Raw genomic sequence first — 143808 nt, 5'->3', positions numbered from 1 at the left:
TTAATACCGGAAATGTGATCTTTGTGTTTCTGAGCTTGGGAGTGTAAATGTTTTCCACCTTGCTCACCAATTCCCACTGGGCTAAGTCTTGCTTTTTAGAGCCTTATTTCTCTGATAAACAAATTTTATAGAAAATAATTTATACTTTTTTTTTAAAAAAGAAACAACCTAGAGAGTAATCTGCGGTAAATGGTACTGTGGAGGAAAAGGATGGCACGTTTTAGGCTCAAAGGGAGACTGGGGTTTGTATGGGGGTGGCAGGGACATCATGGCAAGCTGTGTAAACCTGGAATGATCATTATCGAGCTCTGTGTGTGTACTGGACCACAGGCAGGAATACTTTATAGCCTCAAAAGAGAAAAAAAAACCCTTATTCTAGCAGATTTGACCTTATAAGCAAAGATCTTTTCACCCTGAAACTGGCTATAACGGTGTACCCATGGATGTCACCCAGCACACCCAGGGAAGGGACTTCAGATACTGCACGATCACCTAATCTGAGCACAGCCCCAGCACCGCGCAGAGAAACCAAATCCGTGACAGCGTTAACTCTTGGTCCTTGGCACAAGCTGTTTAGTTCTCTTCATCCGAAAGAACGGGTGGGATCTTGCTGGAAAGCAGGGTGTACACGTATGGCCAGATCTTGTTGGTCTCTGTCCCCGAGAAGGAGTGAAGGATGCCCCTGCTCCTGGAAGAGAGACGGGAGGGGAAGTCAGTACCGGGGGTATCTGCAGTCCTGAGGAAGGGGATATTTGCTGTCAGGTTGGCCATCGGAAGGACACAGCTGGCCCATCCACAGCTGCACTCGCATGTGGATGAGCCAAACCCAGATAACCACGAATAATCACATTACCCAGGACAACAGCTCACCCCTGTCCCCCTGAAGAACACTCATTCTCTAAAGCACTTTACAGAATCACAGAATAGTGGGGGTTGGAAGGGACCTCTGGAGATCATCTCCTCCAACCCCCTGCCAGAGCAGGTCCATCCAGAACAGGTTGGACAGGAACATGTCCAGGTGGGATTTGAAGGTCTCCAGAGAAGGAGACTCCACCACCTCTTTGGGCAGCCTCTTCCAGGGCTCTGCCACCCTCACAGGAAAGAAGTTTTTCCTCATGTTGAGATGGAATTTTCCATGTTCCAGTTTGTGCCTGTTGCCCCTTATCCTGTCACTGGGCACCACTGAGAAGAGTCTGATCCCATCCTCTTGATTCCCACCCTTTAGCTATTGCTCAGCATCGATGAGATCCCCTCTCAGTCTGCTCTTCTCCAGCTGAACAGCCCCCGGTCTCTCAGCCTTTCCTCAGCAGAGAGGTGCTCCAGCCCCTCATCATCTTCGTAGCCTCCGCTGGACTCTCTCCATTAGTTCCCTTTCTTGAACTGAGGGCCCAGAACTGAACACAGTGCTCCAGGTGGGGCCTCCCCAGGGCAGAGCAGAGGGGGAGGATGACTTCCCTCGACCTGCTGGCCACGCTCTATTACTGCACCCTAGGAGACCATTGGCCTTCTTGGCCACAAGGGCACATTGCTGCCTCGTGGGCAACTTCTTGTCCACCAGGACTCCCAGGTCCCTCTCTGCAGAGCTGCTCTCCAGCAGGTCAACCCCTAACTTGTACCAGTGCATGGGGTTATTCCTCCCCAGGTGCAGGATCCTACACTTGCCCTTGTCGAACTTCATGAGGTTCCTTTCCACCCAACTCTCCAGCCTGTTCAGGTCTCACTGAATGGCAGCACAGCCTTCTGGTGTGTTGGCCACTCCTCCCAGTTTTGTGTCATCAGCAAAACATCATTTATAGATGTAAATGAGCAGGATTTATTCATGTGCTTAAGTGAGTGGGAAATTCAGAGCCCCAGTTCTCCCCCTCCCCTGCAAGGGAACTTTTACCCCTCCATGGACCACTTCTGCTTTTAAAAACACTCCTGTGCGCTCACTCCCTTTCAGCCGTGGATTGCCACCCTACAGCAATCCACCTATTCCCAACTCAGCCAGGGTATGACTGCCCCAAACCACCAGCAGCACAGAAGGGACAAGCCCTGAAATGTGTCTGTGCTCACAGCAGACCCATCTGAGCCAGCCCCACCATCCTGGACTGATTTTTTTCAGGGTGTCCGCACAGCACGTACCACCTTGGATCTGCAGAGCACAGGGAAAATGAGGTTTCATGAAGCAGGGTAGAAAGAAGCTCACAGATGTTTGCAGGAGGGGAGCTGCTCTCTGCAAGGTCACCATCTCCACCCACCCATGGATCCTTGCCTCACTCAGTGATGGCTCTGTGCGGGCAAGGCAGGGTCTGAGGCACCTCAGAGCTTCTCCACCTCTTCTGCTGGAGGACACTCACCCAAAAGGAAGCTAAAACCCTTAACTGGTTGGGTTTCCTAGCATTGATGGGCAGCACCTCTGTAAAGCAAAGAGGTTTCCCACCCTGCACAGCGGAGCTAGGGAGGAGAAGGGGTTTGCAAACACCTTCTGCCACAGCAAAAAAATCCCTCCCGTTGACAGCACTAGCAAAGCCCTTTGCGGAGCCCAGCAAGACAAACAGGAGCTGTGAATTTCTTTACATCAGCCTCCTCCCTCCAAACAGGGCCAGGGCATGGCTGCAGTGAAAGGCTTTGTGCTGCTGACCACAGCGATATGCCCCCAAAAAACCTGTCGGGGGCTGTGCCAGGGCTCCTTGGGCTGTTGGGATGGAGACATGGGACTGGCCGGTGGAAACCACCCTCGTGCCTGTTTTTACAGACACTCTGTGATTTATTCGCATGGTCCGACTCACTTGTACAGCTCTATTACTGGCTTTGCAGCATCTTTGTATTTTCTGAGTCTGGCGGCAACGGCCTCGGGTTTGTCGTCCTCGCGCTGGACCAGGGGCTCGCCCGTCAAGTCATCGATGCCCTGCGGGGAGGCAAACACCGTCAAGGGGGAGGTAGCCCATGCTGCAGCTCCCAGCCACGCAACCACTGCCAAATCCCTCATCCTGCTCTGCATCGATCGAGCATCCTCGGACGGCATTTAACATAAATCCCATTTTCCTGATTAACATTTAGCACAACTCCTGCAGGCTGGCTCCTGAGCACAAAGCCCTCCGGTGCTCAGTGCTTACCACTTGGGACTTCCTCCCCAATACTTTTTTTAGCGATCTCAGCTCACGCAAGGAAAGGCTTCTCTGATCTTTCCCTTCTGTGGATCGCTCCCCAGTGCTACGGGCTCTTACCTGGACATGGGGAGGGTTGAAGTCCATGTTGTACACCCTCCCGCTGGCAGGGTGGACCCAGCGGGCGCTCAGACGATCCTTCAGTGTCTCAAAGGGTATGTTCAAGCTGATCACCAGGTCCAGCTCGCAGATCCTGTCCAGCGCCTCGGCTTGCCCCAGCGTCCGAGGGAAGCCTGTGCAGGCACCGCAACAGAAAGGGACTGTCAGGAGAGGCAGGAAAGCAGCAGGGATGGAGGCAAAACCACCCACCCCACAGCCCCGGAGCTGCAAAACCACCGCGGCTCCTCGCTCTAGCACAAGCGGTGTGAAAGACAGGCATCCACCATATGGCTACAATAAAAAATAGCTCCTACGGCACCAACTCCTGAAATATAACACACAGACTTGTTTTCCTGCAAAGTCGTGTCTGCACAGGGGCTGGAGGCAAGTAAGAGGGCACAGGCAGCTAAAAATGGGGATAAATGCTGGAATTATGAAGCAAAACCTGAAGGAAACAAAAAGCTGCACCCAGACGAGTAACACGCTGCAGATTTACATGGAGGACATCAAGGATACTGTGATAAAATGGTTTGCGCAGCCATCACCCAGCTCTCTGAAACCCCCATCCTCTGAAGGTATCGAGTGGGACCCTTTGTTTGGAAAAGCCAGCGAGTGGGTGGGAGCATCCGCTCTTGCTGCCAGACTGCAACCACGGGTGACTCCGAGCCGGTCCCCTCCCCAGTTCTCTCTGCTGATAATACCCTTTTTTTTACTTTTTTAACCTTTTTTTTTTTTTTTTAACATCCATAAAAACCTCTGACACCTCCCAGGCTTTTTGCAGAGTATTATTAGCCAAGAGCTTGCCAGGACATCAGCTCCTGAAATCCTCGTTACCAGCCCACAGATGGAATTGCTTCACCTTCACGTCACCCTCAACATAAAGCCCTGATGGAACGGGAGCTGGTCCCCGGGCCAGGCTGCTGGAGGTCGTACCACGATAAATCAACATCCCCAGCTGCAAGAACCCAGATCTGCGCGTGTCGATGCAAACTCCCATCGTGTGTTGAAATGCCAGAGCTTTAATACAATGAAATACGCTCTTGGTTACATAGCGTAGGTTGCTCCAATATTGGTTAATCACCGTGCTCCCTGATGAATTAAGTGGCATTATGGTAAGAATAATGAAATTTTAATAGTGGGGATTCACAGGCATCTTCAAGGTAGCTTGAACCTACAGGGCTTGAGGTGTCTGACATCCTCCCTGCGAGCCCAGTGGGCTACACTGCCAGATCCCCGGTGCCAATGCTGCCAGATCCCTGGTGCCCACTGGGGTGAGAAGAGGTTGGCCAGACTCCAAACCCCATCACAAGCCACCCCTCCTCCGGGGCCACCCAGGCCCACATGGGGAAGAATCATAGAAGGGTTTGGGTTGGAAGGGACCCTTAAAGGCCATCTAGTCCACCCCCCTGCAATAAGCAGGGACATCTTCAACTAGATCAGGTTGCTCAGAGCCCTGTCCAACCTGGCCTCATCATAAAAATCATAAAAAAGAAGCATGGCTCCACCAGCCCTCCAGTCCATGATACTAATCCACGGATTTATTTTAGTTGTAAACTATTTTGTATTTTCCCTATCAGGAGCCTGAAAGCTCTCCAAAAGCCCAGGTCTGTTATAAATCAACTGGCTCAGTCTGATCTACCTATTCATTGACTCTTTCAAAGAGCTCCAGCAGATTGGCAGGGGAGGGTTTCTCCCCCCGCAACAGCCTTGTCCCCTTGTCCCCATGTGTCACACTTGCCTGTGTCCAACACCACAAGTGAGTGTGACCCACCGAGCCCTGCCCCATCCCCTAACCAAGCCCCAAAGTGATTTCTAGAGCTGCCATGGGCACTTACAGAATCATAGAATCATAGAACAGTTAGAGTTGGAAAGGACCTTAAAGATCATCTGGATCCAACCCCCTGCCCTGGGCAGGGATACCCCCCACCAGACCAGGTTGCTCCAAGCCCCCTCCAACCTGGCCTTGAACCCCTCCAGGGATGGGGCAGCCACAGCTTCTCTGGGCAACCTGGGCCAGGCTCTCACCACCATCACAGCAAAGAAGTTCTTCCTGAGTTGTCATCTCCATCTCCCCTCTTTCAGTTTAAACCCTTCCCTCTCATCTTGTCGCTTCCCTCCCTGATAAAGAGTCCCTCCCCACGTGGCAAGTCCACTTGCCAGCTCCCAGGCCACCAGCAGCGATGCGCCAGGGCTGCTGACGTGCAGCTTCACCACGAGGGCTGCAGGACCTCCTGGCAAACCCTCTGTTGCTCCTCTCACCGCTTGCCTTGCCAGTTTGCTCTCAGCGTCTTTTCTACCCGCACCTCAGGTGGCTTTCGGGCTTGGGATGAGTAGCTCCTCTGCACACATACGGAGGTGGTAAGAGGTTTTTCTTGGCTTGCCTCCAGCCCCGCTCTGCTCGCTGGCTCTGCTTTATGAAACACCCATCTCCTTTCCCTTCCTTCTCCTTTTCCCGACATGTGCCAAGGGCTCGGCTGGACACGCATGTGCTGCTGCTCCGGGCAGAGTGATGCAAAACCCATGGCCAGATGTCTTTTCCCACCACTCCTCCCACCACTAGCAAGGGCACCTTCTGCTTTTTCTCTCTCCTGGTGCTGCCAAACCATTAGCAGCAAAATAATGCTTTAAAGGGGGCTGGGATATTCCCGTCCAGAGGGGACTCACCATCAAGCAGCCAGTGCTGCTCTCGCCGCTTCTCCAGCTCCGTCATCATCACGCGTGTGATGACGTCGTCCGGCACCAGAAGGCCTCGCTCAAGGTACTGCTTTGCCAAGACGCCAACTTCTGTTCAAGAGAAGAAAAAAAAAAAAAAAAAAGAAAAGCATGACATTTCCGCTTAAAAAAAATATCGCTCCCCCTCAAAGTCTGCCCGTCCTCCCAAATTGCTCATCCAGGAGCTTCTGGGTAGCATCCCTCTGCTCATAGCTGCTGCTCCTGGCAGCCGGGGGCCACGCGGTCCTTTTGGTGCTATAGAAATGGAAATGCCAGAAATACTCAAGAGCAGGAACGCAGCGAGCACTGGCCAAGCCCTCACAGCCCTGTGAGCTGGCTGATGGCAGCAAGGGACACTGGCACCATCACTGCCACGCTGGACGCGTGCACCACGTACTACACACAAAGCTCCATCAGTTTTGAAGGTGGCACCGGTGTGGTGCTACAAAGGGCTACAAAGATGATGAGGGGACTAGAACATCTCTCTGATGAGGAGAAGCTGAGGGACTTGGGTCTGTTTAGTCTGGAGAAGAGAAGACGGAGCGGGGATCTGATCAACGCCTATAAAACTTAAAGGGTGGGTGTCAAGAGGAAGGGGTCAGTCTTTTTTCAGTGGTGCCCAGGGACAGGACAAGAGGCAACAGGCACAAACTGGAAAATAGAAAGTTCCATCTGGAGGAGGAACTTCTTTCCTGTGAGGGTGGCAGAGCCCTGGAAGAGGCTGCCCAGAGAGGTGGTGGAGTCTCCGTCTCTGGAGACATTCAAAACCTGCCTGGACACGTTCCTGTGGGACCTGCTCTGGATGGACCTGCTTTGGCAGGGGGTTGGACTAGATGATCTCCTGAGGTCCCTTCCAACCCCATATCATTCTGTGATTCTGTGGTTACAGGTGACACTGCCATGGATATTAAATGTCACAAAGACACTGGCCCAGCTGCAAGGGATGCAGCCAACCTCCACGTCCCTCCGACGGCGGGACAGTCACCCTATCCCGGACCACATACCTGGCCAACATCCCGCTGCCTGGCTCACTGCTTGATTTAAACCCACATTAGTACCAAATACAGGATGCTAATAATGCTTATTCCTATATGAGCTGAGCCACAGCTGCAAGTTCTTGTGCCTTGGAGGAGGTTTCCAGTAAAGCCAGGAGGACAAATGACACATTAGAGCAATGCCTGCAGATCCGGCAGCATTTGGCTCGTAGGTACAAAGTTTCCATCGTCATGAAAAGCTGGCGTCATCATTTATAAGTGATCTGAAGAAGTGGAAATTCACCGTTTTGCATGCGAAACGCGGCAGTAAACAGGCATCACCAGCGAGCTCAGGCAAAACCCAAACCTCAAAGCGTTTGTTAAATCGCTCCTGAAAGCAGGAGACGGCTTCCCCATCCAAAGGGCTTTAAGACTTCAGAGCCTCAACTTAAGATGCGCTCAGATAAGAAAATTATTTCCAAGATCAAACCCTTGAGAACGTAATTGCAGTGTAACTGCAAGGTAAATACACCTCACCAGGCTCCTGCCTGGGTCTCCCCCGCATCACTCAGCTGGAGCCGACAGCGCTGGAGGAGAAGCCAGCGGAGGTTTCTGCACAGTTAATGGATCCGCCATGTCTGGATCCACCAGCCTGGCATCACCCGGGCAGCCGCTGCCAGCAGCCAAGGTAATAAAGGTTATATTATGCTTATATTTTCATTGCAGCTGGGAAAACAGATGTTACTTCAAGGAGAGATGGAATAAATTCAGTTGCTTCTTACATTACAGTTTGCCTGTGATTTTCTTTTAGCCACTCGGAGACACAAAGAAGCTGTCTGGAAAATGCAAATATTCTCTGCCATTGCGTGTGACAAGTCCTGATCCTGCCACCAGAAGAGGCCTGTGCCTTTCCTTTTGGACCAGGGCCCGATTGACACCTCTTCTCTCTTCTGACAGCAGCTGAAATAGCACTTGTCACCAGAAATGAACAATTTTGCAATCAATTTTTGCAAGATTTTTGCTGAGGACAGCACAGTTTAGCCCTCATAAAGTACGAGTCCTCTCTAAAAAAAGCCACAGGATCCTGCATTTGGAGGCAGGCTCTGGTTCTCCAGACTGCAGCAAGATGTCAGGCCAGGCAGGCACACACATCTGGCCACGGGCTGAATTCCTGAGCTGCAGGAGGCTTTTTCTTTTTGTGAGATATAGAGTCCCTGGAGAGGGTTCATCTGATCTAACGGGGGAGCCTGACGCAGCCTGCACCGATTGCCTGGGGAGCGCGGGGACGGGATGTGCACAGGGAACCTCGCAGGGTCCCAAAATGATCTGCGGACGATGCCTGGCAGGAAAGCAAGGCAGGTCAGGGGCTGCCAGCCCGGCCACGCTCCCTGCTTGGAAACCTGCCTCCGAAACGGGGCAGGCAGCAGGCACCGACTCGCCAGCCTGCAGGGCTGAGTCACCACGGGGACAGGGGGACCATGGCACGTCCCCCTCCTGCCACTCCATAAAGGCATTTCGGCTCACCCCGCTGAGCAGCTCTTTGCTCAGAGCCATGGTGCCGCAAGCAGAAAATACCTTTGTTTTGAATGACAAGGTTTTTTTGTCACTGCCCATACATGGCCAGCGCTGCTGGCAGCTCTCCTGCTTGGGAAGGCAAAGGACGCGGGGATGGAAATAATCAATGACGTTCTTATGCAACCCGCACGGAGACCTGCTAGGGCATAAATATTATTGCATCCGCCTACATTTTTTAATATTTATTCACATGGTCTGTGCATCGCCTCAGGCTTGCAGGGAAGGCAGAGCTGCTCCCCAGGGCAGAGCCCGGCGGTCACAGAGGCTGGACCTGCAGCAGAAGGTCCTGCTGCCACCCCAAGGAGGACTGGCCATCTGAGGGACCGGCTGCTGCTCGAGCTGGGCCTGGGGCTGCAAACCAAAAATACCCCCAGCTGCAGCTGTGAAGTCTGGAAATACCGGGGGGCGGGGGCGGGGGGGACGGACGACATGGGACGGCTCTGCATCAGGGAGGCTGCAGCTTTCCCACGCCCCCCATCTGGGTGGACGGCTCTCCTCTGCTCCGCGACGGATGACTCCTGCTGCCGGAGGTGCCGCTCCTCTGTGTGTGTTGGGGAGACACGGCAGCGTGGGGGGCATGCAGCAGCACCAGGGGGACACCCACCAGCATGGGGATGCACACACAGGCATGGGGTGCACTTAGCAACATGGGGTCATGCCCTGGTATGGGGGGGATGCACTATCTCAGGGGTCCACACACCAGTATGGGGTGCTGACTGCTTCCACACAGCTACTGAAGCTCCTCCAGCATCTCCCTCCCTGCTCAGCCTCCTCCAAAGCACAGGTAGCACCACCACCCCTCCTCACACTGAGGAGGAACAGGCACGTATCTTGCATGAAGAACCTACAGAGCTTCCTGGTCTCCTCAACCCCCAACACCAGAGATGCTCAGGAGCGCAACATCCTCTGTCATTATAGGGTATCATTATAGAAGCCTTTCAGTACCTAAAGGGGGCCTACAGGAGAGCTGGGGAGGGACTCTGGATCAGGCAGGGGAGCCATAGGACAAGGGGCAATGGTTTTAAACTGAAAGAGGGGAGATTGAGATGACAACTCAGGAAGAACTTCTTTGCTGTGAGGGTGGTGAGAGCCTGGCCCAGGTTGCCCAGAGAAGCTGTGGCTGCCCCATCCCTGGAGGGGTTCAAGGCCAGGTTGGAGGGGGCTTGGAGCAACCTGGTCTGGTGGGAGGTGTCCCTGCCCAGGGCAGGGGGGTTGGAACAAGACAATCTTTAAGGTCCCTTCCAACCTAAACCATTCTATGACTCTATCCCTGCATGCCAGTCCTTCCCAAGCAGGGTAGAAGATGTTGGTCCCTGCCCAGCAGTTCCCAGTCCCCCCTCCTCATGTGAGGATCTGGGGCTCACCCCTACTGCGCTCCACAGCACCTATGGAAGCACCAAAATCTCCATTGCTACAGCCGGGAGCAGAGAGGGGTTTCAAGCATCGCTCTGCAGTTACTCCAGGTAGCAAGGGGCTCCTTTGCTGATACTCGTGCTGAGCTGGGCCGGCAGGGGCTCCTGGCAGCGCTGAGCTCCGTGCAAAACGGCCTCTTGACTCACACACTTAATCCCATTAATCTAATGACCATGGGTTTTAATCTGCCCTTTAACACACGGGACTTGAAGCTCTCTGCGGCTTCCCCCACGCGACCCTGATCTGCAGCCGTCCTTCCTTATCAAAACAACACCGAGTTACAGTCCTGAGGGACGAGGCCACGAGCAACAAAACAGTCACCCAGGACCAGGCAGGACGGGCTGGAGGAGAAGCTGTTCCCAAACACGGCCTCCAGACCCTGCTCGATAACCCCGGACCTTCTGCCCCAAGGCGCAACCTTCTACAGGATTTTATTTAGGCTACAGCGAGACGATCTGGAGTTAATGGAGAGGAGAACACCCCGGGCGGTTAACAGGGCACCGACCACAGCCGCCTGTGCACCAGTGCAGTTGGTTGTTGCACTGCAACAACCCCGGCCAGCCAGGGCCAGATGTCACCCCAGTTTTAGGACCTCTTTCCCAAAGAGAAAGGTGGGAAGAAGGACCACAAGGCTCGGCCATGCACAGCCCACAGCCCCCTTGGCCTTTTTTTTGTACTTCGGTGGACACTAACAAATGAAATTTGTCACGAGGAGGGGACAGGAGCCACTTTTGCCTCCAACGAAGCCCATTAAAGGGAGCAGTGGGCCAGCCACCAGACCCACATGTCTCTCAGGGGGTGCAGAACCTCAGCCAAAGCCACTTGGAAAAGAAATTAAGTTGTATTGCAAATGAACTGCTGAGTCCTGCTAAGACCCCGGGATGCTGCCAACACCACAGACAACCCCCTGCATACCGGGGCAAGTACTGGCCAAGTACTCACCACCTTCCAGCATTCCTGACTAGCACCAAAACCACAGCTTATAAGTCTTCCAAGGTCTTCAAAAGGCCCTTTTCCTACAGCAGAGCAGCCACTCGCTAAGCGAGATTCTAATTAACAGACAAACGAGGGGTAGCGGATGTACTCGTAGGGTCGCTGTAGCAAAACCTCCAACAATTCAGCGGCAGCCGTGCGTTCAGCTGCTTCGTCCGGCTGCAAAGCCAAGTCCTGGCTCCCCGAGACCACCGACACCGGGCACTTTGGGCTTCCTCCGGCGGCTGGAGTCCTCCAAGCGGGAACCACGCAGCCAGGGCTACTGTACAGCTTGAAGAGGCAAGCAGGAAAATCCCCTGTGCATCGACGCCTGCCACCCTGGGACGGAGAATACTCTACATAAACACCGGACTGAGGGGTCCCCGTTTGTATGGAAGGGCCCCACCTCCCCTAAAACACGAAGTCGATGGCGCAGATGATAAACTCCGGCAGAGAGTCGAGTTCCACCTCGCTTGGCCCAGAGCTGGCACACCGCAGCGCCGTCGTGTAACAGCTTGTCCAAAGCAAATAGCAAAACAAAACAGCAAATAGCTGCAGCTCACCGAGAGCTGTAACCAGAGGCTGACTCAAAGGTGGGACCCGAGCGTCATGCCAGCTCTACCAAACGAAGGCTGATTTACTTCTGAGTAATTTTACCCACATTTCTCAGTGTCATTTCCTTCGGGAAACTGAATTAAACCGATGCAATTTGGGAAATACCTTCAGCTAACTCCCTTCAACTGCCCCTTCTTCCTTCTCCAGTGTCCCCAGAGAAGCTCTGCAGTAAGAGTATGAACTGAAATACAAAATCCAGGAAAAGCCACGTATTTACACCGTGCAGGTTCCTGGGAGGACACGCAGTCCCACCCCACTGCCCCCACCCCGCACGCTGCACCTCTGCTGGCTTCACACCCAGGCGTTTTGTCCCTCAGCCAAAGCACTCATTGGGATTTTCCTAATTTTGAGCCTCCCTCCAAAGGAAATATTATTGTCCTTTTTATTTATAAAAGGAAATCTGGATATTTTTAGAGGAGTGACCAGTGCAGGGCTGTGTGCAATGCCCCTGTCGGAGTGCGCAGCTCTGTAAAACTTTACCCTCCCTTTTTCCACACACCCCCTCCCCCCTTTTTTTTTGTTGCCCTTTCTAAAAAGGGAAATCACTTTTGGGTTCTCTCGGCTTGTTTTGTATCGATGCCGTTTTACTGTTGCTCTGCCCGGTGAGTCAGCTTCCCCTCTGGGTCGGTCTTTCACACATTACCAGAGGAGAGAAGGAGTTGCTGGAAAAAAAAAAAAAAAAAAAAAAAAAAAAATACGCTGGGATTGCCTAAGGGCAGTGAGACAGGGTGCAGCACGTCCGCTCCGGAGCCCGGCCGGGGCTGGGGAGCATCTCACAGCGCTGCCCGGGGAGCAAACACAGCAAAGACCGAAGTTCTCCCAATGGCTCTGGACCTGGATGCCAAACACAGGACAGGCAGGAGCAGAGAGTCCCCCCGGCGAGCCTCCACCTCCTCGCTTTCTGCAAGGGACACACACCAGCGCCCGGTGACACCCCGCTGTCCTTGCCATGGGGGCTGGCACGGCACCTGGCAGCAGCACCCCGCAACCCACAGCAATTTTCCCAGCGGGGTTTCCCCCGTGGATGAAGGCACGTTCCCAATCCGTCCCTCCCACCGTGGGTGTTGCGCAGGCACAGCGTGCGCCAACGCTTCAGCCATCTGCCGTCCACCGCTTGGCAGTTTTTACCCCGTTCCTGTACAGCCACCTGAGGCAGGATGAAGTTATTATTAATAACACACGATCTGTGTCCCCAGACACCGCTGTTAACCGCTGGTGCCTGAGCCGGTGGGTTATTTGTACGGGTTTCTCTGGAGCTGTACCCAGCCGGTGCAGGGATGAAACTATTACACACCCACGGCTCCCCAGGGGATCGGACCCCGCTTTTATCGGGCAGCTCCCGTGAGCTCAGGCTGGAGGGAGAGGGCGATGAACAAGCTGTGCCAGCCCCACGGAAAGAAAAAGATCTGCAGCGTAACCAGGGGTGGGTTTCCCCATCCCCATCCTCATCCCTTTCCCATCCTCATCACTATCCCCATCCTAATCCCTTCCCTGTCTCGATTACTATCACTATCCTCATCCTCTCCCCATCCTTATCCTTATCCTCATCCTCATGCCTTCCCCATCCTCATCCCCATCTTCCCCCCATCCCTATCCTCATCCCATCCCCTCTCCATCCTCATCCCCATCTCCCCCCATCCCTATCCTCATCCCTTCCTCGCCCCGTCGAACACGCCCGGGGCTGGAGACCCCCGCTCCCCGCCGTCCCCCCGTCCCCCCATCGGGGTTGCCCCGCGGCCACTCACCGCCGCCTCCTCCGAGGCTCTCCCGCAGGAATTGCCCGCTGGAGAGATGCTGAAGCCCGAAGCTGCGGGCGATCCTCTCGCACACCGTCCACTTCCCCGAACCGGGGGGGCCCAACACCACCGCCCGCAACAGCTTAGAAGCCATAACCGGCTACCGGAGCCCGGGCCGGATCCCTGCGGGGGCAGGACAGCGCGTCAGACGGACCCGGTTTCGTCCCCCGCCCCCCCCCCCCGCCCCGCCGCGCCGAAGCCGCTCCCCCCGCATCCAGCCGCCGCCGCGGCCCGTACACATCAGCAGGGCGAGGGGGGGGTGTGGGGGGTGTGGGGTGTGTGTGCGGGGGCACCGGCGAAATGCGCCGCCCGCCCGCCCCCTCGGGCCGCGGCACCCTGGGACTTGTAGTCCCGGGGCCGGGGCGAGCCGGGACGTGCGGCGGTGGCCACCGCCGCACGTCCCGACTCGCCCCGGCCCCGGGGGTCCCCGGAGGGTACGGGGATGGGTGATGACCCCAGGTAGCCGTGGATGTGTCCCCACAGCGCGGGGTGGGGGCATAAGGAGCTGGCGACGCGCGGGCTGCGGGTACAGTCTGGGAAGGGACGGTGCGGGAACACACAACACGGGAACATACAACGTGGGGACATACAACATAACACGCACAACATGCCGACATAAGTCTGCACACGCACAACACGCACGTGTAAACGCACAGCATGCACACGCATACCCCGCACGCACGCAGCTTACACACGCACAACACACCTACAACATGCAAACACACGTGTAAATGCACAATACGCACACGCATACCCTGCACACGCACAACACGCAAAGGCAGCCTGCAAACATACAGCCAGCAAACCCGCAACATGCAAACATACAGTCTGTACGTGCACAACACGCAAACATACAGCCAGCAAACCCGCAACATGCAAACATACAGTCTGTACGTGCACAACACGCAAACATACAGCCAGCAAACCCGCAACATGCAAACATACAGTCTGTACGTGCACAACACGCAAACATACAGCCAGCAAACCCGCAACATGCAAACATACAGTCTGTACGTGCACAACACGCAAACGTACAGCCAGCAAACCCACAACATGCAAACATACAGTCTGTACGTGCACAACACGCAAACGTACAGCCAGCAAACCCACAACATGCAAACATACAGTCTGTACGTGCACAACACGCAAACATACAGCCTGCAAACCCACAACATGCAAACATACAGTCTGTACGTGCACAACACGCAAACATACAGCCTGCAAACCCACAACATGCAAACATACAGTCTGTACGTGCACAACACACAAACGTACAGCCTGCAAACCCACAACATGCAAACATACAGTCTGTACGTGCACAACACACAAACATACAGCCAGCAAACCCACAACATGCAAACGCACAACATGCAAACATACAGCCCACACACCCACAACATTTAAACATACAGCCTGCAAACCCACAACATCCAAACACACAACATGCACACCCACAACACGCAAACATACAGTCTGCACATGCACAACACACAAACGTACAGCCTGCAAACCTACAACATGCGCACCCACAACATGTAAACAGTGTCTGCACATGCACAACACGCAAACACACATGCACACCCACAACACGCAAATATACAGCCTGCAAACCCACAACACGCAAATGCACGACAAGCACACCAACAACACAGTGTCTGCACATGCACAACATGCAAACATACAGCCTGCAAAGCCACAACACACAAACGCACAGCACGCACACCCACAACACGCAAATGTAGTGTCTGCACATGCACAACACACAAACATAGAGCCTGCAAACACACAACACGCAAATGCACAAAACGCACACCCACAACACGCAAATGTAGTGTCTGCACATGCACAACACGCAAACATACAGCCTGCAAACACACAACACGCAAATGCATGTGCCAGTGCAAGTTTGCAAACGCACAACGTGCGAACGCACAGCCTGAGAACACACAATATGCAAACACACAACCTGCACACATACAAGATGCAAAAGCAGCCTGCAAACACACAGCTGCACACACACAACACACAGATGCACAATGCATACGCTCACAACATGCAAACATACAGTCTGCACACGTACAGCCTGCACTTGCACAACATGCAAGTGCAGGCAGTCTGCAAACACGCAATATGCACACACACAACCTGCACATGCTCAACACACAAAGGCAGCCTGCAAACACACAGCCTGTAAACACCAAACACGCAAACGCACAACATGCAGGTGCACAAGCAGACCCACAACATGCAATCACACAGCCTGCACACGCACAACATGCACACACGCAACGTGCATGTGCAAGATATGCACACGCACGTGCAGATGCATGTGTAAACACACAGCCTGCACACTCACAACATGGCAAGGCAGCCTGTGGATGCACAGCCTGCAAATGCACAATACGCACACACAGAGCACGCAAAGGCACACGCATGATACACAAACATGTCTGCAAACGTAGTGTGTAAACACACGTGCAAATGCACATGTACACACAGCCTGCACATGCAAACCATGCAAACCCACAGCACACAAATGAACGTGTAAATGCACGTGCAACCATACAGCCTGCACATGCACACACATAACAAACACATGAAAACATACAACATGCAAATGCACACCATGCCAATGTGCCTGCAAAAGCCCAGCCTACAGCCCTACAGCCTGCACACACACAACACACTCAACCAGACAACACACCCCCACACATCAACACCCAACACATAACCACACCACACAACCACATTCACACACCACACCCACACACAACCCACACAACACACACAACAATCACACAACACACAACCACACACATCCACACACAACCCGCACAACACACAATCACACAACAAACCTACATACAACCCGCACAACACACAATCACACACCACACCCACAACCACCCAACACAGCCCACACAACGCACCCACACAACCTACACAACACCCACAACACCCACCCCACACAACCCCCACACAACACACAACCACAATCACACAACACACCCACACCCAACCCGCACAACACGTTCACACAATACACCCACACACAACCGGCACAACACACCTGCAACACACAACCACACCCACACAACACACCCACAACCTGCACCACACAAATATACAAGCACCCACAACCCCCATATCACACCCAACCTGCACAACACACCACAATCACACACCATATACACACCCACACCCAACCTGCACAACACACACACAACACACACCCCCACACAACCACACCACACACCCACACCCAACCTGCACAACACACCACAATCACACACCATATACACACCACACACACAACCCACACAACACACACACACCACATGCCCACAACCACCACACAACCACACACAACACACACAACCACAATCACACACTACACGCACACCACACCCAACCTGCACAATACGCCACACACAATCACACACCATATACACACCCCACACCCACAACTCACACAACCACAATCGCACACCACACCCAACCAGCACAATGCACCACAATCACATCCCATATACACACCACACCCACACAACCCGCACAACACACACCCACACAACCACACACAACACACCCACAACCACCACACAACCACAATCACACCACACCCACACCACACCCAACCTGCACAACACACCACAATCATACACCATATACACACCACACACACACAACCCGCACAAGACACACAACACACACACAACCACAACCCACACCCACACACAACCTCCACAACCCACCACACATAATCACACACCATATACACACTACACCCACACAACCCGCACAACACCCACACAACACGCACCCACACCCCACACCCATAGCCAACCTGTACAACACACCACACACAATCACACACCATATACATACCAGACATACACAACCCGCACAACACGTCCACAAACACCACACAACCACAATCACACACCGCACCCACACCACACCTAACCTGCACAGCACGCCACACACACCATATACACACTACACCCATACAACCTGCACAACACACCCGCAACACACAACTACACCCACACAACACACCCACCACGCCCACAAACACCACACAATCACAGTCACACACCCCACCCACACAACCCACACACACCCCCCCACACAACATGCCCACAAACACCACACAACCGCACACGCCACACCCAACCTCCACGCCACACACAATCACACACCTTATACACACCACAGCCACACAACCCACACACAACACACACCCACACACCACACGCCCACAAACACCACACAACCACACACCACACCCACACGCCACACACGATCACACCCCGTATACACCCCCCCACACGCACAACAGACACACACCACACACAACACGCCCACAAACACCACACAACCACACACACCCCCCCCACGCACCGACGGGCCGCCCTGAAGCAGAGTCATCCCTCACACCACCACCTCACCCCTATACGTGTCCCCTGTCTCCCTCCCCCCACACCCCCATCCCCACGCCTGTCCCCGTCCCCCTCATGTCCCTCCCGCCACCCCGCCCTGTCCCCTCCCCTCCCCGCCCCCGGAAGGGCCCGTCACATGGCCGCGCGGCGCTGCCATAAACACACCAAGATGGCGGCCCTCACGCCGCCAGCCCGTGCTGCGTCATGCCGGACCCGCCGCCCCCGCGTCGCCGCCGTCCCGTGTGTGTCGTCCCCCCCCGGCTCCCCGTTCCCCCCCGAACGGGGGGAACGGGGAGCCGGGGGGGGACGACACACACGGGACGGCGGCGACGCGGGGGCCGAGGCCCTGCGCTCCCCCGTTGCGCACCATTATTTTCCGTGCGACCGCGTTGAGGCGGGCGGGGCCTGTGGAGGCCGCGGTGCCGCCGCCGCCGCCCCTTCCTCAGGTGGCTCCCAGCGCTCCGGACGGTGAGTGAGGTGGCGGTGGGTGGGAATGGGGTCCCCGGCTTCCCTCCCTCTTCCTCCTCCGCTGCTGCCGCCGCCGTCGTCGTTGTGAGGAGAATGTGGCGGCGGGTGGCTTCAGGCCGTGGTGGCTTCGGGTCTCGGGAAGCGGCGGCTGAGGGGAAAGTTGGGAGGGAGAAGCTGTGGTGGCCCGGCGACCTGCCAGCGACCCTCCTCAAACACAGCCCCCGCCATCGAAGCCGTGTAAATCGCCCCGTCAGACCACTGTATCCTCATAACTTGCTGTTTATTTTCTTCTTCTTTTTTCTCCTCCTCCCCCCCCCCCCCCCTTATTTCTACAGATTTTGGTTAAAAGGGCGCTAATCAAGATGGAAATTGGGGTTGCTAGCTGCGTGCCTCACAGGCTTCTATGGAGGCAGGGGTGAGAGTGGCCTCTAGTGCTCCAAGATCCTTCACGTTGGCCCAGGTTGCCCAGAGAAGCTGTGGCTGCCCCATCCCTGGAGGGATTCAAGGCCAGGTTGGAGGGGGCTTGGAGCAACCTGGTCTGGTGGGAGGTGTCCCTGCCCAGGGCTGTGTTTGGAACTGGGTGATCTTTAAGATCCCTTCCAGCCCAAACCATTCGACAACCTGTGCGTAAAATCACAAGCCTTGTAGGTTGTGGTCAGGGCACATCAGTAATTCCGTCGGTGTGATGCTAAAGGAATTTCAGCTCATACAAAACAAGTAAAATAAATACATAGAATCACCAGCCCCAAAGGGGCAGGAGGCGTAACTGGAGTTTAAAAACCAGCCAGACAAACTTACAAGGCTTTCAAAAGGGAGAACTGGCAGCAAACGCTGGAAACTAGACTTTTTTAAAAAAAGCTCATGGAAATAAGCAATGTCTTAGCAGTAACAAAAATATGCCCTAGGCTCCAAAACTAATGTGGGTTTTGCTGTTCTGCTGTTCTTCAGCTAATAATGGGGAACCCACCTAGGGTTTTTATATCAGGTCTGTGTATCTTCAGTCTGACGGAAGCAAATCAAAAATCAGCGTGTGTGTGTTGGATGCAAGAAAACAAACCGTGTTTGTAGTGGAGTCAGAGCTAGATCCTCTCCAGAGAAAGTGGCATCAGCCCTTAGAATTTGGGTGTACCTCAACCAGCCTTTGTGCCAGGGGGTTTTGGGGAGGGATTGTTCACCTTTGCTGTCACGTTTCTTCTCCCTTTAAACAGTGTAATAGTAACTGCTGGAGCACGGAATAACATCTTGAAACAGTGGTCAAGGTACACTCGAACTATCAAATAGCGATTCTTCTCTCATCACTTCAGCCTGTGAAATGTAGGATTCCCCATCCTGCGTTTATTCCATTCTACTGAAATCAGTAGAATTTTTCAACTGGAGTAGTAATGGTGGTGTAAAACCACCTCAAAGTGAGAGGTAATGGTTCATTTATTTACACAGCTTCCTTGCTTCTCGAAAGTCACCATTGTATGTACAGAATTTCTTCGTATTTTTCTACCAACTTTATAGTTGTTTTTTTTTCCAGCAACAGCGGATTCTTTAACGATTAGTCTACAAATGGTGGTAAATCTGCGAGTTTTGGCGTATATGTTTAAGTCTTCTGTGTCATCTTACGTCAGTATTGCATAATCTGTTGACTGTCCCCTTTTTATGTAATGTATGTTTGTAGTTTGTTTTAAAATGTACAAATATTTTTTTTCCACTGCGTGCTTCTCGTCAGATACTTCATATTTGTCTCTCCATTGCCCTCTTGAGTTAAAAACTTGTTAAGACACCGTTTTGGTAGCTGGATCCAGCCGAGTGTTACGTATTTCTCTTTTTAAAAACAGTTTCTGTAACATCTCAGGACACGCTCTTTTCTCGGTAAGTTATTTAGAGCATTAACACCACGTTGGGAGTTTCTGCTCCCTCCTGGTAGAAATGTGAGAGCGATTTGTACTGGTGAACTCCATCAACATCATAAATGAACTTTATATAAAAAGTTAATAACACTTTTACTATGTAGAACCATTGGGGTTTTTTTAAACTTGTTTCAGAACTTTATGTATTTGATTGCCATATCCAAAGGATGGAGGGGTGTGTTTCATGTTCTTTTCGGCAATGCCTGTTTTTAGGGAAGAAAAAAAAAAAAGGGTAAAATACATGTTGACGTAAGCTTATAATTTAACTAGTTTGCTGCAGAATTGTTTTTCACAATTTTGTATGTGGATCCTGTGGCCTAAGAATGCCAGCTGGGTACTTTGAAGCACCTCAGGTCTTTAGGCCCCTCTTCTGCTTGCGAAAGCAGCTGCCTGGTATCCCCTCAAAGCCATCAGTGGGTGTAGGAACGGACGTCTGCGATGCAAACTCCCGTTAAGCCCACCTGAATGTGCTTGCTGTGCTGTAAAATTCCTGTGCCCGGCAGCCCGCTTGGCTGGTGAAGGCCTGGCAGGCTCCATGCGGTGTGTGGTGTGCTCACGGTGTGGTGCTACCCTTGGATTCGCGCTGTTAACCAGCCCCGCTCCTCAGCTGTCACAAGCAGTGGAGCTCCAGTAACTTACCTGGCTCCCCGCCATCGTACCCGCTGACTGTCTGGTTCATGACATTCAATACTTAACGTGGCCTAAACCAAATGCTTCTTTGTAGCTCTGGTGAATTTAAGGGGGAGCCAGTGGTGCCCCTCTTCTCTCTAGTGATATCTGTAGAGTGGTTACTTACCCCTTTTTCCATTAAGTCCGGTATTGGTGGATTTGGCCAGAAGAAGCTGCTACTTAACACTTTTGAGCTGCATTGCAGAAGCCACCACGGTCATTACGGTAGCACTAATTATCTGGATAATTTTCTGGACTGAAACCTGAGGTGCAAAGCCGCTCCTGTTTAATGCTCCTGAGCCTCTCTCCTGGCATCTTGTTTGGGGCAATGTGGGGTTTTTGAGCAGATGTACGGGATGTGGAGCCGGAGGAGGCCGCCTGCTGGGCTCAGCAGTGTTGCAGAGGTGGGCCGCAATGACTGACAGGCTGCCCTGGCTCAGTTATCACAGTGCTGATGCTGTCTCTTGTAAAGGTACAGTACTGTGATAACTGAAGGATGGCAGCCATCTGAGCTTCACGGGGGCCCCGCGCCACCGCTCCTCTCTGCCCTGGGGACAGACAGACTGACACACGTACAGCGCAGCGTCCTGCTGAAGTGGAGCCTACTTCCTTTTTCATCTACCCCTTGCATAAAAATCAAAGGTTAAGAAAACGTTTTATTTTAATAAAATATTACACTTTATTGAAAGTTTGCCTGTTAAATGACTGTTTGGTTTTTTTTGCCTTGGAAGATCTTCCAGAAACGCTGTGCTTTGGAAAACTTCAAAAATGGTTCAGAAAAGCAGGGTCCTGTGCAGCGTGGTGAGGTATGAAAGAGCGGAGGCGCAGGTCAGCGGGTAATATTTGGTACCAGAACAGACAGAAATGACTGTAGCAATGAAGAAAACAAAGCCCTTTTAAGGTATTTTTTTAATACTTCCTGGTAAAGATACCACAGTCTTGGCTAACTGGTCTCCTAACTCATTTTCTGTATGTCTCAATACGTGGAAATAGATGGTGGGATGCAAGTTATTTCAAGCGTGCTTGGGCGATGCAGCTGGTACAGCCCCTTGCAGGGTTTGCTCGGGGCTTCTCTGCCCCGGCAAGTGGGAGACTGCGAATTTCCCAGGTAACTTCTGTAGCAATTTTATGAAAATACCTGGAAAAGGCTGAGGTTTTCGGGGAACCTGCTGTCTGATTTTTGTGCCATGTGAACAAAGGTGGTGGGAGGCAGAGGGTTGAGGGTGTATCTGTCCCCGGGAGATGGAAGGTGCGGGGCCGGGGTGCAGTGCTGGGACACGACAGCAGAGGGGCCCCGCGGGCTGGGTTGTGCTGGGAGTGGGAAACCCCAGGGATTTTCGGCATAAAATAAGCAGAGACTTGCAGACATGTTAGTGTAGTGCCTGTTCCCCAGATCTTCCCCCCCACCCCCAGGAAGTGTATGACCCTCAGGCTGCCAAGGCTGATGCAGCAATTTCCAGAGGTCACAATTCTTGATACCAATGTTAAATGTGGTCATTAACCCAGCGGTGTTTAGAAAACTCTTCCTTCTGGGCTGGATGATTCGTGGCTGTCCAGGGCCTTGCCCTGTGGTTCTCTGCACAGCCCTGGCTGCAGCTCTCTGCTCTGGGGAGAGGACAGGGATCAGCTTCACCATCAGTCTGCTCCAAGATGGCAATTACACAGTTTGTTATTTCTCCAATCCTCTTCACTGGAAGGCATTTCTGTCAGACGCTGCTGCTTGCTCTGTCTGTGGGCCCAGACGGGGTCGGTGCTGTTACAGCCACAATGGAACGTTTTTGCCACTGTGCGTCATTTAAATGGGGGAAATAATTACTGGTGTTACGATAGCAGCGTGAGTCTGTTTCTGGAGGAGGACTCTCTTGTACTAAAAACTCTGCAAACGATAAAAATGACATCCTGCTACCAAGAGTTTAAGTTCTAGATAGATTAAAATCTGAGCAGAGTCAACCCTCGGCTTCCTCTCTGCCACTTTCTGAAGCCTGTGTGGACCCCTTGCCCTGGGCAGGAATATGCTCGTCCCAAAAATGAGAGGCGGACATCTCCTGCAGCACAGCAGGTTACAGGATGAACAGGAGAGAAGAGGGGCTGTGGGATCCTGAAGGTGTGAGCATCTGTAGGCTTCCAGGCTGGCCAAGGCTGGATTTCATCTCTTTTTAGCTATTTTTGCTGTCGTTTTAGGAGCCAGCAAGCACTCGGGGGCTATGCGTCCCCTTTCCTGGGAGAAGGGCAGGTGGCAGTGGAGTTTGGAGCTGGGAGTAGCGTGGTGGCGTTCAGCCAGGTCCTCCTGGTGCTGCCCCAAGGATGGCTTTGGGTGTTCACTGATGAATACAGTCAGGGTGCTGACTCGTACTAGAAACCGAAAAGTTCTTGTCCTTCCCACGGGAAATAAGATAACTGCTCAGAGGCAGATACAAGGTTTGTTATGGACCGGGTCCAAGGAAGAAGGTTCCTCACCTACCCAGCCTTGGGTCAGGTTTGAGGGTTAATGACCAACCCAGCTCATTCAGCGGGACATGCAGCAAAGCTGCTAGCCCTGTCCTGCAGCAGGCGTTGAGGACGGGGCGGGGGGAAGAGAGCAAAGAGCCCGTTTGAGTGATATGTGCCTCTGGCTTCAGATTGTGATTCTCGTTTCCTGTTACAACAAGTACAGCTTCGAGCTCTGGCATGGGACAGGAACTGAAACGCTGTCTGTGCCTGAAAACACCACCTCTCCGATCAGATTTGCTGGGAGCCTTTATCTCCCTCTCTGGCTCAGCAGACATAGAGTCCATCTCTTTTTCCTGTAGCTTCCGACTGATACCATAATGGGACAGCATTATTATAAATACTGGTGGGTTTGCCGTGTCTAAATATTGCTACATGCGAACAATGCAACTATCAAGTCTTTTTTGGCAGTGGAGCACTTCCTCCCACAAACTGTGTTAAAGCAAGATGTAAACAACATGCATACAGTGATACATCGCATGGCTTTCTGCTCAAAAATAAAATCTCTCAGGACCATCCGTTTTCTGATAAAAGTTTCCATAATTTATGGGTATGATCCCAAGGCAAGGCAATTTTCTGGTGACACGTCTCAGCTGTCATTCCAGATGGATTTTTTCTGACCCATCGGTTCTCAGGCTTTTTCATCAGGAAAGTCCCTTTTCCCATCTGGAGGCCGTCGCCTTCCCACCCACGTTTCGCATGAGAAGAACAGCAGTTCTGCTCCTGTGATGTCTCCTCGGGGCCGCGAGACTGCAGACAAGGAGGGCTGTTCTGTTCCTGGCTCTCGGCCACAAATCGTCCTTTTAAGGGTCGAAGTTTCTGCTCCGAGCAAGCTGCCCAGCCGCTATCGGATTCTGACAACCACAGGATAAAGGCTTCCATTGTCTGCTACCACTCAGCCTTGAAACCAGGTGAAGATGTTGCCTTTCCCAAAAATGCTTTTTTTAAAAAAACTCTATTACTCTTCAGCGTGAAGCATGAAGGTACCAAAAAGCTTCATTTTAGTTCTACTAAAATAAAAAGAATCCTTCTCAACAGAGTTTCAGTTACGCAGCCGTCATTTCAAAGTCCAGCAGCGCCCCATATGAATCAGACTGTGTTCTAATTACTGCTCGTTCAAATCATCTCTGGCTAATGCAGAGCACTTGAACTTTAGTCCAAGCCTTCTTGATTAAACATCTTTACAAATCAAGTAGCCTAACCACACTACTGGATATGTGCAAATATTAGGTGTCCCAGAATGTAACTTGGTTTTGGGTCAGGTTAAGCAATTTCTGAATGTGAGTCTGGAGATATTGGACAAAGTAGAATGAAAAAACCAAGCTGATGAAGACTCTGGTGAGGTCTCTTTGTGTGATCAGGAACGTCACCAGCTCAGCCGTGCAGCGTTATTTTTTTCTTCAGGCGCAGAGGTAGCTTCTTGGCAAGAAGTGCTCAGTCAGAGCACCCTGCCTGCAAAATTTCACAGGCTTACCAAGAATTCGACATTATTTGTTCATAACAAATATGCTCAGCTCAATCGTGGTAACATTTTCACTTTCTTAAAGTAAAATCGGGTCGGTGTGTTGGAGCTGCATTCCCACTATTCTCAGGGGAGCGCTGTGATTACGCTCCTGCTCCTGTTTCCAGGTCAGGGTCCTTTTTGCACTCGGTGCAAACGTGGTGCGGTAACAGTAATGGCAATTAACACCTGCCTATTACCGGGAGGAGTAATCCCCAGGGGTACTATGTGAGCACAGGACGGCACCATCATTTCTCCTTTCTGCATAAAATAATTCTGACTGTACCTCACGTTTTGGGATAATATGTAAACCCTGCGTTTTTGTCATCAGCTTGATTCACAAGAGGAAACTGCAACTGATGTCTGATTGGGGGCAAAAACGCTCATCAGGAGCTGAGTGTTTCAGTGTGGTACGGATCAAAGTTACTGCTGTCATTTCTGTATTCAGGCAGATGGTAAAGTCAAGATTGTGCAACTTGGTACGTAATTTGCCCTTCATAACACTTGAGAGGGGCATGGATCTATGTGTGGATTAATATACTCTTACATGAGGTCATGCATTTATGTTGGGGTGATGTGAAAAGCTTTCTGGGACCAAACACTGCTAGAGCCAGAGGAAGGACCCCTGTGGCTCAGACCTATCCTTCAGATCATAGGTGAAGTTCTGATTCCTATCTCAAGTTCCTCGTTGCCTTCAAGAGGACGAGAGCTGCATTTAGTCTGGGTTTTTTTGCTACACAGGGATGTGCATCTGACACTGGAAGAAGCCTCCTTCAACTGTAGCGGGAAAAAAAAAGGTGTGATGCTGCTCAGGAGGGAAACAGCTCTTGGTTTGGGTGGTTCCCTGGATCTTCTGACATCAGGCACTGCAGCCTCAACCATAGCTCAGGGTGCATCCCCAGCACTGTGCCCACACCAGTCTCCTTAAATTAAGGCAAACTCATTGAGATTTGGTGGCAGCACTGCTGAGGGAGCAGAGTGGTTATGGCGTGGCAGCTTGTGGTGCCAGAGGGGTGGGGAGGGCAGGTGGTTATCAGCCCTCCCGCTGCCAGTTTGCTGCCTCCTCCCTACGGTGAACGTGAGAGCTTGCTATTGACTACCCTCCATTTTAATTAATTCCAGAAGCAGGCAAAGTACACTGAATAATTCAAGTGAGACATGTGTTTAAACATTTGCACAAGCTTCAGATTCCTCCTGCCTAAAAATAAGTCTGTGAGAGAGCAAATGATTCCCTGTGGAGGTGTTGGTGGACGGACAACAGAGCCACGGACCCCCTCCCAACACCAGCGTGTTGCTCCACCCAAGAAGGCACCATCTATGGGTCCTTGCTACTGGGACCAACCTGGGGCTGATGGTGGTGGAAGGCTCAAGGAAATGAGTCAAGGGCTGGACGCACAAGGGCAGCACCACCCCATGTGGTTTTGATAGGGCAGTAGCAAAGAGCTTGTAGCGAAGCGCCCTGGAGAAAGGGCTGGCAGAGGAGTAGGTGAGGTCAGTAACAGGTCTGAAAATCAGTGGGTTTAATTGTCACTTTGAAGTTCCAGGAGTAACTGTTTTCCGTAACCGGGATTCTCACGTCTTGTGATTATTGAGGAGAAAGAGCGTGACTTTAACAAAAACACACAAGCAAAAACATGAACACGCAGATGCCCTTTAGGATCATCATTTCGGAGAGTCAGGGCGGAAGTGATTCTTCAGAGGGAAGTGGATGAAGAGGAGTCAGTACCTTTCCCTGATAAAGGCTGTGCCGGTTTGGGTGGGCACAGATCAGCAGAGACAACATGAGAGGCTCTGTGCTGATATTCCTGATGCGTGTCCAGGATTACCTGCTGATTCGGTGTATTTCATCTCCAGGCAATTTCCTTAAAAGGTGTTGGCTTCATGTTCCCAGAGTGATAAAGAAAGTCACGTGTGTGTTACAGAAAAATTTCCACCTGGTGCAGGACAACAACGTCTCGGGACACCATGCGGTGCCACCCCTCCAGCATCCGAAGCCTTGCCGCACTCTGGTTTGAAATGCAATGCTCCAGGGGACTCTGGAAATTAAAATTTCCACAGGCTTATTGCTCATGAAGCCTAATTAATTTTGGATGTAAATATGACATGCTGCTGCGGTTGCATTTGCATCCCCGTTAAAGGAAAACTCATTTTAATCACAACGCACAGGGGGTGTTTTATCTGAAAATTATTAGAGGAACGCAGTATCTGTTTAGTTCCTTCTTAATCTAAGGCTTTTTCACTTTTTCGCCCCTTTAACTCGGCTACGTTAAAGGAAACACACCACAGCCTTTTAAAACAAGTGCATGAAATATAGCGTGTTTCACTTGAGAGGAAATGAAGGAAAACAGAGTTACATAAAATGGGAGAAAAATCCTACCCTGCTTTTCCCCTCCATAGGTTCCATGGAATGAAACAGGAACATCGGGTATTTCCACCAGATTTTGTATTGCAGCCTGAATGCTCTCGGTACATTTCAAACCCGTAGGTAACGATATCAAATCGCGCTGTAACATTAGTCCTACCACAGCAGGATGAAGGCAGAGACTGGGGTGATAATTCCTGAGGGTGATATTGCTCATCCTTAATGGGCTTGGGATGGGAGAAAGTCCCCCGTTCTTCCAGATTTGGAATTTGTTTGTCGTCCCGCTTGTATTTCTGAACCCTCTGTGCCGTTATGAGCGGCACCTTTCCTGGAAATGTGACCTTAATTCTCTATCTCCGGGCGACAGAGGGAGGGGGAATTTGGCAAACGCCACATAAAAATGCTGCTTTATAATATAGACCAAGGAAATATAGCTTCCAAAAGCAGATGTGAGAAAACAAGGAGCAACAGACTGTGTTTGAGAAGTTGTCCAAGCAAGGCTGTATATCCCAACGGCTAATAATTCGTTAAAGATTTTAGAACACAGGTTACGTGTGTTCTCTCATCCTGGTCTCGGATGCTGGACACTGACCTGAGAAACGCCCCCTGCTGTGTAAACAAGCCCTGTGATCTGTGGACCCTGAGGGACGTGAGTCAACGTGGTGTACCATTATGGAAAGGTTTTGGTGACAAATGTGGCATTTCCAGTCCTAAAACTGGAATTTTATTTAATTATTGCTCTGGTTGAGGTCGCTGCTCTGCTTCGTCCCTCCTCACTAGCAGACCCACCTCCAGTTCCAGTTAGTGTTAGATTTGCCCTTATAAAAGCCAACGGTTGCACGTACGGCTTTTTCTCGGTTATATACATATGTATATTTATATATGGAACTAATATATATACAAGTGCATCTGGCTGTAGTGGTGTGGCTGGCAGGCAGCCAGGCGGCAGGAGGGTACCTGTGAACTGTGCCAGGTCCAAACTCATCCTTCTGGAGACGCGCCAGGGAGCAGATGAGCTGAAGAAAATGCATTTGAGGTTCTGGGCAGTATTGATTTGTTTTTGCGTATTTTGTTTGCTTGGAGCACAATAAAAAGGTGGCGTCACCAAACAAGGCTGACTTCAGCGGAGGGGGAATCAGAAGTGGGATTCGGAGCTGGCCACCACTACCACCATCACCGCCACCACCAGCACCACCAGCCTGCTCTGTTCCGTCTCAGAGCAGCGATGGCTGAGACAAGAAACCAGATTTAGGCTGCACTGGTTGCACTGTCCCAGCTGCGAACTGGTGTAACTCCATCCTTGGCAGCTGCTCTACAGCTCTTCACACAAACTCAGTCTCTGCTCCACAACAAGCGAACACAAGGTGTATTTTTCAGGGGAGAAATCTGGAGAAAAAAAAAATGCAAATAACGCCTTTGGTTCGGTTTGTTAAGAGGATAACGAAGAACCAGAAAGGTGGCCCCGGGGAAAAAACAGACGATGAAGGCGAGCAGCAACATGAACGTGCCCGATGTAGGACTGAGACACGGCGGCAGCATCTCCAGGAGCAAAGCGAGCCAACGCCAGCCACCGGCCAGGGAAGTCGGGAAGTGGAGTTAGGTGTCACACCTCCTACACACCGCTCAGCTGGCTTCAGCCCTGCGCAGGAAATCCCCCCCCGGCTGCTTGGCTTTCAGCAGCGGCTGCCACGGCAGCCTCAGAACAGGCACTGCTTTGGATGGGTAAAATTTAATCTTTTTTTTTTTTTTTTTTTTTTTTTTGCCAAGTGAATACGGATTACCAACATGAGGTCCCTCTCCTTCCCCAAACTGAGATCATTAGAAACCCCACTTAGCTTAAAAAAAAAAAAAAAAAAGTTGAGCACCATATTTAGAAGTAGTAAATTAGGAAGAAGCGATTCACACATTCCCGATGCCTCAAAATAAATTCTCTCACTTGCTTTTCCAAGCAGAGACAAGCACTCTGAAAACAGTGTCGCAGACAGGGTTTCGTGCATGTTATGTGAGCACAGGAAGTTTAAGATAAATTCAGCAGCAGATCAGATGAAAGAACTCGTGCGCTTGATATCTATTTATACAGCTCCCCTGGCAGGTCCCACCCCGTCGCTGCAGTATCCAGGGGCCTCCCCATCTCCGAGATATCGCAGGGTGAATTCACCCACGACGGGCACACAACGGGGGGTTTGGAGCCCCCAGGGTTGTTGCTGTGTCACCCCCTTCGCCTGACCCGACTCTTTGCTGCCTGGTACCTGTTCCTCCTGCTCCTCCTGCTCCAGAGTCCCAGATGCTCCTGGGTGAACCAAACCTAGTGCGGGTCCCGCTCAGAGCTCTGCGTTAGAAAAAATAAGTCTACATGAAAAGATTGGTTTTGTTGATCTCAAGGAAAAAATGCTCCACTTAGTAACTCCCACTTTTTTTTTTTTTTTTCCTGGAGATAAAAATGGAAGAATGTTTTTCTTTCAGGGGAAAAAAAAATAATTTAAAAAAATATGAAGAGCACTGAACATAGCCTGACACTCTGCAGAAAAGCACAGAGAATTATTCTCAGAATACTTTCTAATACTATTACAGTTTAAGGAATGGCTGACCTTGAAATTCAGTGGCACATTTTACATGTTAACACAGCGCCTGTGACTTCACTGCCTCCTCCTGATTTTCGCTCGTACGAAAAGTACGCTAGGACTTTTTTTCCCAGTACTAGTACTTCTTTTACTTTTCCAAATACTTTTTACGCCAGTTTTGATTTTCGCTAGCGCGCTATGAGAAGAATCAGGCTCCAGAAGTACTGCCAGGAAGAAATCAATGACAAACTGAAACCACTTAGTGTTAAATCACATTTTATGTAAAGGTCCGGTCAGTCCCAAGCTGACAGCATCAGTGATTTAAAGCACTTTACTGTACGCAGGGCCCCCCACTGTATCTTGAAATGCCATGGAAAAAAAAAAAAAAAGGTTTCTAAACATCTATACTGTCTACAGTAGTGTGAAAACATTACCATTTCAGAGACCTTTGTGAAGTTTGGCTTCTGGAAGCTTAAAAACCAAACTGCAGAGCAGGCAAGAAAGGGAAAATTTGTGCATCTATCCCTGCCCCTTCCTGAAAAAAGGCTACAAAGAGAGAATTTGTTTGAATTTAGTTTGATTTTTAATTTACAAACACCAAGACAGTCAAGTCTAGTCATCTGTATTTTGGCTTTTATTTTGTGGAGGATGTCAGTGCATCCTGGAAGTTGCAAATTAAATAAGTATGTAAGATAAAAAGAATTATTCTGACCTGTCACTGCACCCCAGTACGGTACTTGCAGGGGAAAGAAAAATTTATTCTGCATCAAAGGCCTTTTCTGCAGCTCTTTGCAAGCCTGTTCTCTTTGTAAGCAAGAGAACATACTCAGCTACAAATACATGTGATTAATTCCTTAGAGAAAACTGCTTTGAGGGTTTTAATACAAAATTACACCCTTCCCATAGGATGGTATGTTGTGGTAAAAGCAGACCATTTTAGGTATAGGTTGGAAATCCTCCCCTGTTATTTACATAGTTCTTGGGAGTCATTTTTAGAAACACATTGATTTCATCCCAGTTATATGTCACAGAACAACCAGTAGAAACCAGCAGACACCAGTGTTCTGAAATTAAGGAGAAAAAGCAAAAAGCTTGCCTTGCAGGCAGAACTGAACACGCAATTTCTGTGAAAGTTCCCTAAGAGCCCAGCCCCATTTTTTAAAGTGAGGTGTGCGAGCATGTGAGAATTTAATTCCCGCTGAAGGACGTGGCCTTTGGGAGCCCAGGTCGTTCCTGGACATGGTCTTGGGCTCTGGGCACCGATTTAGATGGAGGCAGAAGTAAAGCTGCTCTCCTCTGAGCTGCTGCAGCCAGGCTAAGCCCCTTATGCAATCCTTCGTCACAGCCACCTCCTCGGCTTGGCTTCCATTTGCAGCTTCAGGATTTAAGGACATTCGCAGCATCAACTGCTGTGCTGGGAAATGAGTCCTGCCTGTAAAGCATAAATAATAAAGATCTGGTACGTTACTGAGCATGAAAACCCACCGAGAAAAACCGATTTCATCATTACAAAGGCAAAGCCATGGAAAGCGCTAATGAGAATGAAAGTTAATCAATGGAACACGGCCCCTGCAGGTAGATCACGGGGGACAGGGAACAGGAGAGCAAGAAAAGGTCAGGTCTAAGAGCCCCACGGCACTGCCACGTGTGTCTGCAGGGATTGGCCTCCCTCCTTCCAACCTCAGGCTCTTCTCTAGCCCAAGTTAAAATTACCAGAGTGATGGAAATGGGGCGAGACTCCAGGGTTTTCCTGTGCACCCGCAGCAGGTGGTTAATCCAGACCCAACAATGACACGTCACTGAGGAAAAAGGAGAAAGATAATCCAGATTCCACTGCTGGTTCCCAGGCAGCTCTGGAGACAGGCGGGGAAGGGCTGGCTCCTTTCCTCTTGGGAGAAGGGGGAAAAAATAATCAATGATAATCTATCTTTAGTTTGTAAACTACAGCCACCCGGACACACACACACGTGTGCACTCACATACAATCCGCCCCCGCCTCCCAGCTCCTCTGCGGGAAATGAAAAGCTTTGGGTTGATTTCCTGGAGAAAAGGTTCAATGAGCCAGGACAGATGAACTGTATTGGTGTATAAACACTTGGTAACCGGCAAAGGGGCTCGCACACCCGTGTGCTGCCGTGCATGAGAAAACCTTGACAAAAAGATGTTATCGGTGTGCTCTGATTAGTCTGAATTACATGAAACTACCATTACATCGAAAGTGGGCTTGTTTTACCAGGGCATGTTCTTTTTAATGACCAATTCGGCGATTAGGACAATTCCCCCCAAAAAGCAGCAGCAGATTGGTTCTTCTTTCAGAAGAAAATGACAAATATGGGGGGCGGGGGGGGAAGGAGGGGGAAAATCATTCTATTGCACTGAATCATTTTCTTACTGATATTACTTCCACTTGTGCTGTTTCCTGTGACTTTGAGCAGGGTTCGAAACCGCAGTGAAGAAACCGATTTATTTTCTGTGCAGACGGCAGAATTGTGCGTGTCTCCTCATTTTGGTGTAAACACCAAAGTTGTTTACGCCAGCTCATCCACGTCTGCACGAGGCCGGAGATGAGGTTGTAGGGGGTGTTCAGCCTGGAGAAGAGAAGACTCCGGGGAGACCTTAGAGCCCCTTCCAGTCCCTAAAGGGGGGGGCTCCAGGAAAGCTGGGGAGGGACTCTGGATGAGGGAGGGGAGCCATAGGAGGAGGGGGAAGGGTTTGACACTGAAAGAGGGGAGATGGAGATGAGATGTGGGGAAGAACTTCTTTGCTGTGAGGGTGGTGAGAGCCTGGCCCAGGTTGCCCAGAGAAGCTGTGGCTGCCCCATCCCTGGAGGGGTTCAAGGCCAGGTTGGAGGGGGCTTGGAGCAACCTGGTCTGATGGGAGGTGTCCCTGCCCAGGGCAGGGGGTGGCACTGGGTCGACTTTAAGGTCCCTTCCCACCCAAACCATTCTATGATCCACATACGCCAGTAGCTCAGCCCACACCGTGGCAGACACTGGACATCTGTGGAGACGGCAGCCATGAGCTCGGCACTGGGATGTGAAGAGAACCCTGCAACACCAGCACCTTCCGAGCGGTGCCAGAAGACACGCTGGTTTTTAAGCACCTACTGTAAAACCTCCGGGTGCTGACCCGGGCACCGGTCTGGCTTCCCTCTCCCCGCCCGCTAAAGCCTTCACCTCGCTTTACACCACCCAGCAGGCACATCCATTTTAACCCCTTCGCTTTTCCCCTGACCGGGCTCCGAACACGCCGCTGCGGCCTAAACGCGGCGCTCCCCGCCGGGGCCCGGCGGCTCCCGAGGGCCTGACCCGCCTCCCGCCGCCCACCCGGCCCCAAAGCCCCTCAGCGTCGGAGCCGCCCCAAACCCGCCACCGCCCCCCCCCCAGCCCCGGAGGCGGCCGCGGCGAGGCACCACCCCCGGGCGGGCCCGGCCCGGCGCATGCTCCGCGGGCGGTCGCCGCTGCCATCGCCGCGCCGGGACCGCCGCCCTGCCTCTGCCGAGCGCCCGCGGGCTTCGCTCTCGCACCCACCGGGCTGGGCCGGGCCGGGCTGGGCCGAGCCGCCCCCCAGCCCCGCGGGGCCGCGGCTGAGCGGCACGCCCGCCCCCCCCCCCCCCCCCCCGGCTCGCCTCACGCCAGACCCGCCGCCCGGCGAGGCACGACGGAAGCGGTGAGTGGAGCCGGAGCGGGCTCCCGCGTCTTCCCCCGACCGGGCCCGGGGCCGAGGGGAGCCGGGGAAGGGGGTGGTGCGGGGCGGCGGGCGCTTCTCCTCCCTGAGGGAGGCTCCCGAGATGGCAGACGGCGCGGGGCTTTCCCCGGCGGCCGAGCCGGCCCCTTCCCGGGCTCAGCGCGGCGGGCGGGCCCGGGGGCCGGCGCCTGGGCTGGGGTGCGGGGTGCCGCGGGGCTCCCCTCAGCGGAGAGGGGCCGGGGCGGGTGGGGACGGGCCCCTGCGGGCGGCGGCCGGGCTGGGAAGGGGTGTTTGGGGCGAGGGGCGACTCCTGGGCGGCCGCGACGGGGGAGGCCGGGTTGTGGTGAGAGGGGGAAGCGGAATGAAATGACTCCGGTTGTGCCGGCTGGTGGAAATGGGTGAAATTACGAAAAAAAAAAAATAATAATAATAATACCCGGGTGCTCGTGAGCGAGCTCGGACCCCCCGTGAGCTTCCAGGAGTCCCTCGGTCTTCTTTGCAAATGGAGATACTGCTGCCTTGCACTTCTGTGCTTGGAAAAATTGATGGGGTCCAGCTGTCAGTCTGGCATCGGTTCCTGTCTTGGGGATGGAGACGCTTTTTGGACGCCTTTCAGCCCCCCCCCCCCCCCGTAGGTGCTCCTTTCCCCGAAGGTGGTGACAGCTGCCCAGGTCACCTCTTGCTGGGATCTCCCTCACCCCAGAGGGATGTGGAGCTGGCAAGTTGTGCCTACCTTCCACCTTCTCCAGACACCTAAAAATATAATTCTGCTGTTCGTGTGTGTGTGTGTGCGCGCGCGAAGACGATTCATTGTGGTTTGGGCAGCCCTGTTGAGTTGGGATTTTCAAAATACGTATTGAAAGCTTATATATGAGGAGAACCAGGACGCAAGGGTCTGAAGCGCATCAGCCCTGCCATTAGCCGTGTGGGTTGGTGGCAGGAAGACAACATGGTGGCAGTCGCACGATGTGGCAGGAGAGGCTGGACCCGGCTCCGGTTAAACGGACATCGAGTCTGCGCTTGGAAGGAGGACGAGGTGGCGCTGGGGAAGCCTGCGGCCAACGGGATGGATTAGGGATGCAGAGGGTGTATTTTGAGGCATGGAGACCTGGAGGGCAGAAAAACGCAGTGCAGGAAAGGTTTGTTGGTTTTTTTTTGTTTGTTTGCTTGTTTTTTTGTGGTTGGCTTTTTAGGGGGTGGGGAAATGGAAATAATCCAGAGTTGAGTCCGTGTTTAAACTTAACTCTAGTTAGCCCGATTTAACTCTTAATTGTGGAAGACTCTCTGCAATATTATTCTTGAGCAGAATGTATGTACCGTTTGATTCGTGGCTGCTGAAGCTCGGTATTTTAAGTTCAGTTTTGCCCATATATGGGGAGTGGTAGGCATTTCCTCCTGGCACTTGTTTTTAAAACACACAGGAAGTTGCACCTTGATCTGGGTTTGTGCTGGGTGACACCGAGACAGGTGCTTTGAAATACAGAGCCACTTTGGGACACGCCGCTCGCCTCTGAGCAAGCAACACATCGCATCGGGCTCTCGCTCTCAGTTGCGGCGTTAGAAGTTAGTGGTCGCGGGCGGGTTTTACAAGCGTTTTTTGTCAATACATTTTTAGTGATTCATTTCTGCTTAAATATCTTACTTATCTGACTATCTGCAAGCCATCCGCCCCAAAGCCCAGTGGGACAGAATACACTATGCTCCTACAGAGCAAAACTGCAAACGTTTGGGAAGGGTGAGGTGAAAAACTTGTAAAAAGCTGGGGTGAGTGGGTTTAAATTTGCACAAGAATATAATAAACACAGAACTGGAACGATTTTTAAGTTTGTGAAGTCCTGGGAGGCTCTACACTGCAAAACTCCTTCAGAATTATTTTCAAAGTGGCCTTTTTTGAAAGGTAGCTTCTGTAAATCTCGAGTTGCTGTTTCTGTATGTCCAAATTGACTTCTCTGTTCAACGAGTTTATTTAAAAAACCAAATGGGAAGCAAGATCTGGAGAGAATATCGAATGGAAAAGCTTTGGAAAGCAAACCTGTATCAATTGCAAAGCAAAAAGCTGAAGTGTGCCTGAACAGTCACTGGAGAGACTCAGTGGGTGAAATCAACGTACCTTTTAACCTCGTTTTTTTCTTAGTCAGACAATCTGCAGTTTAAACTGACTTTAGTTCTTTTGCCTTACCTCTTGGTGGGCTGGAACCAATCCAGGGTTCTTGGTTGGAAGAATAAGTGATGCTAATTCAATAAGTTAGGTGGACGTTTCTGTAGTAGTTCAGTCTTGCAAATAAAAGACTGAATTCACAGAAACCGGCTTCCTTTTTTTTTTTTTTTTTTGCGTAGAGGGGAAAAGCCTTTCTGTTTTCGTAGGCAGCATCCTGACAGTGATGCTTGCTGTCGTGGGTGGGAAGATTTCACCTCTTTCCTTCCATGGACCTCCCCATCCTCCCTCGATTTGGAAGTGAAATACCTTTTTCACTGGCAGAACTGGCCCCAGGTTTCTTGGCAGCTGCCTGCTGCCCAGAGGACTTGGTATGAGGAAGAGAGGTTCAAAATACAGCAGAAACCCAAATGAAGAACCCTTGAATCTCTACGTTCTGTTGGACTTGAATTGCACAAGAAAGAGCTGCTCTGTGTTTAGGTAAGGAGGAAGGTGTTTGAATTGTTTCGAGAGATTAAAGCTTTTACACGTAAAAACAAACCCTTAAGATGGGTTTGTATTTAGATGTCAAAAGGATCGTTATGAGAGCCTATGAACCAGAAAGCATGCTGAGAAGCTGCGTTATGGATTGAAGACTGAGTTGGGTTTTTGTTCCTGCCTCCACAGGTCCAACAGCAATTAAAAAATGACAAAATGTTTTCTTCTGGTCGATAAACTGGCAATATTCAAGTTGTTCTTTTGTAGCCTGTCCAACGGTTTGCCATTTCTTAAAGATTATTCCTGTAAACACACTCAGAGTTGCTTTAGATCTCCAAAGCGCTTAAAACGCAATTAGATTTCAGGTATCGGTAATGGCAAACGCTTGCCAAATTGATAGAAAATGGCTTTTAAAGCCCAGCATGTGATTCGGTCAATTCATACTCAGAGCCTGCCTTTTGCAAAGAAAGCTTTTTAATGGACTGATACTGCTCAGTTTTGCTTGTGGGGTGAGACAGATATGCTTGAACCTCATCAGAAAGGAAAGTGGATTCTGAAAAGAATGGCATTTTGAGGTGTTTGGCAGCTAAATTGTTACTTCCATCTATTGCTCTAGTTTCCATACAATATATGAAGTGACAGATTAGGGGGGATTGTTCTGCTCAGTCACTTCATGTCTTTAGCAGCTCTTAGGTACCTCGTCCAGTATTTCTTTTCCACATTCACCTGATCCTTCTGAAAAACTGAAATAATGCTAAAAAGTACTAGGTTACTGGAAAAAAAGTTGATGATGGTTCTCTTGGGCAAATTGGTTGCAATTTCTCTTGATTCGGATTGGAGGTGGGAAGTAAGGAAGTGTCATTTAGTGGTTTTAATTTCCTGGCCCGTTGAGAACAGGTGGATTTTTAAGGAACAAGTCCTGACGCTTTCTTCATGCTGAAGGGCTTATAAAACTTCAGGCAGTTTTGCTGGCTAGAATAATTCTCTTTTTTTCCCCTGAACTGGTTATATAAATGTAACGTAAGTTGCATAACTGATAGAAAAACTGAGCTACAGGAAACTGGAAGAGCAGCTTTGGAAGAGTATAGCCTGTATCTCTTGTATTGCATATCATTACCTGACACTGTACGAGTTGTTTGATAACAGACATGAATATGGTTCTCTGCATGCTCTGTGATTATGTTTATACTTTAAAGCAGCTGGGCCATAAAAATGGTCTATTAGAATTTTTTTTTTTCCTGCAGGATGTGAAAGGTAAAATAGAAAATAAAGGAAAAGAACTGGAAGTCGATGGAAAAGCAGAGGATGTGTACATCATCCCAAACTAAGGAGTGTGGTAGCGGTGAAAGCCTGGGAAAAATCAAATTTGAGTTTTTGTTTGAGGAGGAACCTACCTGTGGAGTTAAGATTCTGAGGAAGTGCAGTTGTAGCAGGATAGAATAGTTTGGGTTGGCAGGGACCTTAAAGATCATCTAGTTCCCAACCCCCTGCAATAAGCAGGGACACCTCTCACCAGAACAGGTTGCTCCAAGGCCCCTCCAACCTGGTCTTGAACCCCTCCAGGGATGGGGCAGCCACAGCTTCTCTGGGCAACCTGGGCCAGGCTCTCACCACCCTCATTGTAAAACATCTATTCCTTATATCTAATCTAAATCTCCCCTCCTTTAGTTTAAAGCCATTACCTCTCATCCTATCACAGCAGGTCCTGCTAGAAAGTCTGTCCCCATCTTTCTCAGAAGTGCCCTTTAAGTATTGAAAGGCCACCATAAGGTCTCCCCGGAGCCTTCTCTTCTCCAGGCTGAACCCCCCCAACTCTCTCAGCCTGTCCTTCCAGCAGAGGGGCTCCAGCCCTCCCAGCATCTCCGTGGCCTCCTCTGGACCTGCTCTAACCAAAGAATAGGAAAATCGTTTGGTATTAGAGTAAGTGCCTTGGTGTTGCTATTGATTCTGCTTTGTCAGCAGTTCTGATAGTAAACAAACCGCCTTCCAGAAATACCACGTCACTGTTCTGCTGTAGCTGTGGAGCTCCCAGTGTAGCAGAAAGGGCTGGCTAGTAAAGAATACGCTTTTACAGGGTGACTGGCTTCAGGAAACTCATCCATCATAAATTCATGTATCTGGTAGCTTTGCTTTATGAAACATTTTGGACTTTTACTCCTTTGAAACTGATAAGAAACTGAATAAATTCAATATTTAATACTATATCCTCTGACTTCTGAAGCATGTACCATGAGTCAAGACTTCAGTTGCTTGTGTGTGTACAGGAGGAGGGGACAGGAAGGTTCACGAAGATAAGGGGCCAGTCTGCAAGTGGATAAGTGTATAATGCAGCATTTGATGGGTTTAGAAGCCTTTGGGTGTTTTAGTTTCAGCTGTGTCACTGGCCAGTGCCTGACTTCGGCTAAAGAACCTGTCTATTCTTTCAACATCTTTCTCCCCGACTCTCTACTAAAAATGCTGCAATTCCCTCCCTAAAGGCTTAATTCCCTTTGAACACACAATCTCAGTGACAGCTCTATTCATACTTCCAGGAGAAAACTCCTTAAGGAAAATCTGCACGTTCCTCAGACTGTGGTATGTGGTCTCCCTGATTTGCAGGGTGGATCTGAGAGGTGCCCTGGCTGTCGAGGCACCTAGACATGAATATAGTGCAAGTTTTTACCAATTTTGGACACCAGGTGTTGTTTAAGCTGTTCCATGGGTGTTTTGTTAGCTGTCATTTCCAGCTTTTCAAAGACTGAGCGGAGTCTGGATTGCTTCTCGGGTGGCCCAGTTGGAATTTAGCAGAGTATTGAAATCTTTAATTTTATTAGCGGTACTCTCAATAATTACCCTTCAATCTGGGGCTTATTCCATAAAAATAACTTTGTTGGGCTTCCGCTTCAGATCTTTTTAAAACAATTTAACTTAACTGGCTGGAAGTTGAGATGGAGGTAATATTGCTTCTGCTATTTTAAAAAAAAAAAAAAAATTCTTGTTCAACCTGGGAGGTTGTACCTCCTTAACACCTCTCACGTCAGGGGGAAGGACAGATCTAAGCCTTCTACATTTTTAGGTAAGGAAAATGAAGCAGACCCGGCTGGATCTCAGACTTGGGGAGGGGAGTGAGGGAGGAGAGGAAGAACTTGCGAGAAATTCGTTTGTGTGTGGACTAGTTTTTTCAGGAAATTAATTTGGCAGAACTTTTACGCTCGTTTTGAGACGGTGGCAGCACAAAGAGATACGTTAAACAAAACAAACCTTAAAAGCCTTGGCGCTTGTACAGTCTAAATAACTTCCTGTTGCTTGCCATCCAGAAATACCTGTCTCTGCGCTCCTCTGGATTTTCCCGGAGTAAATTTTTTACAATAAAGCTATGTTAGTTTGTAAGGCATTAGGTGTTCAAGGGGCACGTGGGGGGAAAGGAAGTATAAAAGATACCATGTAGCTTAAGTGTTGCATTAGGCTCAGCCCTTTATACTTAAATCTCCTATTTTGCATAGTTTGTGGGGATTTTTTGTCCCTAGGATGTGAAGCTCTCACATCATAACTCAAGCTGGTGGCCTCCTGCGTGGAAAGTGTGGCCACCCTCAGTTCTGAGGTTTTTGATGAAGAACAACTCTAGGGTGGCATTTGCAGTTCACTTTATATGGTTTTCTTGTACACTCAGTGTCTTTCGTGTTTACTGAAGATGCACAAGAAATAACCTTTCACTTCCTGAATACTTCTGTATTTCACTTTTCCTCAAAGTATGGCAAAACAGACACTAATAATTTTGAAATTGCCAGAGCCCATCTGTTTAGAGAGTTTAAAAGTTCAGAAGAATCCAGACATTAAATCAGCGAGCCTGAGCTGTGTCTGTCACCCTCTGTTGTCACCCTTTACAGCTCTATAACCTGGGCTGGAACGCTCTGTTCCGCAGGAGTTATCTTCTCCTCTGAAAACAAAAGATTACAAATTCAGTTTGCCGTTTTGCTTTTTTTCCTGCTGTTGATTTGTGTTGTATTAAACTGTATATTTTTATTTCCTTTTTGCTTTTTCCTGCTGTTGATTTGTGTTGCACTTTAATTCAAGTGCATTTTTTTTTTCCTTATTTGAATCTTCTACCCTTCATTCATGTTCTTAAGACTTAAGCTGAAGGCAGAGAAAGGTGCATTTGACCTCATTATTGAAGTAACAGCTGCAATTCCAAAAAAGAGCACTTGCTGCCATCCACTTTTTCTAATGGTAAAGTCTATTTGAGCAGTCTATGGGCCGTGGAGGACACCACATTCTTCTGAAATGGTGTTATAACCTTGTGACTTTTCTAACCATTTTTCTATTAGAAACACTAGTGCCTGGCTTGGGCAGAAAATGGCTTCAATATATTTTATTTGACTTTTATGTATTGATTTTTAGGGAGTCTCTTAATAACTCTGTCCCCTAAAGACAGGGAATCGTTCACCAGATTCTGGAAAGTGCTGGTGTTGTCAGAGAAAAGAGGCCTGTCCATTTTTTTGGAGGATCATAACTGTTCATTGCCAACAAAACCTCTAATTTCTCATTGCCCTCATGAAGGGAACACAGAGGTTGTGTTTATTGGTGATATAGAACAAGCCCCCCTTGCCTGACAAACGGGTTGTACGAAGGTGCAAGTTGTTAGCATGAGCATTGCCAACTGGGGTTGTCACCTGGAAGCTTTTGTCTTACCACTAGCATCACCTGGAAAAAAGCAGCTTGTGGTGGTGTTTTATACCAGCACTTATTTTAGTAGTAATTCATGGCTATGAACACCTTTCTTAAAAGTGTGGAATTGATTAATACAGGAGAGCATGGGTTTGATTTCCAAGCCACAAGTGGTAAGTGAAAGGACATATAGGGATAGCTGACTTAAAGAGCTTCATTTTTTAACAAAAGCAGAACAGCTGTCTTCTGCCAAGTTATATAAAAAAAAAAAAGAGAGAGAGAAAAAGAGTCCTGCGGGTTTTACAGCCCTTTCGGCTTCCTGTACACGTGACTTGCAACACGGCCAAGTTACATCTATATAAGCAAGATACATCAGCAAACAGAGCGCTCACTTTGCTTAAAAAAAAAAAAAGGCACCTTTTAAATCCTGACTACTCAGTATATGCCAGCACAACCTGAAACATCTAAAACCTGAGATGCTGGTCGTGTTTGCTTGGCTACGGATTAACTGTTCGCCCTTTTATTGCAAGGTAAACTTTCCTTCAATACCAATAAAGTATGTGGTATCTCCAGGTCTAATCACACTGTGTTCTTAAAAGTTGGCTGTCGAATTAAGTGAATAATTACACGTTTTTCTTAGCTTTAGGTGTGTGTGTGGAGGGAGGAGGTAAGCGGTTGGTATCGGCAAGGCCACAGTTTCATGTGGCAGTGCTCTCTCGAGCCACTTCTGTTGTGACATGTCACCCTTCAGTTGAGTAACTAACGTACTCTGATGGATCCAGCTCAGAAAACTTCTCATCAGCTCCCTCCCCTGCTTTCCACAGAAGTTTGGATGCTGTGTTGTGAAAATCCTGCCTAAGAAACCCCAATATGTTCTTAAGTGGAAGCAGTTCAACTTTTTCATATAGCCCAGCATACATAATACACAATATTTTTCTCTGGACCTGACTTGCAGCACAGCATATACTTCCTGACGTGCTTTTGTGCGTCATTTAGCATGCAGAGAAGCACTTATATAGAACCACCCTCTCGCTCTGTGTACTTGGAGAATTAATTTTGCGTGACAAGGGCAGGACCTGCCGACCTATAAATATAGATTTATAGGACACTGCCTCTTTAGGGAGAGAAATCTGGATCATGCGTTGCCTTCACCTCTGCTGCGCTGGCACAACCTCCTTGCGTGCCTTGAGATTGTTTGTTTAGTACTTTTTCTGATGAGCAAATTCCTTAGGACTTTTTCAGTCCATTATATCATTGTTACTTAACTGCTTGATAAAGCTTAATTAGTAGTTAATGTAAACTGCTGTGTTTGTGTACATAGATGTGCTAACTCCCCTTTGTCGTTGGAGGTCTGTGCAAGTTCAGTTTTGCACAGACAAATCAGTGCGTATCAGTGAAGTTGAGTAATTACATAAAGAACTTGATTTGTCCCAAGCTTTGTGGTGAGTTCAGCCTTTGAAACACAGCTGAGATGCAAACCGCTGTCTCTTCCTGATAATTTTGCTGAAGCTGGCAAGGGCTTTTGTTAGAACTGCAACAAAATAAGATGTACCAACGTTTCGGCTTGCGTTTTTGAAGCAGTTTAATCAGCCCCAGCTCTGCGTTCAAAGCCAAGACAGCTTGCACGTATGAACACGACCACTTGAGATGTACCATCCCCGAGGTGTTTGCTGCTCCCTTCCTGGTGGAAGGTTCTGTTGCCCTTCCCGCAGCTGAGCCACGGATGCTTCCTTTTTTTTTTTTTTTTTTTTTTGCCAGCAAAGACTGGTAACTGCCAGTAAAACAGTCCCATCTCACCAGGCTCTGCTGCCCGTACAAAGCATGTACTTCTGCTCACAGCCAAAGTAATTGTAAAAATGTTTTGGGGTATGTCAACAGGGAAAATTTAGAGTACTTTAAGTTGGTAAGACTGACATAATGATCCTAATCTTGTATGCGAATCATGGAATCATAGAATGCTTTGGGTTGGAAGGAACTTTAAAGCCCATCCAGTGCCACCCCCTGGGCAGGGACACCTCCCACCAGACCAGGTTGCTCCAAGCCCCCTCCAACCTGGCCTTGAACCCCTCCAGGGATGGGGCAGCCACAGCTTCTCTGGGCAACCTGGGCCAGGCTCTCACCACCCTCACAGCAAAGAACTTCTTCCCCACATCTCATCTCCATCTCCCCTCTTTCAGTGTCAAACCCTTCCCCCTCCTCCTGTGGCTCCCCTCCCTCATCCAGAGTCCCTCCCCAGCTTTCCTGGAGCCCCTTGAGGGACTGGAAGGGGCTCTAAGGTCTCCCTGGAGCCTTCTCTTCTCCAGGCTGAACCCCCCCTCTCCCCAACTCTCTCAGCCTGTCCTCACAGCAGAGGGGCTACAGCCTTCCCGGCATCTCCATGGCCCTCCGCTGGACCAGTTCCAACAGGTCCATGTCCCATCTCAAGAGGTCCTGTCCCACCTCAGCAATCCTGTGATATGGAAGTGGTGGTTTAATAAAATTAACACCTCAGTAAATTTTGAATTTAATTCTGTAGTTGGATTTATTGACAGATTAAATTTCTGTGTTTCAGTCCTATAAAAAACCCCAAAGATAATAACTAGTAAGGAATGGCTTGTTGTTGGAATATCTGCTGTGCTTATTCTGTTCCCATTCCCACATCTGTTTGTTCTCTTGTTACAGTAAACAGAAAAGAATCTACAAGATTTAAAAATGATGGGTTTGGCTTCTGTAATTCTCAATTAAGCTTTCATCATTCCCAGCTGACATGGCAGGGTGGCTCTTTCAGAGGTTTTTGTCAAAATTCTTTTTCAAGAATCTGTGTTAAGTATCTGATAATAACTGGCAGAAAACAAAGTTTAGAACTGCCTAAATGAAGTCCTTTGCCCTCATTTCAGTGACTTCTGGTCACAATCCATTAGTGCTCAGAATTTCTTGAGACCAAAAAAAAGCGGTATGGTATTTCTGATGTGTTTAACACTTAACGAATCAAGTCTTACATTATTATCAAAGGAAAAAAAAGAGTACAGAGCAGTTTTTCTGAATCTCTCTTGAATCTCTGAGTGTGCTTGTGCTTCCTTGCAGTGATTGAGAAGGAGATTGGGGCATGCGGATTTCTCTCCCTGCAGATGTTAGGAATTGAATTCTACTCATGGTAATTTTGTAGAAAGGGCTTGTGGCCTTTTTTTTTTTTTTTGGCTTAAATTTAGGTAAATTTGCTCTTGAGAGTGTTTTCTGCATGTCTTGTTCCACCAGACTTTCAGATTTTCAAAATAGATTAATATTACACTGAGCGCTGAAGCGGGGGTGGGGGGGGAAGGCAACGGGTTCTTGTTGGAAATCAGTGGATACCGAGGGTCAGCTTTCTGGTGGCTTGGTAAGAAAACAGAAGACGGGAAATTTGAGGTTCTCATAACTGTAGGTGTCGTGCATTTTTAAAAAAAATAAAATTATGTATGAGCCCTGTGGACCAGCATTATTGAGAACCACTTTTTCTGCTCAAGAGCCCGTGGTTTGAGGGGAGCGATGCGGAGTGGAACAGGCACAGCGTGAACATCCTCGTTCCATGTGAGTGAAAATCCTGCCAGAGCAGAAGCTATTTTATATATACATATATCTCCAAAGATGATCTCCCATCCTGAGAGCTGGCATAAGGCGCGGTTTGGAGTGGAAAGGAGAAATTGTGGGGGGCGCTGAAATCCCCTCTTCCCTCCCACTTTACGCCTCAGAAGCCTGTGAGGATGGATTATCGGCTGGGTTTGAGTGGGATCTGTGTGATCCTCGGGACGCTTGAGGATCAAGTGATCAAGGAACGATTCCAGGAGCCTCCAGCACAACATTGAGGGAGATCCAAAGGTGATGTTCGCTGGGTGAGGTGGTGGTCGTGGTAGTCATCATGATGCACAGACATGGAAGTGACAAGTCCTGCACTGCTGACTCGTTGAGTGTCTGCAGATTGACAGCACTTTGGGGGGGGGTGTGTGTGTGTGTTGAGTTTATTTCCCCTTAAGAATAAGGGACATATTTTGTTTTTTCTGTTAGCATAGAAAGACTGTTTCTAGAACAGTGTAGAGAAGTGCTGCAGGCTGATTTTAACTGCAAATAACCGTGCAGATTAAAGATAACCACTGCATATGCACAGAATTCACATACATAAGCAGAAATGTTGGCTTTGCAATTTCAGATTAAGTACAATTTCTGTGCATTTAGCCCATTTGAGAAAATGAACCGATTTTACTTTGTGACACAGAAGTAAACACCAAGGCAGGAACGCCGCTTGCTTACGGCCAGATTTCTAGGTTGTAAGATGCAGGGAAAGCTTTTGATTAGTTGTTTGGAAAACGGGGTGTTTCCTTTCTGTGACGTTCATATGATAATTCTCAGATTGCTTAAGAAGACTGCTGGAGGGGTGATGCAGCCAAGTTACTACAGGAATTTCTAAAAAATAAAATCAAATTGTAGAGATCATTTGAGACTAATTTTTGTGAGTTTTTGCTGAAGTCTGTGGTTAACCTTTCAGTACCGAGATTGGTAGGTTACAAATCAATAGGGTTTTTGACTGGTCTTTAAATTCTGAGACTAGTCAAGCATTATGATTCTTCTAATGTGTTGATGCATTTCGGGTCGGTTTCTCCTGGGGTAACAGCCTTCTGGCAATTACAGCGGGGCAGCTGTAATTTGATTTAGGGCAGCGGTTTGGAGGGAAGCTGCTGGGCTCCCTAAAATCCACGGGGTTTCTGTAAATGCCGAGGAATGCCTGATGTGGTAATCCGGATTTTTGATGGGGCTGACCAGTCTAAGACTGGGGATATTTGTATGTTAGGATAAACCAACAGCATACTGAAACCTGAAAGGTGTTTTGGTGTTAAGATTCCTGCCTGTTAACTTGCAATTAAGCTTCTAAGTTGCTTTTAAGGACTGAAAAAAGGAAGTACTTTTATGGTTAAGAGTATTTAGAGCTATGGCTTATGTAGCCATTTTAGACAGCTGAGTTAAGAAGAGTCCTTGGCACATATGTGTGCACGGTCCACCTTCTGGTTTTATTTTCCATTATTTCATTATTATAAGTATTACATTATTCTGCACGGAAGCGCACGTGCTTTAACAGACACTTTTGCTCCCCAAAGTGTTTTGTTTTGTTTTGTTTTTTTTTTTCCTCTTTAATATTATTTGTAGAAAGGCTTGCCTGCTACAGTTAAATATTTCTTGCCCGGAATAGCTGCGCTGTGGTATTTGCAAATTATCTGGCTGCAAACCTGGAGCTCAGCGTGAAATGCCCAGTTGCTTTTTAAAAGTCCCTTTTCTCCATAGTTCTTAGTTTTGAAATCTAGGCTTTGGAATTGTAAAACATCCAGTTTCATCACAGTATATAAAAACAGGCGAGGTGTGATTTGAAGTTCCTCAGACTTTCCTCTCTCCTCCTCTTCTCTTTTTTTTTTTTTTTTTTTTCTTTTTTTCCTCTGTCTTTCCTAATTTCCCGGCGATGGGGTTTCCCAGGAAGACCTCTCTGGTGGCCATTCCTTTTCACTGTATTCACTCTTCTGGGTTTTCTCATTCATAGAATTATGAAAAGGAGCATACTTTTCCTATTGTCTGTGTTTAGTTGAAGTCAGAACCAAGTCTTTGCGGCAAATAATTTAAGTTTACCCTCCCCCCTTCCCCTAAATTGAGAAGATCTGGTGTCTCGTGGTCTCTTAGATGCAAAATACATTGTTAGTTCTGGTATCAAGTTCAAAAGGGGAAATACAAAACCCCAACTCTAGAGCGCGGTTCCTGTTTTTCTAACTTGACAGTTTAAGTTCGGACTTTATTGCTGTTAGTTTTTGTGAGTTTTAGAAGCAGGCAAATGGTGTTTGATAATTAAGCAAATCATAGAATCATCTGGGCTGGAAGGGACCTTCAAAGGTCATCTAGTCTGACCCCCCCCTGCAGTCAGCAGGGACACCCCCAACTAGACCAGGTTGCCCAGGGCCTCGTCGAGCCTCACCTTGAATGTCTCCGGGGTCAGCCTGGGCATAATGTTTATCTTCTTTTTTTTTCTCCTGAGTTATGCTGAAAACATCCCCCAAACTAGTCATGTTATGCTTTTCCTGGCAAAGAATAGCAGAAAGGGAGAATTTTTAAGGTTGGCTCAACATAATATAGAGAGAAAGTTACTATGAATAATTCACGCAAAAGGTACCTAATAAAGTAGTGCAAATGTAGCACTTGGGACTTCCCTAAAATGTCAAGTATTTTTCTTAAGGGTTTCAGGTTAGCGATTCTCCTCCTGCATTTTCTTTTCCCTTGCTGTCCAAAAAAGCCATTCAACCCCAAAAGAAACTTAACAGTTGTTATTTTCCTGGTGAGAAGTGAAGATAAAACAAAAACTTGACATAACTTGTGGTGGATATATCTGCAGATTAACTATACGCTGTTGCTTTGCTACCACCGGCCCCTCTCTGTTCTTCCCTTTGTCATTTTCTTTATTACGTCTTATAAGTCATGAATGTCAAAATTAAGTCACTTGGGTCAGGGGATATTCTTGCAACTCTAGCAAAGACTTCGGTATATGTGATTTTGAAGCACGTAAATATTTCGGGAGGAGTACTTACATATATAAAATGTCCAGGATCGCATATTGCCACCTATAGTGTCTGTGTAGTATTAAACAGACTGCAATTGGCATCTGATTAGCTTGATTAGTCTTGATTAAATTGTACATTGTGAAGGTTTTGTAACGGCTTTTCCGTTCTCCTCTGTTTTGATCGTAAATGTACGGTTGAAGTATAAAAGTTACAAACTTAACTACGTGGAAATTCCCTGTATGTGATGACTAGTTCCTGTAAACTCCAGTAAATAAGACTACGACTTGTTTTAGAAGGGTTTTTCTCTGATTTTTCGGGGTGGTTTGAACACAGAATGGCAGAGGTACCGCATTCAGAAATCCTGTCCACGCGACGTGGATTTCTAGGAGGATGGTGGTGTTGGAAGGTGACTCAGTAACTCGGCATGGTTGCAGCTGGGAGGGAGAGAGGGTAAGAAAGTCTCTCCTGAAGCGAGATGCTCGGTAATTACCTGTCAAACTTTTTGAGAGTGATTTAAGCATGACAGCTCCTTCATTTCTAGTCCTTTTCAGTGTCGCCTTTCAGTGCTTTGTAGTGTCATCCTGTGAATCGCTCACTTAGAAATGATCATTGAAAGTTGAAAGAACATATAGAAAATTCTTAGGAAACTTTGGTGGTGAGTATTGACACACATGACCCGTCCGTCCCAGAGGTCCCGAGGTCGGCTGTGGTGGTGTCCAGTGTGTGAAGTCGGAGATGTTAGGAGCCAGCACTGGGAAAGCAGATACGGCAGGAGATACTTGGGGTGAGTCATACGTGTTTGAGTCAGTGGTAAAAGCGATTGAACAAGAGTGTCCTTGCTTAGCTATTTTTAATATTTGCTTACTCACATTTACTGTACTAAGCTCTTTACAGGAAAGGTAGTTAAAAGCTGTAGTGAGGTCTTAAAGCCAGTTTTCATGACAACAACTCAGTTTATTGATTTGGAGTGATGTCTTCTGTCCTGTCTTTTCCAAGATTTTTTTAAGTCTTAGCATAATTCTTGTTCTGCATGGTGCTTCCAGAAGTACTGCAGTCACAGCATTGCATCTAGACCTGCACAGAAAAATTGTCATCGGGGCCAGACTTTATGACACATCAGCAGTGACACAGCCGAAGCGATGACAAGGGATGGTGATGAGTAGCTTGGTAGTACCTAGAGGTGCTTTTCCGCCTTGCCAGGTGGAAGACTGTTTCATAGGGGACGTGATTTAATCTATTAAAAAAATATTCCTTGGTTTTAGCCGCAATGGAATATACAAGTCACAGCTTTTCTGTTGTAAAACCCTGCTTGCAATTAGTATAATCTTAGGGTGCTGCTCTTGCCAGAGCAGAAGCATGTTCAGCTTGTGGAGCTTTGATGGACCAGTGAGGTGCAGCCCTGACTCCCTTATAGATATAGGTATATATATTCTCTTCACAGGTGTTGGCAGCTGTATTGGCAGGAGGAAGAAGTTTAGGAGGTTGCTTGGGGTGCACTTACGTGTCATGGAGTTCAGCGGTGGCTTCCTGTTTACTGCCGCTGAGTGAGGATTTGGGCTCAGGCCAGAGAAGGTGTAAGAGCATGGCTGGTGGATTTGCTGTCACATAGGTCTGTCCCTGCCTCCTCCACCCTCCCCATTGCTTGGAAAGGTGTTGCAGAAACGGCTGTAGTGGGTTGGGGTGTTTGCTGTGGAGCAGCAGCGGAATAAATATGTTGGTTGGAAATCACTTTCTTTTCTTGCTGCTGAAAAAAATTTCCCGGTGCACAGCCAAGTTCCTTGAGCTTTGTGTTGGCGCTGGAGCTGGGGAGGGAGGTGGGGGTCACAGCTCTTCAGGGCAGAAGGCTCTTTGGTTGAGTGTGGATGAACTGCACCTGCTGGAGCTGCTGAAGCCAAGATAACTTTTTGTTATCAGCCCCCTGGGAAGAAAGGCTGACCTGTGGCACGTACAGCTAATAATCTTGGGCCTCATCAGTGAGGGGGGCGCAAAGCAAGACCCAATGATTTGTCGGTGTTGAGTCTCAGCAGCAGGGTGATGGTCCTCATCCACAGCTGCTGTGGTGAGAGGCATCACAAGAGAGGGAGGGAGAACTGCAGCTAATCAAGGTCTGCTGCTATGTGCTTCTGCAGAACTGAAATAAAATTATACCTGGACTGAAAAGCGAATTGGCCATAAACTTTTATGAAACTGCTCTTGGCCAAAACTGGAAATTGAGAAACAGTGAGCTACTGCAAATTTTCATAATCTAAAGACACTACTGGGAATGCAGGTAGACTCCTGAAAATATAAAACATTATATTCCTCTCGTAATTTTTGACTTTGGGCAGACCTTATAGCTGTGCTTTGAAGAGTGCCACTCAGTATTCTGGAATACAGAGTATATGTATTACTCAGACTTTTCTTTTTCAGCTTTCATACATTGTGTAAGACTCACAGGAGGACGATTTTGTTGTTAAAGGGAAGACCACCAAGTTATCGGGCAGCAGCTGCAGAAATGGAGCACATCTCCTATGAAGACAGGCTGAGAGAGTTGGGGTTGTTCAGCCTGGAGAAGAGAAGGCTCTGGGGAGACCTTAAAACGGCCTTCCAGTACCTGAAGGGGGCTCCAGGAGAGCTGGAGAGGGACTCTTGATCAGGGAACATAGTGAGAGGACGAGAGGTAATGGTTTTAAATCGAAAGAGGGGAGATTTGGATTAGATACTAGAAAGAACTTCTTTGCTGTGAGGGTGGTGAGAGCCTGGCCCAGGTTGCCCAGAGAAGCTGTGGCTGCCCCATCCCTGGAGGGGTTCAAGGCCAGGTTGGAGGGGGCTTGGAGCAACCTGGTCTGGTGGGAGGTGTCCCTGCCCAGGGCAGGGGGTGGGAACTCAATGATCTTTAAGGTCCCTTCCAACCCAAACCATTCTATGGTTCTATGAAATAGGGCGAGCAAATGTTTCCTAAAAAGAGAAATATGAGCTGATTCAGCCCTACCAGTATTTTGTAGGAGGGTTAAACGGGATTGGTAAACTGGAAGTGGTGTAGGACTTTCTAGGCAGAAAAGTACATTAACTGCCAGGTTGAAATTGTTGTATGGGGTGAGATCCTGTGCTTTGCCACACCTCTGTGTCAAACGCTGAGCGTGGTAGAGTCTGGGTATGGGTGAGTGTAAAGGCCAGCTTTAGTCATTCTGGCACCAGACCATCAGCGACAGGATAATTGCGCAGTCTGCAGAACAAACTCAAACCCGTAACCCAAACAGGGCTCCCTAAGAAAAGAAAAACCAAGTCTCACTGCTCACCGTTGTACCCTAAAGCCACTGACGTCTTACCACCTTTGAACCACTGTTGGCACAACTTACAGAGATAAACATGTAAAATTTACTCCCATTTAGCTGGTGAGTTAAAAATAGTGTATGTATTTGTCCAAGAGATTGAATGAATTGAGTGTAAATATTTAGTTTGCTTGACAGGGGGATACTGGGATATAGCTCATAGTTGACAAAAGACACACCAGCAGTTCTCTTAATTGTAACAGGTACACCATGTCAAGCTGTAGCATTCACAGTTACATTGGAGAGTGGAAATTCAGTAGAGAAATTGCTGAAAATGACTGTTAGGACTTCGGTTGGTTGAGAAAAATCCCATAATTACTGATATGGTGTCTTGAAACACCGTAGTGTTTTGCTGAGATTATCAGTTCAGGTATGTGCAAGCTGGGGAAATGCTTACGTGATGGTGGAGGAGTGGACTGGATTTACAGGTTCCTTCTCAGCCCTGTGTTCCTGCAGAACAAGCTGCTTCTGGCAAAGTCTGCCTGTGCTTAAACACTAAATCGTCAGTTACTTTAGTTGTCTCGGGAGATAAAACTGATACTAGAAGAATATCAGGGTGTTCCTGTGTTTCAAGCAGAAAACAACAAGAGTTGGCAGCCTGGTCTTCATAACACCCCAGCTATCCCATATTCCAAAGTCCTGTAGGAGAGTTGGGATGAAACCGTGGAGGATGTGTGCTGTCTCAGTGTCCAGAGGGCAGCTGAGATGTGACCGATACCGTTGTTTGCGTTGAAAGGAGCAGTTGATGACTCTACGTGTGTGCGCACGGAAGTGAAAAAGCAGCAAGAACCATCTGTTGGGTTGGACACAGGAGGCCAAAAATTATCTGAGGAGGAGCATCCGACCCTGTACTTGGACAGTCACCGCGCTTCAGACTCTGCTTTTCGGTCACCCAAGGGAGGCACAAGGATCCCTGTTATTTGGCAGAGCTTGAGTTGTCTACTTGGATAACAGTCTAAATAGCTTCATTTGGCTTTCACCGATTGGCTTCCTTTTTTTCAAGTGGCTTCTGCCAATGTACTTGTATTTGATGGTTTTTAGGAAGTAAAGAGCCTGCAGCTGTGAAAAATGAGGATGTTTTTTCCAGTCTTTGTTGCAGTTGGGATCAGAGAAAAAGGATTTAGGGTGAGAACTGTACCATGTCATTTCTATATCGACTTTATAGATGATATTTAGGGCTTACCTCCTCTTTTTAAAGTAAGGTAGGCAATATAAGGATTCATTAAAGCCTGAGGATATAAAAGTAACTGCAAACAAACTGAAGTATATCCTGGGGAGAGTCTTCTCATCCAGCTCTTGAATCTCCAGTGTAAAGAGACAAGCTTAGATACAGATGTCTGAGATCCTTTCTCAGTCCAAGGAAAGACTTGGAAACCTCATCTGACTCACTTCAGATTTCTGTTTCAGGGTAAGAGAAAATGCATCTTGGACTTAATTGTCCAGATTGTCTATGAGAGGAACATAACGTGTCTACTCAAAGGCAGCTAGATGTCTGTGTTCAGCCAGATGTCTGGGAAGCTGGGCAATGTGCAAGTATTGCCAGGGTCCCCTCTCATCTCTGTCTGGGAAACCTGTTTTGAACAGAGCTTCTTTCTTAACACACCATTTACCTGAGGCCAGGGGGAGTTAAGGTCAGTGCAAACTCATTTTTCAGCTGTTACTGCTCATTTGTGGGAGAAGAGGTGTGACTGTCTTCGGCTTTTCAGGCAGAGACTAAAAAAAAATAACCGGTTTCAAGTTTTGTCACTGTGATCTTTTTTCTTGTGGCCACCCCTGGCTGGCCGTCGGGATGCGTGAAACAAAGCACGAGAAGAAGTCCTTGGTGGTGAGAAGTCCTTGGTGGTAGGGCTGCGGTGTGGAGCACATCACCCCTTGCAGAAGAGCTGACCCGCTCGCTGCCTGCCCTGAGAAGCTCTGGCCTTGGTGAAATGGTGAGGAGAGCAGAAAATAAGCCAAAAATAAAATCTGTAAAATGGACTGAATGGACTTAGAAGAGGGACTTTGACATTGTGTCTCATTTTACTTCAGACAAGCCAATTGACTAGTCGCGGTTCCTTCCTCTGACTAATAGGTGTAAACGTGTTTACGGCTAAACCATTAATACAGGTGTACTCTGGTGATTAGTCAATAATAAAAAGTAATTGCTATGCGTGTTTATCCTACCAGTTGGGCAATAAAGAACTGTATTTCCCACTCTTATTAAAAATTATGTCTCAGTGGCAGTAAATCTTTCTCATCTCCAGTCATACCCATACTTTGGAAAATACGCCCAGGTTTGAGCATGCCAGTGGGTACATACTGCGCTGTTGAGGAGTAGTTGCTTAAATTAAAAGTTATAAAAAACAATTAGCTTCAAATAGCAATGTCGGAACTCGACTTTGGTTTTCCTTTCTGGGGATTGATCTTCCCTTTGGTCTCCATCATGCTGGTGGGAGCCAGTATGAAATGCCATTTAAATATATTTAATGCATTTAATGGGTCCGTGCAGTGTGAGAGGTCAGTCATCAGGACTTGCTGATCAGGGCTGCCTTGGCCCCCGCTGCCATCTCCTGAAGGGCTGTCCCAGGTGCAACCCCTTGAGATTTCCCTTGAGCCAAAGAAAAACCCACCAAAGGGTGGGTAACTGAGCCAAATAGGCCTCGTTCGTTCGTCTCATCAATGCACCCATAACAAGATACAGTGTCTGCAAAATTATGTTAGGACTCGTTAGCTAACGTGGCAGTGACTCTCTGCAGAGACTGTTCCTGTTCTGGAGTCCACCAACTTCCATGTATGCTGACCTCTACAGCCAGCCTTTGCTTTTCAGAAGAGGTCTAAAAGCAAATCATAGAATGGTCTAGGTTGGAAGAGGCCTTTCAGATCGAGTCCAACCAACAACCTGACACTGACAAAACCCATCACTAACCCATGTCCCTCAGCACCACATCTGCCCAGCTTTTAAATACCTCTAAGGATGGTGACTCAACCACGTCCCTGGGCAGCCTCTTCCAGTGCTTAATAACCCTTTTCAGTGTAAAAATTTTTCCTGATATTCATCCTAAACCTCCCCTGGCACAACTGCAGGCCCTTTCCTCTTGTCTCATTGCCTGTTCCTTGGGAGAAACACAACATTAGAGCGCTTTGTGGTCCCCACAGGTTGGTGAGCGGATCCTCTGTGACCATGCAGCTCTCTTGTCCCAGCGTACAGGTCCTGTCCCCAGGTGTCACTTGTGGAGGCAAAGATGGGACTGTCAGAGGCCTGTCCTTTGGGTTAGCTGGTTTTTAACATGAAGTGCTAAGATAGTCGCTCTCCTCCAGCATTTTGAAACTTAGAACATTTTTTCAATACACAGTGAACCAGTGTAGTCCAATAACTTTCCACGGGAACTTTTTGGGTTGCAAAGATCCATATTTTTCGCTTCCCATTGAACATGGTTATTGTGCACATATGTGGCTAAATCTAGATTTTTTTTTTTTTTTTTTTTTTGTGATACTGTTTATTGGAAGAATGTAGCCCAGTGGCTAAGAAAGCAAAAGCTTCTTCATAGTACAGTAGTTAATAGCTATAGGAAGACAAGGTTGAAATTTAGGGGAGATTGAGATGAGATCTGGGAAAGAACTTCTTTGCTGTGAGGGTGGTGAGAGCCTGGCCCAGGTTGCCCAGAGAAGCTGTGGCTGCCCCATCCCTGGAGGGGTTCAAGGCCAGGTTGGACGGGGCTTGGAGCAACCTGGTCTGGTGGGAGGTGTCCCTGCCCAGGGCAGGGGGTGGCACTGGGTCGACTTTAAGGTCCCTTCCAACCCAAACCATTCTGTGATTCTATGAAATGTTACTTTGACTAGCTCTCCTTTATTAGTTTCCCAGCAAATAGGTTTCAGTTGAAGGTCAGCATATTTGATTTTCAAAGCTGTGGGTGGCATTGGCGTAGCTACTGTAGAGCTCATTTCTTTCTGTAAATTGGTCTCAGATGGCTGTGGCTTTCCATGGCAACACTTGCTAACTCTTTTGCAAGAGAACATCTGCGTATAAATTATCTCACAAACAACAAAAATGATCCGTTGATATGAAGGAACAGTTTTTCTGTAGACTGAGCTATTTGGTGGCTCACTGTCCGGGATGCTTTGGTGGCCTCCACGGTGTGTGGCAGTGGGATGGGTAGGGAAAACTGGGGTCACTCTGCTTACAGTCATGGAGAGGAGACCTCCAACCTGTCTTCAAACGTAGGTGATGGTTTGCATGATGTAGCAGAAATCATAATGCAGCTTGTATCTGGCAGAGGAAGAGGTAATGCTGCTTTTTGAACCAGCGCTTCTCTAACTTTGTAGACCTGGAAGCACAGCCAGGAGTTGAGCTTTTTTTCTGAGGGTTGTAGGACTTCACGCTGTGGAAAAGGACCAGCTGGAGTCCCCTTGAGTCCTCCTCGGTGAAGGAATGCTGTGTGAGTGCTTGAATATCTGTCATATTCTTATGCAGATGCTGAGAAAAAGGAGAGAGAGAGGAAAACTGAAGCTAAACTCCATTTCTTCTTGCAGAGTTTCGCTGTGCCGGGTGGCAGGATTTCCAGGAGTTAGGTTCTGCCTGAAGGACAGAGCTGTAAGAGCTTCTCTGCGTACTATTCCTTAGCACTAACTATAAATGGAGGTCTTATCACTCTGAGAACGAAGCGTTTTCTGCACAACGTGCTGTTAATTTCAGAGAGTTAGAAGAGGCTTAGCTAAGAAATAAAATTACTGACCGGAAAGTCGGTTCTGTTTTACCTCAAACCAGGACATAGCTGTATGTCAGGCTGTGCCTCAAAAGTTTTTTGCCAAATTGGATTAACTTGGAGCCCCTGCCCATTGGAGCCAGAGGTGGTCTGTGCTCAGATCTGAAATCCCATTGGAATTTCTCTTGTTGCTCCATTTCTGCTCTGTTTTACCGTGGGTGATGGCCTTTACAGATGTTTTTGCACCGTGACTTACGGGACCACGCAGCTACAATTAGCACCTCCTCCGTTACCAGGGCACCTGCTGCTTTACAGAGATTTCTGCACTTCAAATCTCAGCTTTTTACTTCGTCACGTCAGACCTATATATATATATATATTTAATGCCTAACAGAAAGGGCTTTAGTTGGGATGCTATCTTTAACCTTTAAACTGTTTTCGTACCATCTGGCCATACCTTCTCCAACCAGAATTGCACGCAGTGCTGCAGTATTGGGGCTCCAGCGTTACAGCCAGGGGGATTTTAACAATAAAAGATGAGCGGAGAACACAGAGAGGGGTCAGAGACTTTGAAGACCCAATTGCTCTCGCTGTCAATAACGAATCCAAAGTTTGCTATGGAATTGTATGGTTTTGCAACTATATTATAGAAAGAACGTTTGTTGGTTTAGGGCCTGTCTTTGTTGGTGGTTTGCTCTGAACAGAAAGTCAGAGTTTTGTTTGCTTTTGTTTATGACTTGTTTTAAATGGTGAGCCCTGAAGAGTGAACTTTAACAATGTGTTCCCACCACATTAAAAAAAAAAATAAAAAAAGAAAAAGGCAAACCATCAAAAAACACTTACCAAAGTGCAAAGCCACCACAGGAAGCACGCGACTACCAGAAATCTTCGTGAATAAAGCAATGTAGGGGATTCAAGTGTCTTCCCATATGCAGAGTAGATGTTGACCACATTGATAAAACTCTTTAAGGTCTTTATAAGTGATTTAAGTGCTTATGGCAAGAAGTTAGTCACATTTATTTTTAAACCAGGTAGAATGCAAAGAGGTGCCATTATCTCAGTGCGTTCTTCTGAGGGCTGCTGTGGTCAACTTGAGGTTGTTCTTTGCCACCAGTAATTCATGCTCTTTGGGAGGTGCTGGGATGCCAGAACTGCTTCTGGGCAGCTCAGCCCCATTGCAGAATGACTCTGGGCAAGTTCCTCCTCTGGGGTAAAGAATATTTGCTGTAGCAAAACCTCCTCTCTCACTCGTTCCTTCTCTGAGGCTGGTGACCTCCACGCTTGTGGTGGCTGATGGTGGGGATGATGAGGGAGCCAGGGGCTTCCTCCAGTCCCTCTTTGCTGCCACCATTGTACCGTGCAGATAGAATCATAGAATGGCTAGAGTTGGAAAGGACCTTAAAGATCATCTAGTTCCAACCCCCCTGCCATGGGCAGGGACACCTCTCACTAGAGCAGGTTGCTTAAAGCCCCATCCAGCCTGGCCTTGAACACTTCCAGGGATGGGGCATCCACAACTTCCCTGGGCAACCTGTTCCAGTGCCTCACCACTCTCACTGTAAAGAATTTCTTCCTTATATCTAATCTAAATCTCTTCTCTTCCAATTTAAAACCATTGCCCCTTGTCCTGTCACCACTCTTCCTGACAAAGAGTCCCTCTTCAGCTCTTCTGTAGGCTCCCTTCAGGTATTGATAGGCTGTTATAAGGTCTCCCCGGAGCCTTCTCTTCTCCAGGCTGAACAACCCCAGCTCTCTCAGTCTGTCTTCATAGGAGAGGTGCTCCATCCCTCTGATCATCCTCGTGGCCCTCCGCTGGACCCGTTCCAACAGGTCCATGTCCTTTCTGTGTTGAGGACTCCAGAGCTGGACACAGTACTCCAGGAGGGGTCTCACGAGCGCAGAGTAGAGGGGCAGAATCACCTCGCGAGACCTGCTGGCCACACTTCTCCTGATGCAGCCCAGGACACGGTTGGCTCTCTGGGCTGCCAGTGCACACTGCCTGCTCATGTTGAGCTTCTCATCCATAAGCACTCCCAAGTCCTTCTCCTCGGGGCTGCTCTCCAGCCATTCTCCACCCAGCAGTTGGTGCTGCCCAGCTCTGGGGAGGAGGAAGCAGGGGGTGGAGAGAACTGGGATGATAGTCTCCATTTTGTGATACGATTTGAAAATGAGAAGGGTTAAGAACATCTGTAGCTGCTCTCAAGGAAGTGGCTGCAGGGCTGAACACGAGGGAAATGACCGTGTGTGGTTACTGCGCCGGGAGCTTTTGCTAGAGTGGTCTGTGAACAGCCCGTGAGTCTCAGAGGAGGGGACCTTTGCAGTAGCTCTGTGGTCACCAAGTCCCAGCCCCTTTGCAGGTTTTACATACTCTCGAAGTAAAAAGCTGTAGCGTGTGCGAATCCACCTACTCAGACCGCTGGTGTTTGGAGGAGCTGTTGCTTCTAATTCTACCTCTCGTGTTAGAGGCTGCAGAGTGGGACGTGGGAGAACCCAGGCTGGTTACCAAGGCTGGCGCCGATTTCTTGGGTAAGTGGGCAAGTTGTTTAATCTCTCCTTCTCCTCTACTCATTTTCAGAAAAGACGTTCTCATAGTGTTTCTTGTGCCGTCTCGCCAGTCTCGACTTTGCTGGACATCAGCTGTTTGCTTGTTTTGGTTGGTTTCTTACTGAAGTTCTAAGACGTGATCGGAAATCCGGGTGCTGTGATAATAAATCTAAGCTTTCATTTTCCTTAAAAGCAACTAAAGTGTAGGATGGCCTTGTTGAGGAGCACCAGTGGATCACGGGTGGTCCCTGGAGGGGTGGATCATCTTGGTATTGTAGTGGTTTTTGCAACCGGGGGGTACAAACAGCCCTCTCCCAGGTGGACTCTCAGTCTAAACAGTTACCCAGCAGAAGAGCACTGGGTGCTGTGCCAGGTTGTCATGTCTGGGACCTGGGGTTCATCTGTTTTCCATGTGCAGACTGCTGAGCAGATGAAATGTGAATAAGGTGGAAATGGGTGGACTGTGGCTTAAAACTCTTGGCTTGTGAGGAGAACTTGCAGGAGAGTCTGTAGATGTGTGGCAAGTCCCCAGACATGAGGTTTCTTTGTCAGACATTTCAGCATGGTGGCTTCTGTGAGATCTTAAGGCTCGGGAGAGCAGGATGAAGCGAGTTCTCTTGCCACAGTCCAGTGAAAGAGAGGAGCTGTTCTGCAGTTACAGACCTTCATCTGGAAGGTGTGGGTGATGAATGTGCTTCATCTCCCTCCTGGTGGCTTTTCCTGCTTAGGAAAACTGCTGGTGGCTCCTAAATATTCAGGGAGCAAAGGGCGCTTGAATTACTAGGTTGTTTTGTGGAGGAGGAAGGTGGGTGTTGAAGCTTTGTAGAAGTCCTGGCATGTTGTTGGACACTGAATCTCCCTTGTGCTCCTAAATCACAGCACCATCCTGGCCAGATGGCTGCTCTGGCTGTGTACATCCATGGCATGATGAGCTGTGTGATGATGTTAGCCCTCTGTAGTCTTCCAGTCAGCAGAGAGAGAATGTCACACATGTTCTACTGGTTTTTCTTCCATTCTTTCTATGTTCGTTTCCACCCCTGCCTTTCTGATGGAGCCGTGCAACGACAACAGCTTGTTTTCCTTTCTTGGAGAAGGTAGAGCTGTTCCCTGGGCTCGAGCACCTCCTTATAGACCTCAGTGCTGTGGTGACTTCAGACTCGGGTGTTTGGCCAAAGGCTCTTGAGTTGAAAGAGCTCCCGTGCGTTAGCGGAGCTGATGTACGTGACTCCGTGTTTGCTCTCTTGTCTGCCCCAGTTGTGAGGCACGTTATTTTAGCTTTCACTGAAGTTTTAGCTTTTAACTGGGGCACAAAGAGCACATGCGTTGTCTTGTCATATCCAGTTCTAGTGACCAGATGAGGATCACTTGTCAGGTAAGCCCAGAAGGAACAAGCTTTGCACACCTGTAACACTTTCTCTTCGAAGAAAATGTGGATTTGGAGGTCTTTGCCACACGATCTGATTTTCCTGACAGTTTTTCCACACATCTGAACTTCAGGAAACCCCTTAAAATCAGTGCCGTGCCACCAGGAAGAGGCCGCATTTCCTGAAGATCTGCTTCATTGCTGGGAAGATGAGGTGGCGCTTTGCCAGAGAACTTCCATTACATCTGGAAGGTGCAAACCTCTAGCAGCAGGCACAGAGAGGGGATGTAGGTGAGCGGAGGAGAACATAAAGGAAGGAAAAGGATCATTAATGGTGTGTCCCAGGCAGGAATAACAACAGATTGTCTGTGTAAATCTCTTTAAGGCTGGAATCCCCCTCCAGTCCCATTAGCATCAGCCTTGGTAATAAAGCTCTTTTTTTTTTCCCTCCCCATGAGCCAACCATCTAAAAAAACAATCAGAACTTTCCTCTAGTTTGTGTGTGATAGGTTTTGGAGTATTGGCTACAGGATAATTCCGTAAAAATCATGTCATTGTTTGGTAGGTTTCCATGAGGGCTTGAAGCTTGATACGCAAATATATTTTTCCTCCAAGGAAATCGATACCGCTTTAGGTGAAAATTGGTTAGTATTGACTGTGCAAGGACATGGTAACAGATTGTAAGCTTCTCAAAAATTATCATTTAAAGTTGTTGTTACACCGGGAATTGTGGATGAGAGAGAATTAAGTACACATTTCTAGTTTAGAAGCAAGCTCTTGATTTCATCGAAGCCCAGTCTGTATCCAAAGGAACATCAGGCTGGAAAGATCAGGTAATACAGGGGAAAATGTGACTTTGTGTTCGTGCTCACGCGTCTGCAGCAGCCGTTACCGACCGGACAATGAAGGCGGTTAATTAACACACTCAGCTTTCTGAGCGAGCCGAAAAACTTCTTCCTACATAGGCGACAACGTCACGAAATTCAGAGAAGTAGCTGAAATTGCATTGGAAAAGCACAGGAAATGAGCAGGGGTTGGTTCTCGCAGCGCGACAGTGAATCGAGTGGGTTCGTGAAGCCTTGGGTCTGGTCTGAAGCTGTTGGTGAACACACCAGGAGTCTGCCTCCTCTGCTTTTCGGGGTTAAATCGGTAAAAATGGAAATATATAACACCTGATAATGTAAGCGTGCGAGTAATGAAGGCTGCCCGACGCACCCCATTTTTTTTCAGTTCTGAAGAACTTTGCTGCACGTTAACTATTTTGGCTGAAAATTTCCGTTATTTGTGCTCTCGGCCTGATTTTTTAAAACTGAGTTTTACAACGCAGATCAGTCACGTCGCGGAATGAATACTATAGAAAAACCCTAGGGGAATTAGTAATTCTGTTTTTTGGGGCAAAGGTGAACAGCATGTGGTGACATCACTCTGAATAATGGAATAAAATAAAATAAACACTGAATTGCACGTTCAGTGAGAGTGTCCTGTGGGGAAAGAAAAAAATAGCGTGTGATCGCATACATAATGATGATGAAATATTGCATATGCACAGAAAGGACCCAAATACAGTTAAAAAGGCAACCTCGTTCTGCCCTGTAGGGTTTTGGATCTTGAATTTCCAAAAATAATTGGTTTTTTTAAATGCCTTTGCTAGATTAGACGCATGTCCCGTGCTGTAGGGGCTGTGACACGTTTATTCACTCATCTGTTGAAAAAATAATAATAATTGAGAACTTTTAGGCTGAGATAAAATATAAATAGTCCAAAATGAGCGTGCCCCGTGCGCGTAGGGAAAGCCTCTCCCTTAGTTTCTTAGCATAAGCGACCGTAAACGTTCCCTGCTGTGAAACCAGAAACTAAATGGGAAAAAAAGAGGAAGAGCTTGCAAAATGGTGCTTCAAACCGAGTTCTGGTTTGGTCAGACTTTATCTGGGATTTTCCTCTCCTCGCGTTTTAGGGACTTTCGCCCCCCGGAACAGACCTTCCATCTTTGCGTTTGGCTTCCATGATCTTTGTTTATGGTGGAAGCGTGGGGAGCACAGGGGTGGAGGGTGTAGCAGGGACGGTGCTGGGGGTCCGTGATGCCAGCTGGAGTCTTGTTTTCCTACCACAACTCCCCAAAACCAGCAGGAAGCGAAACTTGCATTTTAAATCCGAGCAGGCCTCAGTGCGCAGGTTTGCCTCAGGTTAAGTGTGGATTAAAGGCTACAAAGACGGTGAGGGACTGGAGCATCTCTCTGCTGAGGAAAGGCTGAGAGACCTGGGGCTGTTCAGCTGGAGAAGAGCAGACTGAGAGGGGATCTCATCCATGCTGAGCAATATCCAAAGGGTGGGCGGCAAGAGGATGGGGCCAGACTCAGTGGTGCCCGGGGACAGGACAAGGGGCAACAGGCACAAACTGGAACACGGGAAATTCCATCTCAACATGAGGAAAAACTTCTTTCCTGTGAGGGTGGCAGAGCCCTGGAAGAGGCTGCCCGGAGAGGGTGTGGGGTCTCCTTCTCTGGAGATACTCCAAACCCGCCTGGACACATTCCTGTCCAACTGCTCTGGGTGACCCTGCTCTGGCAGGAGGTTGGACTGGATGATTTCAAGAGGTCCCTTCCAACCCCAACCATTCTGGGATTCTGTGATGTGCGCTGGGGGGTTTCTTCTCAAAATCTGTATGGGTTTGATGTTTTCCCTTTGCCTATTAAAAAGTTTTATGACTGGAAAACAAAGGGTTCTGGGTCTGTGGGGTCCAGCTGGGATGGTGCGAGTAGCAGCTTTCCAGCAGCTGAGGACATTTCTCCTGGCAGGCATGGAGGCTCTGCTGCTCCTCCACATCGGGGGGCCTCTCTTTTGGGAATTGCAGCAGTTCTGCTGGCAGACATGTAAGTTGTGTCCCACTGAAAGGGAGAAAATGGAGTTGGAGTGAAAACCCAACAAATGCTTTTGTCTGCTCGGATGGGGAGCCCAAGCTACGGGGCATCTCCAGCCTTGTTTGAGCTCAGGTGAGAAGAGTTTTCTCAAAAACGCCCAGTGGACCTTGGAGCCATTTTCTCTTGGTATCTGACATCTTAAAGTATCTCCCAGCTGTCAGTTTTATACTGTTTCCTTATTCAAGGGAAGCTTTTTTTGTGCTTTGGGGTATTTTTCTCCAGGGAGGCTCTAGGCAAGGCCAGGTGCAGGTGTCCCAACTTCACAGGAGGCTTCGGAGCCCAGCGGGCTTTTCAGGCTCCTCCTTCTACAACAGTGGATTAACTCCTTCCTTCTGGTTCAAGGAAGATTTGTAAATATTTCCTAAAGCATTTAATTTATGCCCCTGGCTTTTCTTTCCTTGATTTTTGAGGCACACAAAAGTTTAAAGGTTACTTTAAAGGTTTAAAGGGGTTATTTAGCAAATAGTGTTGTACATTTGTTTTTTTTCTTTTTTTCCTTTAGAAATGCAGGGGGTATTGGGCTTGAACTACTCTGCTTTTATTAAGATCTTGGCCATGGCAACTCATAGGCAGGAACATGAGTTTTTACCCAATATTATTTTCCTCCAAATATTTTAAGTCTTAATAGCCAAACGAGAAAAGCTGATTTTGAACAACGTGCCTTCTCGAATTCCTTCTCCCTGTTTTTAACTTTTTACTTTTCTGATACCAAAATTTTGTGAGGGCTTCATCTGTGTATGGGAAAAAAATACTATCTGTGGGCCCAGATCTGTTTGTTGAGCTAGTCCAGAGAAATTGGATGTGAGTTTTGGCAATGGTGGGTGCATGGTTTTGTTATTGTGCCTGTGCGCACCCAAAATCACTATTTTGGTGGTTGGAACCATGGTGAGAAGGATGAATTGTTGTCCCCCTCTGCTGGTGGTGCAGCGGGCTGGGGGTTTGCTCACCCTGCCGGCAGGCTGAGTTATTCTGCAATGAAATAGAGAGTTTTAAAAGGTGGCAGGTATGTGTGTATACATCGCTCAGGGTTTTAAATAAGCAGAAAAACCCTTGGCTTTGAGGAGCGTTCCAAATGTGTCAGCTTTTGAGGAGTATCTTGAGAAAAGCCGTCCTACCTTCCCCTAAGCATTTTCCAGCCCGCATTGCAGAAGAGCGTTTCCACCACGAGAAACAGAAATCGGGTGGAGAGAAATGTGCTCCGAAAAAAGCAAATGCTGTCCTGTCAGTTAGAGCACTCCCCGCAGAGACTGAGAGCATCCCTGCGGTCCTGCCTCTGTCCCCTGGAGTCGAGCTGCTCCATGAGGATGGGTCAAACATTGAGAGATGCGCTGCAAGGATGAGCAGGAGAAAGGGGAGCTTGTCCTGCAGGAGGAGACCAGCGGAGCATGGCACAAAATGCAGTCTGGAGAAAGGATACAGCTGGTATTTAAGGGAAACATTCACAAGGGAAGGGGGATAATCTGCAGAAGATACACAAAAAGCAATGGTCCACCCAGGCTCTGAAACCTTTTAAGTGGCAAAGGATAAAAATCCCCTTCGGGTTCCTGAGATGAAGCACGAGGGGTGTGTGATGTGATGGTTAACATCACAAGAGACCGAAGGCAGTGGCCGCGGGGAGCTGTGAGTCACCATCGCTGGGGTGACCCTGGCAGCGGGGACAGTCCTGTGGCCGCCTGTACGTGCCTGCAGGAGCGAGGGACTGCCCTGACCCTCTCCTGGCTGTCACCGGGTGCCGTGACCTGTACGTACAATAACATTACTGTGCAGGACTGGGGAGAGATGCTACTAAAACCAAGCAGGAATTTGTCTTGTTGAGTGGAGACTTTTGGAAGATTAAGATGCATTTTTTAAAAGGTGAATTCCTGACACTGAGTATGGGAATATCTGGAAAACTCGTTAGTCAATAGTTAAGTTAGAGCTTGGATGGTGGTTTGTTTGGTTCATCCCCCAGAAGCATATTGTAAATGAAGCAGCACTTAAGGTTCTTTTGTATTCTGAGAATTGCTGCCATGATTAAAAACAAGAATACGAGCTATTAAGCAAAACCAAAGAACGCTGTGTTGAAAAGCAACAGTTTTGATTTATGAATCTGCCAGAAGGCAAGGGTTTTATATTTCTCTTCACATTTTAAAACGTCTGGACAATCTTTTTAGCATTATGCACACACAGGCATTAAAATATATTGAGTTTCAGTTATAAGATATCTTGTTTAAAAGGGAGTGTTTTCAATTAGATTAGAGCTAATATCTTTAACCTTTTGCATTTAAATTTTCTGGTGCTGTGCAGAAATAATTACTGGCTTGCCTGCATGTTCCAGTAATTGTGCTCAATTACTTCTTCCCCATAATATTGCTGAGGGATTGTGTCTGGAAACTCAAGTTTAGCATTAAAGTGGCACGGGTGGCAGGAACGTGCAATTTAATTGTAAATACGTGCCGTGTTGTTAAATGTTATTTTTTTCTGTGATAGTATCACATTTGCTGGGCATTTTCCAAGCACAAGGGAAGCTTGTGTGGCAGTGTCAGGCTTTCTCCAGAGTAAGCCTAGGGCTTATAAAGCAATATTCAGTGATAATATCAGATCAAGGCCTGATGCTGCTGCAGCAAAACCAATACATTTAGTTCAAGTATGTTTTGGCAGAGATAGGAGAAGAGAAAAAGGGAGGGATGAAGAATACACATTTTCAGGCTCAGATGAGTGATGGATGACGTTTACCAAACCAGCAGAACCGTCACATTCAGCTTAGAGACATTTTGTCACATTTAGTTTACTGTCACACTTAGTTAGTGACTGTCCCAGGAGACTGAAGTGGGATGGTTTCCCCTTGTGAGCCCGGAGCCGTGGCTGGCAGACAACGATGTGGGACCACTGCCAGAGCACGGGAATCTCTCGGGAGATGCAGGACAGAGTCCCATGTCCTTCTTCTCTTCAAGAAGTCCAAATTCCATCCCCATGTGGCTTATTCCCATGCCAGTTCTTTTCCAGAGGTGGAAAGGAACATACAATCATGCCTTCTGAGCATCCAGCTCTTTCGCTTGATGCTCCACGCTCTAAAATCAGGACTGGGATTAAGGAGACTTCTTACCAATGCCTGTTCTTCCCCCTTCTGCTTCTTAAGTGTTCATGGAGCATCTTGTTGATTTTACAGCCCTGGCATCAGACAATACTTTATTTAGAGGCACTGTCACACCCGCTATTAAAAAAAGATGGTATTCATATATTCCAGGTTTGCTTTGGATGATGAGGACAACCTATGACTTTGGGTGGGAGGCTTTTCCAAACCAGCCCCAGAATACTGAGGTGGTTTGTGGTGTTAGGTAAAGCTTAGAAAAAAAAAGGAAAAGTAGGCTCTTGGAAGGTGCCCTTTCTGCTTGAAGGCACTGAAGTCATGGGCTGCGCTCCTTGCGAACAAGGTTCCTCTAAGAGAAATACGACCCTTGCCGTGGTGCCCCCTTGAGAAGCTTCCTAATTCTCTGCTGCCCACCTAAGGCTTTCATAAAGCAAAGGAGAATTAAAACAAATGAAAAACCCCAATAATCTGGAAGGGGAAGAAACAACAGAGACTGGGGAAGAATTGGAATTAGCAATATGTAGTTAAAAATGTGAAGAATGGAGTGACCTCAAAAGCCATGAAGGAGGTAAAGCAAAGAGAAGAATGCTCCTTTGGTGTCACAGCTAAGGGTTGCAATGAGTGTGACACCAAACTAATGGTTGATACTCTGAAAATATAAAATGAATAACCAAGCTTTTCCCTTGTTTTTCTTGCCTGCGTCTCAGCCAGCGCACCCAAAGAGTCAAAAGAAATCAGACCTACATAGGCTCCTAGATGCTCGCTCTGACTGTCTTTGGTTGAGACTAGATCTGGATCTCAGTTACATTAATGGAAAGATTCCCTCAGATTGCATTTTATCAGCCTGGCCATGTATTTGGTGCCTCAAACTGTACAAAGCCATTCCTGACATTTTTTGATTTTTTTTTTTTTTTTCCTCAGACAGAGTCGAGTTGCTCTTGGAGAGCGTGAAGATAATCCATTTCAGCTGTATAGAGGATTAGACAGTCACATAAATGCAGGTATGTTGGCTTTTGAGGTTTGGTTTTGTTTGGTTTTTGGTGGGAGGATTAAGTTCGTAAACTGTAGAACTGGTGGTTTGGGCTTTTGTTATTAATTGAGCTAAAGCTTAGTAAAACATGGAACACAGACCCCATAATACCTGGAGCGTGTGTTCATCTATTTCCTTCCGGTTCTTTCTATTTAAGCACTGGGTATAAAATGCAACGTGCGTTTTCTTTCGAGTCCGAGCTATCTTGTATGCATTCTTGGCAATCTAAAAGATATTGCATTAAACCTACTTAGTGCTACCCTTTCCTTCTGGAAACAGAGAGAAGTAATAGCAAAAAAAATAATTATCCAATGAAGCTCATTTCACCATGACATATTAAGTATCAGGAGTTTTAAAAACAAAGAGTGAGAGGGGAGAAGACTATCAAATATTTAGCTGTTAAGGAGACGGTAAAAATAGAAGCTAACCTTTTTTTTTAAAAAAGGAAATATAAATGGTACTGTTTATATTACCCAGCCTCAAGTATTGTTTTTCAGCCAGTTAGGTGCTTAAGGATGGGAAAGTTATTCCTGCTTTACAGTAAGAAGAGAAACCTTCTGGAATAGTTGTGGAACCACCAGAAGAGAAGGGAATGATTTGGAACAGAGATACCAGAAACAGAATAATCGCTGACATTTCTTTTCGTTTTTTTCACTTTTCCTCTTACTTGTGAAAAGTACTGATTTTGAATAATCACATTCCCAATGTGAAGACTTGGAGAAATGGTCTTGCAGTAGCCTCATTAAGCAATGGATTTGTGTTCTGAGAAATACTCACTCTTCTTCATATTTTGCTTAACTGTTCTTCCTCCCCTTTCAGTATCTAAACGTAAAAGAAGACTGCAAAGCCATGGCTTTCTGTGCAAAAATGAGGAGCACGAAGAAGAGCGAAGTAAACCTGGAAGCTCAGCATCAGGGTTTAGAAATACTTTTCTACCTGCAAGATAAAAATCCCATTTGTTACACCAGTGGCGAGTTCACCTCAGAGGAGCTGTGCATCGAAGCTGCCCAGAGGTGTTGTGAGTATATGGATTTTATATAAATTCTCAGTGACAAGGCTTGACAGGATGGAAAGTGATGCATCCTCTCTGCGTGTAAGTCAATGTTTGTAGAAGAAATATGCGTGTGATAGAGTCTGGGATGGAAACCTCTGCCAAGGGGCTGTTTGGGCAGTTCTTAAACTGTTTGGAGTGGGAGAAAAGGTGGGAGAGACTGTCTTAAGATTCACATAAAGGAATGATCTCCCACCCTGGTTACAGGCACTGATGTTTGCATTTTGCTGGGATGGGATTAGGCTTCTTTTAGGAGGAGACACAATATACGGATTAGTTAAAAAACCCCTCTTTTATCTCCTGTACTAGTTGGTAAGCCTGTCAAGATCTGTCCCATGTTAGAAAATGTTTTGGAGAGGGCTAATGGGAACAAAAATTTGCTACTTCTGAGAACCCGTTTGATACTTTCCCTCTTCCAGTTTTCTCTTCTGTTACCTGATAATTCTTTGCAGAGTGTTAACAATATCAATAGTATTAATAATTCACCAGTTAAAGTTAACCAAAATTGTGGTAATACAGGAATGTATAATGAAGACTTCTTGCTTCGTCACTGTGCTCCTTGACTCAGCAAAATATCTGAATGTGTATATATATAATTCTACTGGAATCAGCGGATTTAGTGTTTGTTAGAGCCGCACGAATATGGGCCCTGGTGTATGGTGTGAACCCACATACTGTGCAGCTGCTCCCAGTAATTTCTGTTGGAAGTTTAAAAACTGTGAAGAAATGACTTTAAGTGAGCTTTCCTTAAGGGAACTTCTTTCTTTTCCTTGAGGAAACTTCTTTCTGCCTTCTCTCGCTTTTCACTAAGTCCACACAGCACATGACAGTGAGGTACCCACTTAATGGGTAAAGTCTTACCCATTTCAGGGAGCCTGTGATGCTGGTCTTGGCTGTAAATCACAGCTTGAATAATTAAACTGTTGATGGCACCTAGGTTCTGCTCATTGCCCTGCAGAAGGCACTGCCTGCCCAACCCCACCTTCTTGTGAACTTTGCAATTAGGCTGTTTGGTTTTTGTTTCCTTGGCTTCCCTTCCGCTCTCTTTCTCCCCAAATCATGGTAGAAATGGTTTCACTGAATTCTGCAGGACCCCAACAAAGTGCTCTGCAGTTGGCGCGATTTCAGAAAGACACTTAAGCCCACGCTGTAGTTCTCTCTGCAACAGAGCTGCCTCCCTCCCCGGGGCTTTTGCAAAAAGGCAGTGCCTCTTATTGAGTGGGAAGCTGAAGCGAGGAATTCAAACAAGGGGAGACCTGTAAACATACCATAACCAGCCTGTTTTTCCTCTGGGATGATGTAAATGCAAAGGTTAAGGCAGGTGGCCCTAGACATACAAGTGAAAGTCTGTTCTTTGTTGGAAAACCCTCTGTTGGATGAACAAAGACTGGAAAAATGGCATGTTGTGCTTTCTGATTGTGTTCTAATGAGAAGGGGATTTTCATCGTTTCACTAAACCCTTCTCTTCCAGCCATAGGAGTAAAATTTAGCAATAAAGTAAAACTGAATCATAGAATGGTTCGGGTTGGAAGGAACCTTAAAAGATCATCAAGTTCCAACCCCCTGCCCTGGGCAGGGACACCTCCCACCAGACCAGGTTGCTCCAAGCCCCATCCAGCCTGGCCTTGGAGTATTGCTCCTGAGTTGTATTGCTGAGTGGTTTTGTTAAAACACCCGTTTCTGTGATCTGGAAAAAGTGGAGATTTTTTAAGTCATTTCCTCCTAAGTTCAGGCCTTTGGCAAAATCAGGATTTCAGAATGTTTGATGTTAAAAGTAGCTGAAATGATCTGCTGTTTAGTACACAGTAAAACCAGTGGAGTGAGCAGTTCGCAGTTCCACTTTAACCGTAACTTTCTAGTGTTTGCTTTAAACTAATCCTGGTATCAGTTTCTTTTTATGGTCTCTTTTGCAAGTTCAGATATTTGCTTTATGCATTTGTATTTGTGCGGTGTGCGTATGCATTCTAGCCTTGTGATTCATACATTTGTTTTTTCTCTGACAGCTATATCTCCTCTCTGCCATAATCTCTTTGCGCTGTATGATGAAAACAAAAAACTCTGGTATGCACCAAACAAGGTCTTTAAGATAGATGAAAAAACATCCCACCGGCTCCATTATCGAATGAGGTAAGTGCAAAATGCCTGAAAAAGGATTCCTTAGCCATAGGTGGATGCCCTGACTCTTACTACTGAGCTCACTGAAGAAGCAGGAAAGCAAAACCAAAAGCAGCAGCTTGCTTTTCACAGCATAGATAAGAGATTAAGAGGAAAAGCTTAAAACGTCTCCTGACTTTCTTTTCATCTTGCTGTATAACCTTGAAAAAAAGCCCCAGAAGGTAAAAAACCACAAGAACCTGTATCCACCAAGCTGTCGGTGACTGAACCAACTAAAAGCTAAATTGAAACAAATGGCTCCAAAATGTTGTTTTGTTGTGTCAGTATTTTGCATTCTTCGATTTCCATTTGAAGTTCTCAGAGTGAACTGTGCTCCTGCTGAAAGCAATGGGAATTTTACTATTAATTTATAAGGAAAAAGCCACATGCTTTCGAAATTCTCCTCTGGGACTGTAGGGGAATCGGTGTGACCTCGCTGTGGGTGGTGTGCACTGGGCTGGAGAAAGCACCAGAAAATAGAAACCATCGTTCCCAGGGTCTTTATCCGACATGGTTGAGCTTCAGGTGGCCCTCTTAAAATACAGCATGGAGCCTGTTGAGATTTGTGGGGCTGAAGCGGTCCAGCAGCCCTCCTCCACTGGAAATGAAAATAATGCTGACAGCTCTTGAGCACTCACACACCCTAGCTAAAGGAAGGGTGTCCTCCTTTTAGGATTTGATAGAAATCTGATTCTGAGCATTATACTGCCTTCTTTTTTTATTATTTTTTATTCTGACTTTTCTTCCTGCATCTTTATGAGCTTTAAGTGTATGATATAGGAGAAAAATATCTAGAATGAGCTTTGCTTCCAGGAATAATTAGTCTAGAAACAATCCACCTTCCTAAAGCAAGTCCACAGGTCATTTTTGTCGGTTTGTCAAGGTACAACTGGAAGAAAATAAGCTTCTACATAATATTCCCTCTTTGCCTTAAAATGTAATACTCGCACACACAGTCAGTTTGGGCTGTAGAGAAAAAAACTTCCAAGTGTTAATACAGCATTTTGATGGCTTTTTCCTGATAATCTCTAGTTAGACAACACGGCTATTGCTTGTACGTGCTAATGAGAGAACTGGCACGTGTAAACCTCAGGTTGTGCATCCAAACCACTTTCTAGGCTTGTTGGAGAATAACAGTCTCTTTGCTTGTACGGATTCAAAGACAGAGCTTTGAAAATATGTTCTTTAACTGCAAGGTATTTAAATCCTGATTATGTTTGTGCCAGACTGATACTGTTGTTGTTGTATCATGAACTGTTATGAGAAAAAAATACTGACAGTCAACAAAAATATCTTTGCTTTTAAAATAATTATAATACTGATGCCTATCTTTAGAAGAGGAGAGGGATATTATAGTCTTTTCTTTCTTCTTTAACACAGTCTGTTAGTGATGATAATGACTTAACCTCGACTAATCTCAGCTTTAAACAGCTGTGATTCAGTTTGGCAGATAAACACCATACAATAATGGTATTGAGTGACTCTCTAAAAGAAGCTCTGAGGACTCTAATGGCCTCTTACAGAGCATTAAGTGCCCTTTCTTGCTTTAAGAGATCAGTCAGATCAACCATATACTGGATAATAAAAAACATTTATTGGTATAATCTGAATCTGGGGCGTTTTTCCCGATACTGAAATTCTTTGATGTGGTCTGCTTTACTGGTATTTGCAAAATGTAATTGTGGGAATGTAATCCTCTGATTAGAAGCATGATGCTGTTTTTAACTCAGTTATTAAAAGATAGTTTCCTCTGTGTTTGGTGTTTATTATAGTTTCTGGCTTGGGTGAAGGATGAGAACTCTCTCCGTGTTCTCTTTCATTCCTACTGCATCTCACCTGCCCAGCTTTAAAGCTCCCTCTTATAGATCTTCTTTGGCTGTTTGTAACTGTATCAAATTCTAGGTATACAGGAAAAATTACTCTATGGTGAAATTTCTGTTCTGGAAATTTTTCCGTTCTATGATTTTATAGAATGAGGCTGGTAAATGCCCTGCTTTCTGTATTTAAAAGTTCCCGTGGTTTATTTTTTTAAGCTCTGGAGTTGGGATTTGAAGTTTGGCAGGGGCATCTCTTTTGTCAGATGTACTTCATGCATGAAAACTGGCAAACTTTGGGTCAATAATATGTATTTAAAATAATTTCATGTGCATCTAAGAAGAGACCATATGAATTAAGTACTAAAATCTAAAGATTCCCGTCTCCCTAAGGAATATTGTAGTGTATTGGTGAAGTGATATTTTCTTTTCTTTCATTTCTGATCTATTGTGTGTCTTGGCTTGAGCATCTGAGCTGGCAGCAGGGCTGGGGACTGAAAAATTATGAGCAATACAGGATTGTGAAACCGTTCTCTAAATGAATACTGTTCATTCTGAGCTCTGCAAGAGGCAGAATTCCTCTTGAAAAAGGGGCTTATTTAATAGCGCAGTGTGTTAGGCTGTATATAATCATTTAGAGACTAAATCATTTTTATGTGGACAGCCGGATTTCTGAAATTTCATTATATTGATAGATTTGATTTAGTCATGCCCTATTGAAATTATATATATAAAATGAAAGTATGTGACTGAGTAGTTTCAAATGCTTTTAGTTGTTTGATTTTTCTGCCACTGCTGAGAGCTTTAGAGTTGATTTCTGATTGCGTGGGCTTCCCTTGCTCCTCCTCTCCCCAACAAATCTCTGCCAGCTGCTGTACTTTTGGTACTATTTCAAAAGGACTTTCTTTTCACTAGAAACTTTGTTAACTAGCCCTATATTTCTTTCACTTGCCTCAAGGTTTGAAAAAAATAAACTGTCTACAACATCAGAAACCACGGTATTTTGTAATATCCGGGACTAATTAGCACACCAGCTGATGGAGGAGGAGTTTAACTGTTCCGTAGCTGGGTTGTGTCTGAGCCAGAGGCAGGAGCGGTTCTTGCCGTGGAGAAGGGACCCAAGACACGTGTTTCTGGAAACTCTGGAGAGAAGGACTATCAGAGCTGCTCTCGGGGAGAGGGGTGAAGGGCAAAACTGCTCCTTCCTGGGGTGACCCACTAGGGTTGACTCCCCAAATCACCCCCGCTGGGGTGCCAGCCCTGGGTTAAAGGAGAGGTGGGACATGCTCCTGAAATCAGGAGCGTTCAGTCTCCCTTCCACCTCCTCTGCAGGACTTTGGAATTGGGAAGCTTATGCTCCCATTTCTGTTCGTGAAAGTGGAATAGCAATAATCTGTCTCCACCCTTACCATAAATCCATCAGTCTCTTCAAGGCAGAGACTTTATGTATGTGGTTCCTCAAACAATGGGGCTCTAATTTTTATCCTAACTTATAAATGTTGTCTTAGTACAGTTTAACAGGGAAAGGAGCAAATTCTCTTCTCAATTACAAACAATACACGATACCTTGCCCATAATTATGTTCAGGAAATACCACAAGAATTGGAGTTATTAATTATCACTAATCTTATAAGGGAGCATACGGAAACCAAGTAATTTCCTGGAGGCAGAAGGATTTGCTTTGCTTTGCTTTTTGTGCTTCAGGCAAAGGAGTTGTGCAGTATCTTGCAGTACTTGTCAGGAGTTCTTGGCATACTTGTGTGTTGGTGTTCCTACTCATGCTTTCGATACGTGCTTTTGGGGGACTTAAAAAGATTCACCAAAAAGAAAGGACGGGCAGAAACACTGGACAGAAAGTCTTGTCTTTAAAAGAGGAATTTGATACATAATTCTTCATTTGAATGGTCAGCTTGCTGTACAGATAACACGTGATTTAAACACGTGGCGCTGATCTAGAAATACTAATTTTGTTTTGCTTTTAAGATCCTGACTGCACTGAGACTGATACGCACCGGTCTCAACCACTGCAGAACTGGCACTTCATCCACGAACTCCCAGTCTGGTCAGAGACAAGTCACAAAGATATAGTCACATATTTTAAAACACACAGCTTTGCGTGTGGGTTGTTCTGCACCATAATGTTCATAAACATTTGCCAGTTGGCTTACGGTCTTCCTGCAGTCTTTCTGTCTTCCAGGACACGTCTCTTGACATTTTTATTGTGTTATGTTTGAAATGAAACTGCTCGGGCAGCATAGTGATTTGTTAGTTAAACTGATTTCTTATTTGCAATCTCAAAATGTGTTCATAGATTATAAGGTAGTTTATTCAGTTTTTTTCTTTCAGTACAGAAAATGTGTATTTCCAGTTCAGGTCTTGGATATACCCATCACATGCCTCAACTTTTTCTACTTAAAACTTTAGGTTTTTTCCACTAGCTTTCTCTTTATTACTTCTTTTTAAGTGCAGTGTCTATTACCATTCTCACTCATTTGTCTTTTTTCTCTGTAAAGCTGTTTGATCTCATTTTGGTCACAAAAATTCTTTGTGATTTTGATCACATATTTAAGTAGGCATTAAAAGCTTCGCTGTTGAGATGTCATGGTAGCGTGAAACAAATTATGTGATGCTCACAGTGGTCACTCTCCATCCAAAATGTCAGATACCCTTTGTATGAACCCAGTGATGTATCTATACAGTGCGGTAATTCTTCATTGTTTGCTCTTGCTCGTGCTGAATGCTCCTCTTGAATTAGATTGACAGATTCTTATAGAAATCATTCCTACTTAGCAATTGGGTAAATCTGCTCTGCTGTAACCTTTTAGTTATAAGTAGTTTGTGATCATGCCCAAGGCATGAACTTTTGCAAAAGGCGCATTGATTCAAACCAGATTTAACTAAACTTTACTTGGTTTCAGCGTTACCAGAACCCAGATAGACACAGGTTTCTGGAATAATTCAGGCAAAGATTTCTCAAAAGGCGCTAACAGAGCTTGAATTCAAAATCTTTATTAATTTTCAGTAGATGTCAACTCCTTTAGCAGGTTTCGGGTGGAGGCTTTGCACTCTCTTACACTGCTCAAGCCAAGTCAGAGGTGATGGAGGCACCAGGAGGCCCCTGAGCAATGCTGCCGCCTTTGGTGAACTATGCAGGGATGCGACAGGCAGTCAGTCGAGGTGTTGTGAGTTAAGAGTGAGCTGCTCTTGAGTGGAAATGCTGAAGACCTTGGACTAATAGACCATTTTTCCCTGGTTCCTCAGGCCAGGCATGCCATTTCAAGCAGTGGGCCACTTTAAGTTGCAACCTCAGGGCGGAAGATTGAGGGATTTTGACTTGTAACTGGTTTTCTTTTCAAAGTTTAAATTGTGCATCTAGTGTAAACGGAGGATTTCCCCTCAGATTTTTAAAGTTTATTCCTCTTTTCTTGCAAGATACTACTTTACAAACTGGCACGGGACTAGCGAAAGCGAACCCTCGGTGTGGAGACACTCGCCAAGGAAGGCAAAGAGCTCTTACGAGAAGAAGCCGGCACCAGAAGGAACCCCTATACTTGATGCAAACTCATTAGAATACATCTTTGCACAGGTAAGAGGTTGCTTGCAAACACCTCTGCCATTGTAGTCGCACAAAAACTATTTGATTCGGTAGAAGCTGCTTTAAAGACCTGTTTTCAGACTTTTTAAGTACATGTAGCCTTACCTGTTAGTATTGATATTTTCTTCGTCCTTCTGCGTGGTGGAGAGAATTTGCCACATGAAGAACAATCTACCCATAAGCAGACGGTGTAAAGAAACCGTCTATTTCACAGTCTAAAAAGGGCTGTATTTTTAATAACATACTTTCTTTTAATATTAAATATTTTTGGATATAAACGCTATCACCTTTTCTTTTGCAAAACATTTGCACATAATGAACTTTGACATTTCTTGTGCTGTAGATGATCAGTTGCAGTATTTAAACTGACAGAATGGTGTCCTTTTAGTGAGCCTTCTCCTACTGTGCGGTGTTAAAACACCGGCCGACAAACCCACTGTCACTCAGCCTGTTTACAGGTGCTTTTTCTTTCCTTCTGTTGTGCCTCCAACTAGTTGGATGTGGCAAGTAAGCGGGGTCCCTATTTCCGAAAGCTTTTTGTGCCCTTCTACAAAAAAAGTTTGTATACACGCAAATGATTCTGCAAATGAGTAACTTGCCTGGTTTCATCGAAGAAACAGGAAGATTGAAGTTGATGAAAGTTTGTGAAATGAGCAAATTAAACGCACTGGAGAAAAACCATGTTTACTGTTAATTCTCAGTATAATTACTGCAGCATTTTCAGTCTCTGAAATATGGTTGTCATCTTCAGAAAAACGAAGCTCTTCCAGTGAATCCTTGTTGTTTTGTTGTGAAACCACAATAAAATACCAAGTAGCCTACAACTATGGGTGCGTTTTAATGTTACCACTTGCATTCTAAAGTAATAAAAAAAGCAAATAGGTTTTTTCTGTGTAATCAAACTAACTTAGACCTTATTTCATACGAATATCCTTGCGTACATGTATGCAACTTTGCAAAATCACTGTTTGAAAACATGCTGCAGAACTGGTTTTTGGCCTTTCTTTTGTTTTTTCCTTTTTTCCTTTTTCTGAGTGCCAGCAAAAAGAATGAAAACACCTTTTAAGTTGCGGAATGAGTAGGGACCCTAAGGGATTTTGTCAGGCAATATTGTATTAAGCAGAACTTTACTTTGGGGTTATAACATTTTTTAAAAAGTAAAACAGAAAAGCACTAATTCTGATATAAGGCAACAGAAATGCTCTTTGGTAACCAAGTATTTTCTAGACTGTCCCAGAGCAAGGTGATGCCATAGGGTTTTCAGTCTTGGCTTTGAGATGGGGCTTGGAGCCCAAGTGCACGGGGTTCGTAGAGACACCAGGTGACGAAGGGGCAGAGATAAAGCAGAGACACAAAATATTTATTGTGCACTAGAAAAATAATCATGATGGTGCTAGAAGGGGGCAGGGGTGGTGCTTTCCTCAGTTAATTAAAAAGCAAGTGAATTTTTGGTGGGCTAATGTATAGAAGGAGGGGATGGGGGAGTTGTAAGTGTCTGAGCAGTGCAGGTGTTCTACCTGGGTGTCTACACACCTTCTTGGTGAAAGCCACAATGCTGTGGACTGTACGTGGGATGGGTGTGCTGTGACCATCCTGTGATTCCACTTGGTCCACAAACTGTCATTTTAAAAGACTTCAGCCAGGCACAAATTTTGGTGTTTCTTCTCAAATAGGCAGGGCTTGTGGGGTGAGTAGCACTTGCCCGTGTTCCACTGGTCTAAGAGAAGACTTCGTCCATTGCACAGCTCTTTCCTTTTTCTCCTACCCCTTCCAGTCCTGGCTTTCGGTTTTGGGTGACTCCTCTTGCTCGAGGAGAGGAGGAGAGCCGTGATCTTGTGACACGTTGCTTGCTCATAGATAAACCAAGACAAATACCAAATCTGATAGCTTTCTTTTTTTCCTTCCTCCTAAGGGTCAGTATGACTTAGTGAAAGGCCTGGCACCAATCCGCGATCCTAAAAATGATCAAGAGGTTCATGAAATAGAAAACGAATGCCTGGGGATGGCTGTCCTTGCCATCTCTCACTATGCCATCAAGAAAAACGTGAAGCTTCCAGAGCTTCCCAAAGATATCAGGTGAGCTGGGAAAACTTTGTCACTGTTGGGGCTGCTGTGCTGCTCTGCCAGAAGGGATTTTAAGCATTTTACCTTCCAGGGTCTGACTGCACAGGAAATACAAGCTCCAACACTGCTAGTACTATGTGGATCTTCCTAATCTTGTCAATATGTATTAGAAAACCTGATTATTTTTTTTTTTCTTGTCTGGAGAGTATTTCAAATCTATGCAGCTAATGCACCCAGCATGCTGATGTGTCAGGTACCAGTTGACTTGCTGTAAAGTCAAGGTTCTGCATCAGTAGGTTCAGAAATGGCAGTGTTGTTAATTGGCAACCTAATGAGAAAACTGTTAGGATAAATTGCTTTATTGATTTGAGTGGGTTGTATCCATCCAGCTTTCAGATAAGGTTATTATTTGAATTCCTGTTGGCTATTAATGCTGTAAATCACTGCTACAGTACCAACTGCGCAGTGATTTACTGCATCTTGTTCTCTGCAACTTTCAAAGTAAGGCGGTTGCACGTTTTAGAAAATTAAAAGCTTAGGAGACAACAGTATTAACTCATAGCATTGTTTTTCCTTCTAGTTACAAGCTTTATATTCCTGAAACGTTGAACAAGACTATCAGACAGCGGAATTTCTTAACCAGGATTCGGATAAATAATGTTTTCAAGCATTTCCTTAAAGAGTTTAACAACAAAACCATTTGCGACAGTAGTGTGTCTCCACGGGATCTGAAAGTGAAATACTTATCAACAATGGAGACCTTGACTAAACATTACGGAGCAGAAATTTTTGAGACTTTTTTTTTGCTGATTTCATCTGAGAATGAAATCAATCGATTTAATTGTGGAGACAATGAGAACCTTCAACTATATGAAGTCATCGTAACGGGAAACAACGGAATTCAGTGGAGGCTCAAGCCAAATGTAAGTATCTCTTGAAAAATGGGAATTAGTGGATTGCTTTTGGGGACATAACGACTGTTTAAAAGTGGTCATGATCTTCGAACACTGCAGATCAGCTTATTATTGAAAGGAGTTCTTTCACAGGTTGGAAGGGACCTCAGGAGGTGTCTAGTCCCAACCCCCCGTTCAGGGTTAGCTTTGAGATCAGACCAGGTTCCTCAGAGCTTTATCCATTCTGGTCTTAAAGACTTCCAAGGATGGACCCCGGGCAACCTCTTCACCAGGAAAAGTAAAGACAATACTGTTTCTGCCAGTCCAGACACAACTTTTGAAAGATTAATGTCTGTGGAGGCCCTCAATATCGAAGTCTGATAATGCTCTTTGTGTATATGGCATCCCAGGTGCTGTGTTTGCTCATACTCCTAGACTTTTCATGAATAAATTAAAATATAGTGATATCTTTCCTGGAAATGTTCAAGGCCAGGCTGGATGGAGCTTTGAGCAACCTGGTCTAGTGGGAGGTGTCCCTGCCCAGGGCAGGGGGGTGGAACTGGATGATCTTTAGGGTCGCTTCAAACCCAAAGCATTCTGTGATTCCATGATTCTGTATTAAAGCTAAGCTTTTTCATATCAGTGATATTTTATATGTTGTTCCTTGCTTCAGTGCTGCTAATTGAGGTCACTTTGCTTAACCTCTTCTGTACTTTGTGTACAAAAATATTAAATATGCTCTAGGTTTGAAGGCATTACGGTATATTCTATATTTTTTTCTCCCCATATAACACTTGAACAAACAGACCTCTTTTAACTTGCCGCAGTTGCCCCCGGTGATGAGAACCCTACTGATAGCTATCTTTTTTAACACAAAAAGCATTGTGCTTCGCTCCATTTAGATGGAGTTGGGTTCCATTTAGAACCCAACTATCTCTATCTCTGATGGAGAATTTATCTTTTAAATGATAGTATTGATGGGGGGGGGGAGGGAAGGAAGAACTGATCTTTGAGCAGAAAAACTTGCAAGAAGCGCAACCTGTTTCTTGTAAGGCTCCTGTTTCTGCTGATTTATAGATTATATTTATTTAAATGCCTAAACCAAAGACTTGCATCTCAGTGAGAACCTTTCTGTGACTAGCAGGAAGCTTTGCTCAGCCTGAAGGTTTATCTTTTTAAAATAAGTAGTTGCTCATAATTTTCACTAATTTTTGGCCTGTAAGATGCTCAGCTTTGCTGTGGTTTGCAAGCAGAATTTCACCTGCTGTTGGCAGTTTGGGTGTGCAGTGCCATAATTCAGTGCAAAAAGCATTCCATAAATAGCCAGGGAAGATTAATTTGTCATTAATTTTTGTTTTAGAGTAAAAACGCTGTGCTAAAAAAAAAATGAAATGTTTTTATTGGTATACCTTTATCCAAAATCTATTTGCAGCCCGTACAGATGGAGAAAGAGAAGAAGAAAAAATCTGACAGCAAAACCAAAAAGGATGAAGAAAAACACAAAATTCGAGACTCTTGGAACAATTTTTCCTATTTTCCTGAAATCACCCACATTGTCATCAAGGAGTCTACAGTCAGCATTAACAAACAGGATAACAAAAGAATGGTAAGAACCAAACCTCGGGGAGGTTTCCCTCCCATGGGAAGCTCTGGTGTTGTTGGGCAACAGGGGACAACCTCCTTGAGGACCATTTTCTAATGGGACTCTTAAATAAAGGACTTTAAGAATTCTTTACTGAAATACCTTTCTGTTGTAGGAATTAAAACTGTCCTCACACGATGAGGCCCTGTCGTTTGCGTCACTGATAGATGGGTATTTCAGACTCACAGCAGACGCCCACCATTACCTCTGCACAGACGTGGCTCCCCCCCTCATTGAGCACAACATAAAAAACGGATGCCACGGACCCATTTGGTTAGTAAAATGTTTGATTTTTATTGTTCCACTTGAATAATTAGTCCTCTGATACTGCTGCATAGTGAATCCATTGAGAAAATCTGACATTTGGAAGGCTGTTAGTTCCCAAAAGGTTGTAGAACAACTTAGTTTTGCTAAGGGTTATATCGAAAGAATACTTAGTCGTCTATAAAACCAGTTTTTCCTCTCTATAGGAGTATTTTGAGGCTTACTTCACTAATAGCTATAAAGATCATTATTAATTGAACAGATGGGAATTTTTTAGGTAAACAAGAGTTGAACTTGTGTCTACACTGACCCTGGGAGCCCTTGGGTGGATGAACAAAGCCTTTGTTTTATTACATAGCTATTATTTTCCCTTCTGCTCACCTTGTTGGCTTTTCCTTTTATGTTTGAAGGTGCAATATATAGAAAACTGAGAGCTTATGTGCACACTGTGTTGGATGTAGAATTTCCTCATTAAGCATGCTAAGAGCTTAATAAATCATTCTTCCTTTGCTCTGTGCAGCTAAATGTGAGCATATGGGCACAATTAAACCATGTTTTACTAATAATAGAAATATTTCTAAGTTGCTCTTACACATTTTTGTTCCAAATATAGGATTACTGTCCTGTGTATTTACTAATAATAAATTTTGGGATGCAGCTGCTCATTTGTTGGTTTTCCTCATTTCTACCTCGACTCTTTCAGCACGGAATACGCCATCAACAAACTGCGACAGGAGGGGAACGAAGCGGGAATGTATGTGCTGAGATGGAGCTGCACGAACTTCAACCACATTCTCATGACAGTGACGTGTTTTGAAGGCTCAGAGGTACGTCAGGTGCGGCGTTCCCAGCAGTAATCTGGTAATCAGCTAAAAGCCCAGCAGCTCCCTGTAATCCGTGGTGATATATTTATGTTCTTTAGGGCAGGCACCCTTATCTTTGTTGCGAGCCGGAGCAGCAGAGGGTAGATAATTGTACTCAGAGCTTCATTGTCCCCAGACACTTGTGCTATAGCTACACTTATGCTCTATCTAGAAACACAATTCATTACAGGCTGAGAGAGTTGGGGGGGTTCAGCCTGGAGAAGAGGAGGCTCCGGGGAGACCTTAGAGCCCCTTCCAGTCCCTCAAGGGGCTCCAGGAAAGCTGGGGAGGGACTCTGGATGAGGGAGGGGAGCCAGAGGAGGAGGGGGAAGGGTTTGACACTGAAAGAGGGGAGATGGAGATGAGATGTGGGGAAGAAGTTCTTTGCTGTGAGGGTGGTGAGAGCCTGGCCCAGGTTGCCCAGAGAAGCTGTGGCTGCCCCATCCCTGGAGGGGTTCAAGGCCAGGTTGGAGGGGGCTTGGAGCAACCTGGTCTGGTGGGAGGTGTCCCTGCCCAGGGCAGGGGGTGGCACTGGATAGGCTTTAAGGTCCCTTTCAGCCCAAACCATTCTGTGATTCTATTACATCCAGAACGTTTCCATTCATAGCAATTAAACTGTGCATGAACATGATGGAAATTAAGCTTTTAAAACTCATCTGGTGTGAGAACGACATAACAGAATTTGTCACTGCAACTTACCTAATGTTTCTTGAACATGGATTTAATTATATGAATGTGTTTCTGCTGACACACTGTAAAAGAACAGTGCATGAGGACAGTTGCCTTCACGTGTAGCACACCACAGAAGGGCACAGATACACAGTTTGCTGGTGGAAGATATTGTATGAAAGATGAGCGATAGGTAAAAGCTGATGAAATGGGACAAGTGAGAGAACCAGTTAAAAGCAGAAAAGAAGGTGGCAGCAACTGCACAGAAGTTTGAATTTTACTGACCTCTGTTGGAATTCTGCAGCTAGTTTGGGGAAGATATTTAAGTGTTCACACAAGAATAATAATAATAGCGTGAAGGCGTAGAAACTGTTTTCCTTCTCTTAGAAAAAAGTGTTAATAGGATCAATGGCAAGATCAAGAAGGGACATTTGAAACAAGAAACAATAAAGAAAGAGGTGATGGGAAGCTGCAGCACGTTAGAGGTGATGAAGCAGGAACAGAGGGTAGAAATGGAAAGGGCACGGGCTTGAGATAGGTGAGTATGAAAGTTCAGTGGTTCTTCCTCAATAACTTTGAACGAAACTGGGAGGTTTGAACGACAGCCTGAAATCTCGTTTCACTTGTTGGACAATCTGGGTTGTGAAAGGGAGTTTTGCTATTTTTAAGTTGAGACTTTGAAACCGTGGGCCAGATTCTGCAATTCTTGACCGAGTGAAGAGAAAATTCCTTCTGAAGAGTCGGGGCTTCTGCACACCCTCAGGCTTTGCAAAACACAGAAGCCATGACTGGGCTTGTTGGATGATGGCATCTTTATATTGCTCTTCTTCCACTATGTTGTTATGAGCCTTCCTGGGACTGAAGTTTATAGGAATTTTAGGGCCTTTTCCCACTTCGTTGGAGTCTGATTGGAGGACTCTAGTTTTTTAAGAGCAAGTGATTAACTGGTCCTACATGTAATTTCAAAGGCTTCAGGGGAGCTTTTTTGGCTTTAAAACATTCTTTCACTTTAATGATTATATTTCACTTTCTTTTTTCCCCTCTCTCCTCCCTAATAACAGATGATAAATAATTCAATCCAGTACAAGAACTTCCAGATCGAGGTGAAGAAAGGCGGGTACTTCCTACATGGTTCAAACAAGTCTTTCTCCTCCTTAAAAGAGCTGATGGATCACTTGAAAGGACAAATACTTCGGACAGACAACATAAGCTTTACACTGAAGAGGTGCTGCCAACCCAAACCAAGAGGTAGTTTGTCCTTTAATAGAGGCAACGAACTTTGGTGTCAAAAGGAAACAAACTCCAGAAGTAGCAGTGTCTTTGGTTTGTTCTGTATTCTTGTGCGAAGCTCTTTTGTCAATTCAAAAATGATATATGAAGTTTCTTCCTTCTTGGTGAAGGTAGGAGCCTGGCCAAAAAGCAAAAGCAAAGGCTGTGAGCAAGGTTTTAGGGGTTTCCTCCCAGTGATGCAAGCTCAGCACAGGATGCTCAGGGGCTGGTGCTTCTTGGGAGCCTTATTTGTGTGAACTTCTCAAATGACAGTGAGAAAAGTTCCGGTTTCCTTTTTTTTTTTTTTTTTTTCACCTAAACCAGCTGGCCCTGCAGTATCGACAGCAGAGGTGGAACTCGAGATTTGTTTTAAACAGAAAATGTCACGGCTGACTCAGAGGCAGGGGCTGAAATGCTGCGGCGGAGCAGGGACTATATAAGGTTCTTCCTTTCCTCCACCGAGTCACGTATACATCGTGTTGCATTCCTCTGGCACAGGAGGGCTGCAGCCTTGGGTTTGAAGCTTGTTTGCTCTCATCATGAGCTGGTTTTGCTCTATTAATCTTCAGGGAGGGCTTGATCTGCAACTGTTAGTGAGCAGAACAGGCTCACAGTCAGTAAATCCGTCTGCGAGGGCAGATTTTAGAGGACTTGGGACAGTCATGCGTTTGTTAAACTGTTAATTGCTTACTAAAATCATTTGCTATAAGCTACAAGCGTCTTGCAGCTGAATTTTGTATGAAAGAGGAAACACAGTGGCGTGATTGTGTTGATCAGATAATGGTTTCCTGTTAGAATAAGGGGAATAACTGAGCTACATTAATTACCTGCTTGTTCTGATGGATTTAGAGGAGAGTGCTCTGTAGGTAGTCGCTGAGCTTCTCAGCAACTGAAGAACGTTGGTAATTGTCTGGAGTGTGGGGAGATTATACATTTTTGACATTCTGATTACATTTTGACAGCTGTATTTGGAATAAAATCAAACGGGTCGAGGAGTTGACTGCCCACTTCAGCTTTTCGTTGGCATCAGTTACAGTGGGATCCAGGGCATTATCTGTGCCTGTCTCTTCCCCGTTTTGTTTTTTTCCTTCTTTTTGAATCTATTTAGTTCAAGAAGTTTAGGGGACACAGAAATGAAACTTTTTCCGGCCTACGGTTTGTTACTGATTGTTTTCAGGGTGCTGGCTCACGGTTTAGCCCCGACGCAGACGTTCTGCTGGCAGTAATGGGAAGGCCAGATGCACACAGAGATCTAAGCCCGGCGCAGCGTAATTAATAATCCCTGCTGTCAAACAGGGGAAAGGCAAAATCCACGTGGGAGACTTTTGGATCTAACTGTGCCTCTCCCTGACCAGAAGCAGGCTGGAGGAAGTACCGGGCTTTGGAGTCTTTTCCTTCTGTTCGTTTCCCATTCCCCAGTTTAATTCCAGTGCTCTGGAAACAGACTGGAACTAACAGATTGTTAGTGTTTCCCAGGGAGCAAGACATTTTCAAGGGGGTAAAGAGAGGAAACAAGACTCTACCCCTCACCCATCTGCGCGCTGGGAAGGAGTTGTACCTGCTGGCAGGAGGGAGTGTGTGGGTTTTTTATTTAAGGTACAGCAGAGATGTTTCTTCTTTCCATCCTGGGTCTTTCTCTGCACAGTAAACACTATCAGTTTCTTAATAAAAGCCCCAATATGGCTAATATTCAGACTGTATATAATATAAAATATGCAGCTCTATTTTAGTGAATTCTCTGTTGAATGACAGAATAGAAGTTGAGAAATTAAGTCACTTCGTCCTCATCCATTGGGGATTTACCTTGCATTGAGCATATATAATAATGTTATTGACCGAGAAAGTTATATTTGAAAGCCTTAAAGACTGTTTTCTTTTCCCTGCCTTCCAGAAATCTCCAACTTGCTAGTTGCAACCAAGAAGGCACAGGAATGGCAGCCCGTTTACCACCTGGGGCAGCTGAGTTTCCACCGAATCCTCAAGGAAGAAATCATACAGGTGGGCAGCTGGGCGAAGCATTTAAAAGCTCTGAAGAGTCTTAGGATTCAAAATTTGACGTTTCAAGCTGATCTGGCACCCAAATTTTCCCAGATTTTGTGATGGTTGTTTGCAGTTAGTGATGCAGGTGACCTGAATAAACTTCAAAAATCACACAGTGGCTTGAATGCAGAAATCCCATTTAATGTTTCTAAAAGACCTGAGCTTTTGAATCATGCAGTTAACTTCTTCAGTTAAATAACAAGTTTTGGGTTTTGTTTTTTTTTGAAATTGCATCACTGACCAGGGAAGACAGATATAGATTACGTTCATTGTTTCTTGATTGGTATATTTACAGTCAGCACACAGGCTTCCTGCAAAAATACCCATGGCGGAATCCTATGTTATTTAGGAGGAAATTGCTTTCCCAAACAAAGCATTCCATTGAAATATTACTTCCTCTGACTTTTGGAAACACATTAAAGATTGCCTCAATAGCAGCTTATTGTAAATAAGATGTCAGGTGTTATTTATTCATTTGGTGTTTAGTCTAATAACATTAGATCACATTGAACCTGTTTGGTGTAAGGGAGATGTAATAGATCTTTAATATCAAATGAGTTTGCAGTCGGAGTGTGCTCAGAGACACCACTAAAGCTGTCACTGGTTTCTCACTGGAATAATTCTAAGTCTATATGAAGCTAGATAAGTGGAAAGCCCGGTCCTCTCTCTACTTGGAGAGGCAGAACAGAGTGCAGATTCAAGTATTTGTGTAAGTTTACGCTTGTTTCCTTCATGTCATGGTTTGAAAAACAAACGGTGTGTTATGTCTTAGGGTGAACATCTTGGAAGAGGGACGAGAACACAGATTTACTCAGGGATTCTCAACTACAAAGACGATGAGAATGAAGGCTATCAGAATGAAAAAGAGATTAAAGTCCTCCTCAAAGTCTTGGACCCCAGCCACAGAGACATTTCTTTGGCAAGTTTTGTCCTTTTTCTCTGTTGTACTACGAATACTGGGCCTCACCATCTTGTACATGGTTAACTAGAAGAAGCCTTTAGAAGAAGGCTATACAGTAAGGGAATAGGAAGATGCTGGAGGTGTATCTCACCATTTTAGGCAGTCAAATCCACATTGACCAGCATTTTTGAGATACTCAGTAAGCTGATCTCATTATATGGGCAGCAGCATCGGGTCTGGCTGGAGCAGGCCAATGTTCCAGACCACGAGCGCAAGGGAAACGGCCCCAGGCCTTGCTGTGATGTGAAAAGCACCATCAAATCTGTACCCACAGTCTGGCAGCTGAGAGCCGTGGAGATCAGTGAGGGTACTGCTGCCCACCAGAAATAACCTCTGCCTTATGCCTTGAGCTGTGAGTGTCACCAGTTCTGTCATCAACGTGGCCATGGGCGAGTTGCTTGATCGGCATTTTGCTTAATCATGGAATCATCTGGGTTGGAAGGGACCTTTCAGATCACTGAATCCAACTGTTAACCTGGCAGCGTCCAAACCCCCACTGACCCATGTCCCTCAGCACTGTGTCTCCCCGGCTTTTAAATCCCTCCAGGGATGGCGACTCCACCACTGCCCTGGGCAGCCTGTTCCAAGGCTTGATGACCCTTTCTGTGAAGAAATTTGTCCCAATATCCATCCTAAACCTCCCCTGGCGGCACTTAAGGCCATTTCCTACTGAAATAAATCCTTGAGCATCTGACAACCATGAAGCTAGAACTGCTTTGAGCTGGAGGTGGGAGACAGTAACTTCCAGAGGACCTTTCCAACCTAGATTTTTCTCTAATTCGAAGTTTCATCTTCCCTATATTAAGTCTTTCTGGCAGCCCAAAGTGCATCTAGTAAGAGGCTCACATCACACGGGGGATGCTGAGCCCTAGTCTGTGTGTGTCTGCGAGAGTGCAGGGAAGAGCTTTGGTCGCTTACAGACCTCGTGAACAACAACCCACCTCTGACAGCCCTCCATTGCCCCATTGCTACAGTGGGATGGCCCTTTATGTTACTGGAAAAAACAGTGATCTTTTGCAAACGTTCTTGTTACTTGATGCTCTGTAGTTGTTAGACACTTGGATGACTCCCACCACGACCGGCAGTTTAATGACTTATCTCTTACGTTTTCCAACAGGCGTTCTTCGAAACGGCAAGCATGATGAGGCAGGTGTCTCACAAGCACATCGTCCTCCTCCACGGTGTCTGCGTCCGTGACGTAGAAAGTGAGTTGGGTGAACATCTCAGGAGGGACAGGGCAGCCACTCAGCTTGGAGCCAGCATGGGGGGAGGTGGGGTCAGCAGCTGCTGCCTCTTGATTTTTGCAGTGCAGACAGACGTGGAAGAGCAAGACAGCAGTCCTTTCTGCTAATAAGTTCCCCTTCCAGTGCTGTCTTTGACTAAGTGCCTCACAGGATGACTTCTGGAGACCGGAATGCTAGAGTGACGGTGGTGCTGTCGAAAGGCTGAGGGACTTGGGTCTTTTTAGTCTGGAGAAGAGAAGACTGAGGGGGGATCTGATCAACGCCTATAAATACTTAAGGGGTGGGTGTCAGGAGGATGGGGCCAGTCTTTTTTTCAGTGGTGCCCAGGGACAGGACAAGAGATAACGAACACAAACTTGAACATAGAAGTTCCTCCTCATGTTTAGATGGAACTTCTTTTCCTGTGAGGGTGGCAGAGCCCTGGAAGAGGCTGCCCAGAGAGGTGGTGGAGTCTCCTTCTCTGGAGACATTCAAAACCCGCCTGGACTCGTTCCTGTGCAACCTGCTCTGGGTCGATCTGCTTTGGCAGGGGGTTGGACTGGATGATCTCCAGAGGTCCCTTCCAACCCCATATCATTCTGGGATTCTGTATCCATACAAACTAGCCTTCTGGCAGACATTACTTCCCTGGGAAGGCTTTGCCCTTGAAATGCTTTGTTCATAGAATCACAGAATGGTTTGGGTTGGAAGGGACTTTAAAGCCCACCCAGTGTCACCCCCTGCCCTGGGCAGGGACACCTCCCACCAGACCAGGTTGCTCCAAGCCCCCTCCAATCTGGCCTTGAATCCCTCCAGGGATGGGGCAGCCACAGCTTCTCTGGGCAAAGGTTCCAGGTTTACTGTTCGTTTACTACATAAATCCACTCTTCTCGGCCTGTTAATGTGGACTCTGAGCGCTGAGATAAACTTTGAGGAAGGTGAAATAAAGACACGACAAGTAGCTTGTCCGGGGCAGGGAAGGTGGTAACGGGCCTGTTGGGTTACTCCAGACAGTGGTTATCGCGATACTGACTTTATGCTCCTGACTTTGCAGATATCATGGTTGAAGAGTTTGTTGAATTTGGGCCTCTGGATCTGTTCATGCATCGGAAGAGTGAAGTTCTGACAACTCCCTGGAAATTCAAAGTTGCCAAGCAACTGGCAAGCGCACTAAGCTACTTGGTAAGGGGACATCTTGACACAAGCGTTGCCTCTAGCTGCTGCACCCTAAGGCCACAGAGATTTCACAGGCATGAGTAACTGCCTTTCTCAGGTAGTGGGATGGTGCAAGAATACTCTTCTTGTATTCATTATGTTGCTTTAAATAAGGAGAAGGACTCTCAGAGAAGGTGATGAGCTCTTTTTTTATCAGCAGGTCACGCAGGCTCTGTGCTTGCGTCTGCCACCGGTTCCACTGTGTGTCTGGGGACGCTGTCACAGCTCCCCCTTTCTGCAAGTATATTCTTTGTGAAAAAAGGAGTATAAAGTTGCTCTTTTCCCCCCGAATACATCAGCTCTACAAATAGAGATACCCGAGTATGAACAGTGTGTTTCCCTCCTCCTCCTTTTCCTGTTTTTCTCTAGCATAATTTCTTCCAAGCTGTATTTTTGGGTTTCAGCTTGGGGTATTTTGCAGTGATGCCCTGTGCTGTAGGTACATTAGAGCACTTGCAGAGCTCACTCCACTCACTCTTCTTTTCCCCCCTTACTGTAGGAGGATAAGGATTTGGTACATGGAAATGTGTGTACTAAAAACATCCTACTGGCAAGAGAGGGAATTGACACTGAATATGGCCCTTTCATCAAGCTGAGCGACCCTGGAATACCCATAACTGTGCTGTCCCGGCAAGGTATGGTACAGGAACCAGATTTCTCTCTTCAGTGTGGTGGGGAAGGAAGAAATATCATTTATACCAGCTAGAACTGGGTCTAAAATAGAAGTAATCAGCTTCCATGAATCTGAAAATTACACAGAAGTAAAGGAGAGTTGCTGACGGTGGGTACTTGTATTCATTTCTCTTAAAAAGTCACATTAAGTCTAGTGAAATACAGAAGGAACCTCAGTTTCTGCATCAAGGGCTCAAGGCACAACCTTGTAAAAGCCACAGAAACATCCTTCTGAGAAAGGGGATTGGAGAATCAAAATTTCCCTGAAGCTAGACAAATACTGCAGCTTTAGTTTGTTTTAATTATGCGGCTGTTAAACAAGAATAACTAAGTTAGAAAGCTGTTTTTTTTCAGTCCTTTGATATAAACTCCAGAATGCTTTGATTCTGTGTTTTACCCAAGAGTGCGTGGAGCGAATCCCCTGGATCGCACCCGAGTGTGTGGAAGACTCCAAAAACTTGAGCATTGCAGCAGATAAGTGGAGTTTTGGTACAACGCTGTGGGAAATCTGCTATAACGGAGAAATACCGCTGAAAGACAAGACGTTAGCAGAGGTAAAACTACATGACACAAACTTCACCTTGACCTCTCAAATACGTCCTTTTAGGCACTTTAGTTCCCATACCCAGTTTGAGTTGCTTTCAATTTACAGGAAAACCAGCTCAGCTGGACTTGATACGGGGCCGATCCATCTAAATTGCTACAGGTTCCGGCAGGAATTCACAGAATCCTAGAATCACAGAATGATGTGGGGTTGGAAGGGACCTCTGGAGATCATCCAGTCCAACCCCCTGCCAAAGCAGGTCCACCCAGAGCAGGTTGCACAGGAACGTGTCCAGGGAGGTTTGAATGTCTCCAGAGATGGAGACTCCACCACCTCTCTGGGCAGCCTCTTCCAGGGCTCTGCCACCCTCACAGGAAAGAAGTTCCTCCTCATGTTTAGGTGGAACTTCTTATGTTCAAGTTTGTGCCCATTTCCTCTTGTCCTGTCCCTGGGCACCACTGAAAAAAGACTGGCCCCATCCCCCTGACACCCACCCTTGAAGTATTTATAGGTGTTGATCAGTTCCCCCCTCAGTCTTCTCTTCTCCAGAATAAAAAGACCCAAGTCCATCAGCCTTTCCTCATCACAGAGATGTTCTAGTCCCCTCATCATCTTTGTAGCCCTCTGCTGTACCCTCTCCAGCAGTTGCCTGTCCTTCTGGAACTGGGGAGCCCAGAACTGGTCCCAGTGCTCCAGATGGGGCCTCCCCAGGGCAGGGCAGAGGGGCAGGATGACCTCCCTCCACCTGCTGGTCACACTCTTCCTGATGCCCCCCAGGATGCCATTGGCCTTCTTGGCCACAAGGGCACACTGCTGGCTCATGGGGATCCTGTTGTCCAGCAGGACTCCCAGGTCTTTTTCCTCAGAGCTGCAATTCTTGTCCTTACTACAAAAATTGCTAATTATTGCTTCAACCTGAGCTTGTTGGAGACTTTCAAAACTCAGCATAGTAACAACTAAACAGAACTTCCGGTGCTCTCACATCTTTTCTAAGCCCTGTGTCCGGTTACAAACTGACTGAGGTTCCGCTTAAAGAGCAACCAGGTTCTTCTGTTCCTGCTTGTTTCTTCTGGACATTAGTTCAGAACTGGGGCACCGTTACTGTTTGCTCTGAAATATAAGAAGAAATGTTAAATAACCCTTGTTCTGCCCAAGTGCTGGCAGTTTCTATCCATCGCTGCCGTGCTCCCTCAGCATGTGTTCCAAATGTGCTTTTTTTCTCTCTGGAAGCCTGGCTGCGTTGGGAGGGCGCTGGAGTGGGGCAGCCACTGCTGGGCTGAAGGAAATGACTGAGCACTTGAGTCACTGCCCGAGTTGTTTTAACAGGAGGTGGCTGAGAGGAACTCGCTGCCCCGGCTACAATCAGCTTCCTGCATGTGGCCAACAGCCGAGGGGGTTCTGCAGAGCTTAGAAAGCACACAACTCCTCCCCCACCCCCGACCCGGTCCCTTCTGCCCCGAAGCTGGTACCTTCTGCAGGGTTGTGAAGAACAGAATCACGTGGGGTTGGAAGGGACCTCCGGAGATCATCCAGTCCAACCCCCTGCCAAAGCAGGTCCACCCAGAGCAGGTTGCACAGGAACACGTCCAGGCGGGTTTTGAATGTCTCCAGAGAAGGAGACTCCACCACCTCTCTGGGCAGCCTCTTCCAGGGCTCTGCCACCCTCACAGGAAAGAAGTTCCTCCTCATGTTTAGATGGAAGTTCTTATATTCAAATTTGTGCCCGTTACCTCTTGTCCTGTCCCTGGGCACCACTGAAAAAAGACTGGCCCCATCCTCCTGACACCCACCCTTGAAGTATTTATAGGTGTTGATCAGTTCCCCCCTCAGTCTTCTCTTCTCCAGACTAGAAAGACCAAGTCCCTCAGCCTCTCCTCAGCAGAGAGATGTTCTAGTCCCCTCATCGTCTTTGTAGCCCTCTGCTGTCCCCTCTCCAGCAGTTCCCTGTCCTTCCTGAACTGGGGAGCCCAGAACTGGACCCAGTGCTCCAGATGGGGCCTCCCCAGGGCAGAGCAGAGGGGGAAGATGACCTCCCTCCACCTGCTGGTCACACTCTTCCTGGTGCACCCCAGGATGCCATTGGCCTTCTTGGCTACAAGGGCATGTTGCTGGCTCATGGTCATCCTATTGTCCCCCAGGACCCCCAGGTCTTTCTCCTCAGAGCTGCTCTCCAGCAGGTCACCCCCGACCTGTACTGTTGCAGGGGGTTATTTCTCCCCAGGTGCAGCACCCTACACTTGCCTTTATTGAAGTTCATCAGGTTCCTCCCTGCCCAGCTCTCCAGCCTGTCCAGGTCTCGCTGTATGGCAGCACAGCCCTCCGGCATGTCAACGACCCCTCCCAGTTTTGTATCGTCAGCAAACTTGCTGAGGGTACACTCCATCCCCTCATCCAGGTTGTCTTGTATGTCCTGGTGCATAATTAACATGGCGAGCTTGGCACCTGGCAGGAAGATAACTTTGGAAAGGTGACATCTCTAGCACGTTGCAGAAATTCCGTGTGTTGCTCCAAACTACACCAGATTCAGCACAATAGTCAGTCTCCACCTGCAGGAGGTGATGTAGAGTTACTGCTGAAAATCAGGATTTCCTTGGCAAAGTTAAGAAAAAGTTCCCGACGAGTTAAGGATCTAACGGGTCACATCTTCTGATGTAGATAGAGCCTGGGGGGTTTTCAGTTAAAAGCTAAAACTCATGCAGCGGTTTCCATTTGCCCCTTACAGAAGGAGAGGTTCTACGAGGGGCATTTCGTGTTGGCGACGCCGTCGTGCAAGGAGCTGGCCGACCTGATGAAACAGTGCATGAACTACGACCCCCACCAGAGACCCTTCTTCAGAGCCATCATGAGGGACATCAACAAACTGGAGGAACAAAGTAAGGCCTGGTTTTGCTGGAGGGGGAGGGAGGAGGGAGGCTGGTTCATTTGGCTGGTGGACACCTTCCAGCCAGCATCTTGTGGACCGTTGTATTGACAGGAGCATGTCCTGTCCCTTCCTATAGATGAGTGCACACAGGATGCGGGTGTTTTATTCACAGAGTGTTGCCGTTTCTGCCATTTCATTCAACGGTCCATATTTTATGCAACAGTTTTAGTTTCAAGACAGTTTTGAGCTCCGTGAGATTTCTAGGAGACTTTCTTGACCAAATCAGAGCATTAACACACGCAGCTCTGGTCCCTGGTTCATCTTATGTTGAAATTACTGCAAAAAAAACTAACAGATCATCAGTCAAGGGCAAAACTGGACGTCCCGTACCTAGTAATAACTAATGAAACGGTCATAGAAGCTGAGTAACTGCTCCAGGGTGGGAAGGAGACCAAGAGAAAGCTGAATCAGTGTCTGGAAGACGCAGCGAGCACCCCACACAGTGAGGGAGGAAGATCCGCGAGTGATAGACCGGCGTGTACAAAGGAAGGAATTCCCTGTCAAGAAATAGGCGGGATTTAAATGAGAAACGTTGTGCCAGTTGGGATAGGAACCCACCAGCAGCAGATTGGAAGTGAGCGAGGACGTCTTGAAGAGTCCAGACCGAGGTGTCCTTACGGGAATCTCTCTGACCCGGGGCTTTTCTTTCCACTCCCAGGTCCCGATATCGTCTCGGAGAAGAAACCCGCTACGGAGGTCGATCCCACGCTCTTTGAAAAACGATTCCTGAAAAGAATCCGTGACTTGGGTGAGGTAAGAGCAGCCTCAGATAGGGAACACAGATAAGTGTGTGTGTCGTGTGTGTAAGTGTGTGCGTGAGCGCTGCTTGCGCTCGCGGTGTCGCAACAGGAAGATGGGAACCGTAAATGTCTAAAATAAATGCCTGAAATATTGTGTCCGTGACACCGCGGCTGGGGAATGTTGCGTTAAATCGTGCTCTTTCTTGTACAATCAGGGCCACTTTGGCAAGGTTGAGCTCTGCAGATACGACCCAGAAGGCGACAACACCGGGGAGCAAGTGGCGGTTAAATCGCTAAAGCCGGAGAGCGGAGGGAACCACATCGCTGACCTCAAGAAGGAAATAGAAATCTTGAGGAATCTTTATCACGAGAACATTGTCAAATATAAGGGAATTTGCACAGAAGACGGTAAATCTTCCTATAGAAGAGGGTTTTCCTTTAGAAATGAAGCATTTTAAGAAGCAAAACAGTCTTAATTCAGTCTTACGGGTTTAGATCTCTTTTTTCATGGAAAAAGCAGCAGTTTATCTTTGAAGTCCTCCTCTTGCCCATTTCTGAGCTCAGCTAACTTGGATGTCAGCCCCGGGGTTGATGCTCTCACCAAATCCATTAAAACACCGCGCTCCCGGGCAGGCGGGGGTGTCTGTGTTCCAGGAGCTGGGTCATGGCCCCATAAGCCCAGACGTTATCATTCAGAGAAAAAAGCTCTATTGCCTTATATTTCTGCATTTACAGTGGTGCCTGTTCTAAAACAGTATTTAGAAACTTTACATTCAGTGACTGTGCTGCCTGGAGTAGGCTCTCCTCTGGGTTGGCTCAGTGACCGACAATGGGCATTAGCCCACAGTCCGGCCGTGGCCACACGATATCCTTACAGATGCTCCCAGCGCTGGGGGGTTGTACAGAAGTTACTGGTGATGCCATGAGAAGGGTCTCGTGTCTGCGAATTAAACGCACGCTCTGTTTTTAGGAGGAAGTGGGATTAAACTCATCATGGAATTTCTTCCTTCTGGGAGCCTGAAGGAGTATCTCCCGCGGAACAAGAACAAAATCAATCTCAAGCAACTTCTCAGATACGCGGTTCAGATCTGCAAGGTGAGCCTGGCACCGCAGCCTTCCTGCAGCTCTTCCGTTTGATTCGTTTAATATTTATATTTAATTTAATTGGGGGGGGGAGGAGATTCTCCTTGCTCCGTCCCCAAGGACCTGAACCCTAAAGTGGCCTCTCCTGTGCTTCAGGTGCTGCCGGCACAAAGATCAGTGAGAGAATAATTGCCAAGTTCCTTTCCTTAAAAGTTTATTATGAGAAGTTGTTCCTGCTGCAGGATTTGAGGTGTCAGGAGGGAGGACAGCGTTTAGAAAGGGTTTGCTGGCGAGAGGGAAGGAGCAGCGTGCGAGGCTAAAGCAAGGAGTAGAGGCCAGTGCGGTCAGGCCACATGAAGCAACGTGATTTCTGCAGGAGACCGTGGTTTTGTGACGATCATAGAATTGTCCGGGTTGGAAGGGACCCTCAAGATCATCTAGTCCAACCATCAACCTAACTCTGACTAAAAAAACCATCACTAAACCATGATGGTGGACCGGGCAGTGACAGGAAGCGTAGAGACAGACAAAGGGGCTGCTGCGGTGGAGAGAAGGCTCTGAGGACAGGGCTTTTTAATTTTCAGCTGAAAACTAAAACGCACAAAGCGGAAACAAGAGTCTCAATAGATGAGGAACCCAAAGGCTGAGTTTAAGGCGGGGGGTGTCAGAAAAGGACCCTGGGAAGTGCCAACAGATGGAGAACGTGGTGTGGGAAACGTGGGTGGGGTGTTACCAATTCGACCAGGGAGCACTTGAAGGGGAAGCTGGAGAAAAACAGTGACTTAAGTACTGGAAAAACCAGCATAAAAGGCTTTTTCTCTCCTAGGGAATGAACTATTTGGGCTCCTGTCAGTACGTGCACCGTGACTTAGCAGCGAGAAACGTCCTTGTCGAAAGTGAGAACCGAGTGAAGATCGGAGACTTTGGTCTCACCAAAGCCATCGAGACCGACAAGGAGTACTACACCGTCAAGGATGACCTCGACAGCCCTGTCTTTTGGTAATAATTTCTAACTCGTTCTCTTTAACCGGACCGTGCCTAAATAAAGGCACAGCGTCAGAGCAAGGCAAAGGCACCTGCCAGACTGTTACGGTGCTTTTTATTTCTTCCTGCGCTTAATGATCCATTTTCCCCACGATCTTTGTATGAACGCAGAAGGCGCCTCTTTACTTCGCTTATTTTAAAGGCGTAGGGTTGTGCCTGTGTGAGAAGGTCTGAATGAAGTGTAACGCTGTGCCCGCAGGTACGCCCCGGAGTGCCTGCTCCAGAGTAAATTCTACATCGCCTCGGACGTCTGGTCGTTCGGGGTGACGCTCTACGAACTGCTGACCTACTGTGATTCCGAGGCCAGTCCCATGGCAGTAAGTGGCTGTGAAAGACATTGCTGCTAAAGCTGCTTAAACCAGATTTATTTTTTTAAATAGTTATTATTTTTGGAAACAAGAAGTGGAATGAATCTCTTTATTTTATAGAATCATAGAATTGTCTGGGTTGGAAGGGACCTTTCAGATCATGGAGTCCAACCATCGACCCAGCACTGCCCAAACCCCCGCTGACCCATGTCCCTCAGCACCACGTCTGCCCAGCTTTGAAATCCCTCCAGGGATGGCGACTCCACCACTGCCCTGGGCAGCCTCTGCCAAGGCTTCACAACCCTTTTGGGGGAAAAATTTGTCCCAATATCCATCCTAAACCTCCCCTGGGGCAACTTGAGGCTGTTTCCTCTTGTCCCATCGCCTGTTCCTTGGGAGAAGAGACCGACCCCCCCTGGCTACACCCTCCTTTCAGGCAGTTGTAGAGAGCGAGAAGGTCTCCCCTCAGCCTCCTTTTCTCCAGGGTGAACACCCCCAGCTCCCTCAGCTGCTCCTCACAAGACTTGTGCTCCAGACCCCTCACCAGCTCCATTGCCCTTCTCTGGACCTGCTCCAGCCCCTCATTGTCTTTCCTGTCACGAGGGGCCCAACACTGGACCCAGCCCTCGAGGTGTCTTTCACTAAAGACCCTGTACAGAGTTAGGTTGTGGCAACCACGTGTCCTAGGGAGGAAACTGTGTTTATAATTATTACTGTCTGTTTTCTAAAGCGAGTACATGGCGCGCGGTAGCTACAGATAAGCATCTACTGATGGTTTTCGTTTTGAGATTGAAGTGTCGTCTCAATGTCCATGGAACGCAGGGATTTGCGCAGGGCAAGAGGTGGCGCCGCTGATTCCCTCTCTTTTCACAGGAATTCTTGAAAATGATCGGCCCCACGCAGGGACAGATGACGGTGGCTCGGCTGGTGCGCGTCTTGCAGGAAGAGAAGCGTTTGCCACGGCCGCCCAACTGCCCAGAGGAGGTAACGATGCACTGATGCTTTGATAATGACACTCCATTAGCGGGGAGAGCTCCACGCGCTCATGGTTGAGTAGGTCTGGTAGGAAGAATGCCAGCTGTGCTACTAAAAAGGCATTTCCAAGGTTTTTAAGCATTAAAAAGTTTTTTCACACTGACGGTCCCAAGTTCGCGATGTCCCTCCAGAGGGGTTCAGAACTTGGCTTCAGTGTCTGGATCCGTGTAAAATTCATTCCCAATCCTTCTGATTTTTGAAATGGAGAGTTCCTGGATGTGCAGCAGCCTGGACCCCGACGTCCCTCGGCGGGGTCTCCTCCTGCTCTCGGGGAGGCGGGAGAGCCACGCTCTGCCCCGGGGCTGGGCTGGAGCCCCTCCGCGGGCCCCGAGAAGGCTGGGGGAGGCAAGGGGCAGCGTGTTCCTGCCCAGCGCGGCGGTGGGCTGCAGGGAAATGAAATGTTTCACGCATCCTTTAAATATATCTCTCTTGTTGTGGTTAGGTGGACCAGCTGATGAGGAAGTGTTGGATATTCAAGCACGACGAACGGACAACCTTTCACAATCTGATTCAAGGATTTGAAACCATTATGAGTAAAATGTAATGATTTTTTTTTTTTTCTACTGTCAGTACTTTGCGTGTCAAAATATAAATGCCCACGGCCTGTCGTTTTTTTAACTACTGTAATTTGTACTCTGACTGTGCTAATGTGTTTAAAGGATTCTTTTTCCAACAGTTTTCCTTTTTAATTTTAGTCAACAGTTGGATCGACTGAATTAAAAGGTATGGCAGGACCCAATCGCTTCAACTCCTTTTGCTGCCGTCACCCCAAAGCAGTTTTACCTTTCCCCGCTGACGGTCTCAGCGCAATTAGAACGCCCCTGATAATTGCGAGGGGCAGGGGCCGGCAGTTCCGATCCGTAGCATTTAAAACAAGTCTGCCGTGCGCCCCTTATTCCCGGAATAAGGCACCAGGGGACACGAGAGGATTTGATACAGCAATTTAACGATTTTGATGGGGTTTTGAGAAAAAGTTTGCCTGCCCGTATATCCTTCACGTGCACTTAACAATTTTAGTAACAAAAAAAACCCCAACTCTGGCATAATAAAAAATCCAGAGAAGACGAAACAATCGGCTCGTTTTAACGAGGCTGCAGTTCTGAGCTCTTGGATATTTTTGAAAATAATAATAAAAAAAAAAAAAGCTTTACGGGCCTCTTCAAAAAGGTAACAACCAACCCAAAGCACGGAGCTAGATGGATAGTTACGCTTCCCATGGGGAAAACTGGTTTCTGGATAAAGAGATTTGCTTTTCCAAGCTCAGCGCCCCCCTGTCCCAGCCCACGTTTCCACCTGCTGACGCTTCCAGCGGCCGGGGCTGTGGAAGGTGCCCGGGGGCTGCTCTTGGCCCTGTCCTGCCCCTCCGCTGCAGCGCCACGCAACCTGCGCAAGGAATTAATCGCACGCTCTAAGGATAGAAAGGAAACCAAATGTTTAGGTAGAATCTGGGGGAGGTGGGTTCTCCCCTGACAAATAACAGGCTAAAAAAGCAGCGTGGGCAGCGGGGGAGAAGGCGGCCTGGGAGAGTGGAGCCGGTGGTGCCGGCCGAGGGGTGCGCCTCACACCCGGCAGGTTTTTGGGGCGCAGATTTCTTTGGCCCACACCTGAATTCATTTTAGCAGTTCTGCAACACTCTTCCTCTGGCCCGAGATGCCGATTCTTTAAATTACAGCACTGCCCTTTATTTAATTTGACTCCCAGAGCCCAACCACACGAGTGAGCGGTATCCAGTTAAGCGGAGGGAAAAACCGGCGGGGGCCGCACTGGGACCACGTTTGCTTTTGTTGCCAGGCCCAGCGTTAGCGTTTGAACCCGGGGCACCGCGCTCCTGGTTTCTAAACCCCTCGGGTGCCGATAAAACAGTGGTTTAACTGGAAACCTTTTGCTGAGCAGTGACCTAAGGTCATACCCTTGAAGAGATGATACTCGGTGCTGGCAATAACAGAAAGGCGACTTTAAATACATATCTATATATATATAATTGTAATTATGAGCTGCAACGAGGTCAGATTTATTTTTACAGTATTACATTATTTTTTCTGTATGTCACTTATGAACCCGATATGAATCTGTAAGCACTTTGTTACTCTTTATACAAGCCAAATCTAATAAAGATTTTTTTTTTTTTCTCCACGTGCGTATCTTTTTTAATCATAAATTAAACACAGAAAGATTTTTTTTAAATGTAGCTTCCCTAGGAAGAGTGATCAGAAGGTCTTCAAAACAACCTTTCCTTACGTTAAATGAGTGTTTTAAAGCTAGTCCGGAGCTGTTTTCCTCCCACAGAAATCCACCTTAAATGTGTACCAACAATTTATTGTCATTGAAAAGCGTAACAAGTTGAGAAAGTCGCGTATACAAACAGTTTGACGGGAATATTACACGTGACTTCATCAGTACGTACACAGGGAAGCCCAGAAGAGCTCCTGGGACCCGCCTCCCTGTTTGGCCGCCACCAGCAGTTACCGCCCGTAGCCACAGGTTGTTGGATTGCAGGGGTTTTTTTTAAGCTTCAAAAATATGTGTCTTGGTCACATTACAAAGCTTGAAAGGCAGAATTTAAGACTTTTTTTTTTTTTTTTTTTTAAACAATCAGTATTGAAAAAAATGGCTTGAGTATTATCTAGCAAGACGAAGTAAGAAGGACCTGACCTGGGTGCTCAAGTGAATTCCAAGGCAGCAATCCCCACCCCTCCGGTGGCTCCTGCTTGATTTGACACAAACTCCCATTTCACAAGCTTTGATTGCCAAGTCTTCAGCTACAAGGAAAGAAAGACTCTGGCCCGAGGTGCTTAACGAATAAGCTAAAAACACAAAGTCTTTTTTTTTTAAAAAAAAAATACAGGAAAGAGCAACACAATCAAGCTGGGAACCCGCGTCTGTGCGGTGCCACCGCTCGGCCCCTGCTGAGCGAGGAGCAATCCCTTCCGGCCAGAACTACCTCGTATAAAAGGAAAGATGGAAGAAAGAGTGAAACCCGGAGCCGGGCTTTGGAATGCAGCAAATGCCGAAAGTGAAGATGCTTGGAAAAAAGACAGCAATACCACAACAGCCAGCCCGAGGGCCGGATTAACAACACCATCCGTGGAGCGTGTCAGCGGTGCTCCTGCTCCAACGCCGAAGCATCAGGCGTCAGAAAAAGCACAACAGGCAGTTGATTTCTTCCATTTTTTTTTTTTCCAGTTCTTTTTAACCAATGTCCCACCACCTGCAGGTGTAGCCCCGGCCCTGCCTTACCCCCAGCACGCCTCTGCCACACACACACTATTTTACAGAGGCTTTCCCAAACTGCACATTACTTATTCCAAGCAAAAACTGTGGGTTCTTGGCCTAAAAGCAAAGGTTGGTTACTTCATTGTCCAAGCATCACCTGGCCACATCGAATTTCCTATCGCAAGGCAGCACACAGCAGAGCATCTGACTTTTAACAAACATTTATTGAAAAAAAAAACATCACAGAGGCTCTGGTAATACATTTGGTATATCTCCATTCCAGGATTAAGAGGAAATATTAAAAATATAAAGGCTGTAAATGCAGAAATCTTAATCCTGGAAAAAAAAAAAGTAAAGATTGGAAAAAAAAACCCCCCACATTCTGAGTTAAAAAAATAAGAAAAAAAATTACTATCAAGACTTCATCTTTTAACTTCCTCAGTCTGAGGACTAGAGAAAGGCTCGGCGTTCCCTCCTCGGGATTTTTATTGCTTTCGGCTTGTAAAAATGACCAAAACTCACCCAGTTACTTTGCGTTGTCAGCTCCAGCCGTCACCGTTACTGCCAGTGGCAGACGACAAAGGAAACGCCGGCCCATCCTTTCGGAAGGCAAGTCAGACTAACCTCGCAGCAATACGTACCGTCTCCGCGGCAAATTTGCCCATTGGGGGGGGGGGTTACTCAGAAACACCCCCCCCTTCCCCCCCGAAAGAAGAATTATTTGTCTGAAGTTAAGGCAGCAATAAATAGCAGAGGTACGAAGAGCCTGCCCCGGCGCCCAGAGGCGGGAGGGGGGGTTACTTCGGTCTTAATAAACGCGCTTTTTTTTGAGCGAGGATTCTGCGTAACGTACTGCGGAGCCCGCGGGCTGCTGGCCCAGGCACTCCACGGGGCCGGGCTCCGGGGAGGAAACCAGGTACGAGGAGCCTCGCTTCTCGCTTCTCGTCGGAGCCACCTAAGGACGAGAAGAAGACAAGTGACACACGATCCAGCGCAAACGGTGCCAATAAATAAAGCTTGGGAATTACCGAGGACCAGGAGCCAAAGACCCGACTCCTTCGGCTTTAAGGGCCAGCCATACACAGCTCGTGAGTCAGCGTTTGTGCCCTTTCCCTAAAAAAAAAAACCACTCATCGTAAATGCATTGGTGTCCCACCATCTGTGCGTTTTTGCGAGGGCAAAGGGCTCTTGGTGGTGCCGCTCCACAGCGCGTTTAAAAAGCAGCAGCGTAATGGCCATGCTGCCACCCCGTAGCGTCACAGCAGCTCCAGCCATCTTCATCCTTCACACTACGGCACCTTTTCTGCCTCTTTCTTTTCTCTTGGAGACCTGAAAGGGTTAAACTGTCCTGGCACAGCTCCTGTGGCAACTCAGATGCCAAAGGACTTGGTTTTGCCAAAGCGGGTTGGTGGTGTGGGGAATGGGCCACCATCTGCCGCTTGCAGGCACGGGTTTACGTGCGGTACCCAAGCGGAGGGAGCAGTAACCACTCTTCTAATCCAAACTTCCAGTTATCCACGAAGAGGGCCACGGAGATGCTGGGAGGGCTGGAGCCCCTCTGCTGGGAGGACAGGCTGAGAGAGTTGGGGGGGTTCAGCCTGGAGAAGAGAAGGCTCCAGGGAGACCTTGGAGCCCCTTCCAGTCCCTCAAGGGGCTCCAGGAAAGCTGGGGAGGGACTCTGGATGAGGGAGGGGAGCCATAGGAGGAGGGGGAAGGGTTTGACACTGAAAGAGGGGAGATGGAGATGAGATGTGGGGAAGAAGTTCTTTGCTGTGAGGGTGGTGAGAGCCTGGCCCAGGTTGCCCAGAGAAGCTGTGGCTGCCCCATCCCTGGAGGGGTTCAAGGCCAGATTGGAGGGGGCTTGGAGCAACCTGGTCTGGTGGGAGGTGTCCCTGCCCAGGGCAGGGGGTGGCACTAGATTGTCTTTGAGGTCCCTTCCAATCCAAACCATTTTATGATTCTATGATTCTAACCAACATGCCTCACTGATACACAGAAAATCCTGAGGTGAGGACACCTCACCTTCTGGAGAGGGCAGAGGTGACCTAAGGCTGCCCCATCACCGAGGGCCCCTTAGGGTACACAAGATTCAGGTTCAGTTCTTCTCTGGGATCCATCAGAGCAGGACATTGCAGTACGTCTTATCACAGCATTAGAAGCTGCACATACACACCAGAGCCCACCATCCTAACCAGTCTTGATCACTCCCTCTTTCCCCCCACGTGTCATTAATTCCATTAATTAAACAGTCACCTTGCTCTAAAAGACTGACGTATCTGCCCTGTAATGACCACCTGAACCTGACCTCACCATGTCCTGCTCCACCAGGGTTAAGCCTGGCTCCTAGATCAGAAGATTCGGGGGTTTGGTTCATGCTGGGCTGAACTATTTAGAAACCTTCACGTTTCACAGACCAGGAGACACTCATTCCTTCACTCAACCAGAAGACCAGCGGTGCTGACCAAAGGTCCCCCAGCCCCTCACTAATTCACATTCACAACTCAAACAACCCTCAGCTAAGTCCGATTTCATCATAAATAGGAATTTGCTTGAGGAAAGGCTTAGGTTTTGTCCCCCTCCTCTCTCCTGCTCTTCCAACAGCCGTGGGGAATGTCACACGTCCTCTGGCTCACGTGGCAGCATCTCCACCGTGTGGGTCACATGCATCTCCAACCATGCTTCTCCTCCACCTCTGAAACGCAGCCCCACAGAAGCAGGAGAAAATCAGGTTACAGGGCTAAAGCGAGCGTGCACACACACAAGCACACACTCTCCACCGCTACAGAGCCCCTTGGGGACCAGCCTGGGTCCCCTCTTCACTGGGATTTATCTTTTGAGCCCAGGAATGAGAGAAGTACCTCGCTGCGGAGACAAACCGTACCTTCCGTCTAGTTTATGCCAAGAGACTGATCGCTCTCGTTCTGCCTTTTCCGGCGCCTGGCATTAAGGCAGACTTTTGAACGAGCTGTTCAACATCACCTTCCGTGTACAAGCTTTCCTCTTTAGACCGGAGATAAACTGGAAGGCATTATTGCTCAAACCCCAGACTATTTCCTTCTCTTGTTACCATTTCCCTCATTTCTAGCCACATCAGAGTTGTGTGTTCCTCGTAAATCTCCTCCAAAAACTGGAAAAATCTCATCCCAACTCTGAGATGTGGCTTCTAAACGCCAGACCATCGTGTGCTGAATCCCAGTGCCAACGTCTGTGGAGCAAAGGGATTTAATGCCATGATGGAGGAGAGCCGGGCTGGAGGACCACGAGCCACGCTGGAGACGGGAGAGCCAGCTCGGCCTCCCTCCAGCAGAGCTCGGAGAGACCGTCACCGCCCCCACGGCTGGGGTTGGACTCACAAAAGGTTGTTATGCTGACAGACTTAATTCCCTGCAGCTGCTCCAAAACAGATGACAACCTGGCTTTTAAGGTCTCTCCCATCCGTAAAAATGGGAGTAATGGGATTTACCTACGACACGAGGGTACGAATTCCTCAGGACTTCCAAGGCACTCGGGAAACAACAAGACCTATGGTCAGACAGAGCAAAGCTTTATTCCCACCGTCTCGGTCTGTGTCAAACCAGCCTGCTCTTAGTCCAGCCTCCTTTAAGTCATCTCTCACGGCTTCCATAGCATCTCCCCATCCCTCCCACATCTTCATGGATGAAAACTAGGTGTCTACTGGGTGCAACGGACAAAGGAAACTCTGCTCAGTGAGTGTGGCTGAACCAGCCTGTATCTGACGTCTGTTACATACTTCAAATGAAAGTCATTTTTAAATGGTTTTCCTCCCAGGATCCAGTTACCAGCACCACAAAGCAGCGGCTGTAGATAGCCCAGACACCGCTGTGATTTGCTAACTCCACTTCAGAGCTTTTACCCCAGTGGCACTCACTGCAAAACATCTGCAATCGGGCAAAAAAGCCCATCTAAAACCAGTGTGAAGCTCCTCCTCCTTTGTTCACTTCCTACTTTATTTGCCCCCTTCAAGGCACTGCTGCACATTCAGATACCATCTTTCCAAGAAGTTTGCTCACAAACATCTGGCTTTTTCTTCGCCTGTGAGATTTGGTGGTTTGTGGCAGGGAGGAGCACTGATCTCCAGGGTTCTGGAGAGCCCTGAGGGAATCTGGCATTGGCTGTTATTTATCACATCCACCAGGAACTGCGTGTGATCCTGAGCAACTCGGGATGCTGAGGAGCACAGGTGCAGTGGGAAAAACCTCTTTTCTTTGGCTTGTTGTGGGTTCAAAGTCCACTCGGTGGCAGCATAAGACAAATAAGAAGCGCTTCCACCAGCAGCTGGCTGGGGCTGCATCTCCTGTCTCTCCTCTCACCTTATTGAACGGTTTTTGTGGAGGAAGCTGGAAGCTGCCTGGCTGGTGTGATCCCTGGGCTCCACTGTAAAGTGTAGGCACAACCTGCAAGCAGGTACTGTAGGCTGGGTAAGATCCACCTGGAGATTCCTAAACGCAGAAGGGGATCCATGATAAACCAGAAGTTGAAAGAAAATAGGTTTAATAGGTCATTTTTACTTGCTATGGTAACGAGCACTCAGCAGATGCGCAAGTGTCTGAGTGTACAGTTCGCAGCAGCTCAGGCATGCAGCAATTTCTTGAGCAAACCGTAGGGTTTGGGGGATGACTTGCTTTAGACAATTCCTTTAAAAAAGAAAAACCTCAAGCTACATAACAGCGTGGGCGAGAATCATCCTCCAATAGCGCCTCTGGGCAATAACGTTGTGGTGTGCTGTGTCTTGGCAGGACTATTTTAATACACTCCTGAACTTTACAGGTAACTTCAGATTGTGGGATTTTAGAAAGAGAGGAACATTCACGGCAGAGAGAATCAAAAGCGTGAGTGTGAATCCTGGAGAGTAAGAGTGCAGGGATGCCCTGCAAAAGGTGACCATGCAGTGCCATTCGTCCCACGCTCTCCAGCCCCTCATTCCTGCTGTACCGACGGCAGCAGCCACTATCAGCAAAGAAAGCTGGTGTCCGGACTCCAAAAGCCCCCCGACAGCTGATGGGAGAAACAGCCAGTGGAGACATCAAGAAAATAAAATTATTTCTCACCTCAGAGGCTTCATTTTCAAATTCATCGACTCTTGCCTGGGTAGAGTTATATGCCTGAGCATAATGCTGATACCACTGCTGAACAGCCTCCTATAAAGGAGGAAAAAACCTCTTCCCATTAGCTGTCTACGAAGATCACTTCAAATGAGAACAACTCTTATGGTCTCACAGGACACGAGAACGAAGTAAAAGGCAAAGCTCTCCAAGAAGCATCAAAACATGTTTAACACCAGGGATAAAAGCTCAAACCAAACATTTAAAACTACATTGAGGGCATAAAAGAAGGCACCAGTGCCTTGGCAGCGGATAGAATTACAGTGTCATTTTTGACACAGAAGGAACAGACAGCATGAATATAGCTGAATGGTGACATGTGACATCTCTGCACCTAAGTGACGTCATTTGAGTCCTTCCTGTTACTCAAGTTAATACTAATAGCACATACACTACAATACTACTGATTTTTTTGGACAGTATGTTAAGGATCTGGGGTTAGGAACTACCTCCAGGAGACACCAAAACAAATTTAAGGCCAATAATTACATTCAAACAAAATATTCAAGACTATGTTAGTCCTTTCATGAAACGCACAGCCCAACGGCCCACAGGACACCTCTCTTGCTTCTCTGTCCCACAACTGTCACCAGGTCTGACCTGACCAGGAGATGGGTCTGACCCCTGGCGAACGTCCCTGCTGCAGCGACCACATCCCCTCCTGGCCAGGCTGAGACCCTCCTCACCCAAAAAACCCCTGGGCTCCATCCTCCAGACCTAACCCACTCCCACAGCAGCCCCAGGAGCTTTGGAACCACACAGATTTCCTCGGCAGCAGCCCAGGAGAGGGAAGCACAGCCTGATCCTGCCCTCCTTACACAGGATGGGAGATCAGGGGATTCTGGGGAGGAGGAGGTGGTGGGGACAGGGCAGAAAAGAGAGAGACCGAGAGCAGAGCCAGTCTCTCAGCACAGACCCAAGATTTTTAGAGATTACCTGACAGCACTACAATCCAGTTCTTGTATTTGATTTGTATACAATTATATTTCTACTCAAGACTAGCGATGGCTAATGAAAATATGGAAATATTATTTCACAGAATGTCCCAATGTCTGTGAAACTCAGAACTTGCTCTCAATATTGCAACAAAACACCCTCCAGACGAGGGGCAGCCCTTCACCTGATCACCAAATGGGGCAAAGAGTGAAGAAACCCCGTGCAGTGAAACCAGCCGGCAGAGACTGCAAAAATTCCCCAAGCTGTACAGGAACTCCTGGTGGACAGAACACACTCTTCTCTGGGATCGAGTTCAAGAAAACTTTAAAACTTCTTGGGAAGGGGAAGAAAAACTTCATGGTTTTGAAGACAGACAAAAGCCAAGCCCAGAAGTTGTAAGAAGTAATTTTTCAGCCAACTGCGCTGAATTCAGGTTCTCAAGAAGCAATCTTTCAATGGTTATAATACTGCAGCAGGGAATGTCTTGAGGCTTCTTTGGACTGGCATTAGGTGGACTTTGTGCTAAATCTATTCTGTTCACTGAAAGAGAGAAACCGTCAGCAAAGAGGACCTACGAGGTTCAACCTGAAGAAAAGGGTGGGCTTTGGTTGTAGGAAAGCCTGGGAACCCTTGAAAAGCAGTACCTGATGTTGGGCAACGCTGTTCAACCGCACGTATCAGACCACACGTGTACCAGGAAGCGCGTTAAGAGTACACGGAGAAAAACAACGAGCAGAGGGAGGGAGCTCTGAGCAGATCTCTGCCAAAAACCCTGCTACTGGAGTAGAAAAACCAGGCTTCAGAAGAAAGCACCGCAAAGCAACATACCTGTGTATACTCCCCGTGCTGCTGAGCGTAATTAAAATAATTTTCCATTGCGTGTTGTGACGTAGTTCCCTGAGACACGGCAGCATCCACGATGTTGTTCGGAAGTCCCGTCTGCTGCGGTGGACTAGAGGCTTTGCTGGCAATTGCTGTTTGTAACATAAAGAACACACGGTTTGTATAAACTCCACAAAATTAGGCCGCACTCTTCTTTATCAATATTCTAGCATTAATACAGAAATTGCCTCTTCAGATCAGACTGTGCTCAAAATTAATCAGCGCTACTAATAATTTAAAGGCTTTCTAGAAGTTTAGTAAGCCCATTAACTCTGAAAATTTACCCTTCTCAAATAAAACATTAACTATGAGGATAGATCACACTGCAATTTTAAGACAGACCACAAGATTTCCTTAAAGGTAAGCGTTGTGGTCACTGGAATTACCTGCCGAACAGGATAATGACTTGTCACACTCTGGTCAAGGAAATTTGCAACTAAACCCACTAAATATTTGCTTACCTGGAAGACATATACCGGGCAATACACTCGCCAAATTCAAGTAGGGGTTGGTACTGAGCCGTATTTCTTTCGGTGGTTCTCCTAGCAGCGAAGTCTGTTTTTTCAAGGGAGTCTGCAAAACAATTGGACAGAGAAAATTGCATTATATTTGTACATTTGTCAGAAACAAGGTAAGTGTCCCAGCAGGATTTTAGGAAAAAAAAAAAAAAAAAATCAACAATTTAGCCCTATGAAATGTAACAGGAAAACTTTTTTTTTATTATTTTTTATTTTATTTTAATAAACACTGGGGACAACTGTCTGGACGCTTTGACTGTATTTTTTTCTTGCCAAGTCACTTTGTAGGAATGTTTCTTTTTAGACTAAGTTACTAAAGGACATTAAAAAAACAAACAAAAAAAGAAAACCTTTTACATTCAAGAAAAGGCATAATAATTACCATAACGACTCCAGATGCAGGATCTCCCTGCATGAAGTACATGGCCAAGACAAAAATCAACTCTCTTTCACCCAGAGCCACAAGCAAATAAAGGACAAATGAGCCCTGGATTGGAGAGGTGACACTGTCTGCAATGTGGCATTACAACACACCTTACTGAGCGCTCCGTTCATAAGCCTGGACTTAAAAGGGGAAAATGTTTATGAGTCGAAATGAAGTGTCAGGACTGACAGAAGCGTTTCCGATGAGGGACTAAGAAGGGTACGCCACCAGCTCACAGCCTCTTGGCTTATGTTAGAAAAAAACACCAGAAATAAGGATGAAGTAGCTATGGCAAGTTACAAAGCTTGTCGGAGATACAGAGCTCAAAAAAGAGACCGGTTTTTAAGCACAAAAAACTTCAACAGAGTGCTGAAACTCTTCCTCTGGATGCAAAAGCAGGCATTTAAGACAGCATGACCATTTGGTATCACCATATTGTGGCTGTCTTGTCAAGGAAGTGATTTTTGCAAACTGGGCCTTCTGTCTACTGGTGCAGAATAGGAAACAATTAAATCATCTACCAGGATTTCAAAAAAAGAACTTCTCCTGATAAACAATATTCAGAGAAATAAATGAATTATCTAGTCTTCTAATGGATTAATTACACTTCCTTTTAACTAAGTGAAACACTGAAATAAAACACTGATTTTAGATACATATAGACATATACCCTATGTATCTTACCCACATCTATCTATATATAGGTAAAAATCCCACTTCGTTACAGTAAAAAGTGATTTAAAAATTAAAAAAAAATGTACTTTCTTTAGTAGGACCAAATCTGTCAAAGCTGTCTAACAAAGGCAAATACCAATACAGTATATAATCTAATCACTTCAGATAATATGTAGGGAAAACACAGATCTGATCTGAATTAAGAACATGTTTCCCCATAAATGTCAAAGTATTTAAGTATATTATAAAAAAAAAAAAAAAAGCAAATTCTGTTAATGACAGGAAAGAACTACTGAAAAAAAATACTTAAATCCTACCCCATCATCTTCCCCCTGCTCGTCTTCAAGGGAATAAATATTAAAAGTGATACAGATTAAGAATACGTCAGCTGTGGCTGAAAGGGTACGGATTAGAAGTGGAAAATTCACACACCACCTGGCAACCCAAAGGCCCTACACACCACCAGACTTGCTCCTGATTAGTCATGAAATTCAACCACAAGTTCAATTTTCAGTCTTTAAAAGGGACATTGCCCTTGAGATAATTTCATCATCAAATACTATGAGGCAAACACATGGAAAAAAAAAACCAAAAACCTCCAGCATTGTAAAAAGCTTCCTTTGTTAATTCATTTGGACCACCAAAGAGCATTATTGTTCTCTCCCTATTATTCATAACTGAAATGACCTTAAAATGTCTCATGGATGATCCTGTGATTTAGCAAATTTTGTAGGGAAGAACTACAATAAGCAGTTGCAGTTAACTCTTAAGCGTGTTGAAATAAAAAAGGGAAAATCCACACACACACAAAAAAAGGAAATGTTTGTATTCGATATTCCTTACCCCTAAACTTGTATCAGTACTTTTTAGTTGATTTTGTTGTTTGGCATGTCCAGCCCGCAAAGCTCCCGCAGAAAGATTTGTTAAGGTCTGATGATAAGGCTGTGATCCCGAGACAACCGCTTCGGTAGTTGATTGTTTATCCGGCGCATTATTTTGCCCTGGTAAAGCTTGTCCAACAATGTGCTGATTCGGAAAGAATGGCAGCATGCCCATCCCTGCCGCCGCCGCCGCTGTTTGAATTGGAGTCAGATTAGATGCTGCAGTCAACCATAAATGGAGAAACTTTTCTCTTAGACAAGATTTATCAGCACGTTTTGTTTGTGGTTTTTACCAAGTGATGAGAAAAACATTTTGAGATCTATTTTACAGCTGTCCCAGAAAACCAGATTCTGACAAGAGTTTTTATTCTTTTACCATTCCAGGAGCAAACAACTCTATTTAAAGCTAATGCAATAGAAGAAAACCGTGACTTTTCCAAACATTCACTATGATAATAAGTTACTTAATGTTTCCTGTCACTTTCAAAACATCCTAGAGGACAACATCCTAGAGAACAACATCCTAGAGGATCCTGTATTGGAATAAAGGGGAAAACCCCCACCTCAACTTGTTAAAGAAGGAAATTATTTTTCCAAACAAAAGGGCTAGAAAATATTCTCCAAAATTAAAATCAAGACATTCAGAATAGGTTTCTTCCCCACCCCCCACAAGTTTCTCCTTGCTCCTGGTTACTACCATTACCCAGACCACGTCTAGAACTTTCCTCTCAGTGGAGGAAACAAAAACGATGCACTAAGCAGTATCACAACTGATGTCTCCTCATAAAAATTGTGGGCATCGCTGGCGCAGAACTTTGCATTCAGAATTGACATCTGTCACAGACTGGATGTTAAAGCTCTATTGGTTAATGGAATTAATGCAAAAAAAACATTATTTGTGGTGCCTCTTCAGCTACTCAGATTTATCTCCTTTGAAACAACAAACACCCAAATTTTGGACCTAAATAAAACCATATTTAAAGCATACAAAAAAATGGTAGTAACTGAGCAAGCAGAATATTTAACAAATATTCAACCAATGCCACAGCGTGCTCTTTCTTCCCTGCCAAAGGGATGAGAGAAGCCAGGCAACAAGGCGAGATATTTCAAGTTTGTTTCTGCTTAAACCAGTTGGTTATACAGATATATAACTTGTTACCTTGCTTGGCTATATGGCTCTATAACGTGCATTATCGTCCAAGCTCTCTGCCTGGACATATTATTGCTTTTGCTACAGTGGGAGAAAATAAGGTGCATGATTTCAAGCTGAGCATTTCTACTGATTCGGTATGAAATAAAATGTCATTTACACTTAAGAGCTTCTCCACGGGTTCCCATGCCTGAGCTCACTGAGGGCATTACCCCTATTCCCAGTACTGTCTGCAGTAGCATTGTTGGAGGTTCTCCCAGCAAACCCGGTTTCTATAAGGAAGAATAGAAAACTGTGTAAATGATTGAAATAATCTGTCTGTGGCTATTTCTTATAAATTTCACATTCAGTTAAGCTTTTTAGATACTAACTGCTCAATTATACTAGATGAAAAACTAAACTATAGAACTATAAACTAAACTATAGAACTAAACTATAGAACTGAACTGTTCAATTATACTAGATGGAAAAACTTAATTGTTTTAGCAGTTATAAGAATGTCCGAAGACGGTGGAAGTTAAAGCCATGACCTTACACTATTAGCCTGAAGGTTTTCAATCTTCATCAACTGCTGCTGCGGCAAGGGTAGGTGAGCAGGGCTCTGCAGCAGTAAGTTAGAGGTACTCCCCAGAATTGAACTCTGTGAAATTAATAAAAGAAGGGTCAGTTGACAGGCATGGAAAACAGTACATTCTTGAAACATTTTCACATAATACTGCTGAAGGAAATTTAAATTAGTTTCTGGGTCAATATAGCAAAGGAAAATAACTATTTCCTCCACAGAACTAAATTTTTCTTCATTCACAGAAAGTTATTTCAAGTTCTACTAAACTTTTTTTCACCTCCCAACCACAAGTATGATTTCTGATGGCTTTTAAGGGATCAAGAGTATACCCCAAGCACAGTCCAGACTCCACTGCAGCCCCCTTGTCTAAGCTAACAGGGAAAGCTAAATGCGTCTGAAGCCTCAGCAGACAGACTAGATAGAGGAGTTACCTACAGTGCCAAGAAGAAAGATGAGACACGAGGACTTCAGGGGATTAGGAGCTGTATGAATAAGGACTTCGTTGTTTGTTAACATTTGCACTGTGCCTTGCATTGCAATTCTAATGCATAATCCCCGCCAAGTATCAGTTTGCAGGACTCAGTCGCAACCACCAGGGACTCTCGTCCCTGGCTTTACAGTTACCAAACAGTATCTTCATTTTCAAAGAGGAATATCCAGATATGTTTGTTCCCCTCTTTTTAGTGGCAACTATCTATACGGAATTCTATTCCAGAACCACTAAAAAGCTCACAAACCACAGCACCTACAGATTTTCAAGTCTATAAAACAGCAGTGTTTTTCATTCAAGAATTCTGGATCAATTTGCCACCAGAATTGAGCCACTTCATGAACAACTTTGGGGCACCATGTTCAGACTTTGCTACTGGTATATTCAGCATTATGTGCTCAGACTAATACAGTGGCTTAAAAGAAACCTTATGTCCACTCCGGATCACAAAACCACGCTACGATTCATGCTGGTTGAACACAGGCTTGAAATTCTTTCTGGCAGCAGCTCCTGAGCGTGATTTGCCGGGCAAAAAATAGGTTGCTCTACAAACCTTTCTGTACAGCGGTGCAAGAATAGATATATGGGACACTGACTGTCAAATCACGACGAGTATAGCCCTTCCTCATTTTTTTTGAAATCTCCTACATAGGAAAGGTCACCAAAACCAGGTAATGAAGGTGGAACCCAAAAAGAAGGCAGCTCTCCTGATGCACAGATTTGCGGATTTTGCAGCCTCCTGCAAAACACCTCACGAATATTTTCAAGCCTAGGTTGTGTCTCTGTGTGGTAGGGTCAAATTCCCTAGGGAAAAAACCTCTATGCCTATAATATAGTCTCATCTGGACTCAGAAATGTGCAATTTAAAACAAAAATGTGCCACGTCTAGGTTAGCTACACATCTGTTATTTTAATTGTCTTAGCGATTTCCAGTAGAAATTATCCAGGGCTGTTTATTGTCACCAACACCAGTGTTTGTTCCTTCTAAACTTGGTTACGTCAACAAAGAAAATGCGTTAGTTCAATTGCAAAACCTTCAGAAATGCAAGAATGGAAAAAAAAAAACAGTTTGGTTAGAATCCTCAAAAGAAATTCTCTGGGTTAATAAAGATTTAATAAACTGCGGGATGACTGAGGAAAACGCATCACTGAGAAAGTTTAAAATGCATTATTTTGGCATTATTATGTCATAATTGTAACTAAGAGAAATTAAAAGAGAGAAGTTAAAAGCCATGCTACCTCCAGAGTTGAAACATTACTGGATGAATAACCCATTTGTTCAAATTCCTCTCTGATTAATCTTTTCTTAATCAATTATTTCATAGTGTTGTGGCGTAATCATCCTAAAAATACTGTTCTCGTTATATTACTTTACAAAACCTTGACTATATGACAGCAAAACCAAGACACACAGGAAGCTGAACCAGTGTGTGACTGGGGAGGTGGGGAGAGAGTCAAGCCAAGACGCTGCCTGTGCCTCTGTCTTGTGACAATACAGAATTTCAAGACAATAGTGACCTGGTTCTCTGACTTTAGAGAACACTCTGAAATAAGTCACTGAGTAACAGAAAAATGTGCCTAATAGAAGGAATAGGGATAATCAAATCACTGTCAATAAAATTCAGGCTATTAAAGCAGGTTTGGAGCTAATTAAATGACAGGAAGCTCCCTGGAAGAACATTAGACCCGCAAGTCTCTGTAAAGAGAAAACGCTAACTTGTTTGACTGCAGCACTCTTAAGCCAAAAAACATTGGATCATCATCAATCACACTGTTAACTGTGTAAAACATGCCCGTCTCCAGCTGTGATTAGAAAACATTCACACTGCCTTCCAAGGAAGCATAGCCTCTCCACGGCCGAAGAGAGAGCAGCAGTAACTAAACACACCAATTGAAAATGTCATTTACATTAAAGAAGTACTAGCAAAGAATGATGTATTTTACACTGTACAGGACAAAAGCAACTCATTTGATGGGGCAAAATTAAGTAGTATTTATTCAAAATGAATATATTCACCTACCAGCTTTTAACAGGAAAAATTAAAAAAGCTAAACATACTTAACATAAGGAGTATTGCTGCATTTTAATTTGTTCTTTTTTAAGATCTTTAAGTCTGTGTTTGCCAAGAGAACAGCAGAAATAACAACTAATACTTGAGGGGATTTTATTTTTCAAATGGGAATTACTGAAATATCCGAAATAGGAAGTCAAAGCCATTGACTCCAGTCCCTCATAGGTACTTAGGAAAATCCCCACCACGAATATTAAAGGCAAAGTTTGGTTCCTGGCAGAGAAATCTCTGAAGAACCTCAACACAAGGCGGAGGCCCGACAGGCTGCTGGCCAAGAGTGCTGCTGCAGGGAAGAATTCTGGTTGCGGGTGCTCTTCTACCATATCCTCATCTCCAATTTCCAGGGCAAACTCATCCCAAATACCATTTATTGTCTCTTTCAGAAGTTCTGGTGTCCATCTGGAACTACAGATACTCTGAGGACACTTTAAACAGCTTATAACCTCGAGTGTTTTTTGGGTTTTTTTTAACTAAGAAGTAACATCTGCAAATCACTATTTTTATGGCATATATACTGCATTTTGGTCCTTGCAAGCTTTAAAATGAAGATAACGATGCTAAGCTTGTGGTTTGAATAAGATAAAACAATCAAGTGTCTACAGGAACTATGTATGAGCAGTTCCAAAAGAATGGATGTGGCATGCTCCTAGAGCTCTAATTTTAAGAGGATTTTTTTTTGCCAGTAATGGCAAGTTGTCTCTACATCGGCAGGTGTTGGCAAATCAAAAGCTCGGTAAGATAAAATAACTCACTCGCAGACAGTAAGCACAGTCTGCTCTCACATCCCCATCGGCATCTCAGAGTGCTTTTCTTAAACACAGCTTTAAGGACAACACTTGATTTTAGTTGTAATTCCTTAAAACTTTGAGGATATTTTTCATGCTAAAATCTCCACAAATACCTATTTTGACAAAAGTTATTTTGTCACATACCTGATGAACTTTATTCAACTGCAAAAAAGGTGGGCCAACTGCTGAATTTAGAAGGTGAGGTAAACCTGCAGATGCTCCAAGAACTGTTTTAGAAACACAAGAAAAAGTTAGGCAAGTAAAGATCTGTTCTGTTATTTTTCAGATTTGGTTTCCATGAAACCTTCCGGTGGACTGAAGGTCATTATAGTGAAACCTTTCAATACACTCAGCTTTGATCTGCAATTAACAGCATACGAGAGAGCAAATGTGCTCTCAAGGTGCTCCTCTAATGCTGAGAGTTTCACTCAAAGATGCAGAAATGCCTGCAGCTGACTGCATGAACCCAGCATTATCTAAAGTGCTTTGAAAAAGTGCTTCTTTACTGAAGTGTTCCCTTCACACACAAATTCTGTTTATCTTCTGTCAGTAGATTATGTCACAAACTCTTAGCTGTGCCCCACCTGACTCTTCAAATTATCTGTTCCCATCCCTGTTCCTAATACTTCCCCCATTTGAAATGGTCTCAGACTGTTTTTAGTATGTTTATTCCCATCCATCCTAATGAGAAGGCAGAGAAATATCTCTGGCTAATGCCGTTATGAAATGCTGTGTAGGGCTATGGCAGCATCCAACTGAATAATGGTTTATACTGGAAACAACAGGAGAAAAACTCAGGCTGCAAAGTTCAGCTCTAGAATCAGATTTAAACCTGCCATTTTAATGATGTCTGCAAAAGACATTTCATTTTAAACCCATTTCTAACACAAACATTCAGAGACCACAGAGTTAATATGAGGACATTTTTAGGTAACACTAAATTTTACCCAGACACAATACTGTAACTATTCAGCTCTTGCTTTTGCTTTCTTAAAATGTGAGTCTACACAGACACACTGAAACACCGCCTACACAGATTTTAAGATCTGCTCCTCTCCTTCACTGAAAGCCTCATAGCACCAAGAACGGGGTTTTTTTTAAACTCAGTGTTAAAACAACTCACCAGGTTTCACGGCATGTCCACGCAACTGGGGCTGCAGCAGCATTTGCAACATTGCTGGATTATTAAAACTTTTCATAATCTGCACTGGATTTGGCTCTGGAAGCAAACCTTTCCTATTGTTCCTCATCTCCAATAAAGAGAGGCAAAAATGTTAGAATCAGGAGAACACAAAGAATACATTTAAATGCCTTGTATGGTGTCAAGATGCATATTTCATTTCACACAGAAAATAATCCCATGTCCTTCCCTGTTTCCCACTCCTTCTCCCTCAAACGAAACACTTAAACTATTACCCCCAAACTTTAAGTGTATTATTTTTCCTAAGACACATTTCTTTTTTCCCCTTAAACCAAGACAGTGTTATCAACAAAGGAGAACATGAACACCACACAGTATCTCATAATAGCACCGCTCATCTCTTTTATAGAGATGTGGGCTAAAGCCAGCTGAAGTAATGAGACTCTTCTGCTTCTACTTTTAAGACAGCTTCATGTAACACTTATCACATCCAATTTTCTAGGAAATAATTTGATAAGACATGTGGGTGTAAAAAGCTTTCTTCTATATCAAGCATGAAATTAAACTATTCCTCCTACCTTGAAATTTATCTTAAAATTGACAAATTCTTGCCTCTGTTTTAAACCAAGTTTTAGCTTGTCAAATGATTCCACTTACAGTTACTTTTCTTTTGAACCGGAATAAACTCTTGTACAGAAAATTAAATTTACTAAAATCCCAGAGCTACGTAAGTATAACTTTGTGATATCTTACAGCTATATTTTACCCTTCCTCCTCGCAGAATATGGCCATGCTTTTCCTGAACTAGGCTCACTAGATTAAAAAAAGGCTAATGCTTCCAAAAGCTTGGCTCGTTTTCCTAACGCAAAGCAGCTGGATTCCTCTGAACCAACTCAAGGTGCATCAAACTCATTCTGAAAACAGATTCACATATATCTTACCATCCTCTGCGCTGCTATAAGTGCTGCCAATGTGCTTCTGCCCGGCGCTCCCGGAGCACAGAAGGACACCTGGACTCTCTTTCCTTTGATAGTCATACCATCGGTGGCCTCTTGGACTTTCTCAGCCTGCTCGGCGGTTTCATACTCGACCACCGCAAAGTCCCCGATACAACTATCTTCATCCTGAGCAAACTGAAACAACATTTCACGATACACTCAACAAAATGCAGAATTTCAGGAACTGCCTTGCAATATTTTCACTCATCCCTTGCAAAATACTTCGCAGATAATGGACATCCTACATTAATGCCTACCCAAATCAGGATGTTTCTTTCCCAAATGTGCTTGATATAAGCTGAATATCATACCTTCAGATTATATTTGGCACACATGCTCTATCTACTTGATTTACAACCTTCACTTCCACCTAATCTCGTGGAGAACCTGAGCTATGAAACAGATTTAACCCACATTTTCAGAATCAGAAAGGAACGAGAAGGAAATTGAAAGTACAGCTGTATGCTACCTTAATTTTTATTTTACAAAATAAGAATTATAAACTCATTATTACCCAGTTTTTAAGCCTACAATAATAAAAATGCCATTCATCAGACTACATGAGAGTTGCTGAAACACGTAACAATGCAAATTCCACCGATATATACTGCCTTTTAGGAGAATATGAAGTCTGTGACTGTATTTAATGCCAAGAGAAGATGCCAGACTGATCAATCAAGCAGACTGGAAACAGGCTTATGTGTCAAACAATGCTCTGGCCTTTGTCTGCAGAGTTTTATAGCAGAATGAGCAGATTTAAATCAAACAAAAAAAAAAAAAAAGGGGGGAGGGTGAGAAGGGAGGGAATAAAGCTTTGGCAAAAATCTCCAGTCCTAAAATGAACAGAAACGATATGGTGATATTAGCTCTGATGTGGAAGAGAGAAAATCTCCTCTAGATATCCCTGGACAAAACCAACATATTCCCAACTATTAGGTCCCGCTAACAACTGAAATATAAATCTCAAAGATTTTTAAGAAAAATAGGGTGGTCAGATCTTTAATGCCACTGTTAAAGACCGGCCTCTGGGAAGAGCTCTGGAAAACACACATATTGTGATATATAAATACACGCACAGATATGTGTATTCTATGTGTGTATATATACGCGTGTCTATGCGGAGAAGCATCATATTTTATTTTGACATCAGTTTAGCTGCACTGATAAAGACCTGAACTACTTATGAAAAGAATGGTTTGCAGCTATGGAACGTATTGTTGTTTCATGCACAGTTAAAAACTCCCTTAATGTGAAAGAGCAGCCACCAGTGTCCTTGCAAACAGATCAGGCAATTTTAAACTTCTCAAGTAAACAGGTACTGAGAAAAGCCATCTGTCCCTTTCTAGATAACAGTGGAGACCTCCAGGTGACAATTTAAAGTTGATATAAGGAAGGAATGAGCTTTTCTGGTCTATTTTCTTGAAGCAAAGGACAAAACATGTTCTTCTAAGTTTTAGGAAATGCCACATTTTTCTAAGACACATGTAGAAGTATCTGACTTCAGCTCTTCCTGACAGAAGATATCTATTGTCAGTAGAGGAGAAAGCAAATTGATTTCAAAAAATGGTAACTTTGGAATAAAATTAAATGAACCAGAGTTTATTTCATGAGTTCAGCTAAGAATTGTAGGTTAAAAAACATATTTACATGATGAAATAGGGCATCAGTTACCAGCAGAACTAAGCCATGAAAGCCGCACATGGCAGGTACATTAAAGAAGCCACACCAGGGGATGGGCAAAACGTTCAGAGGGACCCTACTGGAGGGACAATCGAAGTGCAGGAGCGGTGTGAAGGCTGGGCTGGCCAAGACTGGGAAACCGAAGGAAGAGAGAGACTGTTGTCACGATGATGCAAAATAACAAGAGTGTGAATGAACATTTTCATTGCTTTTCTGAAACTTATTCATTCTTCCAGGTGAAGTTTTCCAGACAAAGTGCCCCTCCTGGTCATTCTCTATCATCGTGGCCACTGAATGAACAACAGATGCTCTCTTTAACCTCTCTCCCTTCAGAGAAGAATGAGAGCAAGAGAGACTTATGGATTGAAAAAGAAACTAAACTACTTCAATGAAATATTAATACTAAGCTAATAAAAAGACAATATTATCAATATGAAAATAAATAAAACAGATACAGAATCACTGAGAATAAATCCTAAGTTATCATAAGTAAACCTATTTTTCTTCTATTATCACACTTCTACAATCTACCTATTAGCCTATTACACGGTGTGCTTACACAAGTGATAGGGAATACGAGAACGTGCCAAGAATGTTTTCTTCGATAGATTTTTGACTGGGTGCCTATTTCCTAATTCAAAAGCATACTGTTTAATTCCTGTATTTAGTGACATTTACTGATAGCACGCATACACACACAGACCCTCCTCACCTAACCCAGGTTTGACACATGTATCATTATGATTTAAGAAGGTAGAAGTCAATTTTTAATAGTGTTAGTGAAAAACATCTTCATCAAAGAAGCCTGTTAGTCTTTGAACTTCAGAATTTTAAAAGAATGTTGAAAAATTGTTGGGGGAGCTGATAACAGCCTCTGGATTATCTGACAGCTGGAAAAATGCCCTGAAGTAAATGACTTTAAAAGATCAATCTGTTTAGCTCATTAAACAAAGATTGAGCAAGTGACTTCATTACAGCATTTAACACCTCCTTACAGGAAGAAAAGAGGGGAGCAAAGGCTCCTCAATCTACTCATCCGCGAGGTGAAGCTAAAGCCAGATATCTTCAACTGAGAAAACAGACACAAGCGCAAAATAACAAGGGATGGGCAGGTTCTGGAAAGAGTTGCTTCCAATTTAGGCATCTCCTGGTGTATTTGGATCACAGAAGAATGTGCTTGAGCCAAATGCCGGGGCTCAGAAAGGGCAGTAGGGAAAAAGTGATGGCCTGCAGGTGGTCAGACTAGACAGCCTATGGACCTTCCGGTCTTAGATGCTGAAGATCTCTGGTTACTTTATCCCTGAAGCTAATCCCTGGGCAGCCTTCCAAAATACTTAAGGAAAAAAAAAAATAACAAACAACTGAAGTCATAACCCAACTGTGTGACTATAAAGCAAGCTTGCTTTCTACTGCCTGTTTACGGTACGCTGGTCTGCACCACTTCTATGAGCAACCTTTTATTTGTGGTCTGGTGTCTCACAAGCCATGGGGATGAGAAGGAAACCTTTCCACTGGCAAAGGCTGGTAAGGATCTACCTCTTCTGTACCCACAAAGCTTTCCAAAAGATGTACCACTTCTACCACTGGTAAACCTGGCCGACTATGAGATCCCAAGCCTACATCTTCCCCAGTCAGGGAAAAAACACATTAGATATTTGCAGAGGTTTCTTAAATATATTAATTTTGTACATATATTCTTCATCATCTAAACTGTTACGCTTTTGGTATTCATACACACTGGCTTTCTTTACTGAGCAATAAAACCATCATCGACGTTTACTTTAAAAGCGCTCTAAAATATTTCTAAAGTTCTTTTCAATAAAATACATGAGGAGGGGATGTCTTATAAACATTTTATTGCTGCTTCATGGGAGTGGTCTCCTGCAGAATTCCCAGATGACTGCAAACCCATACCAATAAAGCATCTGTACCACATCGTGTATCGCAATGCAGATGCATAACCATTCACTACTTCAATGAAAAATAAAAGGGTAAGATAGCAAGCAGTGAAGATGCAAATACAGAGCCACTTAAATCACGACCAGGATCTTCCAAAAGATACAAACTCAACATACCTGGCAGAAAACAGGTTTATACTTCAGTGAAAAAGCTTGGATCAGTTCTTTTGAATCAACATAGTCTTTCTGAATTTTATCTACACAAAGGCACTTGGAGTGAATAAGATTTGTCGTCAGCTGGTTCACGTCCATCCATTGTGCAAAGAGAGTGCTCTCATCCAACTGTTTCCCCAGAAGTTCCAGTCTCGCTTTCGCAGCAGAGTCCTTTTTCATATATTCCACAAAGCCATAGCCCTTAGAATGGCCGGTAATTTCGCTATAGACCAAAAAACACCTCTCGACATTGCCATAGGCACGCACAAGTTCTTCAAACTCTTCCAACGTAAACGAAATGGGCAAATTAGTAATGCACAGCAAAGCATCTGTTGGTTGGAGTTGCACGGAGATTTCTTTTCCCCGAAGAGAATACTGGTGAAATTTCCGAATGGCGCTTTGAGCCTGCTCTCCGTTTAACAGAGTAACGAACGCTGTAAGAGACCAAAACAAATCACATCACCAACCACAGCTTCTCTCCAGCTACAAAGTCAATTACTGTAACTCTCCCTACCCCCAAAACCCACTAGTATAAGTCACAGGAAAAATAAAGAGTATGGGATTTAGCCTGAAGAAGCAATGGATAGAGAGATACGCTGTAATGTGTATTTTAATATTCGACATTATCAACCGGACATCATGAGTAATTAACTCAAAGAGTGACTACAGAAACACAGGTACACACAACCTCACTACTTGTAACACAACAAAATGTTACATTTGGGAAACAAAAAGCAATTAAATTTTCTACTGAAGTCAACACATTACCGATTGTACTGAATTTCTTTGAAGACAGCATCTATAAATCCTCACTTTGCGGGTTAACACATCTTTTTAGGGTTTTCAGCCCATAAAGCATTTCACCCAATGACAGAATCACAGACTGGCTGAGGTTGGCAGGGACCTCTGGAGGTCACCTTGTCCAACCCCCTGCTCAAGCAGGGCCACCCGGAGCTGGCTGCTCAGGATGATGTCCAAACAGATTCTTAGTATATCCAAGGATGGAGATTCCCCAGCCTCTCTGGGCAACCTGTAACAGTGCTGGGTGACCCTCACAGTGAAAAAGCGTTTCCTGATGTTCAGAGGGAAACTCCTGTAGTTCAGTTGCCACCTGTTGCCTTGTACTCTGTGAATTAAAAAAGTTATAATAGTCTGCAGTGAACCACAGCCATGGACAAAGGGAGCAACACCCACCACCTCTGAACCATGTCATGGTCCCACAAGAACACGTAACCATGGACAATCTTGTCATCATCCCACAGGTAACTGAAGGTTCATGCAGCTGTGGATGTAGGCAGCACTGTACCACCTACTGTACCTTTACCACCCCATGGTCCTACAGCCAGCCAGAAAGCGCTAACATCTTCTTTCATGCGTTAATAATCATTAGTTACAACAGTCTAAACCATTTCCAGTTAAAACATAAACATCCACAGGGGGTTTTAAAGCAAGTTCTGGTCTGTGACTACCTTGTAGCAGTTGATAAATTCAAAAAAGAAAAGCAAGTGTAATCTTGGTGACATACACATAATATTTGAGACCTTGGTTTTGCTCTCCTAGTCAAACTGAATGTTGTTATGCATCCTGCAAGCAATTTGTTTGTACTGACACACAAACAATGCCTTTACAATGGGTTTTACAATCTGTCCTAAATGAAGAGACGTATCAGTGATCAAAGACGAGATGGCGTGGAAATCGGCAACTTGGTTCTCAAACAGATTAAAACGTGCCTGGGTAACCATCTACAATGGTTTGCTCTCCAGTATTCTGACACAGCGTCACGTATTTCTCTAATAGGATACTCTTTGGTATTCTAAGAATAGTTACATAGAAGATATGGATAGAAGACAACAAAGTTTAAAAATACTGTTAGCTTTTTTAAGATAAAATTTTTTCCCCCAATGTTTTGAGGTCGTTTAGGGCTACCTCCCTGAGATTATCATTAATCTTTAATTAGTTCATGTCATCAAGTGAAAACATTTGTTTTTACTTGGAAGAACTTCAGAAGATCTAATTGGAAACATCTACAGAGCTCTACAAAGCTCTGATTCCATACATTAAACTAAAAAGTCATTGAATTTATCTAACAAAAAAAAAATAAAAACAAACAAACCCCACAAAAAACCTCCATACAAATGGAGTTCCACGTTTTGGGTGGATGACTCCTGTTGTGTCAGTACTTACTTGGTCAAGGCAGAATAAACACACATAAACACCCAGAGACCACTAGCAGAACTTGCTTTTTGCACAGCAAAACTACTAACACCAAAAACAATCTGCAAGATAAAGACCATGAGTAGGAACAGCTGAGAGGCTCAAGAACTTTGTTGACTGTACAGTTAAGAATCCGTGACACCAGGACCTCTGAACACAGTTTTAAAGCCTTCATGAATCCAGAGATAAAGTAACTTAATCTATCCAAATGAGAAGCCAAGAAAAAAATAAACCACCTACAGTGTATTCCAGTCATGAAAATTTGCAGAGGCATGCAATAAAACCTACAAAAATTCACATGAATTGGCAAAGTGCTATATATCTCTCTATGTATACACAGACACACATATGAATACACCGTAAAACAAACACAAATACATACACAGTAAAAAATTAGTTATATATGAAAAAAAATCATCCTTCTCTTACTCTTTCCAAGTATTTTCAAACATTTTCTCACACTGAACACAGATGTTCAGTCTGCTCTTAGACAGCAGACTATAGCATCTCATAAACAAACTGGCCTTATTCCATACTCAGAAATCAAATTTGCAAGATAATGGGACATTAAAGCAGAAATTTTTGCTCCATAGAGGCAGGTATCAAGAAATATCATTATCCTCTAAGGACCTATCTATCAAATCTATCCCAGCTGCCGCTTTACAATTTAGTCCTGGTAACCAAGGTTGCCTCAGGAGATAGCCCAGGCACGAGTAGAGAAATATCTGTCCATTTCTGTACCTCACAAGCACTAAAAATCCACGAATCCCCTATTTAGAGAATTAATTTGTAAATGGAGGATCAGGCTTAAATAATTCAGAATTTAATTCAGGACAACATTTTCCTCAAAGACTTAAATATTCTAATGAATTGCTTCTGTCTTATATTACCTGACAGAAACGCACCTGGAGGTAGGTACGTTGTCTTCTGACCATGTCACAGGCACCTGTGGTTTGTCCTAAGAGAGGCCTCAGGCTTAGTTTTTCAAAGGAAATCGTGAGCTTTGTCCCAAAGAGACACTAACGGAGGAAATACGTCCGAGAGATACCATAGTGGACCAGGCTGACATCAATAAAGTTTCCAATTCTCACTGGATTCAGTAGAAGGCGACAAACTACGCAGCCAAAAAGGGCACTGAGGGACAATCAAGCTATGTGACAGCAGAAAACTTGATGACTTCGTACACGGCAGATGATGTTCCTCACTAGTTTCATCACGGAATTGAAAGTTATGACACTAGAAGATTTTAAGTTCTTACCTGTTCTTTTATTTCTGTCCACGTAGCAATACTTGATTTCATAATCTTTAAATAAGTCGTGGATTTCCTGAAAGAGAAAAGTACAAGTAATATCAGATAAATACTTCACTAGACTAAGTATATAAATTCATCTTCATTTATAAAAAAAATACAATGAAACCCAAACAAAAAACTTTCCCAAACAAAAAATAAACAGAAAAATCTCACCATAGAAACGCTACCAAATATTTGTTTTTAAAAGAGCTGGTTATACTACTGCAGCAGTGTTTTTATCTTCTATAAAAAACTGGCTTACTCCATTTGAATAATTTACTTTTTATTATATAAAGTCCCATACGCACAACTGGGTGTCCTGTTGACTGTCTTTTGATAAAGACGAATAACATCACAGTTCATTAAATAGCAACCCCCCCCAATTTCTCCGCTGTACAGCTACCACAGTTAAAATACGACGCAGACAAGAAATACCGGCAACATCACATCCGGCCGTTTAGGGAGGGCAGGCAACGCTGGCAGAAAATGCACCAGTTGCTTTAGTTTCCTACAACTGCTCAAGTTCACTTTAGCAGATTTTCACTCTTTTAATAATGAATATTCTTTCAATCAGCAGATGATTGTGCCCAGAATACCCCCTGGGAAGTATCCTCTATCAATTCCTGCACAGATGCTCAACGAAGAATCAATCCCAAAAGCATTATTTGCTCCCACTAATTAGCGGGGAGAGAGCCAGGGTGTGGGAGGAGTGGGGTAGGAGCAGGTCCAAGAGGTGTGCACCAGTTTGCCAGAGCTGTTCCCCAACCAGAACAAGGTGTGTGCACATGCCCCACAGAAACCACAAACTATTATCAGTTCAGTGGCAAGAATGCACATACGACACATTAATCATTCCCAAGAAGAAACTACACATAGTAACCTGGATATACATATTCTTTTAGTTGGATAAATCCCATAAACAACAGCAAAAGACTGTTTGAATAAGCAAAATAATCAACCGGCTTTGCCTGAAAGTTTAATTCCAGACAATTTCCAGTAGCCCAGTCTACTTGCCAGTTTGCTAATTCAATATATATAGCCTAGAGGTTAATTGGGTTCTCCGTGACCAGTATCAGGTGCACACCTTTTAGTCAAGCGAACGCCAATCTCTAGTTTCACTAGTTCACAGCTGTCAAATACTACATGAATAAAACATGGCAGCATTTCTCAAGCTACCAGCCATCCTCTGATCAGACGGGATAAAGATGTGGTTTCTGAAAAGCAAAATATACCGGGTACAATTCAAAGGTTCAGGTCAGGCAGGAGATTTGACTGTGGACATTTCTCTAACGAGAGACACCAGTTCATTCTGTCATGAGAGACTGAGAAGACACTTTCTGTACAGTTTTGTGGCACTGGGGACCCTAAAGATGTTATTTCTGTCCTACTTAGGAAAAGGGAGACGCATTTACCTTCTTTATTTCATAATTTCCCAAGAGTAACACTGAAAGTTTTATACTATTAAGCAGCAGGAAATATTATTTCAAACAGCTCTGAACACTCTTTTGAAAGTCATCTGTGAATCAGATGATTCCACATGATTTCCCAGTAAATGAAACTTTAATTGGGAGGGAAAATAGCCTGTAGTGAACATACCTTCATGGGATAATCATGAGATCTCATGTAAGAATGATAGGAACATAAGGAAGATTTAAAATGAAAACCTAATTTAGGCAAAGTGATTTTTGTAAAGATTTTAACACCGATTTCCACAGGTTGTTGGAAACACCGCCAGGTTTGTGGAACAGGCTCTTTCAGGAAAATGAATGTTCTCGTGCTCTCGTGGTCCCCATGGCAGGGCTGAGACCTTCACCTGTGGCACTGGGTTTGGGTATTATTTCAGAGAAAGCATTTTTCACATAAAGACCATTTGTGACGACTTACAAAAGTAAAACACACCATGTGGACTCTTAAGCAAATACATACCCTGCAAATTAAACAGATATTTACATAACTGTGCATGTTAAGACTAAGATTCTTTGCAATGTTTTCAGAAGTATTAAGCCGGCTTTTGAACTCGGGCACTTCTCTAAACTTTACCTTCAGCATCTTTCAACACATAGGTCTGTTAGAAAAGAATAAACGCTACTTCCATTTTAATGTCGTGAACAGTTTCTGTTCCTGACAGCTCAGAGCAGAACTGTCAGGGAAAGCAAGAAGAACCCCTTACACGCTGCTCCTGACCAGGTTCAGCTGTGCTCCACCAGTACTGAACGCGTTTGGGCCCTTTGGCGTAAGCAGTTACCCAGTATTTGGAGTGTTTACTCCGGGAGGAGAAAGGGCTCATCCAAGTCAGGTACATTCTCTGGTGCGACCCTATTAACTTGCAAGGAATGTAAGCAGAGGGCTGTTTCCCTGAGCACGGCAGAAACAAACAGCCGCCGTTCGTTCCCCGTTCCCGACCTCCCGGCAGCCTGACGGCTCACACACCAGGGAGCCCGGACTCGGCACCCCCAGCCCTCCATCCCCATCAGGAGCCACTTCCGCCTTTCCCCTCTCCCCGGGTCAGCCTTTCCATGGGAAAGACAACGCAAGCTCCCACCGTTCTTATCACACGCGGTTTAGCAAAGCAGCAGTAATAAACCCGGTGGTGGCACCACACGTGAGCGATGGCTGCCATCCCTGGTTGCCATCCCCAGCTGCCACCACTTTGCCCACGCTCACAATAGCCACATCCAAACCATCTGTTGACCAAGATAACAGCAGGCAGTCCGACCCAAACCACAACACTGGGCACTATGAGTATTTTTTCCACACAACGTTTGCAAAACTGCTTCTCCTAAAAGATTTTTTTCCTCTTCTATAAATGAATGAGCCTACTAGTCCAAAGAAAAGTGACTGAGAATTACAATAATCACGATTTATCTGCATCATATTAGGTCTAAACAAAATGGCAACACCCACTAACGTGCTGAAGGTCCAGCCGCCATCAGTGTCATGCACTGAATGTCCATCTAGACTATAATATTTTGACAACAAAAACTATAAGCAGCTATAAAGCTATCTGGCAGACATACAGCAGTTGTGGATCCCGTGAAGTTTCCAACACAAACACTGTTTATAGTGGTGCCTCTCTCGGCCCTTAATTATTGCACTCCTCGGATCGGCTTGTAGTCGGCTCCTCAACCAGACGTAAAAACTCAGCACCAACTTTTTGGGCACCAAAATGTGTTTGTACCTGAGGAAGATCTCCACCAGGCAGCTCCCGGGGATGTGGCCCTGGTCAAAGCGAGGATGAGACGTACCACAGGAATGGAGAGGAGAAGGGAAAACGGAGAAGAGCTTGCTCGGAGTAACAGCAGTCGCATAAACACGTGGGCCACACCAGCGGCCCTAATTAAACATCGTGGAACAGAAATGTAACCAGTAATGCTTAGCTACTTACATCTTCAAAAGCTCTTAAAAGCAGATTTTGAAAGCTAGTTAATCTTATCATCAGTAAAAATTAGTGTCCTAACTAGAAAATAATCGGTTCATACTTTAAAATTAGCAGAAAAAGCAAACCCAAATATATTAAAGGGAATTTAAGAGGAAACCACTAGTAAATACAGGCTGAATATACATTTAAAAATGTATTATTTACTACTGTAAGAAATGTGGTTTTGAAATACTTCAATTCTTGGCCTGTCCTGTCTTGTCTTGGGTAGAAACACTGGCAACAGGAGTTTTTACCAGATACTGTCAATTTAAAATTTGCATCTCTCAAATGGAAAGAATGCCCTTCTCAGAGAGGATCTGGCTTTATGCTTTATTACCTGCATTGTTTTAAACGCAATCAAGAAAGGGAGTTATTAACAGGCACATTTGCAGTATTTACCAAATTAGTAAATCTTGATGTATTATTTCTAATAAAATCAGCTTTTCATAGCCAGGATGTCATAGTGCAAGAAACAGGCAAGAAACAGTCATCACCTGGAGCAATATACTGTGTATATAAAGCCTACAGCACCCTAAACCCAAGTATTTTTCTCTCTCTAGATGTAATACTGAGTGATGTTATTCTGGCAGCACAAATATTTAACAATTTTAATGGTGCCTGGCCAGATTTGTACAGTAAGCTTTAGTGGTGTTTCCAATATAAACACTGCACAAGCCCGGTCTATAACTTGGCTCTCAGTAAGTAGCTGAAGGCCTAAACTTCACACGCATATTCTCGAAACGGGAATCAATTATGTTTTAAGTAGTTGAACTAAATAACATGTTTGGCTAACCCAGAAGTTTTAAATCATCTCATAACTAAAAAAGACTTTGTTTTCATTTGTGTAGGCAGAGCAGGAAAGAAGAGGACTTCTCAGGAAAAAGCTTTACATTTACAAATGATATAATGGGGTGTTCATTTAATTCAAATTTTAGACCACTAAATCTTTGAGTCCATGACATGACGCGTGGAATTCACTGACGATACGAAAAGGTGTGGAAAAAAAAAATGAGAAAAAAAAAAGGTAAGAAAAGAAAAAAGGTAGTAAGCAAGAGAACATCAACACAGTTTAAAACAATAATCTGTCACTGAGGGAAAATCCCAGAGGGAAAATCCCCTCTGGAGACTGTTGGAGAGTAAGAAGCGGAGCCCGCAGCACCAGCAAGAGGGTGAGATAACAAAGTACAGGGACTGGTGCAAAGTGCAATTTTAAACATCTCCTGTCTATGAACGGCCACAGGGGTAGGAGGTCCTCAAATTTTCACCAACAGGGCACTGAGTGCCAGGCGAATCCTCCCTTGCTCCTAACAAGCAAAAGTTCAAAGGTTGGGCTCACCATACCATATAGTACGTTCTCTTCTTTGACAAGTTTTCAAGCTTTTTTCAATGCCGAGTTAAAGAAAATTCTTCAATGAGCAACAGCTGTGGGACAAGGTCTAAGATGTGTAGCAGATGTCCACCTTCCCAAGCATCCAGGGACAGTGAGCACCGAGGTGGGCCCTAAAGCTTTTGCTCAGCACATTCTCTCTTCACTTCCCCAAACAGTCACAAACTGTAAAACCCAAAATAAAATCAAGCCTGTAATTCTAGGCCATAAACTGCCGTTGGGGCGAACCTTTTTGTGTGAGAATTGACTCTTGCTTTTGTAAGACCATGCCCTCCAAAGATTTTTGGTAAAGTAATATAAGTAAATGTTGTCATTACAGAACAACAGTTTCTCAACAGACTTAAGATGGGCAGGGAATGAAAACCATATTTCTCTGATCTTCCAGAGACGTATTAGTGTGTTGGTAAGAGGAACGCTATGGGACTGGAAATTAATTTCAACCTCCTGGGTATACTGGGCGGTATGCGAGCTAAATGAAAGATGAAAAAGACATAGAAGAGGTAACATGAGAGAGCAGGAGCACAAAGCAAAAGAAAAGCAATAAAGAAAATCAAAAAGCACGTACATCCTAAGGCATGAGAGCTACTCACTATCCAACAAGTATGCCTTTCATGTTCAGTCAGTGTGACGGAGGACTAACGAAAACACAAAGGCCCCTTCTACTTAAACGTCTGGCATACAACAGATTGGGAGAGCACTTCCTCAAATCATCACAGTTCATTAAAGGCTTTCGATCAAAAAGGAACAAGGAAAAATTGTGGTTAATCCAAGGAGAAAGAAGAAGAAGAAGAAAAAAAAAAAAAAAACACGCCAATCCCACCAGAAATAGCATCATGCCAAGAAGTGATTTGTCTTTTGATGAGAAACAGACACTGGTGAAAAAAAACCTGGATGGGTCCATCAGGTCCTAAAACACAAAATAAATCCCTATCCCAGGTGGACTGCACCAGTTTCTTATCAACACCCAAATGTTTCATCTTTCTGTGGATTCCGTCATGCCAAAGAAGAACTACAGGGTATTAAAATAATTAATCAGCCCTACTTTACTTCATGTCCTACATTAAAGTAGAACAGCCCCTCTGTAAGATTTATTTCCTAGCCTCGGATGGTAAAGAAGAAAAGCAGAAATGTGAATGTAGTATGGTGGCTTTTAAAGATAATAAAGGACAGAAAGAAACAGTTGAAAGCAAGTGCATCTTCCACAGGGCTGGCTCTGTCGCTGCAAAGAGGGGAAATCAAAAAGCCCTCATCCGTCGGTTAATCTTAGCAGTGAAAATTAGAGATTTTTCTACAAGTCTCAATAATGATGAGCAAGAAAGATAGCCCAGGGTGTGCTCTTTCTAACAGCAACTCCATGGGATCCCAATTGGTACCAGACTGCTCATTACCTCACATTTGTGAGCTACTGCTCCTATGGAAGTTAATCAGACGTAAATAAGGAACCACTAGCAGTGAAAAAACAATGACTTGGGGGAAATCAAAAACAATTCTTCTAATCCACTGGGATAATTAGAAAAACCAAAACAAACAGAAGCTGACATGCCATACAATACTGAAATAAAACTTAAAGTAACAGCCAAACAAAACTTCCCATTTGGTAAGGTACAACTTCGCTTACACTCTGGTCATCCTGAAGCTCTTGGCATCTCTTTATCAGTAAAGGAGAGGAGAAGTTGTTTCCTTCCCTCCCTCTGCCCAGACCAGTTAGAATCATCAAATGGTTTGTGTTGGAAGGGACCTTAAAGATCATCTGGTTTCATCCCCCTGCCCTGGGCAGGGACACCTCCCACCAGACCAGGTTGCTCCAAGCCCCCTCCAACTTGGCCTTGAACCCCTCCAGGGATGGGGCAGCCACAGCTTCTCTGGGCAACCTGGGCCAGGCTCTCACCACCCTCACAGCAAAGAAGTTCTTCCCCACATCTCATCTCCATCTCCCCTCTGTCAGTGTCAAACCCTTCCCCCTCCTCCTATGGCTCCCCTCCCTCATCCAGAGTCCCTCCCCAGCTTTCCTGGAGCCCCCCCCTTTAGGGACTGGAAGGGGCTCCAAGGTCTCCCCGGAGCCTTCTCTTCTCCAGGCTGAACCCCCCCCAACTCTCTCAGCCTGTCTTCTTAGGAGAGGTACTCCAGCCCTCTGATCATCTTTGTGCCCCTACGCTGGACTTGTTCCAACAGGTCCGTGCCGTTCTTGTGCTGAGGACTCCAGAGCTGGACACAGTACTCCAAGTGGGGTCTCCCCAGAACGGAGCCGAGGGGCAGAATCCCCCCCCTCGCCCCGCTGGCCACGCTGCTGAGGATGCAGCCCAGGATGTGCGGGGTTTCTGGGCTGCCAGCACACGTTGCCGGGGCGTGTGAAGCTTCTCATCCACCAACACCCCCAAGTCCTTCTCTTCGGGGCTGCCCTCAATCCATTCTCCGCCCAGGTTCTCCTCCTTCCAGGAGCACTCAGAGCAGTTTTACGATAGTTCCAAGGACCTTCAATTTGCCATGCATGACTTTGAACACTGCACTTTCACGATCCTACACGATGGCGTTCCTCCCTATTGAAATGGATTTGTTGATTCATCAGAGACGACAGTGGAGGGAGATACACACACAGCAAGGCCATCGCGAGAGATTTCCAAGACACTGCTGCTTCACTGCCAAGCAATAAAATGAATAAACCAGATAAAACCAGAATAAAACAAATTACTAGAACCAAGCTTAACTTTAAGTCTCTTTGCAAAGATTCTTGATACCAATGTCTGTCTTACCACAACACTGCATCAGGGGATATTAACGCTAACAACGACAGACCCACTAACTGACATTTTTCAAACAGAAGAGCAACACCAATGGGACAATCTTCCCTGTCTTACCATAAAACATCACGGATCACTGCCCTGCTAGGACTCCTTGGATCCTGCTTATGGCCCTTCATCCTAATGAAGCCACAAAATGATTGCTCTGGTAAAAGTAATCTTGCAAGGAGATCTGCAAGGTAGAGGAGTACCATCACACCTCTCCCAGAGCTTCAGAGCAAGAAGATCAGGTGGAGAGAAGGAACGCTCCCTAAGCAGAACAAAATACTCAGTAGACTTTTAATATAGTTCACATATAGCTATAATGATAGAAAACTCTGGCTTGAGGGAGGGAAAACGTGACATTAGTTAAAACAGGAGCTGATCTGGGAAGCTGTTTTACTCACAACACTGACCCAACTAGTAAAAATCAGTCAAGAGTCAGATTGAGTAACAAGTGCATTTTTATCTAATTTTAGAGGTTTGGCAATCTAAAAATCCACGGTGCTCCACCTCAAGATATGAAGAGGTGACAGCAATAGCACATGTCCATTTTTAGCTCATACCACATGTTCGATAACGTGCACAGATCAGGCACTGCGCTGGACGAACCAGATGAGGATGGATATGGGGAGCTAACTGGCAAGCCTGGAAGATTCTGATGTACTTTAAGAAGGTAGAATGTACTTTTAAAAAGGTAAAATATATTTCAGAATCTCTCTCATAGGTAAGAATAAAGAACTGTAAAAAGGTCACAAGGCCCTGTGAAACCAGACACTTGGTATAAACAATAAATGCCTTGCTAATGAATATACCCTTGGAGAAGAACAGGCGGCTGGTAATAAGGAACATCCCACAACAGGAGGCGCTGAAACTGGTTGAAAAACAGAAAGCTGCTGGATCAGGCATAAAATCAACAAAAATTTGCAGTATCTGGGGGAAAGATAAAGGTGGCAGTGGGAGATGGCGACCCCCAACTCAACTGGATGCTGGAATTGGACTACCCCCCCCATGCCCACATCAATTAAAGGACTTTGTAGCTTTAAATGAAAGCGAGAGACTGTACTAATCGATAGAAATCATTAAGGTACTAACCAATAATTATACTTAAGGGTATTTCTGTGTTTTGAACCGTATAAATATTCCTAAGAGTTTTTAGGCTGGGGGGTTGGCTTTGTGGATCACCACCCAGCATCCATCCCTGCAGAAATGCAATAGATGATACCTCTACTCTGTGTGTATACTGGCATCTGCACCCCAGGTAAATGACCCCACTTTGGGACAGCAATTTCACTGTGACACATCAGTACTGACTCACCAACTAAACAGAAAACGGAGACTTTGCCTTCAAGAACAGTGAAGGCGCTAATAAAAATGTTTACTGCAGATGTCACAAAAACACCTTTCTCCATGGCTGTAGCGAGAGAACTGCTTGAAGAAATACTAATCCTGCATGTACATATTTGCAGATTGAGCTATAAAGCCCAATGCAGAAAGAATCTTCTTGACAAAATTTTGACTTGATTTGTTCCCCCTTTAGGTTTGTTTCACAGTGACACTCAATTAAAATAGCTCGTGAGGGAACTGACTGACTTCCTCGGTGGGACAGACTGCAAAGTGCCTTCTTCAGGCTGCCCTTCCTCCTGAAAACGGGCTCTGGATTTCCTTAGGAACACAGATGTTGCCAAATGCATTTAGAGAAACCCCACTTGCCAAGATTAAAACGTGGGCAACCTTTGCCCCTTAGCAATAGCCACCCAGCACCTAAAGTGCTGAACGCTTCTGACACTTAATGATCTCTCTCTGTTTGTTTGGTTTCTAAGACTACAAACCTGTGCTCCGCTGTTTCTGGTTCAGAAACTTCATGGCTAAGGTACATTTCATCTGTGGCCTTAAGAGTAATTGATTATTTTTTTTTTTTAATTCAGTTTAACACAGGTGGAACTCCAAAGGTAACAGAAGATTACGAGTACAATAATAAATAAAAAAAGTTAATATGTAGCTACAACTGGCAGAGGAAAATGTTCATTACCTGATTTCACCTGAAAAAAAATGCGAGTTTCATTCTCATTTTGAAGACGATGAACTGTCTGACAACACTGAACATCACCAATCTGTATCACCAGAAAAGCCTTTTCTCACTTGAAAACTATTTGGGTAAATCTTGGCCTCACCCTTCACTAATAACAAACGACAGGAAACACAACATCCCAATGATTAGAGATGAGTAATTATATTTATGGAAAGCTATTCTGGAAGACTTTGCTGCATTTTAATGATGTTCACCTCTTTCTCGATGAGGAATAAATTGGCCAGGGCAGCAATAGTTTATCTGATTTTAGTTGGCTAACCAATCATTTCAAGAAGAAAACAGCAGACAAAACACCTCTGCACGGTGTTTACCAAGGGTGTTAATTTGATTTAAGGAATGTAAAGTTTCATGGTAATTTTTGGAAATGCTCGACAGCCAAATACACAGGTATACTTAACTTGCCTGACCACAAACATACTTCTCCTTTCCAAAACTGCTCCAGGACAGAAACTTCCTCTCAAGAGCACGACTAGTTTGCCTTTGCATGCCAACACCAATAGCTCAATGATGTTAAAAATTAAAATGACATCTTTTGAAACTGTATTTCAGGATCTGTAAGTGGCGGTAGTGTTCCAGCCTAGTAACAGGTGAACATAAGAACCTTGTATTGGAGAAAAAGGCATCTAAGTGCCACTTTTAAGTCACCAAAACAAAATGGCCAACTTCCAAAATACCACGCGGCTGCCAAATTGGACCTTCACACTTAATATTTCCCTGCAGCTTTCTTTGTCTGACCGAGTAATGCCAAAACTGATGGCTTCCATATAGGCGAGATGTGCTTTTAACCAGTCCACATGTGAATTTGTGAAGTACCTGCTGCGTGCACCAGGAGCGAGTAACGCAACTGTTGGAGTGTCAGACAAAGTGATCCTGTTCTGGCTATCCACAGCAAGCGCCTTGTCATATGCCAGTAATACCTCTCTGTCAACACAGTTGGCTTCTTGAAGAGACGACAAAGATTAGCAGGGTTTCCCAAGCTGCGAGTTTGCTATTGATTAGGTCATTAAGTCGCTATAAACAGAGGTGAGGCTCTGTGTGTACAACACCAGGCAGAATCATAACAAAACCCACCTACCTAAAACTCCAACTACCTAAAATCACACGGCCAGGCAGACCGAAAGGCACCGAATACCTGAGAACAAAACATCCAGAGGCGCAGCCACAAGCAAGCTCGTTACTCTGCATCAAATTCCACCGATCGCTGAAAGATTCTCTCAGAAATGAATGCTCCCTTTCTACCGGAGTTAGGGAGAAAATGATAGTCTTCACGTGCTGCACTTACCCGCAGGTATTAAAACTGACAGTGCTTTAGAAAGAGAGGGGAAGAGACACAAGGAGTGGTTTAGAACAAAAGCTGCAATTACATTTTTTATGCTTGTGCATCAAGTTGAATATTTGGAGCCGGTAACGATCCGGTAAGTGACTGTGTAACTACATCACCTCAAAATCTGACTCACATGCATTAGGTTTAAGAGTTCAGCAATTTTCTCCTCTGAATTGCAGTAATTTGAGCGGAATTTTCCTAAAGCACCAACAGATTGCAGAAAAACACCTTGACTGAGTGTGCACTGCTCACCTCTGAAAGAAAAAAAGAATAAAACCAACCCAGGCTTGAAGCTTTTTAGCTTTGCTTTTACACAGAAACTAGATGTGTTGCAGGACTGGATACCGGGAAAAATTTCTTCCCTGAAAGGGTTGCCAAGCCTTGGAAGAGGCTGCCCAGGGCAGTGGTGGAGTCACCATCCCTGGAGGGATTTAAAAGAAGGGTAGATGTGGTGCTGAGGGACATAGTTTAGTGCTGGTTTTGGTGGTGTTGGGCTGATGGTTGGACTTGGTGAGGGGTCTGGAGCTCAAGTCTTGTGAGGAGCAGCTGAGGGAGCTGGGGGTGTTCAGCCTGGAGAAAAGGAGGCTGAGGGGAGACCTTCTCGCTCTCTCCAACTCCCTGAAAGGAGGGTGTAGCCGGGGAGGGGTCGGTCTCTTCTCCCAAGGAACAGGCGATGGGACAAGACGAAACGAATGGCCTCAAGTTGAGCCAGGGGAGGTTTAGGATGGATATTAGGAAAAGTTTCTTCACAGAAAGGGTTATCAAATATCAGAACAAGCTGCCCAGGGCAGTGGTGGAGTCCCCATCCCTGGAGGGATTTCAAAGCCGGGCAGACGTGGTGCTGAGGGACATGGGTCAGTGGGGATTTGGGCAGCGCTGGGTTGGTGGTTGGGCTCAATCTGAAAGGTCCCTTCCAACCCAGACAATTCTAGGATTCTATCTGAAAGGTCTCTTCCAGCCATACCGGCTCTATGATTCTATGGTAAGCTCTCGCAACCCGCCCGGACGGTGCCCCCACTGCAGCACCCTTAATGGGGCCACCGACGGGCCGCTACCCCCCTTCAGCCGCAGCCACCGGAGTGCCATTAGCGCACTCATTAGCCGTGCTCATTTGCACACCTTGGCACAGAAACTCTCCTTCAGAGCCCCCCCCGCGCCTCGGCTTTGCCCCGCCACCGGGGCTGCTCCCTCACGCCCTGGCGGCCCGGCCGCCGACAGTCGGGCCGGTAACGGCGGTAGCGGGACGGTGCCGACCCCTGCCAGCCCGGCGTGTCCCCCCGCCGATGAGGGCGACTCTTCCAGCCGCGGGGAAGGACATGCCGGAGCCGCTCTCCTCAGGCACCGCGGCCACCGGCGGCAACAAAGCCGCCTGCCAAAGGAGGCGTCGGGAGGAGAAGCCCGAGCGGAGCCGCGGTGAGGGGGAGGACGGGAAGCTGCAGCCCCCCGAACTCCCCCGGGGACGAGCGCGAACGCGGGCAGCCCCGCGCCTCCCTCACGCCGGCCATAGAGAGCGGCTTCCCCGCAGCCCCCCGCCCCGGGTCGGGCCCCCCGCCCCCGGGCACAGCGCGCCACGCCGCCGGCCGGCTGAGGGGAGGCGGCGGCCGTACCTGGCTGCTGCTCTCGGCCGGCAGGTTCCTCAGCAGGATTTTGCGCCTGTTGCTCAGCTCCCGCCGGGTGCTCGCCAGCCGCCTCGCCACTTCCTCGGGGCCCAGCGGTGGCGGCCGAACACCCCGCGGCGGTTCCGCGGGCAGCTCCGCGCCGCGCTCGGCTGCTGCCGCCATCTTGCAGAGCGAGCAAGGGGGGAGCGGCGGCGGTGGGCGGGCGGGCGGCGGGGGAAGCCGCGGGGCACGGCCACGGCCCGCCGGAGGGGCGCGGGGAGCCACGCCAGGCCCCACCGTCCTCCCCGCCCCCGGCCCGGCCCTCCCCTCCCCGGCGCTGCCGGGCCGCGCCCGCCGCCTTCCCCGCGGGGAGGTTGGAGTCCGCGGCAGGCTCCGCTGGGGAGCCCAGTGAGGGAGCAGCGGGTTCGGCCTCCCCAGCAGCCCCGACCCCGGCCCGGTGCCGCACAAAGGGGTAGCGAAAGGGGCGCACATCCCCCGTGAGGAGAGAAGGATGGCGGGCGGGAGCGGAGGAGACTCGAGGGGAGCTCGGTAGTTCATGGAGCACCCTTCGGGGGTGCGTGGGGATAAACGGAGGTCAGAGGGTGATTTTCCTCCCCACAGTAACTTAGCTCGAGTCAGATTTTAGGGATGGACTTGAGCAATCTTGAGGAGAGAGTTTGGGGCTCCCTTAGGAGGGAAATCGCCTCAAGAACCATCATGATGGAGGCGTCTCAAGGAGGCCTGGACACCCTCTCCCTCCCTGAGGCACGATGTGGCTCATGGCTCCCAGAAAGTGTCATTTCCCCAAATTCCCAATGTCGATACCTTCCTTAGGTGCAAGTCCACCTGCAGAGACTGAAATGCAGAGCGACAACAAAATAAAGCTGATGTGGAGTGAACCCAAGTGCTCCATGAGGGGGTTAGCAGGCACAACAGCCCACACTCATCTCGTTCTCTAATTTTATTCTTCATCAGAAACATACCAAAGAAATTACAAAGCATCCAAACAGGTAAATCAACGCCTGGGTGCTGCACCTGTGGCAAAAGTCACCCTCTTGTGGCAAAGCACCATGTAATGGTGGATGAGCAGGAGAGGGCTTGCGGCCATCACTGTCCCAATAGAAGGAACGTCTTTCTGGGGGTTACTACAAAAGAAATTTCCCCTGCTACAAAGCCTCCCTCTCTACAAAATGTTTCACTCTGATAGTCAGTGCTTGCTTTAAAAACTGAAATAGGTTATTCACCTGGAAAATTCATTTCTCCTTAGCATATTTACTTGCAGTGTCATTTGCCACACAGTAAATTTAGCTCTTAAAGTTGTCATCATTGCTATAAATGAATGAAGAATAATTTAAATATTTGTGTCCATTTTTAGATACGAGGCCAACCGCAAAGAAGAGGCAAAAGAGCTCTGACACGCTCTGGGCAATCCTGCTTCGGCAGGGGAGTTGGACTAGATGATCTTTATGGTTCCTTCAAACTCTAAAAATTCAGTGAAATTCAGTGAAAAGAGAATCCAAAACTGAGAAATAGTAGTCTTTAAAAGGAAATTGGAAACACACTTTGAGTTAAATTGGGTATATGTGAATAAGTTCTTATCAAGAAAATCTAATTCCTCAAACCAGGATAATGATAATTCTTGGCTAGGTTTAAAGTGCCATTTTAGAGACAGGATTACCAGTCACAGGAAATAAAACCACCAAACAACAATAGTGTCCTTAGAAATTGCTTTGCTCCAAACCAAAGGTAGCAAGTTAAGACTACAAAGAATCTTGGACCTTCATTACTTCTAAATTAATTTTAAAACTATGAGCAAACAATAATCAAAGTACTTTTTGTTCTTTTTGGTGTATTATTAAAAAATTTGTCAGGGCTGCTCAAGGGCTTCCTTTTCCCTAATTTTTTTAAACAGGTAATGTTCTTCCTTCTTCAATATTTGCATTATGTTTAAGGAAATTTTGGAAATCAGAGGTGTGAAAGACATTTTTAAATAGTTCATGTATTTGTCACGAGAGAATTTGAGTTCTGCCAGGTTCACCTGTCCTGAACAATATTAGCTTAGTCTTCAGACTTAAACCAAGAAACAGGAACAACTATTATAACAATAACTATTATAACACATTATTAGTGTGAGATCTGATCTAAAGAAAATTTCATATTCTTAGGGAAACAAGATTTTCACAGGTCACCATTCTTTGACAAATATAACTGAAAAATAAGTATATACCTGTTGGTTTTTTCAAATTTCAGATGAAGATTTGCATTTTAAAGCTATGAAATATCTCTTCCAGCACAAGCTATGAGGTATAGGCTTCTTATGCCTAAGGATTTACAAATCATTAATCCTGCTACCTATAAAATTATCCACGGAAAAGATTAAAAACAAAAAGAGTGAAAAGTATGCTAGTGGGTATTTACAAACTGATTTTCAGGTCAAGCTATGAAATTGAAGTAGGGATACTAAATACCGTGTCCTCAAAACCTATCTGAATCATATCATAGTTTATGTGATGTAAATTATGCTGGGACCATGAAAAAGATTGCTCTGCTAGAATATACTGCTAGAAATACTGAAACACATCAGAAATAATTGCCAGATGAAGCTATAACAGTAGAAATTATGGATCTGTTAAAACATTATACAGTTAAGTGAAGGTAATGAAGTAGTGAAAGCAGAGTAATTAATTATACGGTTAATTTTTCCAGTTTGAAGGTGGGTGCTCTGGTTGACCTGTATTTACTGATAATTAATCCTACCTATAGTGATTACCTTCTCAAAAGCTCTTTAAAAGATTGCATTTTATAGTTAAAAGTATTCATCCTTTCTTCCCCCCCAGTGTTCACATCACACGGATAAATGAAGGAATAGTCTGCAGTAAAAGGCAACTACAAAGCGCTGCAGGAAGTGAGCAGGAAAGATCAAAGATGTTGCTGTTGTCCATGGAGGTGGTCCATGGAAAGGAAGAGGGAGGTAGGCCACCAAAATCAGCCAGAAAAGCAACAGCACCAATAACCAAACATCAGACCTACAGAAATACTCCCTCTTGAACCCAAATGTCATTCTATTTTAAACTGCACTACACCTTCAAGCAGGTACCTGGAGAATTAAAGTATCATTTTAAATAAAAGAACAATCAACATTTGGCACTGATAAGTAAAATACCAGAGTCCTTTGGAGTCTCCCCCCAGCCCCGAACATCAATGGGCACCTTAATACAGTACAGAGGTTGTGCAAGCCAACAATCCACAAACGTATCAATGCATTAGATATGCAGTTCTCTCATTAGACAAATTAAATCTTCTGCCTTTGGGTGTTCTCCCATTTGACCATACAGTTTCTTCCAGAAGTACCAAAACCCCGGGCTGGTAGCACAGTTTATGGTCCTCTGTGTTATGGTCCTTTTGGCCAGTGCTCCTTCAGGTCAGCCATTACTGCCCGCAGCTGAGTTCTTTGCACCTGCCAACTAACTGCTTTGTAACAGTGAAAATAAAATTGTGTAAGCCTAACCAGTCTTTGCTAACCCATACTGTGAGATGTGACACAGGTCAGGGAACTCTCTCACAAGCCTCCGTGCTGCTGCATCGCCAGGGAAGGTTCAGATTGGATATTAGGAAAAATTTTTACACTGAAAGGGTTATTAAGCCTTGGAATGGGCTGCCCAGGGAAGTGGTTGAGGCACCATCCCTGGAGGGATTTAAAAGATGGGTTGACCTAGAGCTTAGAGACGTGGTTTAGTGATTTTTTTTAATCAGAGTTAGGTTGATGGTTGGACTAGATGATCTTAAAGGTCCTTTCCAACCTGGACAGTTCTATGATTCTATCTATCTGCAGGAGCGGGAAACATCTTCGGGAAGATGCTGAGGTGGTGCAACTCAGGATGAAATGCAAGGGGTAACAGTCTTCAGCCAGCTCCACCCAGGAGAGGAAAAGGACAATGAGCCAATGCATGTATGTATTTATGTATTTTCCTTGAAGGATTTCATCTCGTTGATTAAAGACCTTTCTTCTCTATGCAAACATTGTATACATATGTTTGTATGAGTATGCTGTTACTCACTTTACATTGCTTTCAAAATAAAGCCCTACACATTTACGCTTTGCACTCTAAACAGTCTTTGGTTTTCTAACTCACTCTCATTCTGTTTCAAAATTGCCACAAAAGCAAAAAGCGCTATTTAAAAAATAGCAGAAAAGTGTTGTGATCTGTAAGCGTAACTTTGGTTGCGCTGCTGACTTGATGCTATTATACAGATAAGCCACTTTGCGGTAATTTAATTTAGTTCACTAAATTCCTTGTTAATTAAGAGTAATGTACCCATGCCCAGCAGTTGCTTTTGTAGCTCTTCTAAGCTGAAGATTAATTTGCCCGTGCTCCTGCAGCTTTGAAATAATACAAGCCATATTATATTTTTTCATTTGTATGGGTTGAGAGTGTTAAGAGAGAATTGTGTTACAAACATTCTTTCCGAATTAAAGATGCACTCAGGCATAGATGTCCATGTTCGAAAGTACAAACAAGTTTAGATCTGTGCAGATAGAATAAAAGCCGAGATTTAGAACATCTGCTGGATTTTAAAGACCCAGCTGATGTCCCCAGGTATATGAGATACTGGGAATGTATCTGTGAGCTCTTTAGAGAAGTGATTTCTTATATGAAAGAGAAATCTGAACAGTTTTCTGAAATGATGTGATTGGTATGTTTCCTGCAGTGAGGGTGTGGAATCCATCAGTTGCTGCAAATCCGAAGCTTCCATAAAAATCCCTGATTGCTAACACCACTTTATGTGAACAAAGTGTAAACAGTACCGTTCTCTTTAGCCTTTATTATGCCCAGTGTTTCAAGCTCTAGCTGCTCTTTTTGTTTCATTAGGAAACTGAAAATTTGAAACCAAAAGATGTAGATTCAGTTATCAACACCTGTCATTAGCTCAGTGATGAGCACCTAAGTGCTCAATCGTTTATCTCAGAAATGCAGATTGCCTCCAAAATATACCCGAGGTGCCAAAAGAAGTTCCTTTCACCATTTTTTCTAACAAATTTAAATACGTGCGACATTCTCAGTGCAGTAACAGTGGGGATCATGAAGAGACAAATGGAATTTCATATCAAATTACCAACCTAGAGCAGCACAGTGAGCAAGTGATACCTTTGGTATTCTGGTGAGGCAAAAGCTTCCTAACCCCTCTCTGCAGCTACAGCTTAGTCCCAGGCTTCTTTGGTAATTAACCATTAGAATAACCCAGCACGTCTAGACTACAGTTTTGTTGAGACAAGTACTGTACCACAGTAAGTCCTCCCAACTAACTGCTAAGCTCATTTTAATACCAGAGATATTTTGATTAACGTTTCCTTCTCCGAGACCTTAGGAATTGCAGTAATACAGGATCAGACTTCAGGTCCGCCAAATCGCATCCCAGCACTGCCCATCTTGTGGAAGAGATGCCAGATGGGCAACAGATTGTTTCAGAGCCTGCAACAGCCACAGGCTTCACTCAGAGTTGCGTTGCCGATAAACACTTATCTTCACTTTGCTCACACTGCTTTGCAGGAGCCGCATTTGTACTGGACGTCACTCCCATTCACTGGAATATGTCAGGTACTGCTGTTTATGACCAAAAATGGGATATTTCTTTACTCCTGAAACATTCTTCCGTACAGATAAAAAAAACACTTCAAGTGACTTTGGTCACAGCTGAACATTTTCTTTTTAAGTGGAAACTGAGGGCTGTTAAACTTGGCGTGACACTGCTCCTAAATGTGTTGGGAATGATGGATTACCCCAGTAACAGACTGGTTAGCAACTTCACCTCGGTTTCCATTCTGTAACACAGTGGTCTGCAAATAAACAATAAAAAGATAAAAGAGGTAAGAGCTATAACTTATAAAGTGAGTAACTATTCTGAGGAAATCATTACACTGAAATGTAATGTAATGGTCTATTTTGGGAATCGTGGTCTTTGCAGTAGAATTTATAACCTTTGTTGCCTAATGCATATCATTAGCAAATCCGTGTGAAGGTTATATTTAAAGACTGCCAAAAAAAAAAAAATCTTAAAACAAACCACCACAAAACAAATCCAGCTTCTTGAATAATAACCAAGAACAAAAGACGATAGGATCAAACAACTATTTTAAGTACAGTCCTCTTGAATAAATGGTCCTAAAGGCCACAGGGGAACCTCAGCAATACTTTCTCCTAAAACAATACCCTCCCAGCTTTAAATGACCATTCTTCCCTACGTGGGCTTTATTTTTCCTCCTTTAGAGTCAACTTCAAATTTAGTAATAACTTCTTGGCAGAAAATACATTTTGGCAATTTTAGTATTAAAATAAAATGTTCCTTGCGTTTCTAGCAAAAGCAGTTACAACCCCACATTCCTATACGGAGTATTTTTATTGGCCAACCTGTTAATGTGCCACAAATTGTAGTTTCAAATCATTCTGTCTGTCTGAGATTTTCTGTAAAGGCCTTTTTTCTAGGAACTGGAAGGTGATACTGATAGTTCACAGGAAATTGTGAAATCATTTCACATCAAAAATTAGTGAAATTATAACGCTGAGTTAAAGCATTCACTGGGGCAAATCAGTACATCTCCATTACGATGTGATTTACAATCCTCACAGGTCTGGCTAATTATGAACTTGAAGAAAATCTTTGAGGTAATTAACTGAAGAGCTGGTACATACTGGGAGCGACCAGGCATCTTCCCAGTCATTTGTTTTGATATAATATCAGTTAGTGATTTATCCCTGCCAGCAGAGGTTGGGATTTGAAACTACCCCCCTAATATTTTGTCCTTAAAAATGTTCTAACTTGTTAAATATGGAAAACTGGCACAAAGGATGTAAGGCAAGCTAAACTTTCCCACTGCCTCCTTAAAAAATTTATGAGACTTCAAAATGTTCTGACATTCAGTTATAAAAAGGTTTCTATAGAAACTGTCATGCAACATGACTTTTTGCTATAAACACACTTAGCGAAGTGTCTGATTTCTACATGTTCGTTCTTTTTTTCATGGAGAAAAAACCCAAACCCCATCCCCTTCCTGTTCTCCAGGTTCTCTGGCTGAGGCTTCAACAGTAAGACATTTTGACTTGTTTATGGAGATTTCCTCAGTTAAGCTGCAATGGAAATAAACACACTTGAAGAGGTTGTTACTATTATTTTGCAGGAATTAGGTCCTGTAGTTCAATTACTCAACCTTTAATTTCACTGAATTTCACTGAATTTTTTAGAGTTGGAAGGGACCATAGAGATCATCTAGTCCAACTCCCCTGCCGAAGCAGGATTGCCCAGAGCATGTCAGAGCATGTTACTCAGGACTGCATCCAGGCGGGTCTTGAAAATCTCCAGAGAAGGGGACTCCACACCCTCCCTGGGCAGCCTGTTCCAGGGCTCTGGCACCCTCACTGTGAGAGGTTTCTTCTCATATTTGAGTGGAACCTCCTATGTTCCAATCTCTCCCAATTGCATGTGATTCGCATACATGATGCCAAGAGAATTGGTGTTGGGAGGAGGTTAATTGGTGAAGCGTCAGAAGGTTGGAAAACTGAAAATAAGTCTATTAAAACTATTTGACCAAGTTCCTGGTTTCCTGCAGTTCTCTGTGCCAACCTATCTCAGAGCGTCTGCCGGATTTCATTACCTCTAGGTGTGGCAGAAGAGTTTTAAAATTAGAAAAAAAAATAATACATCCGCGTTGACCAAACTGGAAATATTCAGTGATCTAACCCAAGGCCGGCCCATTGTTCAACTGGTGAGAGCGGTGCCTGGGTTCAAAGAGGAGAGATGGACAGTTTTGTAAGAAGGTTGATGTGGCACCACCTCTTTCTGTGCATTTTTTTGCGCGGCCGTACTGCTTGTAGAGGGCGC

At 45.8% G+C, this 143808-nt stretch overlaps 3 protein-coding genes across 3 annotated transcripts in view; 1 reads left to right on the top strand and 2 right to left on the bottom strand.

Moving 5' to 3' along the window:
* The window catches only part of AK4 (adenylate kinase 4), a 15507-nt gene extending 2075 nt beyond the window's left edge, over positions 1-13432 (bottom strand). The window contains exons 1-5 of the mRNA XM_074152008.1: positions 13255-13432; positions 5913-6032; positions 3210-3382; positions 2772-2890; positions 1-688 (exon numbers count right to left, since the gene is read on the bottom strand). The exon at positions 1-688 is cut by the window's left edge and continues 2075 nt beyond it. Of these exons, the coding sequence (XP_074008109.1) occupies positions 574-688; positions 2772-2890; positions 3210-3382; positions 5913-6032; positions 13255-13399 (672 nt within the window). The 5' untranslated portion in view covers positions 13400-13432 and the 3' untranslated portion in view covers positions 1-573. The remainder of the gene's footprint in view (positions 689-2771; positions 2891-3209; positions 3383-5912; positions 6033-13254) is intronic.
* Positions 13433-66010: 52578 nt separating this feature from the next.
* Positions 66011-96905, top strand: JAK1 (Janus kinase 1). The gene is made up of 25 exons (XM_074152104.1): positions 66011-66090; positions 66939-67137; positions 69174-69297; positions 74571-74724; positions 76646-76809; positions 77378-77720; positions 79123-79296; positions 79448-79605; positions 80300-80423; positions 82190-82376; positions 84289-84395; positions 85210-85356; positions 86516-86603; positions 87676-87803; positions 88336-88471; positions 88911-89062; positions 91775-91925; positions 92634-92728; positions 92931-93123; positions 93686-93810; positions 94625-94797; positions 95042-95159; positions 96024-96134; positions 96628-96725; positions 96881-96905. The coding sequence occupies exons 1-25, from the start codon at positions 66085-66087 to the stop codon at positions 96903-96905; spliced, it is 3480 nt and encodes a 1159-aa protein (XP_074008205.1). The 5' UTR covers positions 66011-66084.
* A 2699-nt stretch (positions 96906-99604) lies between these two features.
* Positions 99605-136116, bottom strand: RAVER2 (ribonucleoprotein, PTB binding 2). Its single transcript, XM_074152103.1, has 12 exons — positions 135943-136116; positions 123305-123371; positions 119797-120266; positions 115985-116176; positions 115026-115152; positions 114047-114129; positions 110523-110627; positions 110148-110259; positions 108800-109056; positions 106801-106912; positions 106286-106431; positions 99605-100353 (listed from the first exon to the last, which is right to left on the bottom strand). Exons 1-12 carry the CDS (start codon positions 136114-136116, stop codon positions 100207-100209), a joined length of 1992 nt encoding a protein of 663 aa, XP_074008204.1. The 3' UTR covers positions 99605-100206.
* Between the last annotated feature and the right edge of the window lie 7692 nt (positions 136117-143808).

The sequence above is a fragment of the Numenius arquata genome, chromosome 8 (assembly GCF_964106895.1).
Source record: "Numenius arquata chromosome 8, bNumArq3.hap1.1, whole genome shotgun sequence".
NCBI classification, from domain to species: domain Eukaryota; kingdom Metazoa; phylum Chordata; class Aves; order Charadriiformes; family Scolopacidae; genus Numenius; species Numenius arquata.
This window is presented reverse-complemented; position numbering and strand designations above follow the sequence as displayed.

Bases quoted from the DNA above. Each gene is read 5' to 3' on its own strand.
- JAK1 (XM_074152104.1), top strand. The intron at 69,298-74,570 runs GTAAGTGCAAAA...TTTTCTTGCAAG, and splicing joins CGGCTCCATTATCGAATGAG to ATACTACTTTACAAACTGGC. The intron at 91,926-92,633 runs GTAAGGCCTGGT...TTCCACTCCCAG, and splicing joins CAACAAACTGGAGGAACAAA to GTCCCGATATCGTCTCGGAG.
- RAVER2 (XM_074152103.1), bottom strand. From the start codon at position 136,116: ATGGCGGCAGCAGCCGAGCGCGGCGCGGAGCTGCCCGCGGAACCGCCG. The intron at 116,177-119,796 runs GTATGTTGAGTT...ATGTTGTTTCAG, and splicing joins ATAAACCTGTTTTCTGCCAG to TTTGCTCAGGATGAAGATAG. The intron at 110,260-110,522 runs GTAAGGTCATGG...TCTTCCTTATAG, and splicing joins AAAACCTTCAGGCTAATAGT to AAACCGGGTTTGCTGGGAGA.